The sequence below is a fragment of the Barbatula barbatula genome, assembly GCF_947034865.1.
Source record: "Barbatula barbatula genome assembly, chromosome: 3".
NCBI classification, from domain to species: domain Eukaryota; kingdom Metazoa; phylum Chordata; class Actinopteri; order Cypriniformes; family Nemacheilidae; genus Barbatula; species Barbatula barbatula.
This window is the reverse complement of record NC_136764.1, coordinates 3098747-3224110: the sequence shown is the minus strand read 5'-3', so window position 1 is coordinate 3224110 and position 125364 is coordinate 3098747. Positions and strand designations below refer to the sequence as shown.

The window sequence follows — 125364 nt, the reverse complement described above, 5'->3', positions numbered from 1 at the left end:
TTATTCCTTCGCCTTTGTCTGATCACAAATGTATTACTATTCATATTCCTTTCTCAAATGAGGTTGCATTGCATATAACCCCCTCTTATTGGAAACTAAATAACTCGATTCTAGTCTTTGAGGAAGTTAAAAACAACGTCAGTGACATTATTACAAAGTTTTGGGCTAAAGCAAAAGAAGAAAAAAATTATGGCAGTAATTGGGAGCTAACTAAATATGAAGTTAGTAAATATTTGCGTAAATTTAGTAGCATCTTGGCTAAAAAGAGAAAATCTAATGAAAATGATGTTGTTCATAAAATTGGCAATCTTTTGGCGAAAAATGTGGAGGATATCACTGATTCTGAAAAAGCTGAACTTGCTGAACTGCAGCATCAATTAGATAGCATTTATAAATATAAAGCTGAAGGAGCCTACATTCGCTCACGCAGAAAATGGCTTGAAGAAGGTGAGCAAAGCTCTGCTTACTTTTTTAGATTAGAAAGAGAGCAAACCAGAAAAAATAATATAGGGAAACTTATGATTGACGATAAATTAAATGAAGATCCGAAAATTATTGGACAGTTTTGTGCAAAATTTTATAGTGAGTTGTATACGTCTAAATTCCACCAGCAAGATGTGAATAATTTTTTTGAGTCCGTTCAGAATGTACCCCAACTGAATACGGAAGATAAAGCTCTGTGTGATACCCCTATCACTTTGAAAGAAATTGTTGATTCGATTAACTCATTAAAAAATGGAAAATCTCCAGGAACAGATGGACTCACTTCGGAATTCTATAAACTATTTAGTGAAATAATATCCCCATTTTTATTAGAGGTTTTTAGAGAAAGCATAGAAAAAACATATTTCCCCCCAACCTTATGTCAGGGACTTATAACACTAATACCAAAACCAAACAAAGATTCCCTTTGTATAGATAATTGGCGCCCAATCACCTTACTAAACAACGATTACAAAATAATAGCACTAGTTTTGGCTCAAAGGTTAAAATGTGTTCTCAATTCGGTTATAGATGAAACACAATCAGGATTTCTGCCCAATAGACATATATCAAATAATATAAGTTTAATATTAGATATATTAGATTATTCACATTTGGTTCCAAAAGATAGTTTCCTTTTATTCTTAGACTACAATAAAGCATTTGATACGTTAGAACATGAGTTTTTATTTCAAACACTACATAAAATTGGATTTGGTGAATCATTTTATAAAATGATTAAAATGCTATATACAAATGGTAATAGTTCCATTAAATTGGGTAATAATACTTCTCCCAGATTCTACTTAAAACGTGGTGTGCGACAGGGATGTCCAGTATCTCCCTATTTATTTTTAATAGCAACGCAATTTTTAAGTTCATACATCAAAGCAAGTCCTCTTAAAGGTATTTGTCGTGATCGAGGTGGAAGAACCCAATTGCAGGCAGACACGGACGATGAAGGGGTTAACAAGACTTTAATAAATACAAACAAGAACAAAAACACCCTCGATGGGGGAAAACGCTAACAAAACTAAGATACAAAACTGAAAACAAAGACTTCCCACAAGGGGGGCAAAAAGAAACAACTAGGACTAACAAACAAGGAACTCTGAAACCATACATGAACTAGGAACACTACATACATGGCATGAAACGTGGAAACAAGGCAGGATACATGTACAATCAACCAGCACAAGACAATGGACAAGAGGGTATTATATAGGGAGACTAACAAAGGAGATAACGATGGGCAGGAGTGGGTAATGCTACACAGGAGGAAAGCTATACTAGGAACGAGAGGGGCGGGGCCAAATGACGAGACAGGAGAGAACGCATATTATGTCCTGATTGACAATAATATGTTTCTCTCCACATAAAACACGTGGGTCTGTCATGATTCTGCCCCTAGACCAGAAATTCAAGACAAGAGCAGGCAGAATCATGACAGAACCCCCCCTTAATGAACGCCCGCTGGCGTTCACCAAGGGAGCAGACTAACGAGACAAGGCCGACTGGGAAACCGACAACATCCAACAAAACATAGTAAAAAATAACAAGGGCAGACAGGCAAGAATAATTAATGGGTTGGGGTGACAAAAATAACAAACAAGGGAGGGGGGGAGGGGGAACAACAAAGCTCATGGGGGAAACAAATGAGTCCATGGGTGGATGTCCAAAGGTGTTGGGACAAGGGGGAACTGTCTTTGTCCCTGGCGCTCCGAAGCGTGGAGTCCCAGGGGACACCCTGGGGGGCGGCGCTCGAGAGCGCGGTGTCCCAGAGGCTCTGGGAGAGGCCGGCTGAGGAACAGGACTTGACGCCGGACTCGACGGGACCACCGGACTCGACGGGACCACCGGACTTGAGACCGCCCTCCGTTGCCTCTTCTTCAGCCGAGCCACCCGTCTGGTGGTCGGCTGGAGGAAGGAGGTGAAGGGCGTGGCTGTCTCCGGGCTGGAGGCCTCTGACGAGGACCCCCAGGACTCTCGCCTACCCCTCTTGCCACCAAGGCTGACTGCGGGTGGGGAGACTGTAGGAGGTGGTGCGGTGGACGAGGTGGAGGTTGCAGAGGGTGAGGAGAGGCCCACAACCCCGATTTGCAGGGTACGGCCCTCGGGGATGGCGGCCAGCGGGGGAGAAAGACTGGGTTGAGCTGAGACACTGGGCTCCGGCCGATTCATGGCATACCTGATCAGGTCAGTGAAGCCCAGCGGTCTCAGCATCTGCATCTCCCACCCCGCTAGAGGTTGGTTGAGGCCGCCATTGAACAGGACCATCTGTTCCTGCTCACTGTGGACCATCTCCCCTGCCACCTCAAAAAAACGGTCCGCAAACTCCAACGCATCTGAGTGGCCCTGGCGTAGACGGAGTAGGCGATGAGCCTGGGTCGCTCGCCTTGCCTCCATCTTGCCTGCTGGGTTCTGTAATGGCTGGTTGATTCTGTCGTGATCGAGGTGGAAGAACCCAATTGCAGGCAGACACGGACGATGAAGGGGTTAACAAGACTTTAATAAATACAAACAAGAACAAAAAACACCCTCGATGGGGGAAAACGCTAACAAAACTAAGATACAAAACTGAAAACAAAGACTTCCCACAAGGGGGCAAAAAGAAACAACTAGGACTAACAAACAAGGAACTCTGAAACCATACATGAACTAGGAACACTACATACATGGCATGAAACGTGGAAACAAGGCAGGATACATGTACAATCAACCAGCACAAGACAATGGACAAGAGGGTATTATATAGGGAGACTAACAAAGGAGATAACGATGGGCAGGAGTGGGTAATGCGACACAGGAGGAAAGCTATACTAGGAACGAGAGGGGCGGGGCCAAATGACGAGACAGGAGAGAACGCATATTATGTCCTGATTGACAATAATATGTTTCTCTCCACATAAAACACGTGGGTCTGTCATGATTCTGCCCCTAGACCAGAAATTCAAGACAAGAGCAGGCAGAATCATGACAGTATTAGTATTGAAAACTCGGAGTTGATAATTAGCCAATTAGCAGATGATACTGTCCTGTTCTTGGAAGACTCTCACCAAATACCCTTAGCATTAGATATTCTCCAGCTCTTCTCCAAGGCTTCAGGTTTATATCTTAATCTTAAAAAATGTGAGTTATTTTCCCTAAAAAACTGTTCAGATTCCTCAATCAATGGTATTGCTGTTAAAACTTGTCACATATTTGGGTATACAGATAATTAAAGATAACCTCAGATGTTCCACAAATTTTAATCCAATTATATCTAAAACAAAGAAAAGATTTAACTGCTGGCTACAGAGGGACCTCTCTTTGACAGGTAGGGGATTACTTGTTAAAGCGGAGGGTCTGTCTCGCCTTGCATATGCTGCGCAGTCATTGTACATTGACAAGTCCACATGTAAAGTAATCGATGGAATGCTATATAATTTCCTATGGAAAAACAAACCACATTATCTTAAAAAATCTGTGTTGGTAAACTCTCACAATAAGGGTGGATTAAACTTTATTGATTTTAATACAATGAATAATTCATTTAAAATAAACTGGCTCAGTCAATTTCTCAATAATCCTACCTCAATTTGGAATCTATTTCCACAATTTGCATTTTCACAATTTGGTGGCATAAAATTTGTTTTAATGTGCAATTATGATATTCAAAAACTTCCCCTTAAGCTATATAATTTTCATAAACAGGCTCTCTTGGCATGGAATCTTATGTACAAACATAACTTTTCCCCTCATCGATGTTACATTTGGAACAATAAAAACATTGTATTTAAAAATAGGTCTTTGTTCTTTAAACAGTGGTTCAGTAATGGAATATTGCATGTTGGCCAGCTCTTCAATAAGGAAGGTATGCTTCTTAGGTATTCAGAATTTCTGTCTAAATATAATATACCAGTAACTCCTAAGGAGTTTGCGATTGTTATGGATGCTATTCCATCTGGCATATGCATGCTTTTTAGAAACTGCTCTTTATTTTCAGAAGTCTCTTTACCTGAGCCTAGCGATACACCTTCTGGTAAATTATGTTTTACTAGTAAAAAAGGAAGAAATCTTAAGAAAAGAGCTTTACTTATTGAGAGCTTTGCCTGTGCCCCTTCTGCTGTTTCATACTGGAACAGCCTTTTTGATAATCTAAACTGGAAAAGGATATGGTCCATGCAACAAAAATATCTTCTTTCTAATAAAGTCAAAGAAATATCCTTTAAAATACTCCATAACATTTACCCTTCCAAAACTTTTCTAAAGAAAAAATTTAGATCTGACTTTGACACCAAATGCATCTTTTGTCAGAATGATACTGAATCTCTTCTTCACCTGTTTTGGTCGTGCAACTGTATTCAACTACTTTGGAAACATGTTGGTTTGTTTATTTCAAATACTATTTTGAAGGGCTTTGTTTTGAACCCCAAAACTGTTATTTTGGGATTTTTTGAAGGTGACCAAAGTGCTTGTTTTATAATCAACCTATTTCTTTCTCTGTGTAAATTTTATATACATAAATGTAAATTTTCTGATAGCAAACCTATTTTTATAGTTTTTCTACAAGAGATAAAACTGTATTTAAAAACAATTAAGTTTTCTTCCAATATGAAAGCACAAAGGACTTGTAAAATTTGCACTGATTATAAGCTTTTCGACCTATTTAATTTATAATTTTTTATTTATATTATTTATGTAACTCCCTCTCATGTATTTGTCTTTGATCTGTTTTAGTGTTATTCTTTTTTTTGTCTTATCTGTTTCGAGCCATGGAAATGTTTTATTTATTTTTTGTCTCTCTCTCTCTTTTCATTAATCTAAGTGTTTCTTTGTTAAGTTTCTGTTGTAACATTGTTTTGTTATAGCAAAAGGTTCAATAAAGCATTAAAAAAAACGAAAAAAAAACGAAACAACAGCGATTTATGCGACCGGCACCAGATTAAACACCATCTTTGTTTTCTTAACCAAACTAAATATGTCTCACAAAAGTATTATTATAATAGCAGTAAAACTATCAGTTCAGAAGCCAATTGGCTGCAGCGAAAGGAAACACTACACACACTGCGAAATGCACAAATGCGTGCGTGTGTGTGTGAGAGTGTGTGTGTGAGAGTGTGTGTGTGAGAGAGTGTGTGTGTGTGTGTGTGTGTGTGTGTGTACGTGCGTGTGTGTTTGTGTGCGTGCGTGTGTGTGTAACATTGTGTTTGAGCTCTTTCAAGGCTCCTCCTCCGTCATTACAGTCATCAGGTGAAAGTGAAACTGTTACAGCAGAAGACATTTTAAAGTGAGAAGAATCATCATTGTTATTAAAGTTAAGAAAAATACTGTGAGTATCACATTTATTCAGTAGATTCAATCGCCTGTTTTACTTCATTTACATCGCGTTTATTGTTGTGTGTTGTTTTTTGTATTGAACTATTGCTCCTGTGTGACATATCGCTCATTGCTCCCTGAATTCTTCATAAGTCGCTTTGGATAAAATCGTCTGAAAAATGACTAAATGTAAATGTTATTCTTGTAATTAGGAAACGTGTTTATGAACAGTATCCTAATATGTGACTTGTTTGCCGATTTAATTGTGAAAATACTAGATATAATGTCAAAGTGAAAGTACAATTATCCAAGTCCAGGGGCGGATGGCCACGAAGCTCTTTAGGTTTCTAAAATGAAGTCACAATCCAGTCCGCTATTTAAACTCTGTATTACTCCAGTAATTTAACAGAGGAAGACGTTTAGTTAAAATAGAGGTAAATTAAATGTGTGCAAATCAAAATGCTGAATCTTCTGAAAGTTAACATGCTTTTTAAATCGGTCATTATTACAGTGCCTACATTTGCTATGTTATGGTTTCAAAATATAAAGAACACTTATAGTAATATAGTCGCCATGAATGGGGAAAACCTCTCATTGGGGACCAAGCCCATAGTATTGGGTTAAGCCCCCAATGTCTCCCACGTCTGGCTCCGCCCCTTCAGTCCATGTTAGAAATGTAAAGCACAATAGGGCAGTTCAACAATAATATGAGACACTTCACTGTTTAAAAGATGAAATGTGCAGCTTAGCTGAGGATGACTGGTTTAAAGAAGTCTCTAACACAGTATTTTTATTGCAGGAACAATGAATCTCTTCAGAGAGTTTAAAAGGTGAGATGAGTAAAGATTTTAATATACAAATTTATCCTTTTTAACTGTAATTGCGAAACGTGTTACATGTGTTTGGTTTGTCTGATAGCTGTCAGAGTTTATACTTAAAACAACTTTAAACAAGATTTAGCTAAATTTATACATAAAATATATATTTCATGTAAGCAATATAGTGGTCCTTACAAATATGTTGAACTATAATAGTTTATCTTAGCAGAAATTACTTTTTACTTTATTTTCTGAATATTTGTTATTCATATATCCTATATTTATTCTAATATACTATACAAATTTATCACATTACTGATACATTACATAAACTCATTACATAAATGTTGTTTTAGTTTGACTGGTGGAGAATCTCCTAAACCCAGCTGTGTGTCCATGAAGAGTGATGATTCAATGGCTCATCCACTTCACTTCAGTCCAGGAGACTGTGATGATCCAGATGTGAGGTGAGAACAGTCTGATGGTTTAGAGTAAATCACTTCATCAGTCTTTATTCTCTGATCTGAGTCTGTGCTGTTGATGTTACTGCAGATATTCACTGAACACTTTACTGACAGATACACACATTAATCCATGTGTTCACTGTATGAAACACATATTTCATTTATTGTTACATTACAGAAACACAACAAATGTCGCAATCAAAGGGAAGCACATGGAGTCTGTTTTCCAGGTGAGTGTGTGTGTCTGTCTGTGTGTCTGTCTGTCTGTGTGTCTGTCTGTGTGTGTGTGTGTGTGTGTCTGTGTGCGTGTGTGTGTGTGTCTGTGTGTGTGTGTAATATGGATGCAAAGTAACTAGTGTGTAACAACCGTTTATATATAAATATTTATTAGGGATTTTTTTACAGTATTTTCTTTTTCAAAAATGTGTCTTTTTTTTAGCATTTTGCTTTGATTAACAATCATTTATTTTACATTCAATATCATGTTTCATTCACAGTTTATTCAGAAATGTAGATGCTCTTCTTCAAATGAGGCTTTAAAATAATTTTACCCCAAAATATGTTAACAAGCCGAAAATCAAATCTGTATGTTTAAGGGGCGTTTCATGAGATTCTTCTACTGTCAGTCGTACTGCAGCTTTACACAGATTACTGTTATTATTACTGATGATTCTGAAACATGTTTAGATGTTTAGTTTCAAACTGATTCATTGTAGTAAGAAGTCACGATCATATTGATTTGAAATAGATCTCAGTGTGTTATCAATGCTGATGTGTATTTGATGCTTTGAGAATCATTTGAAGGCAAAATATGAATTAAAGAAAATATGATTTTGTTTGTGTAGTTTTGATGTGTGTTTATAGTGTTTAAATGTGTTACAGGTTTCATGAAATGGGGTTCAAGCTATTTAGAAAAAACTGTGTTCACTAAAATGAGCATTAAAACCTTTTTCTGAAGAAAACTAAATCATGTGTGTTTGAACAATGTTTTCAGGAGCTTGAGCACAAACTCGTCTCTCTGATGAAGAAAGAGCTGAAGATCTTCAAGAGTCTACTGAGTCCAGATTACCCATCATGCTCTGAGAGAGAAGAGGAGGATGATGATGAAGATCAGATCAGAGTCAGAGAGATGTTTCTGAAGATCACACTGAACGTCCTGAGGAAGATGAAGCAGACAGACCTCGCTGACAAACTACAGACCAGTAAGAGATTTTATTCCTGTGGATTATTTTTTTTATTTGTCATTTCATGCATTTAACTTATTTTGTTTTCCTTTACACAACAGAAATGGCCCCTTTATACATGAAGAAACACAAATCCAGACTAAAAGAGAAATTCCAGAGAATGAATGAAGGAATCTCAAGTCAAGGAAGCTCAACACTTGTGAATGAGATCTACACAGAGCTGTACATCACAGAGGGAGGGAGTGGAGACATCAATAATGAACATGAGGTGAGACAGATTGAGACGGCATCCAGAAGATCAGAGACACAAGAAACACAAATCAAATGTAATGACATCTTTAAAGTCTCACCTGAACTAAACAAACCCATCAGAAGTGTGCTGACTAAAGGAGTCGCTGGAATTGGAAAAACAGTCTCTGTGCAGAAGTTCATTCTGGATTGGGCTGAAGAAAAAACAAATCAAGATCTTCACTTCATATTTCCACTTCCTTTCAGAGAACTGAATCTGATCAAACAGACAAATATCAGTCTGATGGATCTTCTTCATCAGTTCTTCACAGATACAACAGAACTGAGATCGACAGACTTTGATGATTATAAAGTTGTGTTTATCTTTGATGGTCTGGATGAGTGTCGTCTTCCTCTAGATTTCTCAAAGAATCCGAGTTTGTTTGATGTCAGAGAATCAGCGTCAGTGGATGTGCTGCTGACAAACCTCATCAAGGGGAATCTGCTTCCTTCTGCTCTGATCTGGATCACCTCTCGACCAGCAGCAGCCAATCAGATTCCTCCTCAGTGTGTTGATCTGATCACAGATGTACGAGGATTCAATGACCCTCAGAAGGACGAGTATTTCAGGAAGAGAATCAATGATGAGAGTCTGGTCAACAGAATCATCACACACATGAAATCATCCAGAAGTCTGTACATCATGTGTCACATCCCAGTCTTCTGCTGGATTTCAGCCACTGTTCTCCAGAGAATGTTGAGTGAAGCAGAGAGTCCAGCACAGATCCCCAAGACTCTCACTCACATGTTCACACACTTCCTGATGTTTCAGATCAAACTGAAGAGTCAGAAGTATGATGGGAAATGTGAGGTAGATCTTCAGCAGGCTAGAAAGAGTCTTGAGTCTCTGGGAAAACTGGCTTTTCAACAGCTGGAGAAAGGGAACCTGATCTTCTATGAGGAGGATCTGAGAGAGTGTGACATTGATGTCAGAGAAGCGTCAGTGTACTCAGGAGTTTGTACTCAGATCTTCAGAGAGGAGTTTGGACTGAACCTGGGGAAGGTGTTCAGCTTTGTGCATCTGAGCGTTCAGGAGTTTCTCGCTGCTTTATTCAAGTTTCTGTCATTTCTTCAGCAAACATCAGAAAACTTCAGCAGATTGAGATCAAACATGAGTGATTTACTGAAGAGTGAAGTGGACAAGGCCTTACAGAGTGAGAACGGACACCTGGATCTTTACCTCAGATTTCTTCTGGGTCTCTCACTGGAGTCCAGTCAGACAATCTTACGAGATCTGATGACACAGACAGGAAGAAGCTCTGACAGTAAACAGGAAATAGTCGAGTACATTAAGATGAAGATCAGAGAGAATCTCTCTCCAGAGAAATCCATCAATCTGTTTCACTGTCTGAATGAACTCAATGATCATTCTCTAGTGCAGGAAGTACAAACATATGTGAACAGAGGAGATGAGTTTAGTCTTACTGGAGTCCGTCTCTCTCCTGCTCAGTGGTCGGCTCTGGTGTTTGTGTTACTGAACTCAGAAGAGAAGCTGGATGAGTTTAATCTGAGGAAATATGATCGATCAGATGAATGTCTTCTGAGGCTTCTGCCAGTGATCAAAGCATCCAGAACAGCTGAGTGAGTCTTTACCTGCAGTTTCACCTGAACATCTAACAGTCCACATTACTGTAGTTAATGTCCTACAGAGACACAATAAAACATGATGGAATTGTTCACTGCATCTATAGAGTGAGAGCTGCTCTCTTGTGGCTTTTTTCTGATGTTCATTCATTTGTTTTTTATTTATAATTGTCTGTCAGGGTTCAGTTCTTGCAGTGATTCTCTATCAGGTGCAGATGTTGCTTCAGCTCTTGTGCAGATGATTCTCACTGTTCAAACATTATTTCTTGATGTGTTTATATCTTCACTGTTATCTTGTTATTTCTCTTTCAGTCTGAGTCGCTGTAATCTGACAGAGAAAAGTTGTTCATCACTGGCGTCAGTTCTCACATCAAACTCCTCAAGTCTGACAGAACTGAACCTGAGTGACAATAATCTGAAGGATTCAGGAGTGAAGCTGCTCTCTGATGGACTGAAGAATACAAACTGTAAACTGAAGACATTAAAGTAAGAAAATCCTTAAAGCAATAAAGTTAAACATGTGTATGTATTATGTAAATGAAGGTCTTCATAAGTTTATCAGAATCATCTTTATATGTAAGAGACTCAACAGTGACTGTCAGTCAATGACTTTCTGTTGATTCAGATTCATACAGAATTATCACCAAACTGAGATCATTTTAATAACTAACTTCAATATATTAAACTATTCATGATATTATTGTGATTTACAATCATTTAATTTATTACTTTTATCTTGTAAAAAGGGACATAATTTGATACATTTGATGAATAATAATTAAATAATATATTAAATGAAGTATAATTAACTATATTAAATAATTGTACTATTAATTGTTGTCTAAATGTTATTGTCATTATTTCATTTATTTTTCTTCTCTCTTCAGTCTGTGTAACTGCAGTATTGGATCTGAAGGTTGTGTTGCTCTGACTTCAGCTCTGAGATCAAACCCCTCACATCTGACACAACTGGATCTGAGCAGAAATAATCCAGAAGATTCAGGAGTGAAGCTGCTCTCTGATCTACTGAAGGATCCACACTGTAAACTACAGACACTACAGTGAGTTACTGATCTAATGATCATTTAGTTATAAACTCACTTTTTTTAATAATCACAAGTGACTGTTGAGTATTTTTGTTGTTTATGTTTTGCTGTTTCACTCTTGTTCTTGTGTAAATTTGATGTAGTTGACAGTTGCGGCGTTTCAACAAAACCTCGGTTATGGCAAAATTTCCTCCGGCCAAACAACAGCGATATTCCAAAGTAACGTCACCATAAATGATACCACATCATATCTAAACAAATCCTTCACAAGAATCCAAAACACTGAATGAATCCATGAACATGCACAGAGACTTACAGATAACAAACACAAACCCTCATATCCATTAAAATGTGTTTTTTAAAGCTCTAACTCTGCAGCAAAAGTGCGACTCCAACAATTATCTACTAAAGCATCTGTCATTTATACTGTGTGTGACAATCACTTCAAACCCACAGACAGATGTTTCATAACAACCACAAACGACCACGTTCATCAGGTACGAGTCTAAAATAAACACCAAACATTAAATGAAATGAACAGCAAACATTATTAAATATAAAACATGTCTCACCTTGTCACAGTGAAGTTTATTGTTATTAAGCAGCGGCGAGGTTGAAGCTAAATCTGTGACATCCAGATAATCCAAAAAGATTCACCTGAACATCTAACATACAAGAAATCCACAGCAGTCTAAAATATTAAAATGATCTTTAATGGGCATCATTATACACACTTTATTTGCTGTCTGCACTTGGGTTCTCTGTCCTTGTTCCCTCAACACGTGACACCTTGATGCTTCATACGATATCCTGAAACATAGAAATGAGATCAGAAGTGATCATTAAAGATCCATCTGTTAATGCTTTGACTGTTATTCATCTCTGTGGCAAGTGCAGCGTTATTCACATCAGAAAGATCCATCATGCAGTCAGAAAACAGTCATAAGTGTCTTAATAACATTGTGACTCACTGTTATCTTGTTATTTCTCTTTCAGTCTGAGTCGCTGTTATCTGACAGAGAAAAGTTGTTCATCACTGGCGTCAGTTCTCAGATCAAACTCCTCAAGTCTGACAGAACTGAACCTGAGTTACAATAAACTGAAGGATTCAGGAGTGAAGCTGCTCTCTGATGGACTGAAGAATACAAACTGTAAACTGAAGACACTAAAGTAAGAAAATCCTTAAAGCAATAAAGTTAAACATGTGTATGTATTATGTAAATGAAGGTCTTCATAAGTTTATCAGAATCATCTTTATATGTAAGAGACTCAACAGTGACTGTCAGTCAATGACTTTCTGTTGATTCAGATTCATACAGAATTATCACCAAACTGAGATCATTTTAATAACTAACTTCAATATATTAAACTATTCATGATATTATTGTGATTTATAATCATTTAATTTATTACTTGTATCTTGTAAAAAGGGACATAATTTGATTAATTGATGAATAATAATTGAATAATATATTACAGTTTTTTTCAATCGCTAACAAGCACTTACCCATACTTCAGATACTTTTTCTAAACTCTTAACACAGACTCACACCTACAAAACACAATTGGCCAAATGGATATTTTTTTTCTCAAAAACACATCTAGTTAAATATATACTAACTCTTCATTTCAAAATGGAACACATATTTCTCTGCACACACGAACTTTACCAAAACACTGGAAATCTGACTCAAAATGAAATTATTCTGTCAAAGAATAACACTTGTTTTCACTTCACAAGGTACATGGAGTCAATCAAAGTAAACCAGGTTTCAAAATACTGGCTATTGTTGACATTACATAAACTGCATAGACTTTAACGTTTCAGTTTTACAGGTATTTGCATGCAAACCATGTAATCCACCAATTTCTTGGTTGGGAACTGTATGTCCACATGTACAGTAATGTTCACATTCAAAAGCATTCCAGTAAAAAGAAAGTCATGTTTTTTTTCATTTACTGTTTACTACAGGAGGTACAGTAGAAACATGGTATGATAGAACAGAAAAAGTTTTACAGTATTGCTTACAGAATAAAATATCCATGAAACACACAAGAGCATTCTGAACAAAAAAACAACAGCAACAAGCCCAGATAAATGGGCGGGAACTAAAAACAACAAAAAATTACTGTATCTAATCTCTGTGATATTCAGGGTTAGGCCACGTGTTTTCATCAACATCACATCTTATATTATCCAAGGCGATGCATCTGGGATAAAACCGCTTGGTATGTCGGATCCACCCTTGGCAATCATGAACTGTGATGTCCCTGCAGCCAGCATCCATGGCTTCAAGGAGGGACATCTGGTCATGTGGCTGATGGTCATAAACCTTCCACCTCCATGCAGAAAAGAACTTCTCTATGGGGTTGAGGAACGGTGAATAGGGTGGAAGGAAGACACTTACCAGTCTTGGGTGGACTTCAAACCATGTTGTTATCGCTTGCGAATGATGGAAAGCCACATTGTGCCAGGTAATTACAAATGTCGTCATGTTTTCACCCTCCTGATCCTGCTCTGGAACCAGGCGCTGGTGGAGATCAGTGAGAAAGGCAAGGAGGCGCTCGGTATTATAGGGTCCAACCTGACATCTGTGAAGGAGTAATCCTGCATTTGCAATTGCTGCACACATGGTAATGTTTGCCCCTCTCTGTCCTGGCACAACAACTGTGGCCCTTTTTCCAATTACATTTCGTCCACGTCGACGCCTTTCGGCCAGATTGAATCCTGCCTCATCTATGTATACGAATTCATGAGGGGCGTGGTTGGCCTTAAATTCCATAACTCTCTGAAACAAAGTTTATGTAAATCAAGTCATTATTGTATACCATACTGTACTGTAACCTATTACTGTGTAGGTTACCTACTTGCAAAGTGCAAAGCTTATAGAAATGGATGTTGAATTGATTATACACTATACCTGGACATATTGTCATCGTAGCTCCTTGACTCTCTCTGTCATGAGTCAGGTTTTCTCTTCCCTTTTATTCACACACCACTTTTTAGCTTTCTAGTATTTCACTTTCTCGCTCTCTTTCTTCATGCACCTGTTCATCATTGCAATCAGCGATCGCGCTGATTTACTTGTTGATCACCTGTTTTCACTTTACCCTTAAGTGCCTTCCCTTTATCTTGTGTTTGCTCTGCTAGATTCCTTGTCGGATTGCTGCTTTGCGTCATACGTAACTACTGCTTCAGCCGTCTTGTCTGTGACATGTTATGTAAGAAACTCACCTAACCCTGCCTTGTCTTGTTTGGAACTGTCTGACGCCAGGTATCCTCTGTCTCTGGCTGTATCTGCTGTTGAACCCCGCGGTTCTCCCTGTCTGTGACGCCTGTGCTGTACCGCTTGACAGCTTTGTTCCATATTCGCCGTTACGGGAGTCGGATCTCCTTTTTGTGTTATTTTCCCCAGTGCTGTGTGATTCTACGACAGACTGCCTTTGTTTGTTCATTCATTAAAAGACTGTTAATTATCATCTCTGCCTTTGGATTCCTCTTTATCGTGTGACACTCTCACTGTTCCTCTCAAAGGGAACAGTGTAGAGCTGCTTCATCCACACTCTGTGTTTGGACAATGTCCGCGTAATGGTTGTGAGGCTGATGCTATCGACCCAACAAAAATCAACTGTGTGTCAATTATTCGATTGTTTGTTTATTATCAGCTGAGATATATTGTTTTTGAACTGATATCATTGCAGAAGCAGAGGTTTTTATCTTGTTTCTAAGGTTTAGAATATTGTTTTTGCTATTGTTGGATGTTGTGTGTTAGCATTCGTAAATACTACAAAAACAATCCATAATTTTGTTGGGAGGTATAACTTGTCTGTTAAGAAAATGTAAGCATTGTGAAAGTTTGTTCACTGACTGCATATTGTGTGAAAACGAAATGAAATGTGTGAGTGGTATGGCCACAAAAGACCGATGCTGTGCTAATTGTGTTTAGAGTTTTGAAAATGTGACAACTGGTTAGACAAACGCTTGTTAGTGACTCAAAAAACTGTAAATGAAGTATAATTAACTATATTAAATAATTGTACTATTAATTATTGTCTAAATGTTATTGTCATTATTTCATTTCATTTTCTTCTCTCTTCAGTCTGTCTGGTTGCAGTATTGGATCTGAAGGTTTTGTTGCTCTGACTTCAGCTCTGAGATCAAACCCCTCACATCTGACACAACTGGATCTGAGTGATAATAATCCAGAAGATTCAGGAGTGAAGCTGCTCTCTGATCTACTGAAGGATCCACACTGTCAACTACAGAAACTACTGTGAGTTACTGATCAAATTATTTAGTTATAAACTCACTTTTTTTAATAATCTCAAGTGACTGTCGAGTATTTTTGCTGTTTATGTTTTGCTGTTTCACTCTTGTTCTTGTGTAAATTTGATGTAGTTGACAGTTGCGGCGTTTCAACAAAACCTTGGTTATGGCAAAATTTCCTCCGGCCAAACAACAGCGATATTCCAAATTAACGTCACCATAAATGATACCACATCATATCTAAACAAATCCTTCTCAAGAATCCAAAACACTGAATGAATCCATGAACATGCACAGAGACTTACAGATAACAAACACAAACCCTCATATCCATTAAAATGTGCTTTTAAAGCTCTAACTCTGCAGCAAAAGTGCGACTCCAACAAATATCTACTAAAGCATCTGTCATTTATACTGTGTGTGACAATCGCTTCAAACCCACAGACAGATGTTTCATAACAACCACAAACAACCACGTTCACCAGGGACCCGTTTCAGAAAGCAGGGTAAGTGCAAACTCAGAGTAAGTTAACCCCAGAAAACGGGATACTCTGGGTTTTCAGTTTCAGAACGCGAGGTATATCAAACCCGTGACCGCGGGGTAAGTCAAGCCTGTTTCAGAAATCAAGGTATATTATACTTAGAGTGAGTAACCATAGTAACCTACTCTGTGAACCTAACCTGGTCTGCAGCAGGTTTTATTCCACTAACCCGAGGTTTGTTACAATCTCCGCCCCTTTTAGAAGCGCGAGTGGTGTTCAAATTGCCTTCGCAGTTTGTTTTTTCATTCGTTTTCCTGAATCGCGCACAAGTTTATAACACAGACATTAAATGTCCGTTTATTCAGGAACCCGTAGATGAGGAAGCTGCATTCATTCAGAGAGAGTTACATTTACGTCGGGAGAGAATATATGATGAAGCCCCGTTTGGATGTTTTATCATATCCGGAGGATTTTTTATTTGAGCGATACAGTTTTTCTTTACAGTCCATTAAATATATTCACACTCTGCTTCATCCTTACATCACAAACCTCACTCGTCGGGGCCGCGCTCTTACATCTGAGCAGATTCTCTGTATGGCTTTACGTTTCTTTACTAATGGAAGCTTTCTTTATAACACCGGGGATGCAGAACACGTTAGCAAGGCAACTGTATGTAGAGCAGTTAGATAAGTGTGCATCGCTCTCAAGCACTTTATATACATTTGTGTTAAGTTTCCTGTGAGAGTCATCAAAGAGGAGTTTCATAGGATTGCAGGTGAATGGTGTACGTCTTTCTGAATAAGCTGATCAAATAAATGTGGTCTCGCTGCAAACTCTAATAATTCAAATACCCTTTAGGGTTTCCCATTGTGATTGGGTGCTAATTTAAAAGGTCCAACTCGTCCCGCGCGGGCTTCGAACTGCCGTCGGTCAGAATGAGAGACGGGCGCTCTAACAACGAGCCTAACGATCGCAGTCCCTATAACGTCCGTCGCCAGAGCACCTCTGTTGGTCGGGGAGTGACTCTAGCTGGCCTCCGTTACACATAGCTGGAGCAGGGGCGAGCATGGCCAGTTTTTTGTCTTCTATAGCCACAGTGCTCGGTTCTCATGTCCTCATAACTTTCAAGGCAGTTTATTAAATATATCAAACATTTCCCAGTCAGGCATCCTACTAGCAAGAGCATTTAAACTCACCGGACTGAATTATGTTTTTATATTTCATTTCCAGCTGCTGCCATGTTCTTTTTATTGCAGAAGGATTGCACCTACATGACAAAAGTCGTAGGTATATATGTTTATATGTGTGTATATATATATATAGATCGATATATAGTGCCTCCAATTCGACTGGCGAGAAATAAACGGAGCGCTTTTTGTCACGTGCCGTTGCCATGGTGAATCGTGTTATCTTCGCTCAATTGATGATGGCTTTTTAAAGCCGCGGTGAACACTAGTAACCTAGAGTAAACTTACTCAGAGTGGATTGAACTCATTGAAACCAGCTGTTCTGAAACAGAAAACTCAGAGTAGAGATTATCTGAGTAAATCAACTCAGAGTTCATATTTTAACTCAGGGTTGCTTGAACCTCCTTATTGAAACGGGTCCCAGGTACGAGTCTAAAATAAACACCAAACATTAAATGAAATGAAAAGCAAACATTATTAAATATAAAACATGTCTCATCTTGTCAGAGTGTCGTGAACGTGGAGGGATGGACGTGGTGGAAGAACCCAAGTGCAGGCAGACACGGGGATGAAGGGTTTTAACAGGTTTTAATAAATAATAAACACAAAGCAAACACCCGCGATGGGGGGAAAACACTGACAAACTAAAATCCAAAACTGAAAACAAAGACTTCCCACATGGGGGGCAAACATAACCAAACACAAGACTCACTAGATAACGTTAACATTAAGCAGACCAGAACTTGACATGACCAAAGAACTCTACATACAGTGCCGGGAACAAGTACAGCATACAAGTCAACGAACAAGCACAAGACAATAGACAAGAGGGCATTAAATAGGGGAACAAACACAGGATAAATACTAAGGGGCAGGTGAAGGTAATGAAACACTAATGGGAAGGCTAACGAGACAAAAGGGCGGGAAACACTGACGAGACACGAGAAAGCACATGGCAGGTCAGAATCAAAACAAAGCCATGTCTTTCTCACACAAAACCTAAGGCTATGCCATGACTCCGCTGCAAGACCAAGAATAAACATGACATGATAGCGGAATCATGACAGTGCAGTTTATTGTTATTAAGCAGCGGCGAGGTTGAAGCTAAATCTGTGACATCCAGATAATCCAAAAAGATTCACCTGAACATCTAACATACAAGAAATACACAGCAGTCTAAAATATGAAGATGATCTTTAATCTTTAAGTGTATAAGCATCATTTGCTGTCTGCACTTGGGTTCTCTGTCCTTGTTCCCTCAACACGTTCCTGTCACCTTGATGCTTCATACGATATCCTGAAACATAGAAATGAGATCAGAAGTGATCATTAAAGATCCATCTGTTAATGCTTTGACTGTTATTCATCTCTGTGGCAAGTGCAGCGTTATTCACATCAGAAAGATCCATCATGCAGTCAGAAAACAGTCATAAGTGTCTTACTAACATTGCAACAAAGCAAAATTTCTACATAAAATCATGAAATTCATATTTGATGCTTGTTATAATAAGTTAGATATTGAGACTTTAGTTTGGGTTTTCACAGGGTCACAAATGTTTACATGCTGATCAATAATGCTAATGCTCAATATAGATAAAAAGGTTGTGGTTCATAAAATATCATAAATCTGGTGGAAAGGTTGGAGACTTTTATCAAACAGTAAACAGACTGACAGATACAAATCCTTTAAAGTTGCTGTATTTAGTTTATTGTTGTGAGTCTATTGACCTGCACTACTGTTGTTAACATGAACACGTGTCTGCTGCTCTTCATGCGGCGTGTCTTTGGTGGAGAGAAGCAGCGCACTCGGATCAGAAAGGGTTGACCTCTGACCCCGCTGTCTGCACTTTAGTTCTCTGTCCTTGTTCCCTCAACACGTTCCTGTCACCTTGATGCTTCATACGATATCCTGAAACATAGAAATGAGATCAGAAGTGATCATTAAAGATCCATCTGTTAATGCTTTGACTGTTATTCATCTCTGTGGCAAGTGCAGCGTTATTCACATCAGAAAGATCCATCATGCAGTCAGAAAACAGTCATAAGTGTCTTAATAACATTGTGACTCACTGTTATCTTGTTATTTCTCTTTCAGTCTGAGTTACTGTAATCTGACAGAGGAAAGTTGTTCATCACTGGCGTCAGTTCTCAGATCAAACTCCTCAAGTCTGACAGAACTGAACCTGAGTCTCAATAAACTGAAGGATTCAGGAGTGAAGCTGCTCTCTGATGGACTGAAGAATACAAACTGTAAACTGAAGACATTACAGTAAGAAAATCCTTAAAGCAATAAAGTTAAACATGTGTATGTATTATGTAAATGAAGGTCTTCATACGTTTATCAGAATCATCTTTATATGTGAGAGACTCAACAGTGACTGTCAGTCAATGACTCTCTGTTGATTCAGATTCATACAGAATTATCACCAAACTGAGATCATTTTAATAACTAACTTGAATATATTCAACTATTCATGATATTATTGTAAACTGACAGTGATTTACAATAAATTGATTTATTATGTGTATCTTGTAAAAAGGGACATAATTTGATACATTGATGAACAATATATGAATAATAAAAATATATTAAATTATAATTAACTATTAAATAATTTAACTCCTAATTATTGTCTAAATGTTATTGTAATTATTTCATTTATTTTCTTCTCTCTTCAGTCTGTCTAACTGCAGTATTGGATCTGAAGGTTGTGTTGCTCTGACTTCAGCTCTGAGATCAAACCCCTCACATCTGACACAACTGGATCTGAACTTTAATAATCCAGAAGATTCAGGAGTGAAGCTGCTCTCTGATCTACTGAAGGATCCACACTGTCAACTACAGACACTACTGTGAGTTACTGATCAAATTATCATTTAGTTATAAACTCACTTTTTTTTAATAATCACAAGTGACTGTCGAGTATTTTTGCTGTTTATGTTTTGCTGTTTCACTCTTGTTCTTGTGTAAATTTGATGTAGTCGACAGTGGCGGCGTTTCAACAAAACCTCGGTAATGTCAATTTCCTCCGGCCAAACAACAGCGATATTCCTAAGTAACGTCACCATAAATGATACCACATCATATCTAAATGTAGCACGAGGGCACTATAAACACTGGAAAATTAAGATGCCCGATCAACATCGCCTGACTACGCCACCCTGACTCCCTCACAGGGAGAGTGAAGTTAAATTATAGACACAGATTCATTGTGTGCCTTATCAACAGAAGGAATAGAGACGAGTTTCTCAAATAGAACAAAATTCACAATTTATTGACACATCTTATAGAAAAGGACACGCCCTATTAAAAGGCCTGAATTACTAATCAAGGTAATCACCATTGGAGCAGTAATCTTAAAATAGAGAACACCAACTTTAAGAGACGAAACAAACCCAAAGACAAACTAGCAGACACTCGAGGAGGACTGACCGTCCACTGGCATGGGCCCACACTATTGCCCCTGTGATATTCACCAGTACACGTGCCTAATAAAAGGGAAACACACACACACGTGCACACCCAAAGAGAAATAAATGTGAACAACACAGTGTACATGGCAGCACCACAGGAGAGTATCCACCAAAGAGACCAGCACTCGATAGTGATCCGCTAAACAAAAGAACAAATGAGTTGGTTCTCGGAGTAAAACTGATGCTCAGGAAGCGGACCATTGTAGTTTAAACAGCCCTGATGTAGACTAATAAGAGTAACCATACCCAGCCGTACTAGACATGTCACAATATTAAATAGGAAATTATCAAAACAACCTTAACCAGCAAACCCCCCCAAAAAAGCAAAATAAAAAAGTTACATAAAACCGAAAGGGGAGGAAAGACAGCAGTGGCAAAGAAACTGGAAATCCTAAGGAGAACAAAAAAAAACAAATGTTACATCAAATAAATATAAAATCATCTAAACATCAACTACACAAATAAATATATATTGCCGCAGCTAAATCACTCACAAAACACATAAACCCTACCGATGCTCTAAAAGGTTGAACAGTACCACTTTCAATGGTCACTAACATCCGTCCACCAGCCCCACGACCATCAGGGAGATCAAACCAGCCTAAAACACATCCACAAAAATGGTTGAAATCATTCATTCTAACTATATACAAGGAAAGGAGGATAACAGCCTACAAACAAGGCGCACAGGTGTACTAAAGTGTGTACATCACTTTAGAGGCAATAAATACTGAATGAGTGAAAGTAGCAACAATGATAACCTTCTTGAGTCTCAACCAGCAAACAAAGCCCATGCAAACAACTGCTCCTCTGGTCTTATAAAGCACCTGGGAATCTAATCATGTGCACAACTCCGCCCCTAAGGAAATGCTCTTAAAGGGGCACTGTCACTTTTCCCTGCTACATAAACAAATCCTTCACAAGAATCCAAAACACTGAATGAATGCATGAACATGCACAGAGACTTACAGATAACAAACACAAACCCTCATATCCATTAAAATGTGTTTTTAAAGCTCTAACTCTGCAGCAAAAGTGCGACTCCAACAAATATCTACTAAAGCATCTGTCATTTATACTGTGTGTGACAATCGCTTCAAACCCATAGACAGATGTTTCATAACAACCACAAACAACCACGTTCATCAGGTACGAGTCTAAAATAAACACCAAACATTAAATGAAATGAACAGCAAATTGTTTTATAAAATATAAAACATGTCTCACCTTGTCACAGTGAAGTTTATTGTTATTAAGCAGCAGCGAGGTTAAAGCTAAATCTGTGACATCCAGATAATCCAAAAAGATTCACCTGAACATCTAACATACAAGAAATATACAGCAGTCTAATATATGAAGATGATCTTTAATGAGCATCATTATACACACTTTGTTTCACTGTTTTGTCTGAATGCTGTAGGGCAGGGGTCTTACATTCAAGTTCCTAGAGGTCCGGTCTTTATATTTTCTTCCAACAATAGTCCAGACAATGTTTTCTGAAAATTAATAAATATTAAATAAATTAAGCCCCCTTGTATGTTTGTGTATATATATATATATATATATATATATATTTATTTATATTATCTTTTTTTATGTAGTGAAGTGCCGTGTTTGGGTGGCGCCCTCTCTGCGTGTGTTGACTCCGCCCTAGAGGCTTGTAGTTAATCAGCGTCTCATTCATCCGGGTATATTAAGGTGGTTGTTTTGGACATGGGGTCAATGTGCTGCGTTGTGTTTATCTATCGCGTCATTATTCTGCTATCAGTCTGGTGCCCTGGCTAGAGGTGCTGGGCTGTTTGCGGATAAGCACACGTTGTGCTGAGTGTTTGGGTCGGATTGGGACTTCCATGGCTGCTGTTCTGTTCCTACTATTCTAACATTTGTTTCTATTGTTTTGTTTCATTAACCTGCTGCGTGCTGTTGTTATGTGAGCACACTTCAGCCTTGTTGAGTTATTTTGCTTTTATTATGGTGTGATTATTTCACTTATTTTTTCACTTATTAACCACATTTGGAAGACTGTTCCATCGGGAAGGAGTTGTGAAGGAGAATGAGCGTGAAAGTGATTTTCTGCCCTTATGAGAAGACAATACAAGATGCCGCTGGTTCGCTGAACGTAGGGTTCTTGATGGGGTGTAGGAGTGTAGTATGGTGTGGAAGTATGCCGGCGCAGATCCAGTGATAGTCCTGTAGGCAAACATCAGTGACTTGAATCTGATCCGGGCTTCAACCGGTAGCCAGTAGAGAGAGATTAAAGGTGGTGTCACATGAGCTCTTTTGGGCTGTTTTGAACCAGCTGAAAGCCTTTGCAGGAAGACCAGTAAGGAGAGCATTGCAGTAGTCCAACCTTGAGATCACCAGCGCCTGGACAAGAAGTTGTGCCGCATTCTCCGTGAGATCGGGTCTAACTTTTCAGATGTTGAATAAGGCATATCGACAGGATTGCGTTGTCTTCGCAATGTCACTGTCATTGTGTCATGAAATGCTCCGAGACAGGCAGGTCAGATCCAAATGCAGCTTTATTCCAAAGAATGGTCAAACAGGCAGAGGTCATACAACAGCGTCAGGTATGTTAGGGAATCCAAAATCATCAACAGTAACAGGCAGAGGTCGAGGCAGGCAGCAGAGCATCACAGTCAAAATAACAGTCCAAGATAAAACACGGCAGAAACAAACACAGGAAAATCGCTCGGAAATGTCAGACAGGCTAAACAAGACTTCGCGAAGATTGAGAGTCCAAACACAGTATATATAGGGGAGTGGTAATGGGGAACATCTGGTGGTGATTAGCACTAAGCATGGGATTATGGGGAATGTAGTCCTGAGTGGAGTGCCCTCTACTGGAGTTCATGGGCACTCCAGCTGACAATCGTGACACATTGTCACTAAACAAGTAATGAGATTTTTTTAAATGTTTGTGTCTTTCTCTTGGAACATTGTTATATGTATTACATTTGTGATACGGTGAGATTTTAAGTATCACATGAACCTTGTGTCAGCGTTATTCAAATCAGAAAGATCCATCATGCAGTCAGAAAACAGTCATAAGTGTCTTAATAACATTGTGACTCACTGTTATCTTGTTATTTCTCTTTCAGTCTGAGTGACTGTAATCTGACAGAGAAAAGTTGTTCATCACTGGCGTCAGTTCTCAGATCAAACTCCTCAAGTCTGACAGAACTGAACCTGAGTCTCAATAAACTGAAGGATTCAGGAGTGAAGCTGCTCTCTGATGGACTGAAGAATACAAACTGTAAACTGAAGACATTACAGTAAGAAAATCCTTAAAGCAATAACGTGTGTGTTTGTAAAACGTCTCGGTTACTTTCGTAACCTCGGTTCCCTGAGAAGCGGGAACGAGACATTGCGGAGACCGCATATGAAACTCCTCCTCTTTTTCACTTTTCCTGAAGTCCTATAGGATAACGCCAGTTAAAAAACTGGCCAATTGTCGCAAGACATGCACAGTATGCAAATACTGACGAATCTAGACAGTATAAATACAGTGCATGAGACGACAATACCTCAGAATCTACGATAGAACGCTTGACCAGAGATAAGCAGCGAACACGGCGTTCTCCGCAATGTCTCGTTCCCGCTTCTCAGGGAACCGAGGTTACGAAAGTAACCGAGACGTTCCCTTTCGAGAGCGGTCACTTCGACATTGCGGAGACCGCATATGGAACGGTAGTACAATCCCGCCGTGAGAGCTAGCAAAAACAGCCCGATAACTGGGATAACACGTACACCGTATGCGGAGCAGACAAACCAACCATTCGCGAGGTTGCCCCAAGCGTTAACCGCTGATTGGCTGAAACCGGCCTATGAGCTGCTAGATCACTGAGCACGCCAATGAACTGCTAGATTGGTCTTTTGTCGAATTTGCATATCCAAACCCAACGAATGCAGCGGGCTGCGCTGAACAGGGCAGACACCACAGCAGTAGAACCAGCACGGAAACCCGGGCGATATAATAACGAACATAAGTACACCAAGCACAGTGTAAACAGCAATGCGGCAACCACTGTGTAGCACAATACATTACAAGGTAGAAGATAAGCTTAATCAGCACTCACCGAGAGGACTTGAGAAGCCAACGAGGACACATCCAATCTGTAGAACCTGGCGAAAGTATTCTGAGAAGACCAGCCAGCTGCACAGCATATGTCCTGAATAGATGTGCCCCTAGACCAGGCCCACGAAGAGGCGATAGCCCTAGTCGAATGAGCTCTGATACCGAAGGGGCAGTTCTGAACCTGGCTTTCGTACGCCAAGGTAATAGCGTCCACTACCCAGTGAGAGAGCCTCTGTTTTGAGACAGCCCGGCCTTTAGTACCCCCACCAAAACAAATAAAGAGCTGCTCCGACTGCCGAAACCCGGCCGTGCGATCTATGTAAGCCCGCAATACCCTTACCGGGCATACCGCTCTCTGAGCGTCAGCATCCTGTGAGTCTGACGACTCGGAAGACAAGGCGGGCAAGGAAATGACCTGAGCTCTAAAAGGGGTAGACATGGACTTTGGCACATAACCCGATTTTGGCCGGAGAGTGACGCTGCAGTCGCCTGGCCCAAAACGAATGAAATCAGCGCCGACTGAGAGCGCTTGCAAATCCCCTATGCGCTTAGCCGAAGCAAGGGCGAGAAGGAGAACGGTTTTTAGAGTGAGCTCTCTTACCGAAGCCGCGTCCAAAGGCTCAAAGGGGGGAGAAGAGAGAGCCTTCAACACCAGTGCTAAGTCCCAAGGTGGCACCGAAGGGGTTCGCGGGGGGAAAAGTCTCCTCGCTCCTCTGAGGAATCTGACCACCAGCATGTGCCTACCAATCGATTGCCCATCAACCGGGGAACGAAACGAGGCGATGGCCGCTACGTAAACCTTCAGCGTTGACGGGAGGCCGCCGCTGTCCAGCCTGTGCTGCAGGAAAGACAAAATATCAGACACGGGGCAAGACGCCGGGTCGATATTGTTGCTGCTGCACCATTTAGCAAACACCCCCCATTTTAGAGCGTATAAACGTCTGGTAGACGGCGCGCGAGACTCCGAAATAGTATCCAGCACACGCTGAGGGAGTGCAGTTAGAATCCCCGAAGCGGCCAGGCATGGAGGTTCCACAACTCCGGGCTGGGGTGCCAAATCGTGCCGTTCACTTGGGACAACAGGTCTCTCCTGAGGGGAATCCGCCACGGCGGTGCCGTCAACAACTCCCTCAGGTCCGGGAACCATGGTTGATTCGGCCAGAACGGAGCGACGAGAATCATCGACGCCGTCTCCTCTCTGACTTTGCACAGCACTAGGGGTAAAATCTTCACCGGAGGAAACGCGTAAAGCCGAACGACCGGCCAACGCCCCGTCAGCGCGTCGCTCCCCATAGGGGAGCGGATCAGCGAGAAATACAACGGGCAGTGTGCGTTCTCGCTTGTCGCGAATAGATCCACCTCCGCTTTCCCGAAGCGTTCCCAAATTAACAGGACTGTGTCGGGATGAAGCCTCCATTCCCCGTGCTGAAGACCCTCCCTCGAAAGCATGTCCGCTCCGCGGTTCAGATGACCGGGGATATGCGCTGCTCTGATAGAGAGTATATGCCGATCCGCCCACAGTAGGAGACCCACCGCCTGTTTGAAAAGAGCTCCGGAACGGATCCCTCCCTGGCGATTTATGTACGAAACCACGGACATGTTGTCGGTGCGAATCAGAACATGTTTCTGCTCCAGCCTCGACTGGAAAGTATGAAGAGCTAGAGACACCGCCTTTAGTTCCAAGCGATTTATGTGCCATTTCCTCAGAGGCTGTGACCAAAGGCCGGATGCCGGCATGCCCTCGCACACCGCGCCCCATCCCGAGGACGATGCATCCGTCGTAACGACTGTGCGTCTCGTCACCAGCCCCAGGGGAACTCCCCGACTGAACATGCTCGGGTCGCGCCATGGACTCAGGGCGTCGAGGCAGCGGCGTGTAACCGGGACTCGCGCCTGGCCCGAGGACCATGCTCTCCATGGAACCCGAGCCTTCAGCCAGAACTGAAGCGGTCGCATGTGCAGAAGACCTAGGTGGCAGACCGCCGACGCCGATGCCATGAGACCCAAAAGCCTCTGGAACTCCCTCAGGGGAACAGACCGGCCCAGCCTGAGCAAATGTAGAGCTGAAGAGATGGACTCCGTCCTCTCTAGGGAGAGACGAGCGCGCATCTCCACTGAGTCGAAACATACCCCCAGATACGTTATAGACTGACTCGGCGTGAGTTTGCTCTTCTGCATGTTCACGCGCAGCCCCAGGGATGCCAAGTGACCAAGCAGCATCTGCGTGTGACCGATTAGCGCCTTCCGAGAGTGGGCTAAAATCAGCCAATCGTCCAGATAATTGAGAATGCGCATTCCGCTCGCTCTGAGAGGGGAAAGCGCCGCGTCCACGCACTTCGAGAATGTGCGCGGAGCTAATGCCAGCCCGAATGGGAGGACGGCAAATTGGTACGCTGAATCCTCGAATGCAAATCGCAGGAACCTTCGGTGGCGCTTGTTTATCTGAACATGGAAGTACGCATCCTTCAGATCTACGGAAACAAACCAGTCCCCGGGACGCACTTGTGCCAGGATCTGTTTTAGAGTTGTCATTCTGAACGCTCGCTTGTGAAGCGCTCGGTTGACGGGTCTCAAGTCCAGAATCGGACGCAGACCACCATCTCTCTTGGGCACTACAAAATACCGGCTGTAAACCCGCTTTCCAGCTCGTTCGGGGGGACACGCTCGATCGCTCCCTTCGCGAGCAGGCTGTGGATTTCCTGCCTTAGCACAGGTGCGTTTTGCGCTGACGTAAGCGACGGGACCACACCGCTGAATCGGGGAGGTCTGCGCCTGAACTGCAGGGAGTACCCGTGTTCTATCACGTTTAGCAGCCAAAGAGAGATGCCTGGGATGGCTTTCCACGCGTCCAGAAACAGACATAACGGCCGAATCTGATCGGGGGTTACCGTCATCGGACCGTTTAGGGTAGCGCGCTGGCCCAGCGAGGCTAAATGCACTGGCGGGAAAATATCTTGCGCGTGAGACTCCAGCGGTCCCTCGTCCACGGGAGCGTCCGTGGACGAGGGAATGCTGGTTATAGTTGTGACTAGCTGCGGCTTCGCGCTGCACCGTGGCAGGGCAAGGGACGCAGCATTGTGTGTGTGAGGGGGAAAAAGCTCCTTCTGTGAACAGGTATGTGTTTTTATTGCATTCACACAAACAACACTTACAACATTGCAATAATCGCCCGCAATCGCGGGGGAAAACTGTTGCAAACAGCGGCGCTTTGGGTCCGCCGGCACGCTCACAGACTCTCTCCTCCTCTTCCCAGGTCCGTCAGGACGACGGCTTGGCAGCCGATGACGCTCCGCCGTCGTGGCGTGGACCTCTCTTCGGCCCGTACCTCTTCTTTGCTGGGCCCGACCATTGTTTAGGACGGACGTCCGGTTCGCGACCTCGACTAGCCGGTGCGGGAGCCGCGTGCTGTTTGGCGGGTCTCTGCGAGGAGTGAGGCGCGGATGAAGAGCGGCCTCTCGGAGACGGTTGGTAAGAGCGTCGAGGCAGCACGTGACTCATGGCCTTGGCGCGCTTTTGCGCCTCACCAAAACGCTCTACTACCGACTCCACGACGTCACCAAAGAGGCCGGAGGGAGTGATCGGCGCGTTGAGCAGGGACTTACGATCGGCGTCCTTTAGATCCGCCAGCGTAAGCCACAGATGACGGTGGAGGACGACCATAAACCCCATAGATCTGCCGATAGCCTGGGCGGTGCGTTTCGTAGCCATCAACGCGAAGTCGGTCGCTGCCCTCAGATCCCGTGTAGCGTCCGTCTCCAGGCTGCCGCTATCCAGCGACTGAAGGATCTTTGCCTGGAACACCTGCAGCACAGCCATAGTGTGCAAGGCGGAGGCGGCCTCGCCAGCGGACGCGTATGCCTTACCAGCGAGATGGGCGGTAAACCTGCACGGCTTCGAGGGCAGGCCTGGGTCCGAGCCCAGCGAGGTGGCGGAAGGGCACAAATGAGCGGCGAGGGTCTCCTCGACGGGTGGCATGCGCACGTTACCGTGGGCCTCGGCCCCGACCACGTGGGCGAACATGGCCGGCGTAGCAGCGTGGACGCGCGCCGACTGAGGTGCCGACCACGTCTTCACCACGTGCTCGTGGACATCTGGGAAGAACGGCGAACTCCTTTTCGACGTGGCCTGGCGGCGACTCGCCTGAAAGTACCAGGAGTCGAGCTTACTCTTCGCCGGCATCTCAGGTGGATCCCAGGTGATGTCGAGCTCGCTTACAGCTTTTTCGAGAACCCTGACGAACTCCTCGTGGAGGTCCGGGGTGCTCTCCGGGTCGGGACGATCACGCTCCGATCCTGCCCAGTCCTTGTCCGAAGCTGATATGGACATGGAGTCATCGTCCTCCTCGACGCCGAAGGAAACGGCGTCCGCGATGGAAGGCGGAGGACGAAGGACCTCGTCGACGTAGAGGACTGGGGAGTGAGGTGACGGCAGAGGACGGGGGCCCGGAGCCGGGTCGTCGCCGCCACCTCGTGGAGTGGGTGGACTCACCAGCGGCTCGTTGGCGGCGGTGAGCCTCGACCCTATGAGTCCACGAGCAATGTTCCTGCGAGTCCTCAAAACACGCGCCGGCAGGTCTGCACAGTGCGCGCAATCGGACTCGCAGAGTGCATCCTCCCCATGGGCAAGGCCCAGGCAGGCAATGCAGTGCTCGTGAGTATCCTGCGGGCCGATGGGGCCCGCGCAGAGACGACAGAAAGAAGCCATCGGATGCGGTGAAGAAGTATCCAGTTGCGTCTTCAACGATGGCAGCGTGAAAAAGAAGATTCTGAGGTATTGTCGTCTCATGCACTGTATTTATACTGTCTAGATTCGTCAGTATTTGCATACTGTGCATGTCTTGCGACAATTGGCCAGTTTTTTAACTGGCGTTATCCTATAGGACTTCAGGAAAAGTGAAAAAGAGGAGGAGTTTCATATGCGGTCTCCGCAATGTCGAAGTGACCGCTCTCGAAAGGGAATCAGTAGAGGTCTTAATAATTTTGTTTATAAACTCACTATTTTTTATAATCACAAGTGACTTTCAAGTATTGTTGCTGTTTCACTCTTGTTGTGTAAATGTGGTGTGGCAGCACTATTTGTATAATGTTTTCTCTGGGATAAACTCGATCTGCTTGTATCTAATTTGTAAATCCCTTTGGATAAAAGCTTTAATAATAAATAGAAATGTAATATATGAAAGTTGCTCTCCATTTGCATAAAGTTAAACATTACACTGTTTTGCTGTAGACACACATTCATGTTTTGTTTAGGTTTTATGTCACTCATGCTAGAAGTTAAGCTTTCATTAAAAATACATTAGATCAAATAATTTTGAGGATATATGTATTACTTAAATTTTAACTCACTGCTATTTCTCTTTCAGTCTGAGTGTCTGTAATCTGACAGAGAAAAGTTGTTCATCACTGGCGTCAGTTCTCAGATCAAACTCCTCAAGTCTGACAGAACTGAACCTGAGTGACAATAAACTGAAGGATTCAGGAGTGAAGCTGCTCTCTGATGGACTGAAGAATACAAACTGTAAACTGAAGACATTACAGTAAGAAAATCCTTAAAGCAATAACGTGTGTGTTTGTAAAATCAGTCGAGGTCCTAATAATTTTGTTTATAAACTCACTATTTTTTATAATCACAAGTGACTTTCAAGTATTGTTGCTGTTTCACTCTTGTTGTGTGAATGTGACGAGGTGGTGAAATTTGAGACACAGAGTAAGTTCTATTCACGAATAAAGAGTCCGACTACGCCACCCTAGGAATTAATCCCAGGGAAAAATACTCAAACTATGAGCAAAGCACACAGGTTCAGTTCCCTCATGGAAGTAGACAAGAGACGCGAGTAATACAAAAATACAAATGTTTATTACTAGGAAAATCCTTTAAAATGTTAGATGGGACATTGAAACCCCACTTCAAATAAAACAAACAGAAACACATACAAACCAACTTGATATAGAGCAGCTGTAAAACAAATCTAAATACCAGCAGGGCTGAAGCTCCCAACGGCAGGAAGCACTGGGGAGTTCGATTCTACGGGACACACTTCCACACGACACTCACACCCGTGCAGTTTAATCACACTATCACACACTCGAGTGTACACTGCACACGATAGGACCACCACCAGAAAGAGCAATCCACCCGTGGGACCTCAGCTCCTGCAAAATAATAAGAAACTATAACAATAAAGATGGCAGTGTTGACATTAATAGAGTCCAAATTAATAAATGGAAATAACAAACATAAAGAAAAACCAATCCAGCTTAGGAAGATCAATTGTTGGTCTACTACGAGACTTTAACTCAGTAGATGCTCACACACCAATAGGATTTCACAAACAGATGGTTGATCACAGATATCCCAAGCTAGGAGCAATTTACTGCCCTTACAATAAGGAGCAGAGAGAAAAGCAAATAAATAAAACTAAACAAACCGTAATTAATGGAAATGAAAGTAACGAAACAAAAGAAAAAGGTTAAATAACAGAAACAACAGAAGGGAGCTAGCTCCGCTGCAAGCAGGAGGAGCTTAATAGTCCTTCCACACAAGGCAGAGATGTACGAAGCGGGAAAATATAACGCCCCGATTATAACCAAGCGAGCAGTCCCCTTTGTTTACGATGATGGTCGCGTATACACTGGCCGTATAAACTGCAGCACTTTAATCGCAGCGTAAAATCACGGCATAGAACGAGAGGGAGAATCCTATAATAAACAAACGGAGATGTTACCCATTATAATACTATGCCCACTCATAGTCATAGTTACGTTTAAAACACTTACCATCAGGTTGTCAAGCGAGATAGCACACTTAACGGACAGGTCGGTCATGCCCACCGCGAACACAATAGGATACAGGGAATCACACCTGTTTGATACCCGAAAAGCATGTTAAACCCACACAACCATTTTCGCACTAGATCACAAGCTTCTAACCATAAATGTACCTGAGAGGTGAACAGTCATCAAACCAACTAAGCAGTATGCCAGGCAACACGGCACCAAAGCTGCACTGATTAATAAAAACAATTTAAAACTACACACAACAACAATTCCAAGAATTATCACATTAAAACATAGCACGCTTACCTACAATCAGAGTCAACGCGATCAAAACAACGGGGAAATCGGACGTGACGCATACCAGGTAACAGCCAATCAGCCTTTAAATGGAAGGTACTACTCGCTGATAGGCTAACCCTGCTGTCAATCACCTAATCCCATTACATTCCACCACCAGTTTCTGCAACGTCGACCCGACGGTGAACCACACAGAATCCCACCTAGGAACTCTCAGTTCCAAGGGCGAAACAAGGTACCTACTGCACTACTCACTATAAGGGAAACTGAACCAGTACCCACTGCTCGAGGGAGATGGTACCTATTAGAGTGCTGACCTGCAGTTCTTCTACCAGTCCTTCTTGCCATCCCCTCGCCTACCTCCAGTGAATTTGTAGGTACTTCTGCCGGGGGTAAACCCACATCAAGCCCAGTACCCTCGGTTACCCTGAAGGTCTCCACAATTGGCCGGTCACCCGATATCTGAGGTGGGCCAGGAACAATGTCCTGTAGCCTCGACCCACCTCTGACTTGTGGTGTCTCTGACACAAAGACAAATAAATCCTCATCACATCCCTCTTCCAGAGACGACACAGATTCGGCCACTGGACTATCAGACAATCCAATCGGCAGATCCTGATGGATCTGAGCCTTGAGCAAAGATCGATGCACATGCTTTACTTTTCCCAGATCTGTAATGGGAGCAATGGTATATACCGCCCCACCGTCCTTAGGTGCTCTCATTACCTTGTACACCACTGAGTTCCACAGGTCCTGGATTTTACATCTACCCCTCACACTATGATTGCGGAGGTACACCAGCTGACCCTCCTTCAGTGGTGCTTCCTTCACCCGCCGGTCATGCCGGGCCTTTCGCCGATCGGCTGCATCACCCAACCGTTCACGAGCACCCTCAAACGCAACCTGCAACCGATCCTGCCGACTACGCCAGAATGTGACGAGGTGGTGAAATTTGAGACACAGAGTAAGTTCTATTCACGAATAAAGAGTCCGACTACGCCACCCTAGGAATTAATCCCAGGGAAAAATACTCAAACTATGAGCAAAGCACACAGGTTCAGTTCCCTCATGGAAGTAGACAAGAGACGCGAGTAATACAAAAATACAAATGTTTATTACTAGGAAAATCCTTTAAAATGTTAGATGGGACATTGAAACCCCACTTCAAATAAAACAAACAGAAACACATACAAACCAACTTGATATAGAGCAGCTGTAAAACAAATCTAAATACCAGCAGGGCTGAAGCTCCCAACGGCAGGAAGCACTGGGGAGTTCGATTCTACGGGACACACTTCCACACGACACTCACACCCGTGCAGTTTAATCACACTATCACACACTCGAGTGTACACTGCACACGATAGGACCACCACCAGAAAGAGCAATCCACCCGTGGGACCTCAGCTCCTGCAAAATAATAAGAAACTATAACAATAAAGATGGCAGTGTTGACATTAATAGAGTCCAAATTAATAAATGGAAATAACAAACATAAAGAAAAACCAATCCAGCTTAGGAAGATCAATTGTTGGTCTACTACGAGACTTTAACTCAGTAGATGCTCACACACCAATAGGATTTCACAAACAGATGGTTGATCACAGATATCCCAAGCTAGGAGCAATTTACTGCCCTTACAATAAGGAGCAGAGAGAAAAGCAAATAAATAAAACTAAACAAACCGTAATTAATGGAAATGAAAGTAACGAAACAAAAGAAAAAGGTTAAATAACAGAAACAACAGAAGGGAGCTAGCTCCGCTGCAAGCAGGAGGAGCTTAATAGTCCTTCCACACAAGGCAGAGATGTACGAAGCGGGAAAATATAACGCCCCGATTATAACCAAGCGAGCAGTCCCCTTTGTTTACGATGATGGTCGCGTATACACTGGCCGTATAAACTGCAGCACTTTAATCGCAGCGTAAAATCACGGCATAGAACGAGAGGGAGAATCCTATAATAAACAAACGGAGATGTTACCCATTATAATACTATGCCCACTCATAGTCATAGTTACGTTTAAAACACTTACCATCAGGTTGTCAAGCGAGATAGCACACTTAACGGACAGGTCGGTCATGCCCACCGCGAACGCAATAGGATACAGGGAATCACACCTATTTGATACCCGAAAAGCATGTTAAACCCACACAACCATTTTCGCACTAGATCACAAGCTTCTAACCATAAATGTACCTGAGAGGTGAACAGTCATCAAACCAACTAAGCAGTATGCCGGGCAACACGGCACCAAAGCTGCACTGATTAATAAAAACAATTTAAAACTACACACAACAACAATTCCAAGAATTATCACATTAAAACATAGCACGCTTACCTACAATCAGAGTCAACGCGATCAAAACAACGGGGAAATCGGACGTGACGCATACCAGGTAACAGCCAATCAGCCTTTAAATGGAAGGTACTACTCGCTGATAGGCTAACCCTGCTGTCAATCACCTAATCCCATTACATAAATGTCATGATTCTGCCGCATCATGTCATGTTTCTCTTAGTCTAGTGGCAGGATCATGACATAACCTCATGTTTAATGTGGAGAGAGGCGATTATGGTTTATTTTGGTTTGCCATAGGCTCTCTCCGGTCCCATCTCTGTTCCCGTCCTCTTGTTTCCCCGTTATTGCTTGTTAATTAGTTGATGCCCTGCACCTGTCCCCATCTTGATTATTTCCCTATTTAATGCCATAGTGTCTTCTGTCTTGGGTCGGATCATTGTTATGTGTCAGATGTTGCACTTGTCTCCTGCCTTGTCATGTAACGTAAGTCTAGTGTATTGTCTTAAGTTGTATGTTAGTTTAGTGAAGTCATTTTATGTTCTTGTGTACCTGTGCTGTTCTCTTGTTTTACTCCCTCGTGGGTTTTTGTTTTGTTCCTGTTTTTTACTTATTATTAAAATCCCTTGTTAACCCTTCATCCGCTGTCTGCGCTTGGGTCCTCTGTCTCTGTCCCGCAACACGTTCATGACAGTAAATGTGGTGTGGCAGCACTATTTGTATAATGTTTTCTCTGGGATAAACTCGATCTGCTTGTATCTAATTTGTAAATCCCTTTGGATAAAAGTTTTAATAATAAATAGAAATGTAATATATGAAAGTTGCTCTCCATTTGCATAAAGTTAAACATTACACTGTTTTGCTGTAGACACACATTCATGTTTTGCTGAGGTTTTATGTCACTCATGCTAGAAGTTAAGCTTTCATTAAAAATACATTAGATCAAATAATTTTGAGGATATAGGTATTACTTAAATTTTAACTCACTGCTATTTCTCTTTCAGTCTGAGTGTCTGTAATCTGACAGAGAAAAGTTGTTCATCACTGGCGTCAGTTCTCAGATCAAACTCCTCAAGTCTGACAGAACTGAACCTGAGCAACAATAATCTGAAGGATTCAGGAGTGAAGCTGCTCTCTGATGGACTGAAGAATACAAACTGTAAACTGAAGACATTAAAGTAAGAAAATCCTTAAAGCAATAAAGTCAAATGTATGTTTGTATCATATAAATTCAATGGAGATCTTTATAAAAGTTCATGTGAATCATCTTCATATAACGTTGTTGATCAATGTGTAAGAGACACAACAGTAGTTGTGTTGCCATTACCCTTCAAATTGCACATGAGGTGTTTTTTTAGGCAATAAGATAAAGGAACATTTAGCTAAACTGCAATGGGAACACTTGTCACGTGGCGTAAGAAAGTCACATGATCATTCACACGTCATTACAGTGGTAAGTCCATAGAGAGCATTAAAACAAACCTGTTTCTTCTTATCAACGGCCTGATACAGAACATCTGAGTAACAACTTCAAAGACCATTTTCTCAGATTCCAGAGTTTCAAGTAGTTTATCTCTGACAAATATTGTCGAATCCTACAAACTATTCATCGATAGAAAGTTTTATTCAGCTTTCTGATGATGTATAAATCTCAATTTAGAAAAATTATAACAGAAAACATACTGTTATAAATCTTCAAACAAATAACCTGAATATTATACTAAACTATTCTTGGTATTATTCTAAAAATGACATTAATTTATCTCATATAATTTTCTTCTCTCTTCAGTCTAGCGTTGTGCAGTGTTGGATCTGAAGGTTGTGTTGCTCTGAATTCAGCTCTGAGATCAAACCCCTCACATCTGACACAACTGGATCTGAACTATAATAATCCAGAAGATTCAGGAGTGAAGCTGCTCTCTGATCTACTGAAGGATCCACACTGTCAACTACACAAACTACTGTGAGTTGTTGTTGTGTAAATTTGTTTTTGCAGAAATTCTTTTGGAGAAAATATATCTGAAATGTCTTAAGATAATGAATGTGAGGAGTGTATTTTAATATCTGATCTCTCTGATGTTTTACAGTATTTAGTGTTGAAGGTATCAATCGTCTTCACACCGTGATGTTGCTACAAGGCCAATAAGCAGATCACAGCAGGCATCAAAGTTTGTTTTCTTCTTGGACCGGCAAATCTGTGCTGTGAAATGCTGTCTGTTCGCTGTACTTTTAATATTTAATATTGCTTTCTGTCGCCAGGAACTTCACCCAAACCACATAAGCTTGTTTCAAATATAACACGTTTATACATTTTATAAAGCTGTATAAAGCATGTCTTTTACTAAAGTTAACCGTGGTTTTATTATTACAAGAACATTGAGAAGTCATTGGTAAAGAAACAAAGATTTTATTAATTTCATAAAGCAATTGATCAATATTTTGAACACAATATCAATGAATGAATGTACAACACGATATGATCGAACATCTCTGTTATAAATAAACTGTATTTAATCAGGTAAATATGAAAATAAAAATGATAATTTGATAACAGACAGAACTAATACGGCTAATATACGGCAGACGTTTTGGAAGATTATGGCAAAAATCATAATTCTTATTAATCCTCTTGATATTACAACATACTTTGAGGTAAATGCAACAACATTCAAAACAACTGATAATGAATAAATAGATTTCTGTTGTAGTCTCCAGTAACTGAAGTACGTACTTATTTTGTTCAAATAAAATGATTAAAAACGTAGTTTCTGAAATAGTAAAAAGCTTAATGTACTTTGGAGGGATTGAACGATTCACTGGTTGTGTTTGAATCGCAATATATGTTTTGAACAGCAGAGGCCGCTGTTTACTGCAAACTTGTGTTCATGTTCTGGCCTCTTATGGCTCTCATGCTTGATTCATGAATTAATGAATTACGTACTGAATTTCGTCTTATGTCAATTTTATAATATAAAATAATTATAATATACACAATATAATATGTTTATTTGACACAGAAGACTGTGGTAATGGTGCTGAAAAGAAAACATAAACTGAAAGAAATTGTTAAAATATGAACTAATTTTGTTACTTTTGTTTGCTCAGAAATGACCCAAAGTGTAATTTTTATCGAAATGCTGGTTAATAAAACAAATACATTTTGAATAAGTATTAAACAAGTCAAACAAAATCTTGATTGTTTGTTTTATTAAATGAATCACCAAAAGAGTTTATGGCTCACAAGCAATATGTTTCTGATCCGGTCTAACAGTATTACATTAGAAAGAAGAAAAATAATATATGAGCTCATCATCATTTTATTTGTTATTTATTGTGTGTAAATCGTGATTTGTAAAAGCCATAGCATTGGTAAAATATAAAACCATGGTTTTGACAATAGTGCTCAATACTCAAAATAAAAGTGCTTACTACACTTTTACCACAAAATAACATTGTTAGATTGACTAGTGCATGTGCTCCGTACTAAACAACAAGAGGCAGAACAAGTGTTATTGTTTGTTGTTGGAATTTTTTTTTCTTTATTTCAATATAACAAACCGCAACAGCAAGTGACTTTGCGTTCCCCTCTTTATGGCCCACACTGTGTGTGGAGCCCTGATATAAAAGACCCTTTTGAAGACTAATGAAGCCATAATATGAGATTAATGAAGAGGGTTTAGCATTGATACAGTTTGGGTTAAAGGTCAACACACTAAGCCATCTTGAACGACATCTTCATCTAAATGCCCCACACGGAGACGAGGAACGAAGAGAATATGGGGGTTTCATATGAGATGTTTGTGTCACACATCATTTATTCTGCTTATTAACATCATCAATGGAGAATCAGTCTTATCAAAGCCTACATTGCAAATCTTCCACCTCTCACACTTGGCGCAAATTTCAATAAATCAAGGGAAAATGTTTGATGGATCAACTGTGTTTGTCTGACAATGTTTAGCTTCAAATCGCATGGTCCACAGGGCTACCAAAGGACCAAATCCCTGAATAAGCTCAGGGTAGTGCTCGAGAAAGTGGTGTTTGGGGAGGAGCCTTGAGGAAAAACTTACAGAAATCTGTTTCGGTGCTCAGATATTAAAGTGCCAAGGTAGCAGATGCTCTGCTCAGTATGAACTGGGGCCACTGCAAGTTCCTGTCTTTTAAGGTCATTAACATCTGCCATATTTCATCATCCTCAGGTACTTTCAAACCTATTATGAGAGGCAACAGACACCAGTTTTCATGTGCATTACCTCCTACAGATCTTTTGGTAGCAAGATGAGCAGGAATGTTTTTTCACACCATAGCAAGGAGTGGAAATAGGACTTGACTAAGCCGTCTCAACATGCAGAGTGTGCTGCTCTTTATCTCTCCTCTGAAAAAGTCCAGATCTTACTTCTGTGGTCTGAAACTGGGACCTTTCTCTGAGACAAAATCTGCAGACGTTAGATCCTGTGAAGTTTTCAACGAATCCTCCCAAAGAATGGGCCCCCAAATTATCAGCCACCACGCTCACCACAGTGCCTTTCATGATTTTTCCTAAACTTGGAATAAAAACACCATCTTTTTCCAAGCTTTGAAGATCTGTCAGGAGTGGCTCTAAAACTTTATGAAATCCAAATCGCTTTGTGTCATCTGCTTTGCACAGAATAACTAAATGAATAGAAGCTAGTGTTGATCGTGCATATGCTGTAAAGTTTCCTAACACCCAATAGACGGCCGTGACTTTGTGGATCTTGCGGGAAGTTCCCAAGGGGTTGCACACTTCAAAATCAGCGATATACAGAATAAGACTCAATCTGTCCTCATCTCCAGCACAAAAATAATTTTTACAGAAGTTAGATCCATCTTGGAAGGACTGGTATTGTGATATTGTGATCACATCCAGATTTTCTTTCATTCTTCAAGATTTGCAATAACGACTGCAGTATTGGAACATACTGAAATGTTCTGTTGTCTTTATTGTGTAGTATGTATTCTACTGGTTCAATGACTGAAAAATGTGCTTTCATGAATTGTGACCTCTTAAATGATGTTGAAAAAGGCCCATCTTTCCCTAAAGCTGAACTTAAAGTGTGTAATTCACAAATATTTGTTACCAAATCTGAGTTAACCGCTGAATGTACTTCACAGTTATGTTCCTTCAAAGTGGACTCAACAACATCTTTTAAAACTGGAGCAGATGCAGAGGAAGATAGGAACTGAAGGTCATCTACAATATGATCAATACACTTGCCTGACACATTGAAATTACTTTGCAACTTTAGAAGAAGTTGTCCAAACTTCTTCTTTACAACTTCTCTCCTGCATCAATCATCAAGTTCTGTGTCATCATCAGAGACCTCTAGATCATTTTGAAAAGCAGCAGGATTTGGGTATTTTTTCAAGACTTCAGTTTTAAAATCTTCAATGGAGTGTGTATTGTGTTTCCTGTGTTTATGAGTCGCAAACGTTGAATAAATGTTTGTACTGAAGCTGCAGTTTTTGAGCACACATGTCACTACCTCGTACCTCCTCATATGGCTTCTAAGGTGCTCAAAATATTGCTTCTCCGAAGAGAATGGAATTGAACTGCATATTAGACAACTAAATGACAGCAACTCGCTTGGTTTGTCTGATTCCATGTGGTTTCGGGATAAGTGTATCTGAAGGGCATTAAATGTTTTAAATGAACAAGGACAATCAGCATAAAGACATGATATTGATGATTGACGGCCTGCATTTCCATGTTTGAGCCTTAAGTGTTTTAATAGCTGTAGTCTTTACATAACCACCTCATGCTCTGGCACCTACAGTAAACAAATGATGTACATGTGAATGCATACTTATTGCTATCTATCTGTGAAGTGTGCTGTAATAAAGTATTGCCAACTTACCTTGCATTAGCTTGAATAGAGAGTGTAAAAGAATGTAAGAAATGTTCATGTCAGAATAAAATTTTTAACAATCGTAAATACATTTACTGATCTTACTGAAGTACTTACTGATTTACTGATACATGAAGTATGCTTACAACTAAATTTACCTTTATAATTCATTGACTGTGGTTATGCAGTTATGTAAAGTAAAAATTAATAATTTCCCCATTAATCATTTGCTAAACTTTCCGTCACATATTTTCCTCATTTCTCTGTACGTTGGTTTATCCACATACTTTTATTTCTAAGTAGTCTCCTACTCCCCAGACTGTTTAGAAAAATCTATTTGACTCACCGCTTTTCACTTTTGTGCCTTGCACTGAGTTCTTTTGGGATCACGTCAGCTTGGGGTCCGGAGTAGAGTTCTCTCGTCCCTGTATGGGGTCAGAGCTGGATTTGCTATGTCCAGGATGATCAGTCAACCCCAGCCCGTTCTCCGTCAGCCTTGTGATCCCATACCTCGTCGTCAAATTGTTGTGGAATTTTCTTTTTCCTTAAACTAGGTGAGTCAGACAAACGCAACACACAGAGAGGCATGAGGTACTTTGCAAAGTATTGTATTGTCGTTTAATCTGCATCACAAGCAATGACATGGTGCAGAGAAAAGGCCCTGTTTCCTTCTGCACCCAGAGTTTATATAGGATTTAAACGTGACACCCCCCCCACCTTTCCCCTCGAGCAAGAATGCTTCTGTGGTCCACACAATACGTGAGGACCCCTTATCTTACTTGTGCTTTGCTCGAGGACAAAGGCAGAGTGCAATGACGCGTATACACAAAAACACTTCATAAACAAAGACCAACACGTCATGAAGCAAGGTTAGAAAAAATTCCATTACATTGGTGATATTAACAATGTATTTAATTTATTTACAATCCTCTGTTTCACTTTCAAAGCGGCTTAGTCTCTTGAGAGGTCTTTTCTTGTCAATCTGGGAGTCTCCATCAGATTCGACATTTGACAACTCCTCAGCACGCTTCAGGTATTTCATGGCTTTGTGATATATATAATTAAATGGTGAACTAAACATTAAAATATGTATATACTGTGTATACACACACACACATATATTGGTCCATTTTTTGTTATTTTAGGTTTTTATATGTATATGTATTATATGGCCTATCCAAGTTAGAGTGATTTTTTCAAGTGACCAAAAATAATGGGAATCATTGATGAGGAATCATTCCTCATCAATTAAACATGTTAAATGTCCCGACATTTATAATAGGTGTAGATTTTCATTTGAAAAATGTTGCTGTGAGCCCACATCATGTGGTTCAGGAAGATCTCCATGCAAGTGAAACTAAAAAATATTTTTTATGCTTATATCAAACTCCATAAGACTAATGGGAACACAAATTATGGAGACGGCTTTGAATACATCATGATATAAGCAGGCAACATCTTAATAACAATTGTGTTCAGGCAGTGGGATTTCATTTCCATGCATGGCTTCCTAAGGCACTGGGTCTCTGGTGTTTTCTGCTCATTGTAATTGAAGACGGAAGCATCCTGAGTAAATCTTCACTTGTCTCATTATGGTGAAATATGCCATCAACCACCATGTTAAATTGACATCCAGATTTTTCTTGAACCCGCCAGTGTATTATTCTTTTCTCAGGATGTACTAAATTGTTCATTTGGCCACTCTGGATGTTTTTGCTATCTGTCTCATGAATTTGATTTGTTCTTGAAACTTCTGTATCACTTGCTTCACAGCAACAGCTTCCAAATGCAAACACCAAACCTAGAATAAACTCCAGACCTTTAACACGATTCATTTATGAAGAAATGATTTCACAAGAAGCTCATACCCGTCCATAAAACAGCTTTTGATTCAGCTGTCACATTACTTTTGATCATTCCAAAGAGAGGGAGCTACATATTAAAGACCTGTCATTCCTAAACCCTTCAGCCCTTTTTCAGATGTGAAAACACTCTAAATAAAGATGAGACATATTCATTATATAACCAATGTGAATACATTTTGGTAAATAGCTCAAATAACCAAAAGTGTGCCTCTGTATCAATACTGGTGGGCCTGACTATATATGTTTTGAGGCAGTGACACACACACTCAATGAAAAATATATAATTATCCATTATTGCATAAGTGTGACAATAGCCTTGACATGCTCAACATAGAGATCTGGTCACTTTCATCTACGTGATAAAAAGAGAAAAAACAGACAGACTAAATCCATCAGATGTGGCAGTGTGTTTAAGATGCTTACCTGCAAAGTTACAGTTGGGTTGGGTATCGAGATCCGGACATTTCAAAGAAACGGGGAACCGAAAGGATTCATTTCGTTTCTTTTGATCGATTCCTGACTGTTTCAGTGACTCGCGAACAACAGTTTCATCTGCGATAAAGACCTTATCTCACACACATGCGCAGTTCATTACCATCGGTACTATGAATGCAGTAAACTTGTGTTGCATGTATTGCATCTGGCAATGCTATTTTTTGATCTTTCCTAAAAATGTTGGAAACTGAACAGAGAATCGATAAGAACCAGATTCGATATGTAGAATCGGAATCGCTAAAATTAAAACGATACCCAAACCTAAAGAACTGTGAAAAGATTTAGGCATTTGTGAAGTTGGGAAGCTTTCAAAAAGAATGTTAAGCTTTATTAACTAAATCAAATCAATATTTAGTATAAACACTCATTTGGTTTGAAGCAGCTATTTTACACGCACACAGTTTTTCAGGCTTTGCAGGAAAGTTTCTTCAAATGTCTTGAGACATCGTTTTTCTGGATTTAGTCTGTCTCAGTTTTTCTCTTTCTTAATGTAATAATAGACACGACCAGATCTCTGTGTGGAGCACTGGCTGTTGTCACACTTCATATTCATACCGCACTGTATATATATGATATATTTATAATTATTATTTTTATTATTTTTTAAATAACAGAGCAAGAACATCAAAGTCTAAGTACTAAAAACAAATGGTACCTGTGCTGTGATGTTATATACCAATTTGGAAGGGACAGGTATTTTCACATCTTGTCTTTTCTTTTAACAAAATCTTTCATGAAATATAATAACAGGAAACACATTTACGGTTACAAATAATAGCTAAGTTTTCCTTTTCCAGTTCCTTTCAGTATGGTTCATTTAAATGGTTTGCAGAAGAGTGTTACTTGGCAGCTTTATTAAAATATAAAGAATCATACTGGAATTAACTGCAAATAAGGTGAGTACATGAAAGCTAAATAAATGTTTTTTTTAAATGCTTTATACTTAATAGACTAGTTTGTCATGTGCACAGTGTGCCATCAGAAATTCAAATCAGAAACTGAATTGTTTGCTGATCACTTTCTGTGTGTTGCTCATACATATAATCTGAGCCTTTAACTCTTACTTGTAAATTAATTTTCAATAATTCTTCTCTTAAAGAGCTTCCAAGTCGTCTTATCTGGAAGTTCTCCATTTTTTGCCTTCTTTGATGGTTCAGATGGGGTCAAAAGCAGCCTAAAATCTGTTTGGTCATTTACACAAGTACCACAAGGCATTGAAAATGTGTAATGGCTTCTGCACTATATATACTGTATATATTCTTTGTTTTCACCATAAAATCTAAAAATAACAATATTTACATTTACATTTCCCACAATCCATTTTCTGCAAACAACAGCAACAGTCTTCTCCTCTTCAAAATCAACCACAGCATAAGTAATCATCTGGAAAATATAATTTGGTTATTAAAAACTAACTTATAGGGCATATGTGGAATAGTTTAAATTGATAAACTTACAAATGTTTGATACAAAGTTGCAAGATTTCCTTAAATAAAGTCATAATATCCTAAATGTGAAGGATTTGACAAAATCATGATTAAGATTTTACTGATTGACGGAGGTGTTGCATGATTTTCTTGTGGTGTCCACGTTCATCATTTTCACAGGATTGAGCTTTGTCCTTGATCTGTGTGTAATATGTAGAGAAATATAATCTTGTTCTCCTCCACACTGTCAATCAGGATTGCTTGTGGTTTAGGTCAGATTGGAATACCCTCCGAATTGTTGTCTCTCTTGCTTTGCCAACATATGAACCAACAATACCAGAGTCACAGGGGTCTGTGTAGAGGGGATCCGTCTTATCGTAGACCCTACATAGGACTGCTTGTTTTTCAAGCCCATCATCTTCAATAACCTCAAAGAAAGTCTGCTCAGCTCCAAAAACATTGTCGGGTCCTGTGCACTTGATCTTCTCCTCCACCAGTGTTGTCTTGTGAATGTTTTGCCCTTCAAGAATCCTTCTTGTAACCTTAGCCAGTGGATTTCTTCCAGTGTGGACCATTCTTTTAAGCTTCTGATTGAAGTTTTCAAATGCGAAATCGGAAAGCAGGACACCATATCAATATTTAGCTGGTAAAGTGGAGTTTCGTGTTCCCCATCATGGTGTTCCTCCTGCTGCCTCTGTCTGAAAGACCTGTCGGTACGCAACTGTAGAGTTTCCACCTGCTGAAATGTCATGCGCCCTAGCCACTGACCTTTCTGAATGCATCGGTCACATCCACAATACCTAGAGAAGTATTTTATGGATTTGATGAAGGCCTTGGCAGGTGCATCACAGATGATGCAGTTCATATTTACTGGGAAGTGTTTTCCGTTGTATCACAGACCCTCTTTCTCCAATTTTTGTATTTCCTCAACTGTGTCACATAAAAAGTCAAAATTGCTGGGCTTTGAATTTCCACATGTTATTGCCACTGGGATACATCAGTAAGTTTCAGATTGGTGCTACAAAGAACCGGCCAAAGGCAAGTTTTTGAACTTTTAAATAGTGGGAGGCCATCAACATTAAGTCTTAACTCCAAGACATTCACCCTTTCAGTCATATCTACATTGAATATTTGCATGTGTTTTTTTAAACATTTTCTCTACTCCAAAGTAGAAATACACCATTCCTGGTTTCTTCTGAATATTCACAGTTTTTGGAGTGTCAAACAAGGTTCGGGAACAGGATGGAAGATCAGTTGATCCATGTTTCCTCAGCAGTTTCACAAGACTATCTACAGCATTACGGACAATTTCATTTCCCAGCCTCCCAGATGTAATGTCACTGGCCATATTTGAAGTTGAACTATCAATAATGTCAGAATCATGATCTGAAAACTCTTCTGCAGAATCTGAATCTTCAGAAATGTGTTCTGTTTCAAAGATAGGGTTTTCAATGTCAACATCCTCCATTGGTTCATGTTCCTTGTGTTTATCTATGGCTTCCCACATATTTGTGTCAGTAGTTTCATTCTCTGTGTCGGTCAATAAAAGTTCTGCACAGTTCTGTGTATTTTCCTTAGTTCTCTGTTGTTTAATAAGTCTTTTGAAAGTAACCCATTCCCTGTCATACTCTCTCTTCTTTTTCTTCCTGTCCATGTCTTAAATTAGAGAGAGGGAGAGAAAGAGAGAGAGAGAGAGCATAGCGTCTAAATGAACTTAAAGTATAGTTCAGTCACACATGGAAGTCATCATGAAAAGTGTTCTTTAGACTGCTAAGAAATGAGTAGTGCCAAAATGGTTCTGTGGTATTGCTTTGAGAAGCTTTTTGTTAAGTCATTTCAAGCCTTTATGCTATTGACCAAGTGAAGTATATAAGTGTTGATGAAGAATTGATTAGAACATTAGTATTTTGAACAGCTAAAAATGTCATTTGTTTAAATGTTTTGCTATGGTGTGTTAGAAGGAAACATCCAGAAGAGCTGTGGCAACGTCTCCAAGATGCTTTAAGAAACCACCTGCAAAGCTTCAGTATTGTTAAGTTTTAGGCACTTGTGTAAAAATGCTGTAAAATGATGATGCTGTCAAAAACATAAATAAATATAAAATAAATTGATTATCTTTATCAATTAGTTTATATTAACTAAAATAAAATCAATATTTGGTCTGTCCATTCTATGTGTTTTATGTTAAACTCATGGGCTATTTTTGGATTTCAGCCTGAATGTTTCATACCCAAATTTAAACGCAAATGTAAATAATAACATTTGAAGTCATATTCCAGGAAACCCCTCCAGATGTCATAAAACACTGTTGAAAGGGATAAATATTATTGTAAGTGTTGTCAGTCCTATGAGAAACACACACAAAAATGGCGTTTTCTTCGTTTATTTCTCTGCCCCGGTGTCCTCCAGGAACAAGCGTATAGCTTTACTTGATTCCAGCAAGTGTCTGCAAATAAGAGAAACATTTTTTTCTCTATCCCATAGTATGGAAGAGTTATTCAAATGCACCCTTGGGAAGGCAAAGTGTCCCATTTCTTCCACTTTCAGCTGTATTTGGATACCCAATCTTTGGGTTAAAGTCTGTTTTTGGAGTTTATAACTCTGACCCTGATTGCCAGCAAACCGTATTGATTGATTCCAGCATAAGAGTAGAAAGAATATGAAGAATGAGCCCCCGCAAAACTTTTTGTTATTTATATGTACCAAATATAAAATTGTATGATTATAAAAAATAAATATAAAAACTAAGAGGCGTGGTGTAGACAACAGTAAAACTTGTCAGTGTAGCTCAAGGTCATGATAACTCTGTGTGCTAATAAAAACACAGTTTTTGACTATAGGTCTGTTACAGAGGAACTCGAGTATGGAGGGATTATTGGGTCAGATTGTAAACTGAAAATCTAAAACTAAAAGTCTTAATCTAAAACTAAAAGTCTTAAACCAAAACTAAAAGTCTAAATTTAAATGAATTTGGTATTTAGGATAAGGCATTTTGTATTTAGGATTGGGCATTTTGTATTTAGGATTGGGCATTTAATCATTTAGCCATTTAGGATAGAGGATTTGGGGATTTAGGATTGGGAATTTGAGGATTGAGGATTGGCCATTTAATCATTTAGGCATTTAGGTTTGAGGATTTAGGATTGGGCATTTGAGGATTGAGGAGTGTATGCAAATTAGGAGGCGTGGCCCGAATACTGGAGGCTGGGTTTGAAATGGCTTTTGCGCAGAGGCACTTTATGGACGCTAGAGGGAGCTCCCAGTGCTAAGGAGCACAGTGGCAGAGCGTCCTCTTCAAAGTTAAAGTTGTCGTGCTCTGCGATCCACGTTGGCTGCCATATTAACAATGGCAAAGCCAGAGCTAGCATCTTTGTTGAGATGGGCGCTGGACATTTTGGACAAAGAAAAGGATTCCAGTAACGGTGGAGAGGCTTCTTCCTCGACCAACAGCTTGTCCATTTTACCAACACCGCAAGTGTTCGGTCTAAACGCAACCACGACACGCGCCCACCATGCTGTTCAAGGTAAGTTACGTTAATGTTAGAAAAATATTAAGTGCAATGTGTATTTTTCCTGTCAAATTCAAGTTAACGTAACAGTTAAATATGATGATCGGATCGGAACCGCGTGCGAGTCACACAATGGCGAGCGCTAATAGAGCCGATGTTATGTAAGCTTATTACATGGCTACCAAATAAATCATTACTTTGACACAAAATAATGATTAAAAAATAAATTTATTGATTTAAAAACTATTCTATTGCTTCAGCTAAACAGAACTGCGTCCATAGCAAGGCTATTATTTTTCCTGGCAACGGTCAGTTATCTTTGCAGCGGTCTAACAGGCCGCATTCTACATTGGAATTCAACCAAAGCAAGCCATGTTATATTACTTCAAATTTAAAATCATGTAATAGCCTACGTGTTTTGTATACAGTCCCATCTAGACTTCTTTGTCCAGGGATGGAACAACCACAGCATCCGAACTGCCAGGAATATGTCTCCCCTGCAAATACCTCTGCTACACATCCACTCACTCCACAGGGTAACTGCTGTGTGGCGACTGGGCCTATTCTTGCAAGAATAAATACATCTCTTTTTATAAATTTGAATTTTAAAATGCCTCAACACAACACTAGCTGTGGTTACGCTGTTACCAAGATTAGAGATATTTCAATGTCAACAATAATGTTTTCCCTGTTGAAAAAATATTACATTAGAGAATGTTCCTGTAGTTGAATGATTCTTAAGTTGTCACTGGAATGCATTGTTGCAACTCATAAGCTTGCATTTACACTCTGATTCTTGGCTTTTATTTGTATTTGTACTGTTTACTTTTTTAAATAGCCATTTTGCTCATCAACAGGTCAGTGAAGAATATGGGACTGACTGGAGTGGACCAAGTGCAGCAGGGGTGGACACTCATCTTGAGATTCCAGAGATTGAGCTTCCAAGGCAGCTTACTGAAGCAGACTTTGCCCTTCTACCTCAACCAAGCACAGAGCAACGTGACACTGGTGTTCGAATTTATTGTGAAACTGTGGATGTATTGTCAAGATTATTGTAAGGAGAACCAGGGCATGTTCAAGATACAGCACAACTACAACTACAGTAATTCAACCCCCCTAACAGACCGGAAGTAACTTACAAATGACCCTTCTCCTCGTAGTCCTTTCCTGACAAAATGCATATAAGGACACAGACCATTATTAATAAAAATGGAAGTCCTTAATTGAGATTAATTTACTGTAACATGCCTGTATATTGCTTTACTACACGACTTGTATTATACCAAAAAAGATAAAGTGTTAGTTTCTAGTCAAGATAAGATTATAAAGAATTTATTCATTTTCTATGGGGCACCACAACAACAATTACAGGAAGAACAGAAAAGTAATTTAAAGATATAACAAACAAAATAAAACCATGTAATTATAGGTCATATAATAAAAAACTAGGAGAAAATAAACTACAATATTGAGAATTAAGTGACTTTGTGTCTTAGTGAGTGAAAAAGTCTTGAGTCCAGGGGTGTCTATTGATCCAGTTTTTGCAGAATGAGCCATAGCTTTGGCTGTGACACAAAGTGGTCCTCCATGTCCAGGTGAAACATCTCTATCTGCAAGAAGGATGACAAGTCAGTGGGTGGGTTGTATATTGTATTAAGATAAGTTACTGAAACATGGCCTTAACGGTTCAACAGTTCCTTCAGGTGAGTGGCACAACACTGAACTGCTGTGATGGTTACAAGATAATATTGTAACAACCGCACGAAATACAAAGGATGCAGATCAGCACACTTGGACGGCAGTTAACACACACAATTATATATGTATATATATGACATCAAAGTACCACGAGAGCGATTAGAGAGTAGACGCTGACACGACCCTTATGCTTTTGAATCGCTCTCGCGGTGCTTCGATGTCATAAACCGATCGGTCTTGCAGTGTGCAGTGCCGGTTCAAGTCGAACAAGCCTAATTTCTTTTCCCTCACAATCTGTATGATATATACGCTATATAGCAACAAGCACATCTACTGGCAATGTGAAAGGAGTGTATCTACTACTGTCTGAGAGGTTAACCGCAGTTTAAAAAACAAAACAGCGTGTCCCAATATAATAATACCCTACTAAAGCATGTTAGCAATATCAGCTAACATAACTAGTAGCTAATGTTAGCATCTTACCTGCTGCTTTCTCGTCGTCAGACCGATAGCACTCGTTTCACTGGTGACTCGTTTTCCTCAAATGCCCAATCCTAAATCCTCAAACCTATATGCCTAAATGATTAAATGGCCAATCCTCAATCCTCAAATTCCCAATCCTAAATCCCCAAATCCTCTATCCTAAATGGCTAAATGATTAAATGCCCAATCCTAAATACCAAATGCCCAATCCTAAATACCAAATGCCTTATCCTAAATACCAAATTCATTTAAATTTAGACTTTTAGTTTTGGTTTAAGACTTTTAGTTTTAGATTAAGACTTTTAGTTTTAGATTTTCAGTTTACAATCTGACCCAACAATCCCTCCATAGAAAAAGACAAGTCAAAGAACTTTAAATCAAAATAGGAAACTTAAAAAAAAAACCGCCCTCCTCTGAATCTGATTGGCCGTGATTAACCATCAAACCAACAATGGCAGCGAGTATTACCCAATCAGGGGCAGAATAGGACGTGTCTTCACACAATGCGGGTGGGGTGATTTGCATAGGATGCTTTATAATGTGGACCAATGTAAAGTACGGGACAAATCGCGTCCACGGGACGCGTCATTTTGTCTGTAAATACGGGACGGGTGGCGACAAAAGTGCTCAATAATCAAAAATAAAAGTGATTTCTACACTTTTACCACAAAACAACATTGTTAGATTGACTAGTGCACGTGCTCCGTACTAAACAACAAGAGGCAGAACAAGTGTTATTGTTTGTTGTTGGGAAACTTATTGTTGAGGAGTGAGGACCCTTCAGTTATGAAACACGTGATCTGAGAGCCGCCGACGCATCAACAACACCCGTGAAATATCTGGACCTCTCGGACTCTGGGACTCAAAATCCTGCTGTGCAATGAGTTCTGACTGAAAAACACACCGGTGATGATGTTCAGCCAATGAAAGAATCACATTTACAGGTTCTTCTAACACCTGTTGCTGGTGATGTTTCATGATCACTTCTCGCAGCTGACGCATCTCTGTTAAAACTTCATCAAGTATTTGATTCAGTGAAAGTCTGACAATCTTTTTTCATTGTTTATTATTAAATATCCGGCAGAACTTGGTTATAATAACAATGCATTTAATTTATTTACCATCATCTGATTCACTTTCAAAGCGGCTTGGTCTCTTGTGAGGTCATCTCTTGTAAATCTGAGAGTCTCCATCAGTTCAGACATTTGACAACCCAGCACGCTTCAGGTATTTCATGGCTTTGTGATCATTTGCTAAAAATATATGTATATATAAACTTTCATATATTTGGACAAAGGCACATTTTTGGTTATTTTAGGTTTTTATATGTATTCAGGTAATAATAGCAAGTTAATAACAAAAATAAAGTCACATTAAGATACTGAAAGTCATAAAAAGAAACAGTATTCACTCACTACAAACACACACTGGTGTTGCTCCCTAAACAAAAGAGAATGAGAAACTCACTCAAGTGTTAAACACTGCACCCCTAAAGAGAGGTGTGTAATGTACCCTTTCTACTATTGAACACAGGAGACCTGAACACTTACAATAATTACAATTAACCACAAACAAAGAAAACTGTATAAATCAACAGTTACTGGTTCTTCAGTGAACTTCCGTCAGTGGTGTGCGGTGGACTTAAAAAATGAGGAGGCAGATTTCTACCCATGTCATTTTTGTTAATCTCTGCACTATTAACAAGTGCGTTTGTCAGAAAACCAGTGTCATTTCAGTGTTTATGTATGAAAAATTCCTTTTAATTACTACAAGTTCATTACAGTATGTACTTCTGATTTTTTTAGTTTTTTATTTTCCCTGCTTTGGGAAAAGGTACATCAACACCACCTTCATCTTCTTCTGGAACATTTGGGATTTCCTATATAAGAATAACATCATTGCCAATACCATCAATTTAATTATTAGCAGTCCCAGAAATACTCAAAGCATTTAAGAGATCAAATCAAATAGATATGACCAGGGCCGCTGCTAGCCATTTTGGCGCCCTAAGCATAATTCCATTATGATGCCCCCCCCCTTAAGGTGCAAACTTTTCTTCAGTAAACAGAATAGCAAAACAAAAAACTATCAATGTTTAACAGTAAAATCTCAATTCAGATCGCAAGCTGCACCGAAATTAAAATTGCTCGCCCCGCTCGGGCTTCAAACCTACATCGATCCAAATAGGAGACGAGCACTCTAACGATGAGGCTAAAGCGTCTCGCGCGGTAGGAGCGGCGGCGCTGGATGTGACTTACTTTAGCCTTGCTGCTATCCTGAGCAAGCCTGATCACAAGCAAAAGTTTTTGAACAAATCTGAACCACGTAATATTCTGTCAACAATCGATAACTCCTCTGTATCTCCGACACGAATCCTAAACTCCGATTAATACAACTAATAAAACAATTTAATTAACGTTCAGTCTAATTTAGCGCCCGCAGTTTAAAATGAATGACGAAGACGAGCAGGAAGGCGGGATCTCGCTGATGAGTTAATCCAATCATAGCCCGTTGGAGGCATTGCCTCCTCTCACGTGACTTTTCTCCATTCTTTCCAATTACCCCCACTCAAAGTCACGGCACGCTTTGGGGGGTATATGTAAAGTCAATGAGCTTAGAGGAGGCAAGAGAAACACTGCCTCCCTTTGGAATTCTTTCGAGCGGGGTCGCTGTTTCACACTGTTGTACACGCTGATTTATCTCATATTTATCTCAATACGTTATATCCGCTGTCCTATTCTATTTCTGAACTGTTAGTAATATTCTCATTCGATTATTTTCGAGGGGGTGGGGAGACACTGCCTCCCTTGCCTCCTCGGAGGAAACGCCCCTGACTTCCGTCTACAAATACAAATGATGTAAGACAAGTTCACGATCAGTCCGACACGACTGTACAGGTTCAGCTGCACTTGAAGGGTGTAATGACCGCAGGACACAAACTTTACATTATTCACTAATATAAGAAAATCACATTCCACATCTCACTCATTCACAAACCTGATTAACCAATGAACAGAATAAATGCCCCGAACTACACGACTCCGCTGGAACAGGCAACCAGGACTCAAAGAGTAAATCAAACCCCGCCATTTGAAAACTGTCTTTTATTTAGAGCTCCATCATAGTGATTCACCAGCCGGTTACCTGACGCCGCTAAATCTACTGGGCAGATAATGCCAGTTCTCCACCAGGGGAGTTATAGAGAGATTTCTATCCACTACAAGAAGCAAGAACTCTACTGGAGGAAGAGAACAACCAGCAAGTGGGTGAATGACTGACACGGTTTGATTTAACATAGAAGTTTATATTGAAAAAACAAGTTGTTCTCTTAACTTAAATCCAATAAAAGGAATATCAGGTATAAACAATAAACCAACTGTTATTGATCTGGATGACTGTCACCAACTCGTTTGTTTCCCTTTTTATTTTAGGGTACAGTAATCACTGCATACACTCTTCAGAGAGATTACGAATAAGCAATAAAAGAAACTGAACAACCCTGTGATCGTCTCACTTTGAATTTAACCAAATAAGTTTGACCAAAGAAAATCTAAAGTTTCACACCTCGGCTGCACAACATGACAGTAATCAGGCGTTAAAACACAATGAGACTCAAATTCTTCTCAAACGTCACTTGAATGCTGGAAAACAGAAACATTGGCATCTTCAAACTTAGTTACTTGGTATGACATTTAACATTAAAGAAACACATTGAGATGCTTTCTTCACTTTCTTTTGACTTTGACAAATGGACACAAAATAATAAAAAACAAGAAATGGACATGAAATGGGTTTTAGAAGTTGTAATAGTTGTAACAGAAGAGGAGATGGAAGGAGCAGAAGTGGAGCAGCTTTGATTCTGAGGCCTCCAGTCTGTAAGCTCCAGATCCAGAGCCTCCCAGAATCTTTCTGTGTCATCTGCCTTCGGTTCTGGTGTTCAGCCAGCTGCTGGTGCAGTATGAAGGCATTGACCACTGTGATATCCACAAAAGGGTCAAATAGAGATCGATAGCACTTTCTGGATCCATCGCAGGTCCAGAAGCCTTTTTGATGGAGATCCTGGAACAGTGATGGTCTGGTGTCAAAATGATTCAGCCTAAAGCCTGTTCCTAGAACCCTGATGTCAATCTCTCATCACCGATTCATAGCGGACTGTCTTGCCTTTTCATTACTGGATATAATGTTGTGAGGAGTCTTTTCAAGACCAGGGGTCTCATTTATAACCGTTGCGTACGCACAAATAAGGCACTGAAACAGGCGTACGCCACTTCACACGCATAAACTGTGATTTATAAAAACAAACTTGACGGGAATATTTGCGTACCTGCACGCAAACTGTGACCCATGTGTACGAACATTTTGGAGACAGAGCAGTTTTGGCGACAACCGATGGTGAGCTGAGGGATTGACGGTAGATTAATGAAATTAAACACATTGAACTTGAAAAGTTGCGCATATAGACCTATCCATATAACCATAAACATACAAATCACTTTCAACCCTCATTATGCGTCCTAATCATAAAACATGCATGTCCACAATACCAATTTATATAAATAAATGGTAATAATTTATCAAATAAAAGTGCATCAATTTAATTTATTTTACTTTCATTTGCTAATGATCTAAGGGTGGGCGTATGGGTTTACCACTCATTGTCTGATTGGTATGACAGGTGTAAAGGCTTAAATGTGATCGCTGTAAACATAAATACTACGGTGAAACCCCTGCATCTACGACATGATGGATGCGCTGGCATTGCTGGAGGACTATGCCAATGGCAGACTTAGGAGGGAAAGGGAAAGGGTGTTTAGAGACCGCGAAGATTTCCTAGCCCACGATGATGACTGGCTAATAAGCCGATTTAGATTCCCTAGACCCATGCTTTTGGATCTGTGTGCTGAATTGGGGCCAACATTACAAAGGCAAACTACACGAAACCGCGCCATCCCGGTACCATCCCAAGTCCTGTCAGTTTTAGGATTTTTTGCAACCGGGAGTTACCAGCGGGAGTTAGCCGACAGGCAAGTTAACAATATGATAAAAAAATTTCCTTCGCAAAGCTTGATGTGGAAACTTATAATTCTGTTAATTTGACATAGGTCTGGGATTTCACAGCCATCACTGAGCTCCTTAATGCCTGCTGTTTTGAAAGGGATTATTAAAATGACAAATCGATACATAAAGTTTCCTTACACTATTGGGGAACAGGCCAATATCAAAAGGCAATTTGCAGCAATGTCCGGATTCCCAAATGTAATCTGTGCAATTGACTGCACTCGTATTGCTATAAGGGCTCCACATGAGAACGAGTACATTTATGTGAATCGAAAACATGTGCATTCCATAAATGTGCAAGTTGTTTGTGAGGCCAACATGATTTTTACAAACGTTGTGGCGCGATGGCCTGGTTCAACACATGACTCGTTTATTTATAAGCAAGAACTCTACTGGAGGAAGAGAACAACCAGCAAGTGGGTGAATGACTGACACGGTTTGATTTAACATAGAAGTTTATATTGACAAAACAAGTTGTTCTCTTCACTTAAATCCAATAAAAGTAATATCAGGTATAAACAATAAACCAGCTGTTATTGATCTGGATGACTGTCACCAACTCCTTTGTTTCCTTTTTATTTTAGGGTACAGGAATCACTGCATACACTCTTCAGAGAGATTATGAATAAGCAATAAATGAAACTAAACAATACTGTGATCGTCTCCCTTTGAATTTAACCAAATAAGTTTGACCAAAGAAAATCTAAAGTTTCACACCTCGGCTGCACAACATGACAGTAATCAGGTGTTAAAACATACAATGAGACTCAAATTCTTCTCAAACGTCACTGAAATGCTGGAAAACAGAAACATTGACATCTTCAAACTTAGTTACTTGGTATGATGCATAAATCTGCAAGTTGTTTGTGAGGCCAACATGATTTTTACAAACGTTGTGGCGCGATGGCCTGGTTCAACACATGACTCGTTTATTGTACTGCACAGCAGTGTAGGGAATAGACTTGAAGCAGGTGCTGTGCGCGATGGGTGGCTTCTTGATAAGTGAAAATTAAATAATGGTCTGTTTTCTAACAGTTAAAGCCTAATGTAAAATTAATCTGTTATACTGGTAGGTGACAGTGGTTACCCCCTGAGACGTTGGCTCCTCATCCCATTTCCAAACCCTCAGAGTGCCGAGCAAATGCGTTACAATGATGCCCATGCTCGTGCGCGCTCTGTAGTTGAGAGAGCCATTGGCCTCCTCAAGTGTAGATGGCGTTGCCTTGATGTTTCGGGTGGTAGACTTTTATATCAACCAAAAAAAGTCTGCCAGATCATCATGGCATGCGCCATTCTACACAACATGGCACAGAGGAATGGTGTTGCTCTCCCCCCGACCTCCCTTACCTCCAGCATGAGGAGCCTGACCCACACCACCCTCCCCAACATGAACGGCATCATCAGGGAGCAAGGATCCGCGAGGAAATAATGCAGCATTTTTGAAGGAACAACACAAAGGTTCATTTTTTAACAAGATCTTTTAATGTAGACGCAATGTCGCCCAAAACAACCCTTATTTGTTTTAGCTCATCTGCTATAACCTTAATTGCGTCAATAGTATCCCTCTGTGTATGAAGTACAGCCTCCGTTAACACCCGGCCACTTCCAACCATGCCATGGGGTCTGGACGCGCTCCTGCTGGGGACCTCCGAGTCCGGACACTCCATAGTTGCTGCAGACTCAGCGCTGGGAGTCTCCTCGCCACCGTGTGCTCCCATATCCTCTGGAAAAACAATAACACAGTTACTTATTGTGCTATATTTTATTTAATTGTGCTAATGCAATAAAATTATTTACCTGTTTCCACCGTGTCCGTGTCAGGCATAATACCGCACACACTGGTTTCTCCAATTATAGAGGCCATTCATGAGGCAATTTGCATTGTCTATCTATTGGTTGAATGCGGAGAAAGGGCGGTAAATGATTTTTTTTTTGCACGCAAACTATCAGGTAGGCTGTGATTTAAAGTGAAAATTGCGTGCAGGTGTGCTTACGCACGGTTTTATAAATCTGATTTCTTTTTTTCGTACGCCATTTTTGGCTTTTGTGCGTACGTACACTTTTGTCAGAAAGATCTAAGACTCTAAAATAAATATTTCATCAGTGTTTTATCAAATCATTTATGTAAGAAGAGTAATTGATTCATAAATGACAAGAGTGTGAATAAGAAACTTTATGTGCTGCTCAATGTCTGGCGGTACATTTACTTCAATATTTAGTTTAAATTATTAATATATCATAAACTATATATTGTCACAAAGGTCTATGACACTAGAATGCATATATGATCAGTACTTTATGAAATTCATAAATGACAAGATTGTGTGTGTATAAAAGTGTTTAGAGTGTTCTGGGGCCTCATTTATAAGTAGGAACCTTACTAATATAAGATTTGTCACAATAAGAAAATAATTCACATGCATAATATTGAGCCTCGTGTTAAAACACCGACAACCTTAAGTTTCATGTGTTCAGATTGTCATGTGTATGTGCGCCACCTTGTGGCCATTTTCAGTATTGAAGTTTGCGCAGTGTTGAGATTTAGATCGCGAACAAACTTTGCTTTGAGAAATATAAACCTGTAAGTTTATTTACTATCTGTAAGCGTTCATAGGTGAAGTGTGCAAGGGCAGGATTGTAAAGGGAAATGTCTCTCACATAAACTTTCTGTAACTGGTAAAAGTGTTTCTTGTTTGAAGCTCGACATCAATATGGATATTTCTCTTAAACAAACAACGACAGATGACAGAAAAGACCTTTATAGAGCATGAAACATCACAAACACACGTCACTCACAGATCCAGACACACACATAAATGATATTAAATATTTGTTTTCCTTTATATGTGTAACACGGGAGAATATTAGTTGTAAGAACCACACGAGACAATGTTAGTGAAGTTTTGCTTTATTCATTTGTTAAACTAGTTCACATGGACACTGATTTGTAGGCCCGCAAATAGTTTACAATATATTTGTCTTCTACTGTTTATGAAAACATATTTCTTGTTGAGTTTACCGGTATGATGCGTTGGAGTCCTTGAAGGAGGCTGCTGGAGAAAGTTCCGGGGTGACAAAGATCTGAGTCCGGACAGGAGCAAGGAACTTATGCGATCTTGGTTCCGCCAGGACGAGCCAACTACCGATGAGCCGGGGGGAGAATTCACCAACAGTTTCTCAAGCGATTGGTTTTTAAGCCGATAAATCCAGTATCAATTATTGCTTGAGTTTATCGATAATTGTGGATATGCTTATTTTACAAAACCCATGTTAAAGTTGTTAATGTTGAGAATTGTGTAATTATCCCCTGTTGTGTTAAATGGTCTCGTCTAATACCTTTATAAGGAAAGGGGCAGATGGTCTGGTTGAATCTGTTTCTCTTATAAGTCCTGTCAAGTCATTTCTGTTAGTTTGATGTTGTTTCTCTTTGTTTTATGTCTTGTCGTCTGGAGGAAGAAATAAATGATCAAGCGTCTATGAGTTGAGCTTGTGGATCACTTACCTTGACGTTGGTTCTCTCACATGCACATAAGAGTCCACACTGGAGAAAAGATGTTCACCTGCACTCAGTGTGGAAAACAGTCTCATACAAAGACCGACTGGCAAAGCTCATAAGAACTCACATTGAAGAGCGTCTGTACTCATGTGTTCAGTGTGGAAAGAGTTTCAGACACAATAGTGCGCTTACTGTCCACAAGAGAATTCACTGGAGAGCCCAAACACATCTTCAGTGGAGGAAGATCACCCAGTTAGCCTCAGACGTTCTCACCCACGGGCCGTTCATTCAAAGCCATCATGGTTCCCAGACCTTCAATATGTGCTCACATTCTGGAGAAACACCATTTATCTGTTATGAGTGATACAACATGTATTTTAAATAAACAGAGAAAACAATGTAAAGCCTTTTTGTGGAAATATGTTTTTTATTGAATGACGATGGTAAGAATTGCTAGTAAATCCATAATGAAGAGAAGTGAAGTGTTTGAGTGTGGTGTGAGTATTAGAGCCAGTTAAGCAGCATCACATAATCCATACTGGAGAAAGAGCGTCACTGGAGAATAAACTTCATAAGTATTCATATTGTGAAGAGTTTCACTCAGCAGGTTCCTGGAGAGACGTCACACTACTGCCTACATGAGGAAGAACCTTTAGCGCAGGGGTCACTAACTAGTGGACTTCGGTCTGAATGCGCTCGCGGTACTTTGATGTCATCTGCCTGTGGAACAAGTCTGTCATGTTTGGTGGCTCCTCCTCCTTCACAGGTAACTGCAGGTGAAAGTGAAACTATTACAGCAGGAGCCATTTTACAGCAAAGCCTCGTTCAAGAAAATAAATCATAAAGAAGCTAAAAACACAGTAAGTATAAACAGCCTCATGTTTATTCAGTAGATTTAATATCGTCTTGATCTGAACATCACATTAAGTTTATTGGTTGAAGAACTGTCTTGAATATTGTGTTGTTTCTGGAATCAGGAAGTGTGTTTATAAACTCAAAACATTAAAAGTGACGTTTTGAAAACTTAGTTTCACTGTTAAGAGCAAATGTGAAGCTCAATGTTGTGGACGGACTGATGGGAAAGAAGTGTGTATTTCTGAGATGACACATAACACATCAGTATTTTATTTACAGGTTTGAGATTAACTCTTTATATTCTGACACTGTGTGTTCATCATGAATCTCTCCAGAATTATCAAAAGGTGAGAAATGAAATATTTTAATCAACTTAAATGTGTTATTGTCTATAGTTAGATGTGTTTTGATCTGACAGATGTAAGAGTTTGTATTTAATAACTTACTTTAGTTTAAATAGTTTCAGTTTATTTTTTATTATTTGTGGTTTTATAATCATTAACATGTAGAGACATTTTGTAAATGTACATTTTATACACATTTACTATTTATATTTTTATGAATTATATTGAAATATGTTTTTATCATTTATATAAAGTATTATTATTGGGTAAAATATCTCATTAATACAAGTGCTTTATTGAAAAATGCATAAAACTGAACATGAAGTAAAGTGTTGTAATGTTGTTTTAGTTTGACTGGTGGAGAATCTCCTAAACCCAGCTGTGTGTCCATGAAGAGTGAAGCATCAATGGATCCTCCACGTCACTTCAGTTCAGGAGACTGTGATGATCCAGATGTGAGGTGAGAACAGTCTGATGGTTTAGACGAGTAAATCACTTCATCAGTCATTATTCTCTGAAATGGGCGAGTCTGTCAAAGTATTGATGTTTACACATGTTTACGTTTTAACTGTATTACTCTATATGTTTGAATGTAAATACAAGTTGTTAAATTACAGACACACAACAGATGGATCAAAGGACTCTATTTTTCAGGTAGGATACTTTTTCACTTCCTTCTCTTTTGCAATAAGGCTTCATTTATGTCAGTTGTAGTTCTTATTCGTTTACTGATTCTGTTTGTTATCATCAGTTGTCTTCAATAATCAAACAATCATTACTCAATCACTTATGTATCAAATTAACACTGATTCAGTGTCACTTTTAACACCCGTCTGGTGTTATCGTGTTCATGCAAAATCCCCATAAAACATGAAAACCCAAGTTTGTGTGAACCATTTCTGTACTTTACAAAGATTAAATAATTTCTATAATGATAGTGTAAAAAATAGCAGTCATCAGTTTAAGTGTGTAATGAATGATCATCTGTGTTTTTAATTGTTTTGACTATTTATCGTTTTAATGAAATGGGTCTTAGTAATGTAGAAAGAACTGTTTAACTATGAGCTTGTGGTCTCGTTTAGATTGATCTCAGGTCACTGTGAATCCATCTGAATAAATCTCTCTGTGTTTGAACAATGTTCTCAGGAGCTTGAGCACAAACTCATCTCTCTGATGAAGAAAGAGCTGAAGATCTTCAAGAGTCTACTGAGTCCAGATTACCCATCATGCTCTGAGAGAGAAGAGGAGGATGATGAAGATCAGATCAGAGTCAGAGAGATGTTTCTGAAGATCACACTGAACGTCCTGAGGAAGATGAAGCAGACAGACCTCGCTAACAAACTACAGACCAGTAAGAGCTCTCAGTCATGTGACTATGACATCACTTTACCTTCAGACGAACAGACACAGTGTCTGTATTTACTGATGATTATTAGTGAAAATACATTTACAGTTAATAAATCAACAGAATAGAACCATGAAGCTTTTTGTGTTCATCTAATGTCATGATCAGCAAAATCTAAAACACTCTTAAGGTCAAATATATATATATTTTCTAATTGTATACATGTAGTTTTATATATATTCCCTTTGTTTATCAGAATTGGCCCCTTTATACATAAAGATACACAAATCCAGACTAAAAGAGAAATTCCAGAGAATGAATGAAGGAATCTCAAGTCAAGGAAGCTCAACACTTGTGAATGAGATCTACACAGAGCTGTACATCACAGAGGGAGGGAGTGAAGACATCAATAATGAACATGAGGTGAGACAGATTGAGACGGCATCCAGAAGATCAGAGACACAAGAAACACAAATCAAATGTAATGACATCTTTAAAGTCTCACCTGAACTAAACAAACCCATCAGAAGTGTGCTGACTAAAGGAGTCGCTGGAATTGGAAAAACAGTCTCTGTGCAGAAGTTCATTCTGGATTGGGCTGAAGAAAAAACAAATCAAGATCTTCACCTTATATTTCCACTTCCTTTCAGAGAACTGAATCTGATCAAACAGACAAATATCAGTCTGATGGATCTTCTTCATCAGTTCTTCACAGATACAAAAGAACTGAGATCGACAGACTTTGATGATTATAAAGTTGTGTTTATCTTTGATGGTCTGGATGAGTGTCGTCTTCCTCTAGATTTCTCAGAGAATCTGAGTTTGTTTGATGTCAGAGAATCAGCGTCAGTGGATGTGCTGCTGACAAACCTCATCAAGGGGAATCTGCTTCCTTCTGCTCTGATCTGGATCACCTCTCGACCAGCAGCAGCCAATCAGATTCCTCCTGAGTGTGTTGATCTGATCACAGATGTACGAGGATTCAATGACCCTCAGAAGGACGAGTATTTCAGGAAGAGAATCAATGATGAGAGTCTGGCCAACAGAATCATCACACACATGAAATCATCCAGAAGTCTGTACATCATGTGTCACATCCCAGTCTTCTGCTGGATTTCAGCCACTGTTCTCCAGAGAATGTTGAGTGAAGCAGAGAGTCCAGCACAGATCCCCAAGACTCTCACTCACATGTTCACACACTTTCTGATGTTTCAGATCAAACTGAAGAGTCAGAAGTTTGATGGGAAATCTGAGGTAGATCTTCAGCAGGCTAGAAAGAGTATTGAGTCTCTGGGAAAACTGGCTTTTCAACAGCTGGAGAAAGGGAACCTGATCTTCTATGAGGAGGATCTGAGAGAGTGTGACATTGATGTCAGAGAAGCGTCAGTGTACTCAGGAGTTTGTACTCAGATCTTCAGAGAGGAGTTTGGACTGAACCTAGGGAAGGTGTTCAGCTTTGTGCATCTGAGCGTTCAGGAGTTTCTTGCTGCTTTGTTCAAGTTTCTGTCATTTCTTCAGCAAACATCAAGACCCTTCAGCTGGTTCAGATCAAACATGAGTGATTTACTGAAGAGTGAAGTGGACAAGGCCTTACAGAGTGAGAACGGACACCTGGATCTTTACCTCAGATTTCTTCTGGGTCTCTCACTGGAGTCCAGTCAGACAATCTTACGAGATCTGATGACACAGACAGGAAGAAACTCTGACAGTAAACAGGAAATAGTCGAGTACATTAAGATGAAGATCAGAGAGAATCTCTCTCCAGAGAAATCCATCAATCTGTTTCAGTGTCTGAATGAACTCAATGATCATTCTCTAGTGCAGGAAGTACAAACATATGTGAACAGAGGAGATGAGTCTAGTCTTACTGGAGTCCGTCTCTCTCCAGCTCAGTGGTCGGCTCTGGTGTTTGTGTTACTGAACTCAGAAGAGAAGCTGGATGAGTTTAATCTGAGGAAATATGATCGATCAGATGAATGTCTTCTGAGGCTTCTGCCAGTGATCAAATCATCCAGAACAGCTCAGTGAGTCATTTACCTGCATTTCACCCGAACATCTAACAGTCCACATTACTGTAGTTAATGTCCTACAGAGACACAATAAAACATGATGGAATTGTTCACTGCATCTGTAGAGTGAGAGCAGCTCTCTTGTGGCTTTTGTCTGATTTTCATTCATTTGTTTTTTATTTATAATTGTCTGTCAGGGTTCAGTTCTTGCAGTGATTCTCTATCAGGTGCAGATGTTGCTTCAGCTCTTGTGCAGATGATTCTCATTGTTCAAACATTATCTCTTGATGTGTTTATATATTCACTGTTATCTTGTTATTTCTCTCTCAGTCTAAGGGGCTGTAATCTGACAAAGAAAAGTTGTTCATCACTGGTGTCAGTTCTCAGATCAAACTCCTCAAGTCTGACAGAACTAAACCTGAGTGACAATAATCTGAAGGATTCAGGAGTGAAGCTGCTCTCTGATGGACTGAAGAATACAAACTGTAAACTGAAGACATTAAAGTAAGAAAATCCTTAAAGCAATAAAGTTAAACATGTGTATGTATTATGTAAATGGAGGTCTTCAAAAGTTTATCAGAATCATCTTTATATGTAAGAGACTCAACAGTGACTGTCAGTCAATGACTGTCAAGGATGTGGATGAGGATCTCAGGGGAGAACCCAATTGCAGGCAGACACAGCGATGACGGGGTTAACAAAGATTTTAATATAATATAAACACAAAACAAAAACCCACAAGGGGGTAAAACAAGACAAGATAAATAAATTTAGGACACGGACTAACTAGACTAAAAAATAAAACACTAAGGACAAGACTAAACTGACACAGCATTGACACAGCATTGACACAGCATTGACACAGCATTGACACAGCATTGACACAGCATTGACACAGCATTGACACAGCATTGACACAGCATTGACACAGCATTGACACAGCATTGACACAGCATTGACACAGCATTGACACAGCATTGACACAGCATTGACACAGCATTGACACAGCATTGACACAGCATTGACACAGCATTGACACAGCATTGACACAGCATTGACACAGCATTGACACAGCATTGACACAGCATTGACACAGCATTGACACAGCATTGACACAGCATTGACACAGCATTGACAAACAAAGTACAAAATACAGGGTACAGCATACAATGAACGAGCACAGGACTATAGACAAGAGGAGGCTTTAAAGGGAAACAAACACAGGATAATTGACAAGGGTCAGGTGCGGGTACTGAAACAATCAGGAAAGGTTAACGAGGAAACGAGATGGCGGGAAACACTGACGAGACACGAGAAAGCACATGGCAAGTCAGAATCAAAACAAAGCCATGTCTTTCTCACACAAAACCCAAGGCTATGCCATGACTCCGCTGCAAGACCAAGAATAAACATGACATGATAGCGGAATCATGACAATGACTCGCTGTTGATTCAGATTCATACAGAATTATCACCAAACTGAGATCATTTTAATAACTAACTTCAATATATTAAACTATTCATGATATTAATATAAACTGACAGTGATTTACAATAATTTAATTTATTATTTGTTTCTTGTAAAAAGGGACATAATAATATTAAATAATTGTGCTATTAATTATTGTCTAAATATTATTGTCATTATTTCATTTATTTTCTTCTCTCTTCAGTCTGTCGTTCTGCAGTATTGGATCTGAAGGTTGTGTTGCTCTGACTTCAGCTCTGAGATCAAACCCCTCACATCTGACACGACTGAATCTGAGAGGTAATAATCCAGAAGATTCAGGAGTGAAGCTGCTCTCTGATCTACTGAAGGATCCACACTGTCCACTACAGACACTAGTGTGAGTTACTGATCAAATTATCATTTAGTTATTAACGATTTTGTTTAATTCAAGTGACTGTCGATTATTTTTGCTGTTTCACTTTGTTCGTGTGTAAATTTGATGTAGTCACTTTACTTGTATTATGTTTTCTCTTGGATAAACTCATTCTTCTTGTATTAATCTCATGTGTAAGTCTCTCTGGATAAAAACATTTCCCCAATTAATAAATGTAATTGTATTATACAGAAGGTTTCTCTCCATTAACATGAAGTTAATATGACATACTGTTCTTGTGTGTCTGGACACACACATCATGTTTTACTGAAGTTCACTGTCACTCATAGAAGTTTTCAAGCTTTCATTGAAACGAGATCAACTTGATTTGATTATAAGTTTATTACAAACATTGTGAATCACTGTTCTCTTGTAATTTCTCTTTCAGTCTGAGTGGCTGTGATCTGACAGAGAAAAGTTGTTCATCACTGGCGTCAGTTCTCAGATCAAACTCCTCAAATCTGACAGAACTGAACCTGAGTCACAATAATCTGAAGGATTCAGGAGTGAAGCTGCTCTCTGATGGACTGAAGAATACAAACTGTAAACTGAAGACACTAAAGTAAGAAAATCCTTAAAGCAATAAAGTTAAACATGTGTATGTATTATGTAAATGGAGGTCTTCATAAGTTTATCATCATCTTTATATGTAAGCAGTGTTGGGCAGTAACGCGTTACTGTAACGCAGTTACTTTTGGCAGAAATTAATACTGTAACGCATTACTTTTAAAATAAAATAACTCCGTTACCGTTACCATATGGTGCGTTGTCCGTTACTTTTTTTAAATTAACTTATTTTGGCTGAAGTGTAAGCCTACAGCCTAACCTGTTTACAGCAACGCATTGTAGGATTGGTGGATGCAACCACTGTAAACACGAAGACGCACTGTGGGTGTGTCTCCGGTATTCAAGTATGTGCGGCAGTCATGGCGAGTCAAGGCGAGAGCAAGACAAGTTTCTCAAAGTGGAAATATGCTCATTATTTCACGTTAGTTGAGCATACAATCTGTCGATGCACCTCCAGAAACTACATGCATCGACAAAGCTAGAAGCTAACCCGGTGTCGGACTCTGTGGATACACTCGAAGTGAGTCAAGCCCATCCAGCCAAACAACAGTGACTAGATTTTAACCGGACTGTTAGCCAGGGACAGATCAACAAAGCTATTATTGCACAGTATGTTATGTTGTTGAAAACATGCAGCCTGTCTCTACTGTGGAGTCGGCGGCTTTCAGGCAGCTTGTGTTGAACATTTTGGGCAATGTTCTGCGCGTTCAAAATTGAAGAGAAGGCCAGTCAAAGTAAAATCTTGAAGTTTATTGATCAGAAGATTAAAACAAAATACATCAGCTGTGTACACCAGCTGATGGGTGGATTTGCCTCAGACATAACATCTCAGAAAAGAACTGATGTCTTAAAGGCCCAACCGACCCAGAAAAACAATTTCACAGCATATTTATAATATTTCTTAGGGTGCCTCTTCTTCAGCTGGGGTCCATTCCGCTTTCTCTTCTTTGTCCTGTCTCAGCCAACCAGCTCCCTGCCTTGTTTTTCAAACTACCATCTGTAACACATTTACCCAAGACCCCCACATGCACAAGACCCCCACAAATTCCAATACGCTCTGTGCGTAACCTGATCTCTTACACACATACATAGTATTTCCTGTGGAAAAAGCCCACAGTATCAGCCTTAAATTCAACTCACACACACTGGTTATATTTTCAACATATTATGCATAGTTAGTAATCAATAATGAAATCATAAAGCATATTCAATGTAAAGGCACGTTTAAACCATAATAAAAATCCTTCAGTCCCCCTCTTGACCATTAAAAATGGTCACAAATCATCACAAACATCATTATCATCCTCATCTAGGAATTGGTCGCCAGACAATAGAGGCATGGTATATTTTTCTAGGTGTAAGATCTTTCGGGGTCCAACCACCAGTATATTCTATTACCTTCTCCCATGACGGACACCATTCACCCCTATGGGTTCAGGATCAATGTCAGATTGAGTCTGCTGAGAGAAATGTTTAATCAAAACAGTCAGTTTGTCAAAATATACACAATCTGAAAGTGGTACACAGGTGTCCGGATTCACCGACTGCACATTTTGCATACATTTCTGACTCCATTACTTTCCCAAATTGTTGTTTCCAGCTACCGGGGAGCATCCATACTCTCAACACACCCTCTCAAAATCATACATTTTACACAATGATATCACAGTATACAATACACAATTAATACACACAGTTTAATCAGCCTTTAGCGTGTCTGAGGCCTGGTTACCTCAAAGCGTTTTAAAGGCTTTTTTATAGCTTTTAGCGTGTCTGAGGCCTGGTTATCTCAAAGCGTTTTAAAGGCTTTTTATAGCTTTTATCATGCAGCAAGGCTTTGATACTTGCCGGTGTTTTAAAAGCACCCTTTATCATGCCGCAAGGCTTCAATACTTGCAGGTGTTTTAAAGGGATTTAACAACTTATTCACTTTTATCATGCAGCAAGGCTTTGATACTTGCCGGTGTTTTAAAAGCACCCTTTATCATGCCGCAAGGCTTCAATACCTGCAGGTGTTTTAAAGGGATTTAAACAACAAAATAAAAATAAAAATATCCTTTTATTCTGATCAACAAATATCAATGATTTTTAATTTTTAATCAATGGTACGGATATACTTCAAACTCAACACATAAATTTGGAATATACAATCTGCAGAACTATGTTAAAATAGGTCTCTGCTCACCTCATCTTATTCTGTCGACAGCGTGTTCAAGTCAAAGTTGTTCGTCCCGATTTTCGGTCACTCCCCGAGTTTTACAATTCTCTTTAAATGCCTTTTTCTCCAATCACGTCGGGGTCACCATCTGTTGAACATTTTGGGCAATGTTCTGCGCGTTCAAAATTGGAGAGAAGGCCAGTCAAAGTAAAATCTTGAAGTTTATTGATCAGAAGATTAAAACAAAATACATCAGCTGTGTACACCAGCTGATGGGTGGATTTGCCTCAGACATAACATCTCAGAAAAGAACTGATGTCTTAAAGGCCCAACCGACCCAGAAAAACAATTTCACAGCATATTTATAATATTTCTTAGGGTGCCTCTTCTTCAGCTGGGGTCCATTCCGCTTTCTCTTCTTTGTCCTGTCTCAGCCAACCAGCTCACTGCCTTGTTTTTCAAACTACCATCTGTAACACATTTACCCAAGACCCCCACATGCACAAGACCCCCACAAATTCCAATACGCTCTGTGCGTAACCTGATCTCTTACACACATACATAGTATTTCCTGTGGAAAAAGCCCACAGTATCAGCCTTAAATTCAACTCACACACACTGGTTATATTTTCAACATATTATGCATAGTTAGTAATCAATAATGAAATCATAAAGCATATTCAATGTAAAGGCACGTTTAAACCATAATAAAAATCCTTCACTTGTTAGCATCATAACATGTTCAGGCGGCACACAGCAAATGGGACGAAAAACTTTCATTTTTAAACAGCATTTAAAATTTTTATGTTTCTTTTTTAATGCATATCATTTATGGTTGTCAATAATAGCAGTTATGTTGGTGCTGAGTTTCTCGAAATTGATTCTGAATAATTCAGATATTTTTCATTGTTAAGCTGTGAAAGGAACATTTTTAAGGGCTCAACACAACAGCTTTTATGATGCAGAAGCCACTTAAGTTTTTGATTCTGAATATATTATTCAGCTTGTTTGTTATTTATTTCAGAAATCCTTGTGATAGATTCAGTTTGTGCTGGTCTGACTTAAATAAAATACTGTTTAAAAATTACTTTCTGTTTAAGTCAGTTTTGTGTTTGTATAGACCATTACGCATAAAAGGGCATTAATGGAAACATTAAAGAACGTTCTTTAAAAAAGTAACTAAGAAGTTACTTTTAGCAGTAACGCATTACTTTGTGGTGTAAGCAATCAACAAAGTACTTGAGTTACTTTTTCAGTTAAGTAACTAGTAACGGTAACTAATTACTATTTCTTAGTAACTAGCACAACACTGTATGTAAGAGACTCAACAGTGACTGTCAGTCAATGACTCTCTGTTGATTCAGATTCATACAGAATTATCACCAAACTGAGATCATTTTAATAAATAACTTGAATATATTAAACTATTCATGATATTATTGTATAATGACAGTGATTCACAATCATTTAATTTATTACTTGTATCTTGTAAAAAGGGACATAATAATATTGAATAATTTTACTATCAATTATTGTCTAAATGTTATTGTCATTATTTCATTTATTTTCTTCTCTCTTCAGTCTGTCTGGTTGCAATATTGGATCTGAAGGTTGTGTTGCTCTGACTTCAGCTCTGAGATCAAACCCCTCACATCTGACACAACTGGATCTGAGAGGTAATAATCCAGAAGATTCAGGAGTGAAGCTGCTCTCTGATCTACTGAAGGATCCACACTGTCAACTACAAACACTACAGTGAGTTGTTGTTGTGAATATTTGTAGCAATACTTGTGGATAAAATATATCTGAAATGTCTTAAGATAATGAATGTGAAGAGTGTATTTTAATATCTGATCTCTCTGATGTTTTACAGTGTTGAAGATAACAATCCTCTACACACCATGATGTGGCTACAAGGCCAATAAGCAGATCACAGCAGGCATCAAAGTTTGTAACAAATTGGCGACGAGGATTTTGCTGTTCTACATAGGAAATATGTCTGCTGTTGCTTCTTTTCCCACACCATTCCTACCATGCCCGGGTGAACCTTCTATACCTTTGGATGTCTGGCTAAAGATGTTTGAGAACTATTTACTTGTTGTAAATGCATCAGGGGATGACTGGCCAGTTGCAAGAAAGCGAGCTTTGTTTCTTCATTGTTTAGGAACAGAGGGTCAGAGACTGTTCTATACATTGCCAGATCAAGGAGACTCAATGGAGGATGCTATGGAGTGTCTAAAACTGTACTTTATTCCTCGACGTAATGTTGTTGTTGAACGGCATGCATTTAGAAGACGAAGTCAAGCACTGGGGGAAACCATCTTGCAGTATGTTGCTTCTCTTCGGGAACTAGCAGCCACATGTGAGTTTGCATCTAATAATGATGAAATGTTGCGTGATCAATTAGTGGAGCATGTAAGCAGTCATCGTGTTAGAGAACGTTTGTTATTGGAGACTGATTTGACTCTTTGCAAAGCTATTACTATTGCTACACAAATGGAGGCTGCTGGTGAACAGGCTAAATTAATCTCAGAGCAGACTACAGTACCTGTTCAAGCAATACAATCTACGAGTGTGCATGCTGTTGATCGCTACACAAGAAAATTATCTATGAACCCTCTGTCTGTGCCCTCAAAATCTTCTGCTACTTTCATGACTCGTGCATGCTATCGCTGTGGGTCTACAAAGCATCTTGTAAATGATGCCAGATGTCCTGCTGTTTCTGTAACTTGTAATAATTGTCAAAAGTTGGGACATTTCTCAAAAGTGTGTCGTTCACAGCAGACACGTTCTGTACATGCAATTGAACTGCCTGAACTTCAAATTCTTTACATGCATGATTCAGAATTTAATAAGATTAAGTGTACTACTATATTGACTGTAAAACATCCATCTTTATAGTTGATTCTGGAACTGCTCTTCTTGGAATGGATTTGATTAATGGATTGCATCTTAAATTTGAAGGAACTTCCGTACTTTCAAACCCTGCTCAGTCTTCAGTTCCTGTAATGCGTCTTTCTGCTTCTGTGCCTGTTGCTAAGCTAGGATGTGCTAAAGGCTTTGTGCATAAGGTAAAAATTTCGCCAAATGTGGAACCTGTACGTCAGAAACTGAGACGGCTGCCATTGTCTGTTAGAAAGGCTGTTAGTGATGAAATTCAACGTCTTCTTGACTTGGAGGTCATTGAAAGAGTGGATGCATCTCAGTGGATTTCTCCAATCGTAGTTGTTCAGAAGAAGACCGCTGGTATTCGCATGGGTGTTGATTTGCGAGAAACAAATAAAGCTGTTGTGGCAGACAGTTATCCTTTGCCCCATATTGATGAGTTGATGTCTATGCTGCGTGGAGCAACTGTTTTTTCTACAATTGACTTGGAGAATGCTTATTTTCAGCTCTTGCTACACGAAGAAAGTCGTGATCTGACTGCATTTATCACTCATGAAGGACTGTTCAGATTCTGCCGAGTACCTTATGGCCTGGCTTCAGCCCCCTCTGCATTCCAGAAAATGTTGGCAACCGTACTGCAGGGAGTGCCAAATGTAGCTAATTATCTGGATGATGTCATTGTCTGGGGACGCACAAAAAGTGAACATGACCATATGCTCAAGATGGTTATTCAACGTATACATGATGCAGGTTTACAATTGAATGATTCAAAATGTCACTTCAATAAAAGCAGTTTGCGTTTTCTTGGTCATACTGTGTCTGCACAGGGTATTCACCCAGATGAAGATCATCTTAATGCAATGCTTCATGCTCCTGTTCCCAATGATGCACATCAACTCCGTTCTCTTCTTGGATTGTTGTCATGGTACAATAAATTTATTCCTAATTTCGCCACAGTTGTAGAACCATTGCGTGCTTGTATCAGACAAGGTTCTGAATTTAGATGGTCAGGTCAGACAGTCTTAATACTGTGAAGAAGTTATTACTTCAAAGACCTGCGTTAGCACTGTTTGACCCTGACTTGCCCACTGTTGTTTCAACGGATGCTTCAGATTATGGACTAGGTGCTGTACTCTCGCAAATTCATGAAAACAACACTGAACGTACTGTTGCATTTGCTTCAAGAACATTGTCTTCTACTGAACGTAAATATTCAACAATTGAGAAAGAAGCGTTAGCATGTGTCTGGGCTGTTGAAAAATGGAGAACCTACCTCTGGGGCCGAAAATTTACTCTACGTACAGATCATCAAGCTTTAACAGTTCTTCTCTCTTCTAAAAGCACAGATCGCACTGGAATGAGGATAGCGCGATGGGCAGAGAGACTCTTGTGCTTTAATTATGAGGTGCATTATTATCCTGGCTCTCAAAACCAGATTGCTGATTATCTTTCCCGTCTACCCTTACCTGCTTCTGAAGAGGATCTTGCTGATACTGAACCAGAGTTTGTTGCATTTTTGTCTTCTGAAATGTCTGCTGTGTCTCCAACTGAATTTGCTTCTGCTTCTGCATCATGTTCAGAAATGATTGCATTGTGTGCTCAAATTTCTCTTGGATGGCCGTCTTCCTCAACTGCTGTGGATGTTGCTATACGGCCATATTTTCAAGTACGTAATGAACTTACTGTGCAAAAGGATTATGTATTCAGAGGATCACGTCTTGTTGTTCCTGTTTCCTTACGACGGGTCTTGGTTAACCTGGCCCATGAAGGTCATCAAGGAATTGTGCGCACGAAACAGCGCATTCGTGAACTTTACTGGTGGCCTGGGATTGACTGCTTAGTTAATGAACAGATTAAAAGATGTGAAGTTTGCTTGTCTTCTGATAAGACTACAAATGTCTGTGCTGCTCCTCTACAACCTGTGCCTTTTCCATCTGCACCATGGGAAAAAGTGGCTGTTGACATTGTTGGTCCATTTGAAACTGGGACCTGGGATTGTCGTTATATTATGACACTAATTGACTATCATAGTAAATGGCCAGAAGTAGCATTCACTGCTTCAATCACAAGTAAAAATGTAATCGACTTCTTGACATCAGTTTTCAGCAGATATGGAAATCCTCATTACATTGTTTCTGACAATGGATGTCAATTCAAGTCAGTGGAGTTTGCTGCATTTTTGAAAGCTAGAGATATCCAACATATACATACATCAGTATATCATCCTGCTGCAAATGGAGCTATTGAAAGATTTCACAGAGTATTGAAAAGTTGTATTCAAACTGCTATACTATCTGGAAAGGCCTGGAAATCAACAGTAACAGGGTTTCTCCAAACCTACCGTGCTACTCCACATGCTACTACTGGACAGTCTCCTTCAGAGTTACTTAGTGGTAGGAAAATGCGTACTCGCCTAAATGTTCTCCCTCTTCCTAATGGTTGTGTTCTCCCTCTTCCTAATGGTTGCAAGGCTACTGCTGTGAGGCAAAAAGTGGTATTGGCTCAAAAGAAGATGAAATTATACACAGATCAAAGACGAAGAGCTTGTACTCCTACGTTTAAACCTGGAGACTGGGTGCGTATACAAAGTCCAGTTCATGTTCCAAAAGGGCATCCCAGATTTTCAAACCCTTTAAAAGTTGTACGTCAGCTTGGTTCATGTACTTACCAGTTGTCAGATGCGAAAGCTTGGCATGCTTCTCATCTTTCTCCAGCTTGTGCACCGATGGAAAATGTGAGTGAGAATGAACTGGTGCCCTTGCCTCTCCAATCTGGTTCTTCATCTACTGGGTTGCCTAAAAATGAACTTGTGAACTTACCTACTCAAGTGGTTGTTCCATCTGCAGCTGCTCCTGAAAGTTCTTCATCACGAGTAAAACGTCCTCCTCGTTGGTTGCATGATTATGTTACTTAGTACTAAAGACATTGACTCTTGTGTGCTAAATGAGAATTCATTGTTAAATATGCATGGACACAGAATGTGATATATATGGGTTGAACTAATTGAAGTTGTTGTATTTTGCTTCAAGTATTGGGAAAATGTTGTGTTGTGTATTTGCCAGAAGATGGCGCTGTAGTCACATGTTGTGGTCAATAAAAGGGTGCAGAGTAAGAACAGAAGGTGGCACCTGCAGGCAATCATGTAATGCCTAGCTTCGTTGGCTTGTTGAATAAAAGACCTTAAGGAATTAAGAAGTTTGTGTTCTTCTGCTTTTAATCATCTGGATTAAAACATAACAGTATTGTTCTTGGACAGGAAAATCTGGGAAATAATGTCTGTTCGCTGTCATGATTCTGCCTTCTTTTGACTTGATTTTCTGGTCTAGGGGCAGAATCATGACAGACTCATGTGTTTTATGTGGAGAGAAGAATGTTATTGTCAATCAGGATTTAATATGGATTCTCTCCAGTCTCGTCATTTGGCCCCGCCCCTCTCGTTCCTAGTATAGCTTTCCTCCTGTGTCTCATTACCCACACCTGCCCATCGTTATTTCCTTTGTTAGTCTCGTTATTTAATGCCCTCTTGTCTATTGTCTTGTGCTCGTTTGTTGTACATGTTTTCTTACCTGTACTTGTCTCCATGTCTTGGCCATGTTACGGTTACAGTGTATGTATTCCCTAAAGTACCTTGTTTGTTTTCCTGTCTGGTTATTTTTGCCCCCAATGTGGGAAGTGTTTGTTTTCAGTTTTGTATTCTAGTTTATTCAGTTTTCCCCCCATCGTGGGCGTTTGTTTTGTTTAATATTAAAGCTTCTGTTAACCCCTTCATCCTCGCTGCCTGCACTTGGGTTCTCCCACCACGTTCATGACAGTTTGCTAGACTTTTAATATTTAATATTGCTTTCTGTTGCCCAAACCACATAAACTTGTTTAAAATATAATACATTTATACATTTTATAAAGCTGTATAACAAAACATGTCTTTTACTAAAATCCGACTGAATGAATGCATGAACATGCACAGAGACTTACAGATCACAAACCCAAACCCTCATATCCATTAAAATGTGTTTTTTAAAGCTCTACTGTTAAGGTAGAAACAATTGTTTTTCAAACCTCCCTACACCTTACCATACACTGTATTATGAAACACCTGCAATTTTTTTGCTGAAAGTAAATGCCTGTATGATCTAATATGCAGAGGGGGACAGAGTACACAGCTTCATTACTTGAGTAAAAGTACAGATACCCCTTGCTAAATTTTACTCAAGTAAAAGTACTAGTCAGAAGTCTACTTAAGTAAAAGTACTGAAGTACTTGTTATTAAAAGTACTTGAGTAACAAGAGTAGATTTTCTGAATATTGCATTACTACTGCCACGGTGCTTACATTTATGTACAGAAACGTCCTACATGGAGTTATGAAAAATATGAATGTTAATACCTTGGAGAATGTAAAAGGAATTGAAAGTCAAATGAATAGAAATGTTATTCTGTATGACTAAATATTTTCTAACATGTTATAATTAATATTAATCTCTTCAAATATACGCACCATTGAGAAGACGAGAATGAATGTTTTATGAGTGATGATTTCTATTAAAAATAAAGAACGTTATATATTTTTCACTCCTGGCATGAATTAAGAAATTAATGTCACTGCAAACCAGTTTAATCATAAACACAGTGGTCAAACATTGAAGCTGGAGACAGTTCAACAAACACTATTGTAATCCTGTCTAGGCCAACTGAACTGTTAAATGTAAAGAAATGTAAGGAAGTTTATTTCAATGTACGTATCTTGACATGCTTCTGCAAATTGGAGGAATTTTTGACTCGGACTTCTTTTGTTAATTCTGCGCAGAATTTCTTTCTTAATCTGCGGAATAGTTTTATATTGTTTGAAATGTGATATAAGAAAAAAAAATTTGTTCAAAGATTTGAGAGAATGGGCCTTTAAACTTTACAAAATAAAAGCATTTACAAATCAGCTGTCACAATTGCAATTAAACCTAAATAAAAACGTTATGAACATTTTTTTATAAACACCATTATTGAATATAGACCTACTTGTTTATTTATAATATACATTTAACATGCAGAATGACATATTTTTATAATGATGATCATACATGTAAATGCTGTTCACAGTTTTAAACTCTGACGATCTCAGTCGTGTTTTTGACGACTTTAATGGATCTTTCAGTGATACTGTTTCAGCACATGAGATGAAGAAGAAAGGAAAAAGTAACATAAGCGCTTTAACAAACTTGTTCACTCATTGCATTGTTGTGTGTGAGTTTGCTTCTTAAACCCGAGTATAATGTGTAGGCTAAGCTTGCTTTTATCAACAAAAACACGTGATGCAATACGAACACGAGTCACGAGAACCATATCATGTAAGACATTAATATAGACAGGCTACTTACTTTTACTTTGCGTGAGGTAAAATTGGCTTGTTCTGTAATCTACTTTAACGATCACGATCTATAAGATTCGCTTGAGAAGTAGACTGTGGATGTCTTTGGAATCGATCACGCCATAAAATCATCAGATCGCAACACTAAACAACAGAGAACTTGATGCGTACTCGATCAAATACACGATACTATATACTCGCAGACGCGGATTCCGTCTGGCCCTGCTGATAGGCTCCTCATCCTGCGCCTGCGCAATCCAATCACGTTTGAGAGGGAAACTAAATATTGAGGGTTTTTAGAAGTAACGGGCACTTCCGGTTATGGATAGAAATGTAGCGGAGTAAAGAGAACAATATTTGCCTCTCAAATCTACTTGAGTAAAGTCATGAGTACTCCCCAAAAATTATACTTGAGTAAAGCACAGATCCCTCAAAATTGTACTTAAGTAGCCTACTGTACTCGAGTAAATGTACTCCGTTACTGTCCGGTTCTGAATACTATACAATACTCAAAGATCATTTACAGGACAGATACCAGCTCTTTCTATCTCTGCCTCAGGAGATGTGTCTCCATCTGCACTTTTTTCTAGTTGGGTAAGCAAGATGTGTTGTTTACCATTAGATGTGACATGGTTCATATATGCTTGAAATATAAAGAAATGTATATATATCATCAGTAAACATTGATTTTGTGATCATTCATGTAAAAAAAACATTTATTTTGTTCGAAAAATCACAACTGAATCCACCCTTCTGATGGGATAAAGATAATCATGTTTTTTGGATGAAATAGATCCCAAACCTTGCTCAAAGTTTTGAAAAACCAAAAGGGCAGGTTTGATCCAGATCAAATGTAAAATCGGATTACATGATCTGATCTTAGTTCAGAATCCCTCTTTTGCTTTTAAAAACCCATTTCCAAGCTTTGATCCAATCATAGCGGACTGACTTGCCTTTTCATTACTGGATATAATGTTGTGAGGAGGCTTTTCAAGACCAGAACACTCTAAACACTTTCATACAAACAATCTTGTCATTTATGAATTTCATAAAGTACTGATCAAATATGCATACTAGTGTCATAGACCTTTCTGACAATATAGTTTGTTATGATAAGATAATTTAAACTAAATATTGAAGTAAATGTACGTGTACCGCCAGACATTGAGCAGCACATAAATGTTTCTTATTCACACTCTTGTCATTTATGAATCAATTACTCTTCTTACATAAATGATTTGATAAAACAGTGATAAAATATTTATTTTAGAGTCTTAGACCTTTACAACAATATAAGATTTGTCACAATAAGAAAATAATTCACATGCATAATATTGAGCCTCCTGTTAAAACACCGACAACCTTTAGTTTCATGTGTTCAGATTGTCATGTGTATGTGCGCCACCTTGTGGCCATTTTCAGTATTGAAGTTTGCGCAGTGTTGAGATTTAGATCGCGAACAAACTTTGCTTTGAGAAATATAAACCTGTAAGTTTATTTACTATCTGTAAGCGTTCATAGGTGAAGTGTGCAAGGGCAGGATTGTAAAGGGAAATGTCTCACATAAACTTTCTGTAACTGGTAAAAGTGTTTCTTGTTTGAAGCTCGACATCAATATGGATATTTCTCTTAAACAAACAATGACAGATGACAGAAAAGACCTTTATAGAGCATGAAACATCACAAACACACGTCACTCACAGATCCAGACACACACATAAATGATATTAAATATTTGTTTTCCTTTATATGTGTAACACGGGAGAATATTAGTTGTAAGAACCACACGAGACAATGTTAGTGAAGTTTTGCTTTATTCATTTGTTAAACTAGTTCACATGGACACTGATTTGTAGGCCCGCAAATAGTTTACAATATATTTGTCTTCTACTGTTTCTGAAAACATATTTCTTGTTGAGTTTACCGGTATGATGCGTTGGAGTCCTTGAAGGAGGCTGCTGGAGAAAGTTCCGGGGTGACAAAGATCTGAGTCCGGACAGGAGCAAGGAACTTATGCGATCTTGGTTCCGCCAGGACGAGCCATCTACCGATGAGCCGGGGGGAGAATTCACCAACAGTTTCTCAAGCGATTGGTTTTTAAGCCGATAAATCCAGTATCAATTATTGCTTGAGTTTATCGATAATTGTGGATATGCTTATTTTACAAAACCCATGTTAAAGTTGTTAATGTTGAGAATTGTGTAATTATCCCCTGTTGTGTTAAATGGTCTCGTCTAATACCTTTATAAGGAAAGGGGCAGATGGTCTGGTTGAATCTGTTTCTCTTATAAGTCCTGTCAAGTCATTTCTGTTAGTTTGATGTTGTTTCTCTTTGTTTTATGTCTTGTCGTCTGGAGGAAGAAATAAATGATCAAGCGTCTATGAGTTGAGCTTGTGGATCACTTACCTTGACGTTGGTTCTCTCACATGCACATAAGAGTCCACACTGGAGAAAAGATGTTCACCTGCACTCAGTGTGGAAAACAGTCTCATACAAAGACCGACTGGCAAAGCTCATAAGAACTCACATTGAAGAGCGTCTGTACTCATGTGTTCAGTGTGGAAAGAGTTTCAGACACAATAGTGCGCTTACTGTCCACAAGAGAATTCACTGGAGAGCCCAAACACATCTTCAGTGGAGGAAGATTACCCAGTTAGCCTCAGACGTCTCACCCACGGGCCGTTCATTCAAAGCCATCATGGTTCCCAGACTTTCAATATGTGCTCACATTCTGGAGAAACACCATTTATCTGTTATGAGTGATAAAACATTTTAAATAAACACAGAGAAAACCATGCAAATGTAAAGCCTTTTTGTGGAAATATGTTTTTTATTGAATGACGATGGCAAGAATTTCTAGTAAATCCATAATGAAGAGAAGTGAAGTCTTTGAGTGTGGTGTGAGTATTAGAGCCAGTTAAGCAGCATCACATAATCCATACTGGAGAAAGAGCGTCACTGGAGAATAAACTTCATAAGTATTCATATTGTGAAGAGTTTCACTCGGCAGGTTCCTGGAGAGACGTCACACTACTGCCTACATGAGGAAGAACCTTTAGCACAGGGGTCACTAACTAGTGGACTTCAGTCTGAATGCGCTCGCGGTACTTTGATGTCATCTGCCTGTGGAACAAGTCTGTCATGTTTGGTGGCTCCTCCTCCTTCACAGGTAACTGCAGGTGAAAGTGAAACTATTACAGCAGGAGCCATTTTACAGCAAAGCCCCGTTCAAGAAAATAAATCATAAACAAGCTAAAAACACAGTAAGTATAAACAGCGTCATGTTTATTCAGTAGATTTAATATCGTCTTGATCTGAACATCACATTAAGTTTATTGGTTGAAGAACTGTCTTGAATATTGTGTTGTTTTTGGAATCAGGAAGTGTGTTTATAAACTCAAAACATTAAAAGTGACGTTTTGAAAACTTAGTTTCACTGTTAAGAGCAAATGTGAAGCTCAATGTTGTGGACGGACTGATGGGAAAGAAGTGTGTATTTCTGAGATGACACATAACACATCAGTATTTTCTTTACAGGTTTGAGATTAACTCTTTATATTCTGACACTGTGTGTTCATCATGAATCTCTCCAAAGAGACCAAAAGGTGAGAAATGAGAGATTTTAATAAACTTAAATGTGTTATTGTCTATAGTTAGATGTGTTTTGATCTGACAGATGTAAGAGTTTGTGTTTAATAACTTACTTTAGTTTCAATAGTTTCAGTTTAGTTTAATTTATTATTTGTGGTTTTATAATCATTAAAATGTAGAGACATTTTGTAATTGGACATTTTATACACATTTACTAATTATATTGTTATGAATTATATTAAAATATGTTTTTATCATTTAAATAAAGTATTATTATTGGGTGAAATATCTCATTAATACAAGTGCTTTATTGAATAATGCATAAAACTGAACATGAAGTAAAGTGTTGTAATGTTGTTTTAGTTTGACTGGTGGAGGATCTCCTAAACCCAGCTGTGTGTCCATGAAGAGTGAAGAATCAATGGATAAACCAGTTAACTTCAGTTTTGGAGACTGTGATGATCCAGATGTGAGGTGAGAACAGTCTGATGGTTTAGACGAGTAAATCACTTCATCAGTCTTTATTCTCTGATCTGAGTCTGTGCTGTTGATGTTACTGCAGATATTCACTGAACACTTTACTGACAGATACACACATTAATCCATGTGTTCACTGTATGAAACACATATTTCATTTATTGTTACATTACAGAAACACAACAAATGTCTCAATCAAAGGGAAGCACATGGAGTCTGTTTTCCAGGTGAGTGTGTGTGTGTCTGTCTGTGCGTGTGTGTGTCAGTGTGTGTCTGTGTGTGTGTGTGTGCGTGCGTGCGTGTGAATTGAATTGAATATGAATTAAAGAAAATATGATTTTGTTTGTGTAGTTTTGATGTGTGTTTATAGTGTTTGAATGTGTTACATGTTTCATGAAATGAGGTTCAAGCTATTTAGAGAAAAACTGTGTTCACTAAAATGAGCATTAAAACTTTTTTCTGCCCTCATAAGAAAACAAAATCATGTGTGTTTGAACTATGTTTTCAGGAGCTTGAGCACAAACTCGTCTCTCTGATGAAGAAAGAGCTGAAGATCTTCAAGAGTCTACTGAGTCCAGATTACCCATCATGCTCTGAGAGAGAAGAGGAGGATGATGAAGATCAGATCAGAGTCAGAGAGATGTTTCTGAAGATCACACTGAACGTCCTGAGGAAGATGAAGCAGACAGACCTTGCTAACAAACTACAGACCAGTAAGAGATTCATGAATTTTATTTGACATTTCATGCATTTAACTTATTTTGTTTTCCTTTACACAACAGAATTGGCCCCTTTATATATGAAGAAACACAAATCCAGACTAAAAGAGAAATTCCAGAGAATGAATGAAGGAATCTCAAGTCAAGGAAGCTCAACACTTGTGAATGAGATCTACACAGAGCTGTACATCACAGAGGGAGGGAGTGAAGACATCAATAATGAACATGAGGTGAGACAGATTGAGACGGCATCCAGAAGATCAGAGACACAAGAAACACAAATCAAATGTAATGACATCTTTAAAGTCTCACCTGAACTAAACAAACCCATCAGAAGTGTGCTGACTAAAGGAGTCGCTGGAATTGGAAAAACAGTCTCTGTGCAGAAGTTCATTCTGGATTGGGCTGAAGAAAAAACAAATCAAGATCTTCACTTCATATTTCCACTTCCTTTCAGAGAACTGAATCTGACCAAACAGACAAATATCAGTCTGATGGATCTTCTTCATCAGTTCTTCACAGATACAACAGAACTGAGATCGCCAGACTTTGATGATTATAAAGTTGTGTTTATCTTTGATGGTCTGGATGAGTGTCGTCTTCCTCTAGATTTCTCAAAGAATCCGAGTTTGTTTGATGTCAGAGAATCAGCGTCAGTGGATGTGCTGCTGACAAACCTCATCAAGGGGAATCTGCTTCCTTCTGCTCTGATCTGGATCACCTCTCGACCAGCAGCAGCCAATCAGATTCCTCCTGAGTGTGTTGATCTGATCACAGATGTACGAGGATTCAATGACTCTCAGAAGGACGAGTATTTCAGGAAGAGAATCAATGATGAGAGTCTGGCCGACAGAATCATCACACACATGAAATCATCCAGAAGTCTGTACATCATGTGTCACATCCCAGTCTTCTGCTGGATTTCAGCCACTGTTCTCCAGAGAATGTTGAGTGAAGCAGAGAGTCCAGCACAGATCCCCAAGACTCTCACTCACATGTTCACACACTTCCTGATGTTTCAGATCAAACTGAAGAGTCAGAAGTATGATGGGAAATGTGAGGTAGATCTTCAGCAGGCTAGAAAGAGTCTTGAGTCTCTGGGAAAACTAGCTTTTCAACAGCTGGAGAAAGGGAACCTGATCTTCTATGAGGAGGATCTGAGAGAGTGTGACATTGATGTCAGAGAAGCGTCAGTGTACTCAGGAGTTTGTACTCAGATCTTCAGAGAGGAGTTTGGACTGAACCTGGGGAAGGTGTTCAGCTTTGTGCATCTGAGCGTTCAGGAGTTTCTCGCTGCTCTATTCAAGTTTCTGTCATTTCTTCAGCAAACATCAGAAAACTTCAGCAGATTGAGATCAAACATGAGTGATTTACTGAAGAGTGAAGTGGACAAGGCCTTACAGAGTGAGAACGGACACCTGGATCTTTACCTCAGATTTCTTCTGGGTCTCTCACTGGAGTCCAGTCAGACAATCTTACGAGAACTGATGACACAGACAGGAAGAAGCTCTCACAGTAAACAGGAAATAGTCGAGTACATTAAGATGAAGATCAGAGAGAATCTCTCTCCAGAGAAATCCATCAATCTGTTTCACTGTCTGAATGAACTCAATGATCATTCTCTAGTGCAGGAAGTACAAACATATGTGAACAGAGGAGATGAGTCTAGTCTTACTGGAGTCCGTCTCTCTCCTGCTCAGTGGTCGGCTCTGGTGTTTGTGTTACTGAACTCAGAAGAGAAGCTGGATGAGTTTAATCTGAGGAAATATGATCCATCAGATGAATGTCTTCTGAGGCTTCTGCCAGTGATCAAAGCATCCAGAACAGCTGAGTGAGTCTTTACCTGCAGTTTCACCTGAACATCTAACAGTCCACATTACTGTAGTTAATGTCCTACAGAGACACAATAAAACATGATGGAATTGTTCACTGCATCTATAGAGTGAGAGCTGCTCTCTTGTGGATTTTTTCTGATTTTCATTCATTTGTTTTTTATTTATAATCGTCTGTCAGGGTTCAGTTCTTGCAGTGATTCTCTATCAGGTGCAGATGTTGCTTCAGCTCTTGTGCAGCTGATTCTCATTGTTCAAACATTATCTCTTGAAGTGTTTATATCTTCACTGTTATCTTGTTATTTCTCTTTCAGTCTGAGTGACTGTAATCTGACAGAGAAAAGTTGTTCATCGCTGGCGTCAGTTCTCAGATCAAACTCCTCAAGTCTGACAGAACTGAACCTGAGTCTCAATAAACTGAAGGATTCAGGAGTGAAGCTGCTCTCTGATGGACTGAAGAATACAAACTGTAAACTGAAGACGTTAAAGTAAGAAAATCCTTAAAGCAATAAAGTTAAACATGTGTATGTATTATGTAAATGAAGGTCTTCATAAGTTTATCAGAATCATCTTTATATGTGAGAGACTCAACAGTGACTGTCAGTCAATGACTCTCTGTTGATTCAGATTCATACAGAATTATCACCAAACTGAGATCATTTTAATAACTAACTTGAATATATTAAACTATTCATGATATTATTGTGATTTACAATCATTTAATTTATTACTTTTATCTTGTAAAAAGGGACATAATTTAATACATTATTTAATATTTTTATTATTTCATTTATTATTAAATTATTTTTCATCAAAGTATAATTAACAATTGTACATAATTTATACCCCTAATTATTGTCTAAATGTTATAGTTTTTTTCATTCATTCATTTTCTACCGCTTATCCGGGGCCGGGTCGCGGGGGCAGCAGTCTAAGCAGAGATGCCCAGACATCCCTCACCCTAGACACGTCCTCTAGCTCTTCCGTGGGGACACCGAGGCGTTCCCAGGCCAGGCGGGAGACATAGTCCCACCAGCGTGTCCTTTGTAACAGATGCCCAAGCCACCTCAGCTGACCCCTCTCGATGTGGAGGAGCAGCGGCTCTACTCCGAGCTCCTCCCGGGTGACCGAGCTTCTCACCCTATCTCTAAGGGATCGCCCAGCCACCCTGCGGAGGAAGCTCATTTCAGCCGCCTGTGTCCGGGATCTTGTCCTTTCGGTCATGACCCAAAGCTCATGACCATAGGTGAGAGTAGGAACGTAGATTGACCGGTAAATTGGGTTCACCACGACGGACCGGTACATCGACCGCATTACTGCAGAAGCTGCACCTATCCGTCTGTCAATCTCCCGTTCCATCCTTCCCTCACTCGTGAACAAGACCCCAAGATACTTAAACTCCTCCACTTGAGGAAGGAACTCTCCACCAACCTGAAGTGGGCAAGCCACCCTTTTCCGACTGAGGACCATGGCCTCGGATTTGGAGGTACTGATTTTCATTCCAGCCGCTTCACACTCTGCTGTAAACCGTCCCAGTGCATGCTGAAGGTCCTGGTTTGAAGGGGACAACACGACAACATCATCCGCAAATAGCAGAGACGAGATAGTGTCGTCCCCAAACCTGACACCCTCCGGCCCCTGGCTGCGCCTAGAAATTCTGTCCATAAAAATTACGAACAGAACCGGTGACAAAGGGCAGCCCTGCCGGAGTCCGACATGCACTGGAAACAAGTCCGACTTTCTGCCGGCAATGCGAACCAAGCTCCTGCTTCGGTCGTAAAGGGACCTGACAGCCCTTAGTAAAGGACCACAGACCCCATACTCCCGAAGCACCCTCCACAGGATGCCACGAGGGACACAGTCGAATGCTTTCTCCAAATCCACAAAACACATGTGGATTGGTTGAGCAAACTCCCATGAACCCTCCAGCACCCTGTAGAGGGTGTAGAGCTGGTCCAGCGTTCCACGGCCTGGACGAAAACCACACTGTTCCTCCTGAATCCGAGGTTCTACTATCGGCCGTATTCTCCTCTGCAGTACCCAGGCATAGACTTTCCCGGGAAGGCTGAGAAGTGTGATCCCCCTGTAGTTGGAACACACCCTCCGGTCCCCCTTCTTAAGAGGGACCACCACCCCGCTCTGCCATCCCAGAGGCACTGTCCCCGACCGCCACGCGATGCTGCAGAGGCGTGTCAGTCAAGACAGCCCCACAACATCCAGAGACTTGAGGTACTCAGGGCGAATCTCATCCACCCCCGGTGCCTTGCCACTGAGGAGTTTCTTGACTACCTCAGTGACTTCGGCTTGGGTGATGGACGAGTCCACCTCTGAGCCCTCAGCTTCTGCTTCCTCCATGGAAGACGTGACGGTGGGATTGAGGAGATCCTCGAAGTACTCCTTCCACCGACCGACGACATCCCCAGTTGAGGTCAACAGCCTCCCACCTCCACTGTAAACAGCGTTGGTAGGGCACTGTTTCCCTCTCCTGAGGCGCCGGACGGTTTGCCAGAATCTCTTCGAGGCCAGTCGATAGTCCTTCTCCATGGCCTCACCAAACTCCTCCCAGGCCCGAGTTTTTGCCTCCACAACCACCGCTTGGCCTGCCGGTACCTGTCAGCTGCCTCAGGAGTCCCACAAGCCAACCAGGCCCGATAAGACTCCTTCTTCAGCTTGACGGTTTCCCTTACTTCCGGTGTCTGGGAGACCTTACGGCCACAGCTCTGAGTGGCCGCTTCGACAATGGAGGCGGAGAACATGGTCCACTCGGACTCAATGTCTCCAGCCTCCCTCGGGATCTGGTTGAAGCTCTGCCGGAGGTGGGAGTTAAAGATCTCTCTGACAGGAGACTCGGCCAGGCGTTCCCAGCAGACCCTTACAGTACGTTTGGGTCTGCCGAGTCTGTCCAGCTTCCTCTCCTGCCATCGGATCCAACTCACCACCAGGTGGTGATCAGTTGACAGCCCCGCCCCTCTCTTAACCCGAGTGTCCAAAACATATGGTCGCAGGTCAGATGAAACGACCACAAAGTCGATGATTGACCTGCGGCCTAGGGTGTCCTGGTGCCACGTGCACTGATGGACACACTTATGCTTGAACATGGTGTTCGTTATAGACAAACTGTGACTAGCACAGAAGTCCAATAACTGAACACCGCTCGGGTAAATGTTATTGTCATTATTTCATTTATTTTTTTCTCTCTTCAGTCTGTGTAACTGCAGTATTGGATCTGAAGGTTTTGTTGCTCTGACTTCAGCTCTGAGATCAAACCCCTCACATCTGACACAACTGAATCTGAGCTGGAATAATCCAGAAGATTCAGGAGTGAAGCTGCTCTCTGATCTACTGAAGGATTCACACTGTCAACTACAGACACTACTGTGAGTTACTGATCAAATTATCATTTAGTTATAATATTTTGTTTAATTCAAGTGACTGTAGAGTATTTTTGCTGTTTCACTCTTGTTCTTGTGTAAATTTGATGTAGTCACTTTACTTGTATTATGTTTTCTCTTGGATAAACTCATTCTTCTTGTATTAATCTCATGTGTAAATCCCTCTGGATAAAAACATTTCCCTAATTAATAAATGTAATTGTATTATGCAGAAGGTTTCGCTACATTTACGTGAAAATAACATGACATACTTTTCTGGTGTTTCTGGACACACACATCATGTTTTACTGAAGTTCACTGTCACTTATAGAAGTTGTCAAGCTTTCATTGAAATGAGACCAACTTGTTTTAATTATAAGTTTATTAAAAAAAATTAACACACTTTTGTTTTGTAATTTCTCTCTCAGTCTGAGTGTCTGTAATCTGACAGAGAAAAGTTGTTCATCACTGGCGTCAGTTCTCAGATCAAACTCCTTAAATCTGACAGAACTGAACCTGAGTCACAATAAACTGAAGGATTCAGGAGTGAAGCTGCTCTCTGATGGACTGAAGAATACAAACTGTAAACTGAAGACATTACAGTAAGAAAATCCTTAAAGCAATAAAGTTAAACATGTGTGTCAGCATCCTGCCTCCTGCTGTTTGTCTCCAGGCCTCTAGAGGTCACCTGTATTCCCCTCTGTTTTAGTTCTTTCTCTTGTGTCCTTGTTAGCGTAATCCAGGTCACCTGTGCCTTGTTTCCCCTAGAGTATTTAAGATGTGTTTTCCCCTTATTCCTCACTCGGTTTTTGAGTCTTGGCTATGTGTCTCCTGCTGTGTCCCATTGAGTCTTTCCAAGTAAGCAAAGTTATCCCAAGTAAGGTTTTCTTAGTTATTTGATTTAGCTTTTTCTCCCCTCGTGGAGTTAATTTTATTTTCCTCCTGTGATTGTCTGCAAAATCTCTTCTGTTAGTAATACTTCTTTCTGAGAAGAACTTTTGTTGGACTTTTTAGGGACTTGCAAAGTACCTTTTTTTTTAAATAAATCACCTTTACCTGGAGTATTGCCTTGAGTGTTTCGTTTGGGTCCAACACTATCTGCTCTGTGGCTCAGTGGTAGATCTCTCAACTCATCACACCTGAGACCCGAGTCTGTTTTCAGGGAGGGTTGTCTGAGCCCCTTCAAGATGAGTTAGCCACCCGAGAACCAGCTGAGGATCTCGAGTCCTTCATAGCAATGGCCATCTGCCTGGACAATCGTCTGAGAGAGCTCGCCGCCAAGTGTATCAGTCCCATGTTCCTCTAAGCAGCTCTGTTTCTCCAGTTTGTGCTCCTTCATTCAGGAATTCCCCGGCCCCTGAACAGCTCCAAGATTCTCCAGAGGACATGCAGTTAGGCCGTTCCAGGCTTTCTCCCAACGAGAGGGAACATCCCATGGGGGAGCGTCGATGTCTACTGTGGTGTTACCGGCCACTTCCGCTCCACTTGCCCCAAGCTTTCGGGAAATGCATGTCCCCGCCCAGCTACAGGAGGGCTGTGATGTGGAAAATTTCCTCCTACTAACGCTGTCCTAGCTATTCCAGCCACTCTGTCCTGGGAAGGCCACCACCATCAAGTCAAGGTTATGATCGATTCCGGTGCCACTGGTGACTTTCTGGATCTAACCTTGGCTAAAGAACTTAAGATCCCTACCCAACTACTTCCCTCAACCCCAGGCAGTTACAGTCTTGAATGGCAGACCTCTGGAACCAGGCAAAGTAACAGAGGTGACTCAGTCCCTGCGACTTACTATCTTTCAACACCAGCAGGAGGAGACCTTCTATCTCATTGACTCTCCCGAGTATCCTATTATCCTGGGTCACCCTTGGCTGTGCAGACATAATCCCCAGATCGACTGGCCACCTGGCACCATTCTAAGCTGGGGCTCCACTTGCCAACTCACCTGCCTGCTTCAGATTCCCTCAGCCCCTAGTTCTGAGTTTCAAGAGTCTGTCGACCTCTCCAGAGTCCCCAGTGTTTACCATCGCTTCAAGGCAGTGTTCAGCAAATCCCGGGCTATCTCCTTACCACCGCACCGCACTTACGACTGTGCCATTGAGCTACTCCCTGGTTCCTGCCCTCCCAGGGGTCGGATATTCTCCTTGTCCTCCCCCGAGCGCTCCGCTATGGATACCTACATTAAGGAGTCCTTGGCAGCCAGCATCATCCATGCTTCTACTTCCCCGGCAGGGGTGGGCTTCTTTTTTGTAGAGAAGAAAGATGGGGGTCTAAGGCCTTGTATTGATTACCGGGGCCTCAACAAGATCACGGTTCAGAATCGATACCCCCTTCCTCTCATGGCCACAGCTTTTGAGCTGCTTCAAGGGGCTTCCATCTTTACTAAACTTGATCTTACCATCTCGTGCGCATCAGGCAAGGAGACGAATGGAAAACGGCCTTCAACATCCCAACAGGTCAGTATGAATATCTGGTGATGTCGTTCGGACTCACCATCACCCCAGCAGTATTCCTAGCCCTGATTTATGATGTTCTCCAGGACATGCTACCTGTTTGTCTTTGTATACCTGGACGATATCCTAATTTTCTCTAGGTCACTGAAGAAGCATGAGGAGCATGTAAGCAGGGTTCTCCAGAGACTCCTTGACAATCATCTATATGTAAAACCTGAGAAGTTTGACTTTCATGTTTCCCAGACTCAGTTTCTCTGGTTTATCTGGTACTATGCATACAAGATGGCGGCGCGTGAACATCGCGAGGCTCAGCATCTCTCCAGTTTTAGCATTTGTATAATGTGTATTTCTTGCTCATCTCGGGTCTGTTCGTCCAGAACAGTTGTGCATGGACCACCATCGTGGACATAGTCCGACCCAGGGCCCGCGCCACCACCTTTGTCGCCCGGAGGGCGAGGGCGGTGGCGGCGCAGAGTTCCTGCATTACCTTTGGGTCGGTCTCCCCTCGTGTAACTCTTTCACTGATGGACCTGCAGGACGGCCATGGTGTGAAGAGCGGGGGCAGCCTGGTCCGCGGCTTGTGGGTTCTCGGCACCCCGGTGGACGGGAGTCTAGATCGGCCCCCCCAGGTGGCCGGCGTCTGCAGCACAAGTGCACCGCGACGGCACGTGCCACCCGGGGTACGTCCGTTTCATCCCGAGCTCAACCTCCCGGGGGAGGGAGCTCCAAGGAATCATCCGGGTCGGAAGCCAGTACGTCACCCTCCGATGCTGCAAGGGACATCTCATTTTCGTCACGCATCGTGTCCGAGTACGTGGGTAGGAGCAAGACGGCGAAGTGCCGTCTTTTGGGGAGTGGCCAGACGAGCGAGACGGGGCATGAACAAGGTTGCAAGGAGGTGGCTGACGGATTAACGCTCACGGAAATCCCCATGTCACCCACGCTGCTCGCTGTCGCTGACGGCGTGGCCGGAGCCACCGCGGTCACAGGACGGGAAGCAAACGAGGTGGTGGCAGGCTCTTAAAAGAACACAGCCACCCGTGACTGCAACGTCTGAATAGCCATCCGCCCGCAAGGCGGGCAGGATTTATCCACAACGGCTGCATCAGCGTGTTGGACCCCGAGCACGCGAGGCAGACATCGTGTCCCTCCCCCTCCTGAATGAGTGTGTTGCATCCGTGAGATCAGCGAGACATGCTGCGCTGTAGAAATTTGCTCTTTTAGAGAGAAAAACACCTCCGGAACTGCTGATACGCCAGGGGAAGTCACTGATGAGGGACAGTCCGCTGCACCACGTCGAGAAATCAGCTCTTTTAGAAGGATTGTCATCAGATGCGAAGGCTCCGAAGAACAAAAGGTGAATGAATGCAGCACGCCGTCTCCCTTTTATACCCGGATATCCGGGGGCGGAGTCCAGCATGCAAATTTCATTCGCCAATTTCATTGGCCTTTTCAAAATAGTCAGAAGATGATAGGTTCTCAAGTCAAACCCCATCTGTCGGTTCGACACAACGTCGAGAGACCGACAGAAAGGGAACAGCCTTTTTCCCATAGCTGTTTCATTATTGAACTCTGCCCCCCACTGATTCCACTACCTCTTACCTTTAATGTCAATGCTGCTATAACATTGTTTACATTGCACTACAGGGCTGCCATGCATAACCGAACTGTACACACCAGTACTTTGTTATCTGCTCTACTGGACTCTTTACACACGTACAGGATTATTTGCACTCTATACTGCTCACTTGCACACCAGGAATATTTCACTGAATGCTCATTTGTACTAATGGACCACTTTCATAACTGCACTAACTTATCTACTGCACTGTAACTTTATTAACTGCATCTACTCATCTATTGCACGGTAACTTCAATGACTGCATTAACTAATCTACTGCACCGTAACTCTATTAACTGCATCTACTCATCTACTGCACTGTAACTTAAATAACTGCATTAACTAATACATTAATACATTAACTAATCTACAACACTGTAACCTTATTACCTGCATCTACTCATCTGTTCACTGTAACTTCAATTACTGCATGAACTAATCTACTGCACTGTAACTTCAACAACTGCATTAACTCACCTATTGCATTGCAACTTTAATAGCTAATGTCAATCATTTTTGCACACTTAAATCACTTGCACTTTTGTTTAGTCAAAATTATTATCTGTTCATATCCACCTGTACATTAATGTTCATACGGTTAATGTTCATAGTATATAGTCATCTGTATCTGATCTAGATCTGATCTTCACAAGGTACTGCTCCACTCATCACTCTCAGGTCACCCCGCTGCACACGTCTGATCACTTCTTCGTCACCCTCGACCTCACTGCTCCGGACATCGCTTATGTCTTACTGATGGTCACTTTCCGGCGCAACCTGCGGTCTCTCCCTCCCTACTGTTTTTCCTCTGTTGTCTTCTCTGCACTCCCCCCCTCTGATGAGCTATTTCTTTTGAATACAGACAATGCCACAGACACCCTGTGTTCTACACTTTCATCCTGCTTGGACAACCTATGCCCTTTTGAATCTGGACCAGCCTGTGCATCCCCGTCGGCTCCCTGGTTATCGGATGTACTGCGTGAGCATCGCGCCAGCCTCCGGTCAGCTGAGAGAGTTGTGTTCAACCAGCTCTCCTCCTTTCTCATGCAAAACAACTTCCTGGACAGCAATCAGTCTGGTTTCAAGACCGGTCATTCCACAGAGACTGCACTGCTCTCAGTCATCGAAGCCCTGAGACTTGCAAAAGCATCATCCATGTCATCTGTGCTCATCCTACTGGATCTGTCTGCTGCCTTTGACACTGTCAATCATCACATCCTCCTGTCTTCTCTCAGTGCTATGGGTGTCTCTGGAATGGCGTTGCAATGGTTTGAGTCCTACCTCTCGGGTAGGTCATTCAGAGTATCCTGGAGAGATGAGGTCCCGCGTCCCAACAGCTCAACACGGGGGTGCCACAGGGCTCAGTGCTTGGACCGCTACTCTTCTCCATTTACTTGACATCCCTCTGCTCGGTCATTCAGAAGCATGGCTTCTCCTATCACTGCTATGCCGACGACACACAACTCTACTTGTCATTTCAACCGGACGATCCGACGGTCGCTGCTCGCATCGCGGCATGCCTGAGTGACATCTCGCTTTGGATGAAGGATCATCACCTGCAGCTAAACCTTGCAAAAACGGAACTGTTTATGATCCCAGCCAACCCAAAGATTCACCACAACCTTGCCATTCAACGATTACACCGTCCAGCATAGCCAGAAACCTGGGAGTGGTAATCGATGATCGGCTTAACCTCACAAGTCATGTTGCCAGCACCACCCGGTCCTGTAGATTCATCCTCTACAACATTAGGAAAATTAGACCTTTCCTATCGGAGCACTCTACTCAAGTCCTAGTCCAGGCTCGTGTCCTGTCCAAACTGGATTATTGCAATACGCTTCTGGCTGGACTTCCTGCTTGAACAATTAAACCTCTCCAGATGATCCAGAATGCGGCGGCAAGAGTGGTCTTCAATTAACCGAAGAGAGCGCATGTAACTCCGCTCTTCATCAGGTTACACTGGTTCCCTGTTGCCGCCCACATAAAGTTCAAAGCTATGCTCCTGGCCTACAAGACCAACACCGGGTCTGCACCATCGTATCTCCACTCGCTAATGCAGATCTATGTTCCTGCCAGATCACTGCGGTCTGCAAAGGAACAACGACTATTGGTACCATCCCAAAAAGGAAAAAAGTCACTCTCCCGTACCTTCTCTGGATCTGTTCCACATTGGTGGAATGATCTACCAGCTGCTACAAGATCAGCAGACTCTGTTGCCATCATTAAGGTTCCGTCAAAACGTCGCTGATTGATTTATCCTAATTCTCTTCCCTTTCCTTCTTTAAAAAAAAAACGTACTAACCTCACTATTCTTAGCTTTGTATACTGTGCTAGGCTTTAATGGACTAGTTTGATGCACTTATGTATTTTGTTGCCTATGTTGTTATAATTGCTTCCAATGTTTCCTTATCTGTAATTCGCTTTGGATAAAAGCGTCTGCTAAATGACTAAATGTAAATGTAAAATCTGTATATAGTGTTCATAGTACATACCTACTGTCATATTTTCATAAGAACATACCTACTGTAAAATATTTTCTCAGTCCATGCACACTGTATAATATTTTCTCAATATTGTATTCTGTATTTATTCAAACTGTATATCCTGCACTTGCTAATTGCACTTCTGGTTAGACCTAAACTACATTTCGTTACACTGTACTTGTATATGTGTAATGACAATAAAGTTGAATCTAATATAATCTTATCGTCAATCCTGGCCACCTGGAGATGGACCCCAAAAAGGTTAAGTCAGTCCACAACTGGCCCAAACCTGCCACAGTCAAGGAGGTTCAGCGTTTCATTGGTGGCGAACTTCTATAGAAAGTTTATTAAGAGTTTCAGCTCTGTGGTAGCCCCCTTGACAGTGTTTACCAAGGGAGGAGGAACCAAGATTCACTAGGGTCCGAAGGCAGCGGGGGCCTTCGAGGATCTCAAGTGCCGCTTCACTTCCGCTCAGATTCTTGTGATCCCTGACCCAGAAAGACCATTCGTGGTGGAAGTTGATGCCTCAGAGGTGGGAGTGGGGGTCATCCTGTCACAGAGGGGCGAGGATGAAAAATTACACCCTTGTGCCTTAATGTCTCGCAGCCTGTCTGAGGCCGAGCGCAACTACCGCGTGGGTGATCGAAAGTTGCTTGCAGTAAAACTGGATTTGGTGGTGTGTCGCCATTGGCTTGAGGGGGCTCAGCATCCGTTCCAGGTTCTCATGGACCACAAGAACCTGGAATATCTCCAGCAGGCAAAGCGGTTGAACCCTCGGCAAGCGCAATGGTCCCTGTTTTTTAATCGATTCCAGTTTCTCCTGTCTTACAGACCCGGTACCAAGAATGTCAAGCCAGATGCCCTATCTCGAGCCTACTCTCCCGAAATACAAGAGAAGCCCTTGGCATCGATTATTCCGAGGTCTAGGATCGTCGCGCCTCTTCAGTGGGAGCTGGAAAAAGGGGTACGAGAGGCTCTTGTCCATGAGCCCGATCCAGGCGGTGGTCCCACCGGACGCCTGTACGTTCCTCTATCTGTTCGGGCCCGGGTCTTGCAGTGGGGTCATGAGTCACCCTTGACGTGCCATCCAGGTAGTGCTCGTACACTTGACTTCCTCCAACTGAGGTTTTGGTGGCCGTTCATCAAGAAGGATGTTCAGGTCTATGTGGAGGACTGCTCTGTGTGCAACCAGGGAAAGTCTACACGTCAGCGACCCCAGGGACTGCTCCATCCCTTACCTGTTTAGCATGGTCACACCTTTCTCTGGACTTTGTTATGGGACTTCCTCAACTCACCACACCTGAGACCAGAGTTTGTGACAGTGTGTATGTATTATGTAAATGGAGGTCTTCAAAAGTTTATCAGAATCATCTTTATATGTAAGAGACTCAACAGTGACTGTCAGTCAATGACTCTCTGTTGATTCAGATTCATACAGAATTATCACAATACTGAGATCATTTTAATAACTAACTTGAATATATTAAACTATTCATGATATTATTGTAAAATGACAGTGATTTACAATCATTTAATTTATAACTTGTATCTTGTAAAAAGGGACAAAAAAGGGACATAATTTGATACATTGATGAATAATAATTAAATAATATATGAAATAATTTAAATATATTAAAGTATAATTAACTATATTAAATAATTTTACTCCTGATGAATGTCTTAATGTTATTGTCATTATTTCATTTATTTTCTTCTCTCTTCAGTCTGTATAGTTGCAGTATTGGATCTGAAGGTTGTGTTGCTCTGACTTCAGCTCTGAGATCAAACCCCTCACATCTGACACAACTGGACCTGAGCAGTAATAATCCAGAAGATTCAGGAGTGAAGCTGCTCTCTGATCTACTGAAGGATCCACAATGTCAACTACAGACACTACTGTGAGTTATTGATCAAATTATCATTTAGTTTATTACAGTACAAGTGACATTTGAGTATTTTTCCTGTTTATGTTTTGCTGTTTCACTCTTGTTCTTTGCTGTTTCACTCTTGTAGCATATGTTGCATTCACTTAATGCAACATATGCTAAATAAACCACCAGGAGATGCTGACATTAGATATTATTTACTAGAATAATTTATTTTACTATATAAACACCATGTAGCGTGTTTAACCCTTTTTTGGGTTTTTTTCCCCTGTAAAGCTGCTTTGGAACAATGCAAATTGTGAAAAGCGCTATATAAATAAAGTTGAATTGAATTGAATTCTTGTGTAAATTGATGTAGTTGACATCAGCAGCATTTCAACAAAACCTCTGTTATGGCAAAATTTCCTCCGGCCAAACAACAGCGATATTCCAAAGTAACGTCACCATAAATGATACCACATCACATCTAAACAAATCCTTCACAAGAATCCAAAACACTGATTGAATGCATGAACATGCACAGAGACTTACAGATAACAAACACAAACCCTCATATCCATTAAAATGTGTTTTTAAAGCTCTAACTCTGCAGCAAAAGTGATCATTAAAGATCCATCTGTTAATGCTTTGCCTCTTATTCATCTGTGGCAAGTGCAGCGTTATTTAAATCAGAAAGATCCATCATGCAGTCAGAAAACAGTCATAAGTGTTATTGTCATGATTCTGCCTGCTCTTGTCTTGATTTTCTGATCTGGCGCAGAATCATGACAGACCCACGTGTTTTATGTGGAGAGAGACTTATTATTGTCAGTTGTGGCCTAGTGGCCTAGAGCGTTGGGCTTGTGATCAGAAGGTTGCCGGCTGGAATCTCAGTGCCAGCAGGTCATGACTGAAGTGCCCTTGAGCAAGACACCTCACCCCTGATTGCTCTGCCAAATGAGTAAATGTAAATTATTGTCAATTGGGACTTAATATGCATTCTCTCTAGTCTCGTCATTGGCCCCGGCCCTCTCGTTCCTAGTATTGCTTTCCACCTGTCTCTCATTCACCACACCTGCCCATTGTTATCTCCTTTATTAGTTTCCCTATAAAGTGCCCTCGTGTTTATTGTCTTGTGCTCGTTTGTTGTACTTGTTCCCTGTCAAGCGTGCGTGCGTGATGTTAGGCTTGTTTGAGATGAGCAAAATCTGCGCAGAACCGATCACCGGTGATCACTGCGAGCTGCATGCCGGTTAGAAAAGTGTCCGAGTTACGTCCGCCTTGCTCTGATTTCATGCTGACGTGTGCCAAAAAACTCTCGCGACGGCGAGCCGGCTGTGTCGGATTGAGCAGTCGAGCGCAGTTGCTCTCCTCCGACTGCGCTATTCAAAAGCATGATGGGAAACGACTGACTGACGACACAGCTTCATGCTCATTGGCTGAGAATGTCAACTGAAAAATTTTCTCTTCATTCTAAGAATTAGATTACGCATCTGTTTATTTATATTTACATGCAAACTAAACAAAATCAAAACACGCCTAGTGAAGTTAAGAATTAGGACATGCGTTTATTTTATATTTCTCATCATTAGAATTCTTCCTTGTTGTAATTTTCACTTTATTCTATTGTATGTTTGTGTGAATTAATAAATCCATTAAAAATATACATGCACGCATACATATCTAAATGGACTGTGTAGTCATAATGCCTCATCTTTGTGTGGTTTCTGCATTCATTCACCTTTTGTGCTGAGGAGCCTGAGAGCATCTCTTGACTGCTGCAGCGGGCGACAAGTGTTGTGGCATGAGGGACACAACGTTTCGTTCCCTCCATCAGGGAACGGAGGTTACATACGTAACCGAGACGTTCCCTTTCTGTCGGTCTCTCGACGTTGTGTCGAACCGACAGATGGGGTTCCTATGGAAAACGCCACAGCACTATGCGGCGTCACAATCTCTAGCGAAGCGACGGTGACTGGCCTAGGCGTGTCAGACGCGAGCGCTAGCGCGAAATTTTAACCATCCAGTGGGTTTGGCAGGGCGTCCCAGAGCTTTGGCAAAGATGAGAGGCACCTGCCCTCGGCCACCACAGACGGAGGCCTTGTATCTCTAATGGCGAGAAGCCGTCCAGTACCGTAGGGCCACTGGGGAAGCATTGTTCCCTGAAGGGGGATATGCGCTACGGAGACCACTTCCCACCGCAGGGAGGAATATAGTGGAGACACCAACATGGTCTCGCCCGCAGGGGAGAACTCATGGGAGGTAAGCGCAGACCAAGGTACCGCTAGGTGGATGTCCACCTGGAGGAGGTCATGGGTCACCACGAGGGGGACCATCTCATGAGGAAACGTCAGACGGAACTACCCTGTTGGGGGGTTACTACGTGTGGGGCACTAGGTCCGGTTAGAGCTATGTGATAACTCAGCTGATACCCGGCCATAGGAGGCAGGCTGCTCCGCACAGTCCGCCGCCATGGAGTGCTTAGTGATGGATGGAATGCCTGTTCTTCGCCCGAGGGGAAAGAAGTGAGGCTGAATTAGCGCACTGACCCGCCCGGAAGGGGGGGAAGGTGCTTTCGCAGGCGTACACCCTACCGGCCGCCGGTCTCACGTGCTGGCAACATGCAAGACTCAGGCTGACACCGGTTCTACACGGAGGTTATAGAACCTCGCGAAGGTGTAGCCCAACCCATAGCTCTACACATATCTGCCAGAGAGGCGCCCTGAGCCAGTGCCCCTGAGGAGGCCACACCCCGAGTGGAGTGTGCCCTCACTGCTAGTGGGCACGGGCAGTCCTGTGATCGGTATGCCGTCGTAACGGTGTCCACGATCCAGTGCGCCAACCTCTGTTTGGAGACAGCCCTCCTTATGCTGACCTCCGAAACAGATAAAGAGCTGCTCTGAAGCTCTGCGTGCGGTTTAGGTAGAGGCGCAATGCGCGTACCGGCCACAACACGGACAGGGTTGGGTCTTCCTCCCCAGTGGGGAGCGCCTGCAAGTTCACCACCTGGTCCCGAAAGGGAGTGGTGGGAACTTTGGGCACGTAGCCAGGCTGGGGTCTCAGGATCACGTGAGAGTTACTGGGCCCAAATTTAAGGCAATCCGGGGATACGGAAAATGCTTGTAGGTCCCCTACCCTCTTGATGGAAGCGAGCGCCAGCAGGAGGACCGTCTTCATCGAGAGGTGAGGAAGAGCGGCCTCCTAGGGGCTCGAAGGGGGGCCTCTGAAGGCCCGCCAGGACCACATTGAGGTCCCAAGAGGGAACGGAGCGCGGATTCAGCCTTCTCGCTCCCCTCAGGAACCTAATGACCAGGTCATGCTGCCCCAGGGGCTTGCCAGCAACTGGTTCGTGATGAGCGGGGAGAGTTTCCTCTCCAGCCTCTCCTGAAGGAAGGACAGCACGTACCCGATCGAGCATTTCCGTGGGTCCTTTCCACAAGAATAACACCAGGACAAGAAGAGGCGCCACTTAAAGGCGTAAAGCCGCCTCGTGGCCGGGGCCCTTGCCTGTGTAATGGTCTAGGGTGAGTCGTGCCGTCATGGAGACGGAGTCGAGTTCTTTACCGAGAAAAAAGGGAGCTCTGCGCCCGGGAGAGCTGGCTCTTCTCTTGGTAGACCCGTACTCCCAATCGGTCGAGGTGCCGGAGCACCAAGTCCCTGTGTGTACACAACCGATCTCGCGAGTGTGCCAAGATAAGCCAGTCGTCGAGAAATTTGAGTACCCGCACACCGCGAGCGAGGGCGGCTTCCACGACCTTCGTAAAGGACTGTGGAGACAGGCCGAATGGGAGGACCCTGTACTGATATGCCCGTCCCTCGAAAGCGAACCGTAGGAACGGCCGATGACGAGGGAGAATCGAGACATGAAAGTATGCGTCCTTCAGGTCGATGGCTACGAACCAATCCTGACGCCAAGATGCGCCTCTGCGTGAGCATCCTGAACGGCAGCTTCTGCAGGTGCTTGTTCAGGGTACGCAGATCGAGAATAGGGCACAACCCTCCGCCTTTCTTGGGGACGACAAAGTACGGGCTGTAAAACCCACTGGACATCTCGGCCCGTAGTACAGGAGCATCTCTGCCTCTGCTGAGGTGAAGAGGATGCCCCGAAACCTGGGCGGAGGCCTGGCGAATTGGATCGTATAGCCGAGACGGACCGTATTCTGTAGCCACCGTGACGGCTTGGAAAGTGCTACCCAAGCACCCAAAGACCGAAACAGGGGGACTAGAGGTACGATCTGCTTCATCGCCCCCGCGGGGGGTGGTTCGACCGCCAGCAGTGCCGGTCCCCCGCCAGGGGAGACCCCCAAGGGAAGGGACCAGCTCCGCTGTGTTTCCTGCCTGGCGATGGCACAGCTCAATGCACCGTCGAGGTGAGAGTGCTGAGGGCTGGCTATGTTTATACTCTGCGCTGCGCATCACCGTGACGCAATGTCGAGTCGCCGAACACCGTCCGCAGCGGGTGAGAGCGGCTGTGAGAAAGACCCAGGGGGAACGAAAGCTCTTGTGAACATGTGGGCACCAGGCCCCCGAAGGGGTCCAGCAGATGTTGGGATGGGGCAGGAACAATCCCAGTCCGACCCGGCAGCGATGGAATGGCTGGGGTCAGGCCCAATCTTGATCTCCTTGGGTTCACCTCATCAGGAGCGCGGCGGCTGCTGATGAGACGGCGGACCTTTCCTTGACGTCTTCCTCCGGGGGGTACGCCCCGCCCCGATGACCAATCGTCCAGCCGCGAGCGCCGGGTAGGCGGTGCTGTGCATCGCCTCCGAATGGTCGCGGCAGCCCGAGAGCGCACGGCCGACTTTTAGACGTCCGTTTCATCCCGAGCTCAACCTCCCGGGGGAGGGAGCTCCAAGGAATCATCCGGGTCGGAAGCCAGTACGTCACCCTCCGATGCTGCAAGGGACATCTCATTTTCGTCACGCATCGTGTCCGAGTACGTGGGAAAGGAGCAAGACGGCGAAGTGCCGTCTTTTGGGGAGTGGCCAGACGAGCGAGACGGGGCATGAACGATCCGCGAGCCGGTGGCTGACGTTTTAACGCTCACAGAAATCCCCATGTCACCCACGCTGCTCGCTGTCGCTGACGCCGTGGCCGGAGCCACCGCGGTCACAGGACGGGAAGCAAACGAGGTGGTGGCAGGCTCTTAAAAGAACACAGCCACCTGTGACTGCAACGTCTGAATAGCCATGGGGAAGTCACTGATGAGGGACAGTCCGCTGCACCACGTCGAGAAATCAGCTCTTTTAGAAGGATTGTCATCAGATGCGAAGGCTCCGAAGAACAAAACGTGAATGAATGCGTCTCCCTTTTATACCCGGATATCCGGGGGCGGAGTCCGGCATGCAAATTTCATTCGCAATTTCATTCGCCTTTTCAAAATAGTCAGAAGATGATAGGTTCTTAAGTCAAACCCCATCTGTCGGTTCGACACAACGTCGAGAGACCGACAGAAAGGGAACAGAGAGATTCTGGAAGTGTCTGACTTCAAAGGTCTTTTTTTACCCCTCCCCTTACTGCAGCCGCCTACTCTCGCCTACATTTCAGGCGAGGCAAGGCGCATCTCAAACAAGCCTATTGTCTTTGTTCCTGATTCTCCGTGTGACGTTGTGTTGAGAGAGTAGGTTGTTTTTGCCCCCCATGTGGGAAGTATTTGTTTTCAATTTTGTATCTTAGTTTTGTAAGTGTTTTCCCCCCATCGTGGGTGTTTGTTTTGTTGCTTTTATATATTAAATATTTGTTAACCCCTTCACTGCTGCCTGTACTTGGGTTCTTCCACCACGTTCATCCCTGTTTCACGACAGAACGAACGAGCCAATATTGAACCCAGCAGGCAGCAATGACTACACCGTCCCGGAAGCCTCGTCTCCTCTGTGCCATCCAACAAGGGAATACTGACTTGGAAAGTTACTTGGACAGGTTCCACAATGTCGCAGAGGAGATGGTCCATGGGGAGGAGGAGCTGGCGGTGCTTTTCAATGCTGGTCTCACCCCTTGGTTATATTCATCGTGACGCAGAGAGTTTCAAACGGGTGTCAATTTATTTATTCCTCTCAACGAGCACCATGAACACCATGAAAACTACAGAAGAACAGAAGAAATACAAAATGCTTCTATGCAGCTTCACATATTAATCATGTTTACACACAATACAAATAATTTTAACAAATGACCAACATGAAATGATATAAAATATGTTTTAAGCCTTTATAACAAAAAAATATCACATGCTGCTTTTAAATGAGATACAATATATTATAATTGTTCACAGAAAGAATATGTTTTTATATTGATAACATGCGCAATAAACTCACAAACAAATTAAGGTACTGACATTGTCTTCAACTAAAAATCCCTTGTGACAATAATATAAACTCCACACCTTTCCATCATACCTCATTCCGCTTCTCCAAGGGCGCTAATTCAAAGAGTTTCTGCCATCAGCTAACATGCTCTCTAGCTCGACACACCATCACAGTTCGGAGCTCTTAGAAATAACATGAACGAGCAATACAAAATAATAAAGTAAATCACCATGTAAACTCTTTCTTTATAAGATTCAAATGGATGAGCATGATAAATTACTAAAATGGTTTTTTACCGTTCTTCAGACGAAATGTAAGCACCACATTGTGCAAAGAGTGTAGCGGGAAGTTTAGCGTCATAAAAAACATCCGAGGAAGAACAGTGCTTTTTACAAAATAAAAGCAGAAAAGACAAGGTGACACTGTCAAACTATAATGTCTTTTTAACATATACAAATTAAATATTAAATATTTTATAAACTGTGTAGGAAAATATTAATTCAATTTATAAGACATTTACAGTCATGTTAGTCTGTTCCTTTGGTGAACGCAAGGGGGCATTCATTAAGGGGGGGTTCTGTCATGATTCTGCCATCTCTTGTCTTGATTTTCTGGTCTAGGGGCAGAATCATGACAGACCCACGTGTTTATGTGGAGAGAGACGTATTATTGTCAATCAGGACTTAATATGCGTTCTCTCCAGTCTCGTCATTTGGCCCCGCCCCTCTCGTTCCTAGTATTGGTTTCCACCTGTGTCTCATTCCCCACACCTGCCCATTGTTATCTCCTTTGTTAGTTTCCCTATAAAGTGCCCGCATGTTTTTTGTCTTGTGCTCGTTCGTTGTGCTTGTGCCCTGTCAAGATTCTGTGTGTGATGTTCACATTGTCATTGTTCCTGATTCTCTGTGTGACGTTGTGTTTTGAGTGTAGTTTGTTTTTGCCCCCCGTGTGGGAAGTATTTGTTTTCAATTTTTTATCTTAGTTTTGTTAGTGTTTTCCCCCATTGTGGATGTTTATTTTGTTGCTTTTATATATTAACTATTTGTTAACCCCTTCAATGCTGCCTGTACTTGGGTTCTTCCACCACGTTCACCCCTGTTTCACGACAGTTATACTAACATTGTGACCCACTGTTATCTTGTTATTTCTCTTTCAGTCTGAGTGGCTGTAATCTGACAGAGAAAAGTTGTTCATCACTGGCGTCAGTTCTCAGATCAAACTCCTCAAATCTGACAGAACTGAACCTGAGTCTCAATAATCTGAAGGATTCAGGAGTGAAGCTGCTCTCTGATGGACTGAAGAATACAAACTGTAAACTGAAGACACTAAAGTAAGAAAATCCTTAAAGCAATAAAGTTAAACATGTGTATGTATTATGTAAATGGAGGTCTTCATAAGTTTATCAGAATCATCTTTATATGTAAGAGACTCAACAGTGACTGTCAGTCAATGACTCTCTGTTGATTCAGATTCATACAGAATTATCAGCAAACTGAGATCATTTTAATAACTAACTTCAATATAATAAACTATTCATGATGTTATTGTAAAATGACAGTGATTTACCATTATTTAATTTATTACATCTTGTAAAAAGGGAAATAATTTGATACATTATTAAATATACTATTCAATTGTTATTCATCAAAGTATAATTAACTATATTAAATAATTGTACTATTAATTATTGTCATTATTTCATTTATTTTCTTCTCTCTTCAGTCTGGCGTTCTGCAGTATTGGATCTGAAGGTTGTGTTGCTCTGACTTCAGCTCTGAGATCAAACCCCTCACATCTGACACAACTGGATCTGAACTGTAATAATCCAGAAGATTCAGGAGTGAAGCTGCTCTCTGATCTACTGAAGGATCCACACTGTCAACTACAGACACTACTGTGAGTTCTTTATTATTTTTAAATCATTATATTTCTATAAACTATTCCCACACTGTAGGGTTTGCTCAAGCTAGTCGACATGAATGCTCTGGCATGACATTTAAAGCTTGATGTCGACTAGTCGCGGGTCATGTGGGCTAATTAATATATTGACGTTGTTCTAAAGTCGCAGGCCGTCACAAACAAACTCGACACATGTTTCTGTTGTTTCATCTATTAGTGCTCATGACACTTTCAGTGGACTTGTTGTAAATGCAAGTGAAGTTTGGTCTGTACACTCGCTTCAGATCTGAAGTAACGTAAAGCTGCTGTAGAGATCCACCTGCTGCTCTTTTACTATGTAATGGAAATTTTCTAGTCTAGCTTCTTGATGTGTCTATCTATATGTTTATGAAGTTTCTATCTATGTTTTCTTCTCTATGTTATCATGTTTTTCTCTATACGCGTCATACCACTCTGCCTTTGCCCTCGAGCAGAGGCCAAGATGTTCTGTTTGGAATAACGGGCATCACTTCTCGGAAACCAGCTCGGGATTCTGGCTAGGGGGCAAAGGGAGGGGGTTTTCACGTTTTAATATATAAACTCTGGGGGCAGAAGGAAAGAGTGCCTTTTCTCTGCACATGCTCATTGCTTATGATGCAGATTAAACGACAATAAAATACTTTGCAAAGTACCTGATGTCTCTGTATATTGCGTTTGTCAAAATTGACTCACCTTGATTAAGGAATAAGAAAATTCCACAACAATTTGGCGACGAGGATGGGATCACAAGGCTGACGGAGAACGGACTAGAGTTGACTGATCATCCTGGACATAGCAAATCCAGCTCTAACCCCATACAGGGACGAGAGAACTCTACTCCGGACCCCAAGCTGACGTGATCCCAAAAGAACTCAGTGCAAGGCACAAAAAGGAAAAGTGGTGAGTCAGATAGATTTCTGAATAGTCTGGGAAGAAAGGGGAGACTACTTAGCGCTAAACAGTCTGGGGGACTGATTAAAACAGTCTGGTTAAAGAGGGGAGACTACTCAGAATCGAGAGATTCTAAACAGTCTGGGGGACTGATTAAAACAGTCTGGTTAAAGAGGGGAGACTACTCAGAATCGAGAGAGATTCTAAACAGTCTGGGGGACTACTAAGAAATGATATGGATAAACCAACATACAGAGAAATGAGGAAAATTGGGGAACGGGAAGTTTACAAGGTATACCCTATTTAAAAGAAAAAGGTAACTTTCCAGAAGACGGTACATTTAGTACCACAAAATTAGAGAAAATAAGAGAACACATGGGGAAAAAGGACATATTTAAAATGTCCAAAAAAAAGAAAGAGAAAAATATGACGAAGCGTGTAAATGTTTAGAATTATGGGAGAAGGAAGCAAATAGACGTGACTATGTTTTTAAAGAAAAGGCATTGGAAGAACTGCTACCACCGAAAACTCCATTGTACCCTGTTTTGCTTGAATATAATGATTTGACCCCTCTGTCTTCTTTACCCCCATCTATGACTGAGTACAACCACCAACCGGAGGATGATTGTGTCCCTCCTCACCGACATCTGAACCCGATCGAGGCAGCTCCAGTGCCCCCACCAGTGTCTCCACCAGCACAAGTGCCGTCTCCACCACAGCCCGTGGTGCGTCAAAAGCAAGAAAGAGCGCAACCAGCACCGACAGATAAAGAACTTTTGACATTTTGCAAAGAATTCTCACCCTCAATGAAAGAATTAGAGAGACTGTTGAAAGTCAAACTGAAACCATCTGACCTGAGAAAGTTACAGGGTAAATGGCCTGTGGAGGAAGTATTTAAAGAACATTCTGGACTTCAACCTGATGCAGACGGACCAGACATTGGTCCGTTCGAAGGACATCTCAGATCCACTTTTCTGCGGAACCTCAGAGAAGAGCTGAGACGAGAAGTGGAAAAATCATGCATCGAGCCAGATCGCGCGAGAATGAGTGAGATTGTCCGTCATGCTGTACACGCCGAAAGACAAACAGGCAAGAAACAGTTTCAGAAGAAAAACACCCAAGATAAAGAACTCCACATGGCTCTAATGAATATCGGAGGAGAACACGGAAGAATAGGAAGATGGCGAGGAGGTTTTAAACCTTCTAGTAATTATGATCCAGAGAAGTGTTTCAATTGTGGAAAAACGGGGCACTGGCGAAATGATTGTCCTGAGCCTCGGAGATCGCGGAGGTCAAGAGAAAAGGTAGATGGAAGTGAGGAGGTGAGGCATCATTCCGAAGGTGGTGAGTATGATTTCACTTAGCATATGCAATGAAGAAATGCTTTTTCCTACTGTATGCAATGAAGATCTGCTTAGCTCACATTCCATGATGAATGAAAACGCTTTCTGAACTTTGCTAAAATGCACAATGCTTGTGTGCAACAAACTGCTCGAATTTTTGATAGATTCAGGGGCAACAAATAGCCTACTGTGATTCACAAGAAGTGTTTAAATTTGCCAGAGTCTAAACTAGCTGTGTTTTCCCTAAATGCTAGTGGCTCTAATGTAAAATAATTTATGTCAAAAGGGTGCAATGTGAGTTGGGGAGTGTCAAATTTCAACACAGGTCTCTCATGTCTGACTGCTGCCCGATTCATTTGCTGGGCAGAGTCATAATGTGTATGATGACAGATTGAGCATGATACCAACACGACCCGAGTGCAGCGCTCGTACAGCTGTACGATGTAGTTTTGAATTACGTAAGTATGATGTAGAATGTATTGCCTCACAGAGCCTCATGACGTTGATTACAATGGTGTGGGGAGCTGTGGGTGTTTTGCTGACAAATATGCGCACGCCATAGAATGGGTTAAAAGGGACGACGTGCAATATTCAAATTTGTTGCACGCCCATCGTGAAAATCATGCCTGTCTGTCAGCATCAAGGGGACTTGAAGTGTTTTCACACACAAAAAGATGAATGAAGAAATTTTGGGAAAGGTGCCCGTACAACTGTTGATAAAAGGAAAATATTATGTTTGGTTGATTAGGAACAGAGAACCTGTTGTGATAACGCCCAAGGGTAATTTCCATCCACGCAAACAGCAATACCCCCTCAAAACAGAAGCCTCAAATCAGAAGACCTCAATGGCATAAGGCCAATATTCAACGAGTTTCTCAAAAAAGGCATAGTTGTGCCATGCCCAAATTTACCGGTGCGCAGGCCTTTGTTTCCAGTTTAAAAGATAAGAGAGTAGAAGTAAATGTCTCCAAAGTCCAGCTGGCAAAACGATTTGCTCATTTTTAGGTCACGAAATTACTGACCGCGGCAGACAGCTGTCCGCAAAGCGTGTCTGCAATTACAGACATCGCAAGTCCAAAAGCAAAGAAGCAATTGATATAATTTTTAGGGACCATTTCTCTGCTCAGACAGCAGAGCTCATTGCACTCACACGCGCATGCGAATTAGCAAAGAATAAAAATGTAGACATTCACACAGATAGTAGAAATGCATTTGTTGTAGCTCATGATTTTGGCACACTGTGTAAACACAGAAACTTTTTAAAAGCTGATGGTAAAAACATTCTTAATCACACATGGGCTGCTGATATGGTATCTGCCATTCTTATCCCATCAGCCATTGTTGTGTGTGACTGCCACACACACTTTTGTATCTGAAACTATTTTTTTGCAGGAAGCCGACGAGCTGACCTTGCAGCAAAGCAAGCAACATCAGAGACAGACAGATTGTCTCCAGAAATCACTAACAAAACTTTTTCTCTTGCAGAGATGCAAACATTTTGCAGAACCAGCTGAGCGTGCACTCTGGGAGGAGTGCTCATGTAAATACACAGACAATGTTTGGGGAGGCCCAAATGGCCTCACCTGTTTGCCAAAACATACTTTCCCTGCTTTTGCGATTTTGACGCATGGCCTAGACCACGCGTCAAAAGGGGGGATGTTACAAGGCAATGTGTTTTTGTGTTTTTGCTCTCAAAATGTTTGTGCAGGTCAAAAGAGCAGTAGCAAATGGAGCTGACAAATCATTACACAGCTTCCAGGAAGTCGTAGGAAAGACACAGCACCTCCCACAGCAAAAAGGTGTCCAAGGAGGGGCAACTCCAACTGTATGGCTCTTCGCAATGGTCGTGCAGACAAAGGGAATCAACTGTTCGAAGTCGGGGATGCATCGAACCCAGAGAAATTAGAGATTATAGAATTTTTTTGTGCAACACTACATTTCAAGTTTAATAAAATGGTATGGGGAGGGACAGTGTTACCCTAATTCTGTTAGGTACTGGGGAACAAATATGTATTTGTGTAGAGGTACGTGTATCTGATGTTGTGGATAAGGCAACAAAATTTAAAATGTGGGCCATTATGTCCCCTGGGACGGCCAAATAAAAAGGCAAAGGAGAAAGTTTTAGACTGGCTCTAACTCAGAAAATTTTAATTATGAGGGAACGGGAGCAATTTCACAAATGAGAGTAAGAATATGGAAAGTGACGAAGGTTGAGCAGGTGATGAAGGTTGAAGCAGGTCAATATTGGTGGATGTGGTGGACGACGGGGAAAGACACAGGTCAGAAGCTTCAGATATAATTTCAGCCAAGTAATTTTCAGGCCGCAGAGCAGGCAGAAAAGGAGGCAGGAGAAGCAGAGCTAGAAGGTAGATACGAGAATGGCAGTATACCAATGCAAAGGCAATAAGGCATGTGCATTGTCACTGATAGAAAAGAAAGAGGTTGGAGTGAATGACAGTTGTTGGTGGTGTATGCGACTCGAGCAGGCATGGAAAGTCAGTCCTCTGAGATTAGAGGACCGGAAAAGGCTGAAGGGTCACCCTGCAAAGTCACAACCCGGTTGACAGTTGCAAACAGCACCAACAAGGCCGAAGAAAAGACAGAGTGCAGAGAACCAGGTGGTAAGAAAAGTACAGAATTGAACAGTTTGGAAGTAGGGAATTAGGATTGCAGGGTAGGTTAGTTTTAGATGTGATCACCGCAGAGAAAAGCGTTGTGTGTGTAAAATGCTCAGGGTCAGTTGTTGTTTCTACATTCATGATATGACTGAACAGCCTGTTGAAGTGGTGGAATTGCTAAAGTTGGGGAGTGGGGCTGAAGCAGGTGGTGTTACCAATTCTAGTGGGATTTTAAGAATTGTTTAGATAGAAGAATGAAACCTGTAAGAGAAAGGGCGTTGCTGATCTTACATGGTCAAAGTATAAAGATTTTGGTTATCATATATGATAAAAGGGGGGAATGTAATGGAAATTTTCTAGTCTAGCTTCTTGATGTGTCTATCTATATGTTTATGAAGTTTCTATCTATGTTTTCTTCTCTATGTTATCATGTTTTTCTCTATACGCGTCATACCACTCTGCCTTTGCCCTCGAGCAGAGGCCAAGATGTTCTGTTTGGAATAACGGGCATCACTTCTCGGAAACCAGCTCGGGATTCTGGCTAGGGGGCAAAGGGAGGGGGTTTTCACGTTTTAATATATAAACTCTGGGGGCAGAAGGAAAGAGTGCCTTTTCTCTGCACATGCTCATTGCTTATGATGCAGATTAAACGACAATAAAATACTTTGCAAAGTACCTGATGTCTCTGTATATTGCGTTTGTCAAAATTGACTCACCTTGATTAAGGAATAAGAAAATTCCACAACAACTACCAGCGACCTCACGCTTTAAAATAGTTTTATTTTAGTTGTTGTTGCTCTCATTTAATAGATGAAAAACACTTTATTTGCTTTTACATTTACATTTATTCATTTGGCAGACGCTTTTATCCAAAGCGACTTACAAGTAGTTTTATACAGTGGCACATTACTGCAGAGCAATCAGGGGTAAAGTATGGAGTGATTTTAGTCTCATTAATTATTCATGCGTAAAACAAGATACACACATGCGTAAACAGTTTCGCATGCATAAAACCTAATTTTCGTGCACATAGTATATATTTACATTTACGAAAAGCAATTCACGTGCGTAAAACAAAACTATTTTCTCACAAATTACGTTTCGCAAACATACAACTGCGTACATAACTTTCGAAAAGTTAAAATGTACGCGTTTGTCTTGTTTTACGAATGTGCAAATCGTCACACACGTGTGAATCGCCTTGGACGTGTGTGTGTGTTTTTTGAGACTCTCCTGGACGCAACCCCACCACTTGGGTTGTCGTACTCTTTAGCCAATCAGATTCAAGCTTACCATTCAACCAATCACCACCCGCTGAGGGCGCCGGACTCAAGGAAAACAGCTCTGCGCAACTTTAGTGCAGTTTGGCTCAAATAGAACGGAAATGACGCATCACCCTCACCGCACGTTAATCACATTACGATCTTTTCCACGCTTGCGCAGGTTTGTGGGTACAATTTATTATATTTTTTACTGTTAAATAAAATACAATACTCAATTTACTTCGCTGCTGTCCACCTGGTCTCATTTCACTATGCGTTCTGTCAAGTCAGTTTGAAATACTGTAATGTTTCCCCTGACTTTGTGGTTCTTTCTTCATGTAAATTAATATAGTCTAGTTAGACATACGTGTTATGTTCCTTATTGGCTTCTGTAAACGCCATTGAAGGGATTATTTTACTAATGGATAGATATATTAGCCTATATAGACCCATACTAATAAATGACTACATTTAAAGTTAACTAGTATTATCAGATTTTAATTTAAACAAACGACACAAACCGTCTTTGACAAAACTACTGACCGCAGATAGAAACACGGTAAGGTAAATAGACATGCCATACAGCAATAAATCGCAAAATGGGAGGAAACTGAAGATTTGCAGTGGATTAAAAAACTTTATTCCACATGTAACCAAAATCACCTTTGTTCATGTAACAACTCTATTATTTTGGATTGGCAACCACATAAACACATCGTAATGGTAACGTAAGCAACATTTAAAAACATAAAAACAGACAAGCCTACAAAACAAAATATGTGCCGCCTGCACCAAAGCTGCGCAGAGCCGTTTTCCTTGAGTCCTGTAATTGGTTTCAATGGTAAGCTTGAATCTGATTGGTTAAAGAGTACGACAACCCAAGTGGGAGGGGTTGCGTTGCCAGGAGAGTCTAAAAAAACACACACACACGTCCAAGGCGATTTACACGTGTGTGACGATTTGCACATTCGTAAAACAAGACAAACGCGTACATTTTAACTTTTCGAAAGTTATGTGCGCAGTTGTATGTTTGCGAAACGTAATTTGTGAGAAAATAGTTTTGTTTTACGCACGTGAATTGCTTTTCGTAAATGTAAATATATACTATGTGCACGAAAATTAGGTTTTATGCATGCGAAACTGTTTACGCATGTGTGTATCTTGTTTTACGCATGAATAATTAATGAGACTAAAATCGCTCCATAGTAAAGTGTCTTGCTCAAGGGCCCTTCAGCCATGAGATTACAACCGGCAACCTTCTGATCACAAGCCCAACGCTCTAACCATTAGGCCACAGCTGACCCACTTTTAGATGCTATATATTAAGAGGCTATTTTGCGGGAGTCCCTCCATTCTCTCGCAGCTGCACACACGAGTGTCTTACTGCCCACACCTATTAAATCGTGTTGCAAACCATTTCTGAGCTCTTATTTTATTTATTAATGATGTCATCGACTAGTCGACACAACTTTTTTCACAGTATAGTCGACCTCAAAAAATGTCTTTTATCCAAAGCGACTTACATTGCATTATCCTATACATTTATAGGTATCTGCAATCCCCTGGGATCAAACCCATATCCTTGCAATGTTAACGCAATGCTCTTACCACTGAGCTACGGAAAGCTATAGTACAGCTAAATAATTTTCTTTTTTGGGGACCAGTTGTTATAAACCTGAATAGATTTCTTTGTTGTGCTGAACACAAATAAACACAAGAGTTTGTAACTCAGCCGTTGTGGGTCACCATTCATTGACTCCCATAGTAGACTTTTCATTGTTATCCAGTCAACAAAATAATCTTTATTAGACACATTTTAGGACTAGTCTTATTCAGTGCATACAAAAATATATTTTTGTTTAAGAGACATTTTTAAGTCGATTTATTGACAGTGAACAAGTGACAGAAATGTTTTGTACTCACACTTGTGTTAATGTTGATGTGGCTGCACTTCTTGTATTGTGTTCTCTCTCTCAGATTAATTTAATATGATTTGTAAGTATAAAGTCATTGTGACATGATGTTGATAATGACTGAGATGAGTGAATATTAATATCATATCTGATGTTTCTCAATGTTTTACAGTATTGAGCCTCGACTGAAACAATCACATGAAGAGTGAAAGGATTCCCTTCATTCAGTAAAGATCATCTGAGCCTTTTTCTCTATGAAGACTGTGACATCACCGGTGACGGCTGAGAAGCGCTAAAAAGTGTCTTATTTATAACTATTTCCATTAGTATAACATTCTGATCTCATATTCTGTATCATCCTGTATCTCTGAGCTCCTAAAGTCTGGCGTGTGTCTGGTCACAATATATTATGACATGGTCAATGGACACCTACTGTCAGGACTCTGGTCTAATCCTCGCTCAGTCTTTCGTACTCTCTTCTTTGTGCACTCACGCACAGCTGCTACTCTATCATTTCGCTCTCTTGCACACCTGTTCTCTCTTTGCTCGCTAATTTCTGACTGTTATAGTTGCTTCCGTCGTTCTGTTCCTTGCCAGTGTGTTTTGCAATTTATGCTGACCGCCTTGCCCTTGTACCGTGGTACGTCTTGTCTTTTTGAAGCTATTGTGTACTAACCTTGTCTTCTGTCCAGTGTGTGCTCATCAGAGTTGGTGATCGCTGGCTAGATCTCCTTGGACTGTCCCCTCGGTTTTTACTCCTGCCTGCCTGTTTACGAGTTGCTTCACCCCTATGATAAAGTTCGCCCCTCGGTTGACGATTGCCTGTCCCTCTTCTGAACTGTCATTGCCCCACTGGATTCTGTTCGCGGATCGACCGACCCCAGCCTTCTCGACTACCCCCGTATTTATTATTTCCGAGCTTGGCTCGAGTGAGATCCTCATTTGACTTTGTCCTTAATAAACTTTTATGTTCCACCTGCACTTGGGTCTCTCTCTCTCTCAGATCGTGACACCTACATTTACTGCTTTAAAGAATGAACTTAAAATAAAATACTTATTATAAAATAATAGTTTTAGGCATCAGACAAATTGACGCTTAAATGATTACGTCATTACGTAAAGCGGAGCCAGCAGCGCTCGTTACCAAAGTACATGCATTGATTTCAGCTGATGGAAACTTATTTAGCATGTAATGCATTTTAAGTGTAGCAAGAAACATTGCTACAAATATGCTGCCATGCGAAACTTATTGGCCAACTGAATGTGAAAAACTCTGAAGAACATTAAACCTGCTTTTGCTGATATACCGTAAATACAGAAATAAGCGCCGCAAACCCATTTCTTCATCTGTTAGTAAAATCTGTTAAAATGTATATAAATATTATAATTGATTATAATATAGACACTGTATTATGTTTATTTGACACAGAAGACTGTTGTAATGGTGCTGAAAAGAAAACAAAAACTGAATTGTTTTTTTTTTAATGTGAACTAATTTTGTTACTGTTGTTTGCTGAGAAATTATCGAAAATGTAATTTTATCGAAAAGCTAGTTAATGAAACGAATACATTGTGAATAAGTATTAAACGAGTCAAACAAACAGTGAAAATTAAAAATCTTGATTGTTTGTTTTATTAAATGAATCACCAAAAGAGTTTATGGCTCACAGGCAATATGTTTCTGATCCGGTCTGACAGTATTACATTGGAAAGAAGAAATAATATATGAGCTCATCGTCATCATCAGCTGCACATGAGTCTTAAAAAGAAACACATAAGTCATTATTGTACAAAAGTTGATTTCTTGATTTCTAATACTGAGACTTTATAATGTATTGAATCAGATCATTTCATCTGAGAAATCTTACATGTACAAAAACACACACATACTAAACCAATGAATATTGCCTGATAAATACCATGAGGTTCTTATATCTCCTCCTTTATGTGGGACTTCACAAACTCTGCTGCTTCTCCCTGAACCTCGAGCATCTGTTCATGTTTATATGTCCTGAAAATAATAACTCCTGAAAATAATCAATAAAACATATAACATAAACAATAAAAATACAAAAAATATTTAAAATGTATATTTATTTTCTTTATTAAATGCTTTTTATTGCTTTACATTGTTTTAATTATTTTCTGACTCATGAATTTGTCTGGCAAGCAAGAAATCTTACAGTCCTGAAGTCCTCAGAATAATCTCTATAATGGACTACATTACATAATTACATTACATGATTATTACACAACGATTTTATTTAAATGCTACATTTGTTCAATTATTTATTGTGTGTAAATCGTGATTTGTAAAAGCCATAACATTGGTATGAGCTCCACAAGAGAAAAATATTTCTTCTTGATGAAGGCTTGAAATGACAACGCCAGTTCCAATGGAACGACACCTTCAAGAAGGTCATGTAACACATCTGGTGGGTAACCAGATGTTACATGAAAATGTTGAAGTTTTTCAGACATTGCACATGTTTTTTCACACCATAGCAAGGAGTGGAAATCACAAAACCCTGCTGTTCTTATGAAGACCAAAAAGGTACAGGGGACTGGGTCTTCACAACAAGCAAGATCAGTTCAATATCAGTGGTTCAAAGATTTTAACTGGCTGACATTTTGTGACACGAGCGGAAAACTTGACTTGTTTTGTGGGTGTGAGTGTGTGTCTGTGCGGCTCTGCACATCAATCTGATAATAATGTCTTGACTTGTGATGATAATGACTATGATGTTGATTTAGATTCAAGGCAGCAAGATGAGTTGTGGTTGTGGACTGGATGTACTTTATGTGTTTGCTATAGTTTCATCTGTGCGTTTATGTGTAAATTTAATTAATAGGCTTGGCCTGTTGTGTGTGAATGTAAGCGGGATCAGAGGGGTTAATCTGAGGAAACATGTGTGCGTGTTCATCATGTGTGTACTGTAGATTGTGACTGTGTGGTGTCGGAATAAAATAAAGTGATCCGCAACATTATTTAATATCAGTAATATTGTCTGTTTCAATGCATTTGCGCCCCACCCCCTCCGCGTGACTTGAAATTATGGCCCCCCCCTTGTTCAGATGCGTTCCGCGGTCCATGCATTTAAATATGTATATACTGTGTATACACACACACACACACACATATATATATTGGACCATTTTTTGTTATTTTAGGTTTTTATATGTATATGTATTATATGGCCTACTCAAGTTAGAGTGATTTTTTCAAGTGACCAAAAATAATGGGAATGATGAATTTTTGTTGCATCATTTCCTCATCAATTAAACATGTTAAATGTCCCGACATTTATAATAGGTGTAGATTTTCATTTGAAAAATGTTGCTGTGAGCCCACATCATGTGGTTCAGGAAGATCTCCATCGAAGTGAAACTAAAAAATATTTTTTTATACTTATATCAAACTCCATAAGACTAATGGGAATACAAATTATGGAGACGGCTTTGAATACATCATGATATAAGCAGGCAACATCTTAATAACAATTGTGTTCAGGCCGTGGGATTTCATTTCCATGCATGGCTTCCTAAGGCACTGGGTCTCTGGTGTTTTCTGCTCATTGTAATTGAAGACGGAAGTACCTGAGTAAATCTTCACTTGTCTCATTATGGTGAAATATGCCATCAACCAGCATGTTAAATTGACATCCAGATTTTTCTTGAACCCGCCAGTGTATTATTCTTTTCTCAGGATGTACTAAATTGTTCATTTGGCCAGTCTGGATGTTTTTGCTATCTGTCTCATGAATTTGATTTGTTCTTGAAACTTCTGTATCACTTGCTTCACAGCAACAGCTTCCAAATGCAAACACCAAACCTAGAATAAACTCCAGACCTTTAACACGATTCATTTATGAAGAAATGATTTCACAAGAAGCTCATACCCGTCCATAAAACAGCTTTTGATTCAGCTGTCACATTACTTTTGATCATTCCAAAGAGAGGGAGCTACATATTAAAGACCTGTCATTCCTAAACCCTTCAGCCCTTTTTCAGATGTGAAAACACTCTAAATAAAGATGAGATATATTCATTATATAACCAATGTGAATACATTTTGGTAAATAGCTCAAATAACCAAAAGTGTGCCTCTGTCTCAATACTGGTGGGCCTGACTATATATGTTTTGAGGCAGCGGGACACACACTCAATGAAAAATATATAATTATCCATTATTGCATAAGTGTGACAATAGCCTCGACATGCTCAACATAGAGATCTGGTCACTTTCATCTACGTGATAAAAAGAGAAAAAACAGACAGACTAAATCCATCAGATGTGGCAGTGTGTTTAAGATGCTTACCTGCAAAGTTACAGTTGGGTTGGGTATCGAGATCCGGACACTTCAAAGAAACGGGGAACCGAAAGGATTCATTTCGTTTCTTTTGATCGATTCCTGACTGTTTCAGTGACTCGCGAACGACAGTTTCATCTGCAATAAGGACCTTATCTCACGCACATGCGCAGTTCATTACCATCGGTGCTATGAATGCAGTAAACTTGTGTTGCATGTATTGCATCTGGCAATGCTATTTTTTGATCTTTCCTAAAAATGTTGGAAACTGAACAGAGAATCGATAAGAACAAGATTCGATATGTAGAATCGGAATCGCTAAAATTAAAACGATACCCAAACCTAAAGAACTGTGAAAAGTTTTAGGCATTTGTGAAGTTGGGAAGCTTTCAAAAAGAATGTTAAGCTTTATTAACTAAATCAAATCAATATTTAGTATAAACACTCATTTGGTTTGAAGCAGCTATTTTACACGCACACAGTTTTTCAGGCTTTGCAGGAAAGTTTCTTCAAATGTCTTGAGACATCGTTTTACTGGATTTAGTCTGTCTCAGTTTTTCTCTTTCTTAATGTAATAATAGACACGACCAGATCTCTGTGTGGAGCACTGGCTGTTGTCACACTTCATATTCATACCGCACTGTATATATATGATATATTTATAATTATTATTTTTATTATTTTTTAAATAACAGAGCAAGAACATCAAAGTCTAAGTACTAAAAACAAATGGTACCTGTGCTGTGATTTTATATACCAATTTGGAAGGGACAGGTATTTTCACATCTTGTCTTTTCTTTTAACAAAATCTTTCATGAAATATAATAACAGGAAACACATTTACGGTTACAAATAATAGCTAAGTTTTCCTTTTCCAGTTCCTTTCAGTATGGTTCATTTAAATGGTTTGCAGAAGAGTGTTACTTGGCAGCTTTATTAAAATATAAAGAATCATACTGGAATTAACTGCAAATAAGGTGAGAACATGAAAGCTAAATAAATGTTTTTTTAAATGCTTTATACTTAATAGACTAGTTTGCCATGTGCACAGTGTGCCATCAGAAATTCAAATCAGAAACTGAATTGTTTGCTGATCACTTTCTGTGTGTTGCTCATGCATATAATCTGAGCCTTTAACTCTTACTTGTAAATTAATTTTCAATAATTATTCTCTTAAAGAGCTTCCAAGTCGTCTTATCTGGAAGTTCTCCATTTTTTGCCTTCTTTGATGGTTCAGATGGGGTCAAAAGCAGCCTAAAATCTGTTTGGTCATTTACACAAGTACCACAAGGCATTGAAAATGTGTAATGGCTTTTGCACTATATATACTGTATAAATTCTTTGTTTTCACCATAAAATCTAAAAATAACAATATTTACATTTACATTTCCCACAATCCATTTTCTGCAAACAACAGCAACAGTCTTCTCCTCTTCAAATTCAACCACAGCATAAGTAATCATCAGGAAAATATAATTTGGTTATTAAAAACTAACTTATAGGGCATATGTGGAATAGTTTAAATTGATAAACTTACAAATGTTTGATACAAAGTTGCAAGATTTCCTTAAATAAAGTCATAATATCCTAAATGTGAAGGATTTGACAAAATCATGATTAAGATTTTACTGATTGACGGAGGTGTTGCATGATTTTCTTGTGGTGTCCACGTTCATCATTTTCACAGGATTGAGCTTTGTCCTTGATCTGTGTGTAATATGTAGAGAAATATAATCTTGTTCTCCTCCACACTGTCAATCAGGATTGCTTGTGGTTTAGGTCAGATTGGAATACCCTCCGAATTGTTGTCTCTCTTGCTTTGCCAACATATGAACCACCAATGCCAGAGTCACAGGGGTCTGTGTAGAGGGGATCCGTCTTATCGTAGACCCTACATAGGACTGCTTGTTTTTCAAGCCCATCATCTTCAATAACCTCAAAGAAAGTCTGCTCAGCAACAAAAACATTGTCGGGTCCTGTGCACTTGATCTTCTCCTCCACCAGTGTCGTCTTGTGAATGTTTTGCCCTTCAAGAATCCTTCTTGTAACCTGAGCCAGTGGATTTCTTCCAGTGTGGACCATTCTTTTAAGCTTCTGATTGAAGTTTTCAAATGCGAAATCGGAAAGCAGGACACCATATCAATATTTAGCTGGTAAAGTGGAGTTTCGTGTTTCCCATCATGGTGTTCCTCCTGCTGCCTCTGTCTGAAAGACCTGTCGGTACGCAACTGTAGAGTTTCCACCTGCTGAAATGTCATGCGCCCTAGCCACTGACCTTTCTGAATGCATCGGTCACATCCACAATACCCAGAGAAGTATTTTATGGATTTGATGAAGGTCTTGGCAGGTGCATCACAGATGATGCAGTTCATATTTACTGGGAAGTGTTTTCCGTTGTATCACAGACCCTCTTTCTCCAATTTTTGTATTTCCTCAACTGTGTCACATAAAAAGTCAAAATTGCTGGGCTTTGAATTTTCACATGTTATTGCCACTGGGATACATCAGTAAGTTTCAGATTGGTGCAACAAAGAACTGGCCAAAGGCAAGTTTTTGAACTTTTAAATAGTGGGAGGCCATCAACATTAAGTCTTAACTCCAAGACATTCACCCTTTCAGTCATCTCTACATTGAATATTTGCATGTGGTTTTTTTAAACATTTTCTCTACTCCAAAGTAGAAATACACCATTCCTGGTTTCTTCTGAATATTCACAGTTTTTGGAGTGTCAAACAAGGTTCGGGAACAGGATGGAAGATCAGTTGATCCATGTTTCCTCAGCAGTTTCACAAGACTATCTACAGCATTACGGACAATTTCATTTCCCAGGCTCCCAGATGTAATGTCACTGGCCATATTTGAAGTTGAACTATCAATAATGTCAGAATCATGATCTGAAAACTCTTCCGCAGAATCTGAATCTTCAGAAATGTGTTCTGTTTCAAAGATAGGGTTTTCAATGTCAACATCCTCCATTGGTTCATGTTCCTTGTGTTTATCTATGGCTTCCCACATATTTGTGTCAGTAGTTTCATTCTCTGTGTGGGTCAATAAAAGTTCTGCACAGTTCTGTGTATTTTCCTTAGTTCTCTGTTGTTTAATAAGTCTTTTGAAAGTAACCCATTCCCTGTCATACTCTCTCTTCTTTTTCTTCCTGTCCATGTCTTAAATTAGAGAGAGGGAGAGAAAGAGAGAGAGAGAGCATAGCGTCTAAATGAACTTAAAGTATAGTTCAGTCACACATGGAAGTCATCATGAAAAGTGTTCTTTAGACTGCTAAGAAATGAGTAGTGCCAAAATGGTTCTGTGGTATTGCTTTGAGAAGCTTTTTGTTAAGTCATTTCAAGCCTTTATGCTATTGACCAAGTGAAGTATATAAGTGTTGATGAAGAATTGATTAGAACATTAGTATTTTGAACAGCTAAAAATGTTTTTTAGTTTTAGTTTGCTATGGTGTGTTAGAAGGAAACATCCAGAAGAGCTGTGGCAACGTCTCCAAGATGCTTTAAGAAACCACCTGCAAAGCTTCAGTATTGTTAAGTTTTAGGCACTTGTGTAAAAATGCTGTAAAATGATGATGCTGTCAAAAACATAAATAAATATAAAATAAATTGATTATCTTTATCAATTAGTTTATATTAACTAAAATAAAATCAATATTTGGTGTGTCCATTCTATGTGTTTTATGTTAAACTCATGGGTTATTTTTGGATTTCAGCCTGAATGTTTCATACCCAAATTTAAACACAAATGTAAATAACAACATTTGAAGTCATATTCCAGGAAACCCCTCCAGATGTCATAAAACACTGTTGAAAGGGATAAACATTATTGTAAGTGTTGTCAGTCCTATGAGAAACACACACAAAAATGGTGTTTTCTTCGTTTATTTCTCTGCCCCGGTGTCCTCCAGGAACAAGCGTATAGCTTTACTTGATTCCAGCAAGTGTCTGCAAATAAGAGAAACATTTTTTTCTCTATCCCATAGTATGGAAGAGTTCAAATGCACCCTTGGGAAGGCAAAGTGTCTCTTTTCTTCCACTTTCAGCTGTATTTGGATACCCAATCTTTGGGTTAAAGTCTGTTTTTGGAGTGTATGATTTTGATTCCAGCATAAGAGTAGAAAGAATATGAAGAATGAGCCCCCGTAAAACATCTTGTTATTTATTTATGTACCAAATATAAAAATGTATGATTATAAAAACTAAGAGGCGTGGTGTAGACAACAGTAAAACTTGTTAGTGTAGCTCAAGGTCATGATAACTCTGTGTGCTAATAAAAACACAGTTTTTGACTATAGGTCTGTTACAGAGGAACTCGAGTGTCTCTGACTAAAACTATAGGACACCAAAAGTGACAATTCTGTAATTCTGTACTTGCTCTCTTGTCATTTCAAGTCTGTACGACTTTCTTTACGCTGCAGAACACAAAAGATATTTTGAAGAATGCTGCAAAACCGAAACATTGGTATCTATTGTATAGACAAGACCAATGTCAAGTCAATAGTACAAAGGTTTTTTTGTTTCCAACATTCTTCAAAATAGCTTCTTCTGGGTTCTGCATAAGAAATGAAGTATATTGCATCATGCAATATAAGCGGGTAACTGTAAGGGACAATAGGGATTCCCATTTCCACATAATAAAACTCGACATATCATCAAACTCATTGTAATGTACCAGATATATACAGTACAAGCGTTGCAATGATTGGTGCATATAAACTGTGGGCGGTCGCAGTATAATTCAACTCTAATCTCAAAGAAATAATTGTTATTCGCCAAATTTGATATATAAAAAGTATAAAAACAAATACCTTCCCTTTAGGAGGCAGAGCCTGTGTTTAATTTGATCATTTATGAGTGAAAGTGGCTGTTATGTATTTTAGTTTTGGGAGAAATTCTGTCAGAGAAAATAAACTGAAACCTGTACAGTACAGTAATAAGACGATTTTTTACATAAAATGAAATATTTCTAAATGGGTTATCAACATTTTCAAAGAAATTTCTGTTTAAATAAAAATGTTTCCGATCTGACTGGGATATAGCAGGAGCTGAGCTGTGCGAGTGCTGGGAACAGACCCCAACTCGTTTGTGTTTGCAGCGAATAGTCCCACAGGTCCAGAAGCCTTTTTGAAGGAGATCCTGGAACAGTGATGGTCTGGTGTAAAAATGATCCACATTCAGCCTAAAGCCTGTTCCTAGAACCCTGATGTCAATCCCCCTCATCACAGATTCATAGACTGTCTTGCCTTTTCATTACTGGATATAATGTTATTTCTTGTTATTTATGAATTTCATAAAGTACTGATCATATATGCATTCTAGTGTCCTAGACCTTTCTGACAATATATAGTTTGTTATGATAAGATACTAATTTAAACTAAATATTGAAGTAAATGTACCGCCAGACATTGAGCAGCACATAAATGTTTCTTATTCACACTCTTGTCATTTATGAATCAATTACTCTTCTTACATAAATGATTTGATAAAACAGTGATGAAATATTTATTTTAGAGTCTTAGACCTTTCCAACAATATAAGATTTGTCACAATCAGAAAATAATTCACACGCATAATATTGAGCGTCGTGTTAAAACACCGACAACCTTTAGTTTCATGTGTTCAGATTGTCATGTGTATGTGCGCCACCTTGTGGACATTTTCAGTATTGAAGTTTGCGCAGTGTTGAGATTTAGATCGCGAACAAACTTTGCTTTGAGAAATATAAACCTGTTAGTTTATTTACTATCTGTAAGCGTTCATATGATGTGTTAATATAAAATATAAAATTGATTCTTTAATAAATATAAAATCATTTTTGTTATGTCCTCAGTTGTATATTTATATGATGCTGTACTGGTCTGTATTTTTGTATATGTGTTTGCCACAAGGGGGCACTAAAGGTATTCTTACTGATGGCTGTCTGACCGTGAGACTGATGTGTCAGCAACGAAAAATAAATATGCCAAGAGCGGCTAAAGATGATCTATCTGTCGTTTATTTTTTCCCGAACACAACGCTAACTGCAACAACAGTGTAACTAAGTTCAACAATTTTAACACCTAAATAAAACGTGTCACAAAAGTTACCGTTTGGTCTGAATTCTTTTTATTGTAAACACACATGATATTTATGTTTTACACGATTATAAAAAACATAAAGCACTTTGTTATTTTTTTAAGTTTTAAAACATTTTGTTGAAATTTATAGAAAATAAATGTAATTTAATAGATTTTTTAAAATTTTTAAGACAAATCTCCAAATTGTCTTCTGGTCTGAGCCAGGTTTAATAAATCATAAGTTTATGAATTAAAGAGAAAAGCATAAATATGTTAACAAATACCTCAGGCATGATTTTACAAGTGTCTGTTTTAATCAACCGTAATCACTATATTAATATCAATATCTAACAATGAAGAAACATTTCTCCCTTTTTGGAAATAATCCAACATTTGATCATTTATGCGTAAAGGACTGGACATGTAGGCAGGTTAAAAAACCATATGCAGAAGTTTATTAAACAACAGTCCAGAAAGGGACGGTCAAAATACCAGGGAAGGTCTACAATCCAAATGATCAGTTCAACCAAGAAAACAAGACATATATGATTGTAAAGGATAAACCAAAAGAACAGCCAAACTATTGTCATCACATAAGACATGCAATGAATAATGATATAATGCTTGGTACACAGGTGAACTGGCAATATCATGACAATGGAAAGCATGGCCACATACAGTATACATGAGACAAATATATAAAATGTTGAGTGAATAGTAAGGTTTTAGTATTTTGGAGAGAGCTCCCCCTGGTGGTTGGATGTGCATCTGTCCCACACATACACATGTCAATAGTGCAGAAGATTGTGACACGTTCTATCAGATTTTTATTTCACATATGACATGACGTGAATCATTACAACCAACATTATCCCATTCCCCATAATCCACCACGAGGGCACCACAGTCTTGTCCACCTTTATAGTCATCAGGCTGACCTGAACCCCACTTGGTAAAAGTCAAGAGCTGTCCATCAAGGTCCATAAACTGCCCTTCTCTTTTTCTGTCTGTGACTCCAATGAACACCTTCTTACCACTCAAACCACTGGCAACAGATAATCTTAACAAACCTTGGATTTCAGCATCATCTTTTGGCAAAACGATCGTTCCACCAGCTGCATTGCAGAACTTAATCCCCTGATCAAAACTGTCCATCATAAATGTAATATTTCTGCCCAACCCTTCTAAAAGTATTAAATCCTGAAGCCTTCTCCATCATGGTCATTTTGGCAGTTAGCTGCTGGATCTCAGATTTGAGGGACATTGTGTCACTTCCAGGATGACCTGAAAATACATTTTATCAAGATGCTTTATTGATTTATAGGCTGATATTCTGGACCACAATTTATGATGTTTGATACCTGGTAAACCAATTAAACCATCACGACCTCGTACTCCTTGGGGTCCAGGTGGTCCTGCTTTACCTGGCGGTCCTTGCACATCCATTCCTGTGACAGTAAAGCAAGCAAATGCCTGAATCTTTATCTCTCCCTCACGAAAAACACACTTAAACTCTCACACAAACCTGGCTCTCCCTTCTCTCCTTTAGGCCCAATGGTCCCGTCTTTTCCATCTCTACCGTCTCTTCCGGGCACACCATTGTGTCCAGGTGTTCCTGGTACTCCAGCAAGAGCAGGACAGTTCAGGTTCTGTGAACTCTGAGGTTCAGCTGCATGCAACAGTCCACACTGAATCAACAGAAGAACACCGAGGTACAGCGCCGCCATCTGCTAGTGTACAGTGGAAAAACTTCAGAAAACCTTTCAAGAACCTGAAAACAAACAATGCTTCTGGCTAGATTATTTTGCATTGATCTTCCTAAACACAACCACAAACTGGTATATTTCACTAATTTAACAATTTAGAGTAACACAACACAATAATTGTCAATTGAAGTCAAGTCAGCTTTATTTATATAGCGTTTTTTACAATGTTCATTATTACAAAGCAGCTGTACAAGTAAACATTGTAAACATAAATTCCTCTATGCAGTGTTAATGAAATAAAACTATAAAATTCTAGCAGCCAGGCAAACTAGTGCAATGCTAGTATGCTTACGGTGGCGAGGAACCCAAAACTCCATTGGAGGAGAAAAAACCCTCAGAGGGAAACCAGGCCTAACCAGCGGATCCCAGTTCCCCTCTGGCAAAAGCTGCAGCCTCTGCACAAGCTCGACAGTGCGCGCACAACAAGGCAAAATAGATTATCATTATTAATCTAATAGCGGCTAAAATTTTGTAGTTGTCACGTCCTTTGTCCAGCTCTATCATCACAGATTTTGTCAGGTCTGGGTATGGACTGCGTCCTGCCCGCTCTGGTACCCTTGGAACAATGAGACTGGCTGAGAGTAGAGGACTGTTCTGCACTCTTTGAAGCAACAAATGCATCAGTTGTTATTGGAAGTGTTCCTGGTTGCGGTTGATCTGACTAGTGCAGCCTAAACCTTCATAATATTTATATTATAATAGTGTAGTGTATGCAAGATTAGTCCCCAAAGACTACAAGAGGGCCGCCGTCCTCCGGGAATGATGAGATTTAAATATACAGGAAAACTAAACCAGACACAGGTGAAACTAATGATTGACTATATGAACAATAAACAGAATTTGAACGTGACACTTATAGATTATAAATGTTATTTTTTCTGGAACAGAGAAACAGTTTGATGCTGCAATGCTGGACATTAGTCTGATTTGAAAACATATCGTCTCATAGTAAGGTAGACAGTCACAAGATACAGATATTCGGTGAACCATTTAAAAGCTTGGCATACTCTTATCTGAAGATAAGCAGAGCAACTGCGTGCATGGCACCACAAGAATGAGACGAGAAACACTGAATGATACAAAGCAGATGGTAAAATTACGTATATAGTACCACAGCGTTATGTTCTCTGACCCGAATCACAGTTTGTAAATGTCAAGAGATTCACTTCTGTGTCCACAAACTGTTCTTCTGTATATCTGACTTTTTTCCAATAAATGGATTTATCGCAATGTACTGAAGTGAAAAACTGACCTCTTGTAATTGATGACAATGTTTAAAGAAGAAGAAACCAGCTGTGCTTTATTTTCTTTTTTGTTGCTTTATTTTAGTTGATATGTTTTAATAGGCCTATATCATTTACATTGTAAATAGAGAATGTGAAGCTATGATATGGAGCATTGCATGCTGGGACAGCACCATCAGTTTTACAGGATCGCTCTCTGCTAGGTCTTGTTGTTTTTGTTACCTGCATTGATATTGATTACAATTTGGATTGAAGGAGCCGCTTCATCCAAAAGTAAGACCAACACAAGGTGTAAAAGCAAGTTATGTGTGCTAGTACACACACACACACACACACACACACACACACAGAGATTGTTGAAATGGAGATTGTTAAGAGGAGATTGAAGAGAAAAGTGATTCAGTTTAGATTTATGCGCAATGAAACATGAAGATACTGAGGAACAAACAGGTTACCCACATTTCAACAGTACAGCATATACAGATCCATAAACATGAAATACTCTGTCTATGTTTGTATCGTTGTTCTGTATCTAAGAAACACTGGCGGGGAATGGTCAGAGAATGATTGTATTTTTCTTTTAAAGAACATGAAACATCGCTAAACGAATGACGTTTCTCATTTAATTTCAGATCTGTTGGAACTTTGAGATGAAAGTGATAAACTGGAGTGAAAGAAACACGTCAGTTTCAGAAAACTCAAAATGTATAAACGGGAGAAACATCTTCTGGATGCTCACAGATGACAGACACCTCTTCAAAAACAGAAGTCAAGAAATGTTTCACTTTTCCTGTAATTGTGAAGATGTTGTATCTGGTCATCTGTTATCGTCACATGTACAGATCCGCTGGTGCTTGCCAAAGCAAAACCTACGTAAAGAACATCTACCTAAAAATTGTAGATGAAAGGTAGAATTGCTTAACGTGAAGCTTTTTTAAGACATCTGAACATCTGAATTTTTTATAATTTTATCAAAAGATACCCTGCGGGGGTGTGAACTGAACTGGGTGTCCCTTAAAATAAGAGAACATAATAAGCATAAACCATGAGATTGTGCAATATAAATAACTTACATTTACATTTAGTCATTTAGCAGACGCTTTTATCCAAAGCGACTTACAGATGGGGAAACATTGGAAGCAATTATAACAACAGGCAACAAAATACATAAGTGCATCAAACTAGTCCATTAAAGCCTAGCACAGTATAAAAAGCTAAGAATAGTGAGGTTAGTACGTTTTTTTTTTTTTTTTTTTTTTTAAAGAAGGAAAGGGAAGAGAATTAGGAAAAATCAATCAGCGACGTGTTGACGGAAGAGATGCGTTTTTAGGCGTTTTTTAAAGATGGCAACCGAGTCTGCTGATCTTGTAGCAGCTGGTAGATCGTTCCACCAATGTGGAACAGATCCAGAGAAGGTACGGGAGAGTGACTTTTTTCCTTTTTGGGATGGTACCACTAGTCGTTGTTCCTTTGCAGACCGCAGTGATCTGGCAGGAACATAGATCTGCATTAGCGAGTGGAGATACGATGGTGCAGATCCGGAGTTGGTCTTGTAGGCCAGGAGCAAAGCTTTGAACTCTATGCGGGCGGCAACAGGGAGCCAGTGTAACCTGATGAAGAGCGGAGTTACATGCGCTCTCTTCGGTTCATTGAAGACCACTCTTGCCGCCGCATTCTGGATCATCTGGAGAGGTTTGATTGTGCAAGCAGGAAGTCCAGCCAGAAGCGCATTGCAATAATCCAGTTTGGACAGGACAAGAGCCTGGACTAGGACTTGCATAGAGTGCTCCGATAGGAAAGGTCTAATTTTCCTAATGTTGTAGAGGATGAATCTACAGGACCGGGTGGTGCTGGCAACATGACTTGTGAGGTTAAGCCGATCATCGATTACCACTCCCAGGTTTCTGGCTGTGCTGGACGGTGTAATCGTTGATGAGCCTAGTTGAATGGTAAGGTTGTGGTGAATCTTTGGGTTGGCCGGGATCACAAGCAGTTCC

The 125364-nt window shown here is 40.6% G+C and overlaps 3 protein-coding genes across 5 annotated transcripts; all 3 read left to right on the top strand.

Annotated features, from left to right (window-relative positions):
* The first annotated feature begins 5706 nt into the window (after positions 1–5706).
* LOC306891680 (uncharacterized protein) lies at positions 5707–36569 on the top strand. The gene is made up of 17 exons (XM_079452147.1): positions 5707–5794; positions 6581–6611; positions 6956–7066; positions 7242–7293; positions 8058–8265; positions 8349–10116; positions 10432–10605; positions 11007–11180; positions 12162–12335; positions 15266–15439; positions 19197–19370; positions 19781–19954; positions 23677–23850; positions 30016–30189; positions 35029–35202; positions 35814–35987; positions 36112–36569. The coding sequence occupies exons 2-17, from the start codon at positions 6586–6588 to the stop codon at positions 36116–36118; spliced, it is 3912 nt and encodes a 1303-aa protein (XP_079308273.1). The 5' UTR covers positions 5707–5794; positions 6581–6585; the 3' UTR covers positions 36119–36569.
* A 22043-nt stretch (positions 36570–58612) lies between these two features.
* On the top strand, positions 58613–69114 carry LOC306892481 (NLR family CARD domain-containing protein 3-like; the record flags this gene model as incomplete). Its single annotated transcript, XM_079453609.1, has 7 exons — positions 58613–58688; positions 60723–62490; positions 62806–62979; positions 64149–64322; positions 64747–64920; positions 68665–68838; positions 68957–69114. 7 exons carry the CDS (start codon positions 58613–58615, stop codon positions 69006–69008), a joined length of 2592 nt encoding a protein of 863 aa, XP_079309735.1. The 3' UTR covers positions 69009–69114.
* Positions 69115–78495: 9381 nt separating this feature from the next.
* Positions 78496–110967, top strand: LOC306891698 (NLR family CARD domain-containing protein 3-like). Of its 3 annotated transcripts, XR_013786382.1 has the most exons (14): positions 78496–78591; positions 78866–78933; positions 79283–79393; positions 79572–79623; positions 79905–80109; positions 80179–81946; positions 82262–82435; positions 85151–85324; positions 85747–85920; positions 92704–93197; positions 93597–93770; positions 101199–101372; positions 101765–101938; positions 110159–110967. XR_013786382.1 is itself a non-coding variant. In XM_079452172.1 (13 exons), exons 2-13 carry the CDS (start codon positions 78908–78910, stop codon positions 110193–110195), a joined length of 3243 nt encoding a protein of 1080 aa, XP_079308298.1. In that variant the 5' UTR covers positions 78496–78591; positions 78866–78907; the 3' UTR covers positions 110196–110967. The 3 variants fall into 3 exon arrangements, 1 of the variants encoding a protein (XP_079308298.1); XR_013786383.1 differs by lacking the exon at positions 110159–110967 and having other exon boundaries at positions 92704–93251; positions 101765–103255; XM_079452172.1 differs by lacking the exon at positions 92704–93197.
* Positions 110968–125364: the final 14397 nt, after the last annotated feature.

Bases quoted from the DNA above. Each gene is read 5' to 3' on its own strand.
- LOC306891698 (XM_079452172.1), top strand. From the start codon at position 78,908: ATGAATCTCTCCAAAGAGACCAAAAG. The intron at 79,394-79,571 runs GTGAGAACAGTC...GTTACATTACAG, and splicing joins TGTGATGATCCAGATGTGAG to AAACACAACAAATGTCTCAA. The intron at 80,110-80,178 runs GTAAGAGATTCA...TTTACACAACAG, and splicing joins TGCTAACAAACTACAGACCA to AATTGGCCCCTTTATATATG.
- LOC306891680 (XM_079452147.1), top strand. From the start codon at position 6,586: ATGAATCTCTTCAGAGAGTTTAAAAG. The intron at 7,067-7,241 runs GTGAGAACAGTC...GTTACATTACAG, and splicing joins TGTGATGATCCAGATGTGAG to AAACACAACAAATGTCGCAA. The intron at 19,371-19,780 runs GTAAGAAAATCC...TTCTCTCTTCAG, and splicing joins TGTAAACTGAAGACATTACA to TCTGTCTAACTGCAGTATTG.